The 113,064-nt window shown below is 42.5% G+C and overlaps 2 protein-coding genes across 2 annotated transcripts; one reads left to right on the top strand and one right to left on the bottom strand.

Moving 5' to 3' along the window:
* Window positions 1-30,325: 30,325 nt before the first annotated feature.
* On the bottom strand, window positions 30,326-56,639 carry AK6 (adenylate kinase 6). The gene is made up of 5 exons (XM_077462473.1): window positions 56,503-56,639; window positions 55,870-55,962; window positions 50,870-50,928; window positions 46,528-46,673; window positions 30,326-33,489 (listed from the first exon to the last, which is right to left on the bottom strand). The coding sequence occupies exons 1-5, from the start codon at window positions 56,528-56,530 to the stop codon at window positions 33,300-33,302; spliced, it is 516 nt and encodes a 171-aa protein (XP_077318599.1). The 5' UTR covers window positions 56,531-56,639; the 3' UTR covers window positions 30,326-33,299.
* A 166-nt stretch (window positions 56,640-56,805) lies between these two features.
* On the top strand, window positions 56,806-97,575 carry RAD17 (RAD17 checkpoint clamp loader component). The gene is made up of 17 exons (XM_077462472.1): window positions 56,806-56,962; window positions 60,654-60,757; window positions 64,905-65,147; window positions 67,757-67,831; window positions 67,988-68,141; window positions 73,789-73,925; window positions 75,785-75,837; window positions 75,925-76,050; window positions 78,328-78,397; window positions 79,191-79,302; window positions 82,442-82,636; window positions 86,660-86,748; window positions 87,667-87,813; window positions 89,841-89,987; window positions 91,945-92,065; window positions 92,152-92,209; window positions 96,944-97,575. The coding sequence occupies exons 2-17, from the start codon at window positions 60,716-60,718 to the stop codon at window positions 97,200-97,202; spliced, it is 2,028 nt and encodes a 675-aa protein (XP_077318598.1). The 5' UTR covers window positions 56,806-56,962; window positions 60,654-60,715; the 3' UTR covers window positions 97,203-97,575.
* Window positions 97,576-113,064: the final 15,489 nt, after the last annotated feature.

Here is a 113,064-nt window from a genome sequence, read left to right as displayed (position 1 = left end):
ATATAGAAATGGAGGGTTATAACCCCTGTCAGTTTTTAAACAAACTTTATACGAAGTGTACAAAGTAACACTTCATTCAAGTCACTGCACATAGTGTGAATGGGCCCCAAAATAAAAAGTTTTGTCTTCAGTGCTACACTGAATCAATCCCTGGTCTATTTTATTTCTTTCTTTCCGGGTTTTCCCTCTGTAGAGGAGAGAAGGATACAATTTGCATCTTTTACTCCTCACAAATATGAAGAGAAAGTCATATGGGTGAGGGTTCTAAAACTAGTGAACACTGTGATTGGCTATCACAGTGATCACATGATCAGGAGCTTGTTGGGCCCTAGTTACACTATGACACGTGTTGCACATTTGTGTACTTGCATGTGTTTGTGGCACGTTTCCATGCTGCACACATAGTAGAGGCCATTAATTTTTTTAGGCTGTCCTACGCGCTACAAAAGCAGCTTGTGCAGCTTTTTAAGTGTTGTGCATTTTTTACCTGCACAGTTTAAAGTGGTTGTATACCCACATTTTTAACTTTTACCTACAGGAAAGCCTATAATAAGGCTTACCTGTAGGTAAAAAAAATATCTCCTAAACCTGTACGGTTTAGGAGATATTCCCCTCGGTATGCGCCGCTGACTGCAGCGGCGCATGCGCACAAGGGGTTTCTCGCCGTCAAAATCCGGCAGCAGCCGAGCGGCCGGACTGAAATCTCCCGCGCGCATGCGCGGGAGTGACGATATCGCGGCTCCGGCCACTCACAGCGCCGGAGCCGCGATACCCGGAAGAAACGCGGAGGGAGCATGTCAGCTCCCTCGGCGTGGATCGGGCCAGATGTCGGGGCCTCGTTCTAAGGTAAGTATTTCATAATGAGCTAGTATGCGGTGCATACTAGCTCATTATGCCTTTTGCTTTGCAGGTTTCAAAAAAAAAAAAATGTGCGGGTTTACTACCGCTTTAACGCATTTGGTGTTTTTCCAACACAACCTCCCCCCCCACACACACACACAGCTGCTTGCCTCATTTGGGGTACCATTAACAATGAAAACCGATGGAAGCGCAATGCACACTTTCACATGTTTAGCAAAGGTGCGCAAATGAAGGTGTGTATGCAGCTTAACCACTTCAGTCCCGGAAGGATTTACCCCCTTAATGAACAGGCAAATTTTCTCGATACGGCACTGCAATATTTTAACTGACAATTGCGTGGTCGTGCGATGCTGTACCCAAATAAAATTGATGTCCATTTTTCCCCACAACTAGAGCTTTCTTTTAGTTTTATTTGATCACATTGGTGGTTTTTATTTTTTGCGCTATGAACAAAAAATACCACCAATTTTGAAAAAAACACATATATTTAACTTTTTGCTATAATGCATATCCAATAAAAAAATAAAAAAAAAACAAATGTGTTCATCAGTTTAGGCCAATATGTATTGTTCTACAAATTTTTGGTAAAGAAATATATATATATATTGATCGGTTTACACAAAAGTTATAGCGTCTACAAAATAGGGAATAGTTTTATGCCATTTTTATTCCTATTTTTCTTTTACTAGTAATGGCGTTGATCATTTTTAGGAGGACTGTGACATTGTGCCAGACAGATCGGACACTTTTGACACTTTTTTGGGACCAGTGACATTATTACACCGATCAGAGCTAAAAATATGCACTGATCAATGTATAAATTACACTGGAAGGGGTTAACACTAGGGTGCGATCAAAGGGTTAAGTGTGTCCTAGGGAGGTGTTTCTAACTGTGGGGGAGTGGACTGACTGGGAGTAGAGAGAGATCACTGTTACTGATCTCTAGGAACAGACAATCTCTTTGTACTCCCCTGTCAGAACAAGGATCTGCTTTGTTTACATAGGCAGATCCCCATTCTGCCTCTATGAGGAAGGATCACAGGTGGCAGACGGACATCACGGCTGCCAGACCCACGCATTGGCTTCCTCCGCTGTGCAGCGCATGCGCCCGCAGTGTTTTGTGCACAAAACGACGTACGAGTATGTCGTTTCACGCAATAGGACTGCCCTGCCACAGTATATATGCGGCGGGTGGTCCTTAAGTGGCTAAAGGGTAAATCCCCTTTTGTGGAGGAAAAAATAGCAAATAAAGAAAAAATAATATAGCATATAAAATTGCGGCACAAGTCATATCGTAACTGAATGTTATTAAAAATTACCTTTCCTATTCATTCTGCAGCGCTGTAATTTTCTGAAAATGCAATGCAATATGGCTACCTGTACAAAATACCCCCCAGAAACATAATTTCCTGCTTGTGTAATTGGCTCACCAATTTTCCCAGAAGTCTGCACTAAGATACAAGTCAGATTTCAGCCATCCCCTGCAACAAAAATGTCATTTTTGGTGAGATACTTCCAATAGGAAATCACATCTAGGGATGCAGGCCCTGTATTTTTCCCATTAGAGTCCTGCAGGTGCACAGCTGATTGATAATTATGAAACCACTCCCATTAGACTCACTTTCCCACATGGACACAGACAAACACAGGGATTTCTTCAGAATAACAAAAGGTAGGAATCTGCAACAAAGTTTGTTAACTACTTGGTGACCGGGCCATAGCCAAATGACAGCTACAGCATGGTCGGATAATTCGGGAGGGTGTACTCTGACATCCTCCCAGAATCGTACACACCCGGGAATATCTGTGAGCTGCATCACAGATCATGGTAAAGGGCAGATGACAGCAGCCCTTTACCACGTGATTGTTCCGTTAAATGATGGAGTGATCAGTTGTAAACAAGCTGGCACATGCCCAGCTTAGCTCTTCCCCTCTCCATAATGATTGGTTCAGTGTGAGAGGAGAGAGAAGAGATTGGGGGCAGCAGCTCCCTGGGCTGGATCTGTAGCACCCACAGTGCTGATCTGTGACAATTCTTGAACTTATCACCATCTATGCTCAGCCATCCCATCCATACTCAGTCATCTCATTCATACTCATCCATCCCATCCATGCTCAACCATCCCCATTCATATTCAGCCATCCCCATTCCTGCTCAGCCATCCATGCTTAGCCATCCCCATCCACGCTCAACCATACCCATCCATGGCTCATTTATGCCTCATTCATGCTCATCCATGCCACAGCAGTTCTCATCCGTGCCACATCCATGCTACTACAGTGCCTCACAAACGTGTACTAGGTAGTAAAATCAAATTTGAAATATATGTTCCTAGAAGACCTGACGGTGCTCCCTGCATCTTGGGCCTCTGTATATGGCCAGGCTGTGTAAAAGTCTCACACGTGTGGTATTGCCATACTCAGAAGGAGTAGCAGAATATATGTTGGGGTGTAATTTTTGCTATGTACATGCTATGTGTTAGAAATATTGTATAAATGGACAACTTTGTGTAAAAAAAAAAATGTTCCAAAAACTTGTGGAAAAAAATGACATGTTCAAAAGACTCATTATGCCTCAAAGAATATATGTTGGGGTGTTTACTTTACAAAATGGGGTAATTTTTTGGGTGTTTCCATTGTCCTGGTGCTCCTGGACCTTCAAAAGTGCAAGAGGTAGTCAAGAAATTATTTGTGTCATTTAAGTCCCTAGAACACCTGACGGTGCTCCCTGCATGCTGGGCCTCTGTATGAGGCCACACTGTGTAAAAGTCTCACACATGTGGTATCGCCATACTCAGGAGGAGTAGTAGAATGTGTTTTGGGGTGTAATTTGTGGTATGCATATGCTGTGTGTGAGAAATAACCTGTTAATATGACAATTTTGTGAATTTTTTTTTAAAAACTTAATTTTGTAAAGAATTGTGGGGAAAAAATGACAACTTCAAAAAACTCACCATGTCTCATACTAAATACCTTGGAATGTCTACTTAAAAGGGGTCATTTGGGGGTATTTGTACTTTCCTGGCTTGTAGACTCTATAACTTTCACAAAGACCAAATAATATACACCGATTTGAGTTATTTTTACAAAAGATATGTAGCAGTATAAATTTTGGCCAAAATTTATGAAGAACAATTACTAATTTGCAAAATTTTATAACAGAAACAAAGAAAAATGCATTTTTTTTTTTTACAAAATTTTCTGGCTTTTTTATTTATAGCGCAAAAAATAAAAAACCCAGTGGCGATTAAATACCGCCAAAAGAAAGCTCGATTTATGTGAAAAAAAGAACAGAAATTCCATATGGGTACAGTGTTGCATGACTTAGTGCTTGTCATTCAAAATGTGAGAGCACTGAAAGCTAAACATTGGTCTGGTTATAAAGGGGGTTTAAGTGCCCAGTGGGTAAGAGGTAAAATCTTTGCAATGTCCATTGATCACCCAGGTGAGAATGTTTTTTTCTCAACGAAAGTGGAGTTACTCTTTAAGTCTGAGACCAAAAGCCATTGGCGAGTGCTCAGTCTCTGTGCTGGGAGTGTGCATTTCCAGCACAAACTAAGGTTTGTATATTTGGGACATATATGTACTTGTATGTGTGCAGCTGCATGAAGTGGTTAAGGCAGAATGGGGCAAGATAGGCAAGGTATAACTTTGCCCCCCCCCCCCCCAGTCTGTCTGCTTGACTTTGAAGAATATATAAAGCCATATTCTAGTAGAGTAAGCAATGGTTAAATCCCTTCAGATCTCATTGCAGAGATTCCCCTTCACTTCCTGTCTCATAGACACAGAGGGGAGTAAAAGCTTATACTAGGTACACACAGTTTTGTTTTTCGTTCGTTCAACCCAGAGGGCTGAAGGAGGAACTCGATACCGACCGATATTTGGCCCGTGTGTAGCAGGCTTTAGACAGTTTTCACCAGGAAAAATGTCTAAATTGTAAGATTTCCAGAAATGTCCTAAAAAGCCTCAATAATCAGATTAATAAAAATATTGCGCTAGCACACCACAAGATTTTGTCAATATCTACATTTTATATCAACAGTTCAGGGATGTGCAGTCAGGGGAGGCAGGTGAGGCAGAGCCATGGACATTAAAAAAAAAAAAAAAGAAAGAAAATAATCGAGCTTTGAGGGTCGTAGCTCGGTGACCTGAAGTCACAGTAGACAGCGGCGTGCAGGCGCACTGGGCAGGCCGCAGATCGCCGCGATATGCCGCTTGTGTCGGCTCCATGCGCATGCGCAGGAGTGACGTCACCGCGGCTCCGGCGAATCACAGCACCGGTGCAGCGAGACCCAAAAGTCACTCCGGGATACATGGCAGCGGCGAACATGAAGACGGAGGACCGCTTCGGGGGCTTCATTCTCAGGTAAGTTATTCATAATGAGCTAGTATGCTATGCATACTAGCTCATTATGCCTTTGCCTTGCAGGTTGCATTTATTTATTTATTTTTTAACTGCCTTTACTTCCTCTTTAATGGACAACTTGGACCAATGGTAAAGTACGAGTGTCTTTTAGGCACATGCTCCCTTCCAATCCAGCTCTCTTAACTACAAGGAAAAAAAACATGGGTTTATGGGTATAAGATTTACTCATAATCCAATGTTTTTCTCACCCAGTTAAGAGGGAGAATCTTCTGCTGCTGAAAAGGTACTTTTTGAATCAAGCTAAAAAATGTATTATTATGCTATATGTTATAACATAAAAATGTATTATTTATCTCTTTACTGTGAAATTTCTGGTTTGAAGTTATAACTTCCAACGTCAGTAATGTGTCCGTTAAGCCACCTGCAGAATACAGATTTTGAAAATATAGTAAATTACCTTAAAAACAATAGATAATAATTGCTTGTATATGACTTACTTATGCTAATTAACCACCTGCCAACCAGGCCAATTCTGACACTTCTCGCCTACATTTTTTTAGCAGACACCCTAGGGAATAAAAAGGTGGTCGCTGCAACTTTTTATGTCACATGGTATTTGCGCAGCAATTTTTCATACGCATTTTTTTTTATGGGGAAAAAACTGTTTCATGAATACAAAAAAAAACACTAAAGTTAGTCCCATTTTTTCGTAAGATGTGAAAGATAATATTACTCTTAGTAAAGATACCTAATGTGTCACGCTTTAAAATTGTGCACAATTGTGGAATGGCACCAAGTTCAGTACTTAAAAAACTCCATAGGCGACGTTTTACATTTTTTTACATGTTTAGAGCTACAGAGGTCTAGTGCTAGAATTATTGCTCTTATCCTAACGTTTGTGGCAATACCTCACATCTGTGGTTTGAATTCCATTTACAACAGTGTCTCACCAGCCACTGACCTCACCGTACATCCCTTCAACAGTTATATACACAGCAAAGGTGTGTACAGCCTATTGCATTAGGGTGTGCACCCCAAAGCTTGTGTATGTACAGTACATATATGGCAGTGGACAGTGTCGTTAGAGCAGCGGATGGTTTCAGTGGAACAGTAGATGGTGTCAGTAGAGCAGTGGAGGTGTCAGTAGGGCAGAGGCTGGTGTCAGTAGGACAGTGGATAGTGTCAGTCAGTAGAGAAATGGACGGTGTCAGAAGGGGAGTGAACTTTGTCAGCAGAGCAGTGGGCAATGTCAGTAGGTCAGAGATTGGTGTCAGTAGGGCAATGGACAGTGTCAGTAGTTTTTTATTAATTTTTTTATTATTTTTGAAAAAAATTTTTTTATTCTTTTTTTGCAATATTACTTTTTTTATTTTTTTCCATTCTTTGAGTTCATTCAGAAAAGAAAGAAGCCGGTAGCATATGGACTCTTTACCGGTCCCTTTCCCTTCTCCCCATCCTGAAACTTCCCCCGCAGTAGCCTGGGGGGAATCTGCATGCCCGCATGGGGTGATTAGGATGTGCCCAGGCACACTTGGCACACCCCCTGCGCAAGCCTATGATACACAGTGTGGCAGAGTGTCTCAATGAAAGCTTGGTAAGGTCCTGTTTAGGATTTATACACCTCCCAGGTTCCTGTCCTACATTTTTCGGGACCTCTGATAATCTGTACACTCTGGGTGTTACCTCTCCCTTGTAGACCATGTAGGATCACCTGGTGCTCTGAGTCAGTGCTCTGCAGCCTGTTTAAGCTAAAATGAAAGGTTGGTGATAGCTAAAAATTGTGTTTGTGAAGGCTGACAAGTGGTAAGCTTGGACTGCTTGAAAGTTAGAATTGCCTTTTGTGCAGTAAGAGCCGAGACACAGCTAGGTTTTTGGTTTCATTTATTCAATTATTTATTTGTTGTTATTTTCCTCTGAGTACTGTATTGCACAAATAAAATCACCACTGTTTGGCAGCACATCACTAGACTGGTACTTTCGGCTAAGAAGGTTGCTCACTTCAGGGAGCATTATACCTGCTACCCATTCCCAGCTCATAACAGATATACATAAACAGAGAGCCACCCCATGCTACATAACATGACTAGACATACAGTGTCTAACATAAGCTATGTATAGGCAAGTAATGTGGTCTATAGAAGCAGCTGGGAGCAACCTGGTCCACATAAACAATACACCCTAATGGATAGATACCATTTCTAAAAGGAGGAGCCCTGATACAGATAGAGGTGGAACAGTTGTCAACATTTCAGGGTAAAAAAAACCTTTTGCAAGTGGAGATAGAGGTGGTAAAGGTGACAATGTTTCAGGTGTAAAAACCCTTTTATCAAGTCAAGTTCCACCTCATGGAGATAGGAATAGAAAAGGTGACATTTCATGGTAAAACCCTCTTTATCAAGTCAAGTTCCAACTCATGAAAATAGAGGTGGAAAAGATGAAAAACCTTTCAGGATAAAAATAAATAAATTTCCTGACGCCAACATGGCAGCATACATGTGATATAGCTCTGCCCAATATCCACCCACAGGACCTGTTTAAATCTAAAAAAAGGAAAGCTAGAACAAATTCCCCTATTACTACAGTGAATCGGATCTGCAAGCACTTGGGGCTACGGAGTCCTATCTTGTTCTTATGGGGCCTATGCCCCTTGAGCACCTTTGTTCCCAAGGTGGATTCTGTTTTAATCTTACAAACAAAAGTGGTGGTTCCATCCTTTCTGGTAGAGACCATACCTAGCCTACATTGGATGTACCAAGTGTTTAAAATGCCTACCTTCAAGCAGCTTCCTAGCGAAAATACTCCAGAAGGCAGTTTGTGTTTCCATCACACAAGTCTTGAGGAGGAAGCTACAGCAAAGCCTTGTTATCTTGGAGATTTAGGGTCATTGGGAAAATGTACAGCCAGACAAGAGCCTTCAGAAGTAACAGAGGCTCATTCAGCTAGGTCCATTTCTACATCTTTAATTTCAGGCAGGACATGCAAAATGCCTGTGGGGACATCTGCAAAGCAGCAGGCTGGTTGGTGCAGTTCACCTGCCTCAGGCCTACAGGGAAGATCCAGGGGCTCGTACATCAATGGACTTCAATGGAATGATGGTCTCCAGGCTTCCATGTCCATTGTAATAAAGTTCGATTATACATTTTTGCCCTCCCTGTTTAGATCATTATTTATCATATGTATGCTGCTGATGTTGGCATCAGGAAAACTGAAAACTGGATCAAATACGTAAAGTAATTTTCCTTTCCTGATGCCAATCCATGCCAGCATACAAAACCTCTCTTTTTCGATCTTGTTATTTTTACTGAGAATAGAGGAGGTTGCTCTAGCTTTCCTTTTATAGATTTAAACAGGTCCTGTGGGTGTATATAGGGGTGGAGCTAAATCACATCTATGCTGCCATGGATTGGCATCAGGAAAGGAAAATTAAGGTAAATTATTGATACAATTTTCCATTATCAAGTCAAGGAGACAGCTGTGGAAAAGTTAACAATGTTACATGGTAAAACCTCTTTCTCAAGTCAAGTGGAGATGGGTATGAAAAGGGTGACAAGGTGTCAAGGTATTTTTTTTATTATCAAGTCAAATTCCATCTTATGGGGATAGAGTTGGAAAAGCTAATAACGTTCCTGAGTAAAAACCCCTCTGTGAAGTCAAGTTTTATCTCATGCAGACAGGTGTATAAAAAGCAACAATGTTTTAAGGTAAAAACCTCTTTATCAAGTCATGTTCCACCTCATGGAGAGAGAGGCGGAAAAAGGTGACAACGTTTCAGGTTAAAAATCCCTTTATCAACTGAAATAGAACTTTAATTGATAAAAAAGGTTTTTGTTCTGTACAGGCCGCTCTTTGTTTGTAATTGGTATCGATTTGATGTGGTCCTTGGACAAACAGCAAGAACAACCAATGTGTTAATTTTTTTGGTGGTTTATTTTCACATTGCCACTAAGTGTAGTTGCCTGTATATATAATACTAAGAAAGTTTGACTTATGCGCAATTAGCGCTGTTGCTTTAGAGTGTAAACTGTAATGAGCAGGTCCTCTTGATTCCTAATTCCTTTTTCTAAATGCCTGTTGCTAGGGGGTCCCTCATAGTCTGCCTTCTTCAATGCCCGGCTGGTGACATCACTTCCCCTCATGCCACACAGTCATCTGGGACCTGTCACATGTCCCAGATGACTGTGCGTCGTATCATGGCACCCTGCGCCGTTCGCGCATGCACAGTGAAGCCACAGCCAGGCGCCCACAGTAAGAATGATGGCACCGCGAGCGGAGCGGGGAATGAGGGGGGGCTTCGTTCCCCCGCATCGCTGGACCCTGGGACAGGTAAGTGTCTGATTATTAAAAATCAGCAGCTGCAGTATTTGTATTTTTTTTGGGGGCACCCCACTTTAAATTGTATTGTATTGAATTCTGCTCTCGTGTTGTAAAGCTCTAAGCAAACTAAAGGGCTATATAAATCCTGTATAATAATATGTGTGCTGCTGATGGGGTGATGAAAAGGTTATGGATAGAGATGGACGAACTTCCGACCGGTAGTTTCGCGAAAGCGAACCGCAAACGCGGCTGGAAGTTCGCGAACCGCAAAGTTTGCGGCGGGCCCCATTGACTTCAATGGCAGGCGAACTTTAAAAACCTACAGGTCATATTTTCAGCCACAAAATAATTACTAGCTGTGCACACATAGTCCCACCACATGGCCACTGACATAACACATGTATGAAGTGAATCTGGGATCGACAACTACAAGCATTCTTTTTTTATCTGTGAAATTTTGATAAATTCATGACTCAGGAGCGCATGAAGGCAATGGAGGAGAGGAAAGGTCAGGGTAGGCTATGAAGAGGGTGCAGGAGATGATCACCAGCACCGTGATATAGAGCACTGACACCAGCACCGTGATAGAGTACACTGACACCAACACTGTGATAGAGTGCACTGACACCAGCACCGTGATAGAGTGCACTGACACCAGCACCGTGATAGAGAGCACTGACACCAGCACCGTGATAGAGTGCACTGACACCAGCACCGTGATATAGAGCACTGACACCAGCACCGTGATAGAGAGCACTGACATCAGCACCGTGATATAGAGCACTGACACCAGCACCGTGATATAGAGCACTGACACCAGCACTGTGATATAGAGCACTGACACCAGCACCGTGATAGAGAGCACTGACACCAGCACCGTGATATAGAGCACTGACACCAGCACCGTGATATAGAGCACTGACACCAGCACCGTGATATTGAGCACTGACACCAGCACCGTGATAGAGTGCACTGACACCAGCACCGTGATATAGAGCACTGACACCAGCACCGTGATAGAGTGCACTGACACCAGCACCGTGATATAGAGCACTGACACCAGCACTGTGATATAGTGCACTGACACCAGCACTGTGATATAGTGCACTGACACCAGCACCGTGATAGAGAGCACTGACACCAGCACCGAGATAGAGAGCACTGACAGCAGCACTGATACCAGCAACTTGCTGCTTGGCCCCAAAAATATGACACCGCTCAACCTCTTCAAACAGGAGGGTACGGGCATATAGTACGGTGTGCTTTTTTTGTACAAGGAAGTGAGCCAAATGTAGAAAAAAGGTCTGTGTGCTCGATTAAATAAATCGTTTATAGAGATATACATGGTCTACTGGTCACATGTGTTGAATTCCTCCGAGATCCATGCCTCATTCATTTTTAGATGTGAGGTAGTCAACACTGTCGGGTAGCTAGGCGAGTGCGCTTATCGGTCACGATCTCCCCTGCTGCGCTGAACGTCCTTTCGGACAGGACACTGGATGAGGGGCAAGCCAACAGTTCCATTGCAAATTGGGCAAGCTCTGGCCAGAGGTCAAGCCTGCCCACCCAGTAGTCCAGGGGTTCATCACTCCTCAGAGTGTCCACATAGGCCGTTAACCCGATGTAGTCGGACACCTGTCGGTCTAGGCGTTCCCTGATGCTGGATCCGGATGACACCTGTCGATGGGTCGGCTGAAAGAATGACCTCATATCAGAAGTCACCAACACATCTTCAAACCGCCCTCTTCTTGCAGGCACTGTTGGATTGGTACCCGCAACTCTTTCTCTGGGAGTGGGAATTGCTCCTCTGCCAGCGCATGCAAAAGCAGAATGCAGCATTTCTCGAAAAAAAGGCCTGTAAGTGCTCCATTCTGACAGCCCTCTGTGACGGTGGTAACATTTCCGCCATTTTGTGTTTGTACCTGGGGTCTAAGTACGTTGCCACCCAGTACTGGTCCTTGACCCTTATGCTTTTTATACGGAGGTCCCTGTTAAAACACTGGAGCATGAAGGCCCCCATTTGCACTAAACTAGAAGTGGTGTGGTGGCCTGGCTCCTGCTTATCATCCAGGATAATGTTGTCCTCCTCGTTCTCCTCTCCCCATCCACACACAACAACAGGGATCCCAGAAAGGTTTAAAGCATGCTCTTCTTGCTCCTCCTCATCCATCCCGGGACCATCCTCCTCTGACTCCTCTTCAGACCCCTGTTGTTGACTTGTCTCATATAGAGTAGCCCCCCTGGGAATTCATCCAGCATTGCGACTTCCTCATCTTCCTGCTCCTCCATGGCTTGATCAATGACACGACGCAATGCACGCTCCATAAAAAGGCATAAGGTACCATGTCACTGATGGCGCCATGGCTGCGACTGACCAGTTTGGTGATCTCATCAAATGGCCGCAGAAGTCTGCATGCGTCGCGCATTAGCAGCCACTGGCGCAGTGAAAAAAAAACCAGCTCCCCAGAACCTGTTCTGCCGCAGAGTTCATACAGGTAGACGTTAACTGCACGTTTTTTGCTGGAGCAGCCTATCAAGCATATAGAAGGTTGAGTTCCATCGCGTCGGGCAATCGCAAAAAGGATGTCTGACCGGCAGATTGTGTCGCCGCTGAATGTCAGCAAGGCGAGCCATGGCCGTGTAAGATCTTCTGAAATGGGCCGAGATTTTCCTTGCCTGCCAAAAGATGTCCTGGACCCCAGGGTATTTGACAACGAATCGCTGCGCAACCAAGTTTAAGACTTGTGTCATGCATGGCACGTGTGTAATTTTTCCCTGTTTCAATGCGCTAAGCAGATTGGCACCGTTGTCACACACCACTTTACCAACTGTCAAATTGAGCGATGTTAGCAACTGATCTGCCAGCTGAAAGGAGTGCTGGGCCAGTGTGGCTCTTGGCTTCCAGGCACAACAGACGCAGCACGGCATGGCAACGTCTCACCTGGCATGTCGAATAGGTTCTGGGTAGCTTGGGCGGCGCAGCGGAAGAGACACTAGCAGTGGAAAAGGAGGAGTCAGAGGAGGAGAGGGAGGAGGATGGAATAGGAGGAGGAGGATAAGAAGAGCCAGGCCTGCATGCAATCCGTGGCAGTAAAACCAAATCTACACGGGTGCCACGGGTTACATGCTTGATGGCCGTAAGAAGGTTCACCCAGTGGGTAGTAAAAGTGATATACCTTCCCTGCCCGTGTTTGCTAGACCACGTGTCTGTGGTCAGATGTAACTTGGCACCGACACTGTGTGCCAGAGATACATTCACTTGCCGCTGAACATGGCCATATAGCTCTGGGATGCCCTTCTCTGAGAAATACTTCCTTCCTGGGACCTTCCATTGTGGTGTTCCAATGGCCAAAAATTTGCGAAAGGCCTCCGAGTCCACCAGTTTATATGGCAGTAGTTGGCGGGCTATCAGTTCTGACAAGCCAGCCATCAACCGTTGGGCAAGAGGGTTATCTAGCGTCATCATTTTATTACGCTCGAACATTTGGCCCACAGAAGCCTGCCTTTTTGCAGAAAAACATGAGCTTGGCATGATGGAAGGTGGAGTGGAGGACAATTGTGAGGAGAGAGGAGAAGTAGAAGACGAGGCTGGACGGTGAGAGCCTGGAGTGTGGCTTTGTGTGTTCCTTTGCTCCCATTGGGCTCGATGATGGCAGCTCATGTGCCTTCTTAAGGCGATCGTCCCTAGGTGAGTGTTGGGCTTACCGTGACTTATGCGTTGACTGCAAAGATTGCAGATGGCAACACTATTGCCAGCAGCGGACACGTTAAAAAAAAGCCCACACTGCGGAGCCTTGTGCCAGCGTCCTGGGAGCGCCAGATGTGACCGTACATGGTTGATGCCTCGCTCCTGATACATTCGCAGTCTGCTTTGTCCCTCCTGTGCAATGTAAGTTCTTCCTGCTTCTCCTCCCTACCTGCTGGTCCATATCTCCCTCTGAACTCCCCTCCTCTTCCTCTCTTGTGTGACACCGCCCCATTGTCACTATATAAGTGACCGCACAGCGCGGCCCTGGCATTCCGGCCGGAGAGCTCGTCGAGTCAACATCTCCAGGAGAAGAAGAAGAAGAAGAACAAGAAGAAGAACAAGAACGGAAGGCGGCGGCGGCGACGACAGCGGCGACAGAAGACCGGGCCACCGCCTGTAAAAGAGCTACAAGAAGGCGCGGTGGCCCGGCAGAAGAACCGAAGGCGGCGACAGAAGAACGGAAGGCAGCGGCGACAGAAGACCGGGCCACCGCCTGTAAAAGAGCTACAAGAAGGCGCGGTGGCCCGGCAGAAGAACCGAAGAGGGGGACAAGACCCCCGAAGTCGGGAGAAGAGGCCGGCGGCGGGGAGGAAGAAAGCCGGACTCCTCCGCTAGTAAAAGAGCTACACACAGATAGCGGAGGAGTCCGGCGAGAAGACCCCCGAAGACGGAAGACCCCCCGGAGCTGTGCAATAAAATATTTTTTCCCTGTGTTGTGTTTTTTTTTGTACTTTATTTCACAGGTGAATGGGTTGTCGGGAAGAGGCCCTTGTCCTCATCAACATGGGGACAAGGTGCTTTGGGGTGGGGGGGCCGCGCGGCCCCCCCTTCCCCAAGGCACCCCCCATGTTGAGGGCACGCGGCCTGGTACGGCTCAGGAGGGGGGGCGCGCTCGCTCGCCCCCCTTTCCTGGCCGGCCGGGTAGCGTGCTCGGACAAGGGTCTGGTGTGGACTTTGGGGGAACCCCCACGCCGATTTTTTTCGGCGTTGGGGTTCCCCTTTAAGCCCATTCCAGGCGGCGGAGCCCGCGATGTCTCCTTCGCGGGCCCCGCCTACCTGTACACGCGCTCGAAATGGGCGGACTTTCCGAGCGGGAACAGTCCGCTCATTTCGAAATTACAGCGGACAGGCCCACACACGGGCGGACTGTTCGCTCAAACACAGTTTCAGCGGACAGTTTTTCGGAATTTCCGAAAGACTTTGTCCGTCCAACTGTCCGCTGAAACTGTCCGCTGAAAGCCCACACACGAGCGGACTGTCCGCCCAAACACTGTTCAGCGGACAAGGTTGGGCGAACAGTCCGCCCGTGTGTACGCGGCCTAACACTGCACATCACCCTGAACACACCATGAAACATGGTGGTGGCAGCGTCATGTTGTGGGGATGCTTTTCTTCAGCACGAACAGGGAAGCTGGTCAGAGTTGATGGGAAGCTGGACGGAGCCAATACAGGGCAATCTTATGACCTGCAGAAAAGTTCCAACGGAATCATTTCATCGGATATACCAATCGTGTGTGGGAAATAGAACATGTTTTAAATCTTTCCGACAGAATCAATTGCTATTGGGAAAACCGTTCGTCTGTATGCTATTCCGACGGACCAAATACGACGCAAGGACAGCTATTGGCTACTGGCTATTGACCTTCCTTTTCTAGTCCTGTTGTACATCATCGCGTTCAAAACTAAGGGACTTTGGTGTGATCATGTGTAGGAAGTCTGTTGAGTCGGAACTCTGTCGGAAAGACCGTCAGAGTTTGTTCTGACGGAAAGTCCGGTCATATATACGCGGCATTAGAAGAAAACCAGTTGGAGTCTGCAAAAGACTTGAGACTTGAGCGGAGGTTCACCTTCCAGCATGACAACGACCCTAAACATACATATAGTTACATAGTTGGTAAGGCTGAATAAAGACAACAGTTCATGCAGTTCAACCTGTGTAAGGGTGTGTGGGTGTGCGTGCGTGCGTGCGTGAGTGAGTGCGTGCGTGCAAAAAATAATTTTCCATATCCCAGTATATTGTTTTCACTAATATGCACATCCAAGAGTCTTTTAAAACTATCCATACTTCCTGCTGACACTACCGATTGTGGAAGAGAGTTTCACATCACCACCCTGACAGTGAAAAACCCCCTATGCAGCTTAAGGTTAAACCGCTTCTCTTCCAGTCTCATCGTGTGACCCCATGTCCTGGGACTGAAAAGTTTAAAACTTACGCTGGGATCACCATTGAGATATTTGTATATTGCTATCATATCTCCTCTTGAAGTAGAATTGTAAAGTATCTCAGCAATGCAGGTTTATTAACAGCTGGTAACATACAGGTTTATGTTAAAAGTATTACAACATACAGGTCTAATTTATACAGTTTCTTACAATGCAAGCATAATAGATATAGGTATTCTTATTCCCTAACCAAATTAAAACAATTCTGAATTGTTCTCACCTTGAACCAGAATGGGTCTTTTCTGCCAATTCTTGGGAACCCGTCACCTGATAGGGACCAGTCGATCGACCAGTGGTCCGGTCCCCTCAGAGTTCTGGGTTCCAGCTTGACCAAGTTTGTGAGGGAAATTCACCTGAGACCACACTCTGGAAGTGAAGAAGTCTTCTCCGACTCGTACGAGGAGACAAGTTACAGACAGATATTTGCCCATTGGTTCTGACCTCTGTGACCCTTGCAATAGGGCAGCCTACACAGTTCAGCCTTATGAGCTCCTATCTGACTTGTCTGACTAACAATTGTATAGCTTGCATTTATATACCCTTTTTACAAGCCTTATCATAATCATCTCTCTTACATGTGATTGGTCGCTAAGATCTACGTCAATGTAACTAACCATAAATCTGACACCTGTTCTACAACCAGATAAACGTAATTATTCCCAGAATTCCTATGTGTTCATTAAAGTGATTTATAACTGCTTTTGACCAATTAAAGTCACCTGTGTAGAGACAGTCTGGCACCCAGCTGTGTTAGATCAAACCTTCCTTATTCTTATAAGACAGATTTACGACTTTGAGAGAATGAACTTTCAATAACCCCACCAAATGTGTTATATGTGTCATTGTTTTTCACTATACAATTCTATGTGCATGTATACATACATTAGCTTCCCAAACTGTATTATCTACATAATAAATAAACATATATATATATATATATATATATATATATATATATATATATATATATATATATAGATAGATATATATATATATATAGATATAGATACATACATACATCAGTGTTACCCCATTCAATGTATTTTAACAGTTTTAATGAGGGCTCAAGCAGACCTTGGTTTGACCCTGTGTACTTGTACATAACTTTAATTATTTCTAAACCACCTGCATAAGATGTTCTTATCTTATCATGCTGTATTTCACTGCTGTCAAAAGTTCTCTGTTCTTCTAATTAGTAACTAAAAATGAACTATCCTGTCTCTGTGATTTATATACATTTCAAGACTCTAAAAATTTCTATATAACTTGAATGTATTCTAAAACTTTCACCCAGTTAAGAATATCAGCATGAAGCAGAGAGGTCATCTAAAGTTCTGCATTTAAAACTTTCTCTATATTTATATATTAATAATTATTGTTTTACTATTTAATAATAGTATTGATAAGACCACTACTATATTATAATAATAATTATTATTATATTATCAATAAAACATATGCAAATCAATATGAATAATATTAAATACATTGGCTAATAAGAGCGTCTCATCTCCAGGGAACATAAATTTAGTACTTGTACCGTATTTGCCAGCGTATAAGACGACTGGGCGTATAAGACGACCCCCTATTTTTCCAGTGAAAACTTACGATTTGGGCTATACTCGCCGTATAAGACTACCCCCTTCCGAGGTAACACCATTAAAAAAAAAACATCAGACTTAACATCAGATTTGATTTAAACACGGTCATTTTAATAAACCATCAGAAACATCAAAAAAAACAACAGACTTAACATCAGATTTGATTTAAACACGGCCATTTAAATGAACCATCAGAAACATAAAAAAAAACCCATCAGAATTAACATCAGATTTGATTAAAACATGGTAATTTTAATGTAAATGGTTGACTTTCTGGTACTTAAAATCCTTCAAAATTCTCTTCATGTTCATCCTCTGACATCATAAGTTCATCAATGACAACTTGTGGTACATTTGTAAGACAATCATCATATGGATCCAATTCCACATCAGATGGTGTGGCTTCAGCTTCGGCTTCCTCTTCATCTTGCCACAAGTCATCATCCTCCATACCATCCAATGAATTTGATATGCCACACTTCTTGAAAGACTTGATGACTTTTTCTGCATCAATATCATTCCAGGCTTTTATGACAAAGGTGCACAAAACATCCAACTGTGGAGCACGCATGTTTCCTCCTTTTGTGAATGACTTTTCGCCGCTAACCATCCACTCATTCCACTGTTCGCGAATACGATCTTTAAATGGCTTGTTTAGGCACACATCCAGTGGCTGTACCAACGATGTCAATCCTCCAGGAATAACCGCTGCATCAGTGTTTATTCTTTTAAGCCTTTCCTTTGTGCTGGGAGTTAAATGAGCCCTGAACATATCCCACACCAGTAGGCTACGTTCTCGACGAAGTCCACCTGATCGTCTACTCCATACATGTTCAAGCCATAGCTTTACCCCTTCTTCATCCATCCAGCCTTTTTTATTCACATGCACAAAAACTCCAACGGGGAACTTGATTTTCGGCATTTTTTTTCTTTTGAAAATAATCATGGGTCTTAGTTTGGCACCATCAGCTGTACATGCTAGTACCACAGTAAAACTGGACTTCTCATGTCCTGTTGTTTTAATTAACACAGTTTTGGCACCTTTTGAATTGACTGTTTTATTTCCAACCATGTCGAAATTCATAGGAGTTTCATCCATATTTCCGATCTGACTTAACGCATAGCCATGTTTCTTGCGCTGTTCTATTACATATCGATGGAAATTACTTACTTTGCCATCAAGACCTGCAGGTAATTTTTGTGCAATTTTGGTCTTTTGCCTCAGTACCAGATCATGCCTTTCCAAGAACCTAGAACACCAGGATATAGTGGCCTTAAATCCTTTGCTGTGATCTGGGGTAGATTTGGCCCACTGAAGTGAAAAAATCCGTATGCTGTTTCGTGTCACTACAAAACCATTGTGACGATGCTTATGCACCATGTCTGCTACATGCTTCTCGAGTTCTGGCCTCTTCTTAATGCACACTTAGCCCTTGGCATACTCTTTAATGTATCTTCCTTTGCTTTCCAGTCTCGGACCATCTTTTCCGTTACTCCATATTGTCTTGCAGCAGCGCAGTTATTATTTTCCTTGGCAAAGTTTACAACCTTGAGCTTGAAACTGGCTTCATGTTTCCTTCTCCTTGCTGGAGCCATGCTGGGGCCCTGTCTATCAGCCATTTCACACAACAGGGAATCTGAAATCTGTCAGGTATTGTAATCTGTCAGGTATTACGGTATTAATTTTATGAAATCAAAAAGGAAACTGGTGAACTACAAGTCCCAGAGATCCCACAATTGGTAGGTGGCAACAATGACTCTCCTCCAAAGCACCATAAAACTTTTTTATGAAGGGAAGATCTGGAGCTGGATGTGCAGTACAGGATGTTGGCTACCGGTACACACAGTATATGATGCTTTTGTTACCGTATGTACAGTAGCACCAGGTACTCACAGTGTAATGTACCATACAGTAGCGCCAGATTGACACAGTATATGCTTTGTAATTCCGGTACAGTAGCGCCAGGTACACACAGTATACGGTAATATGATGCTTTGTTAGTACGGTAGGTACAGTACGGTATCTACCGTATGATGCTTTGTTAGTAGGTACAGTATATATGATGCTTTGTTAGTATGTACAGTACCGTATATGATGCTTTGTTGGTAGGTACAGTAGGGTATGATATATGATGCTTTGTTACTGCTTGTCAAGTTGTCACTGAGTATGATGCTTTGTTAGTAGGTACGTTACAGTATACCTATATGATGCTTTGTCACTGCTTGTCAAGTTGTCACTGAGAAACAGCATCTATTACTTCCTCCCTGGTAAATCTTTTGATGAAGGGCTTTTAAATGTGAAAAGTACAGTACAGTATTCCGGTATACCGGTATTTTGTTTGTGTGGTAACGATACAGACTTAATACAGTGTGCATACAGTGTGCACCACTGAGCCAATCACGGCAGGCAATGCATTTTACTAATCTGTTGATGGATGCAAAGCCTGCTCGGATTGGCTGTGACATCATTAGCCTGACTCGGAATGGCAGAGGCTGTACTCCAAACCGAGCAGGCTTAACAGGCTTTGCATTCAGCAACAGAGTGCATCGCCCGCCAGGATTGGCTGAGCGGCGCACACTGGACATCTCGAGCACCCGGCGGCAGAGCGGCGCACACCATGTATGGATACAGCAGCCACCGCATCTCGAGCACCCGGCGGCTGAGCGGCACACACCGTGTATGGCCACAGCGTTACTGAGCACCCGGCGGCTTCCACTTGGCGGCATGTCGATCACCCGGCGGCTTTTTCACCAGGTACAGAGCACACATACACATTGCGGCCTCTGCACCCGGCGTATAAGACGACCCCCGGTTTTTGGCTGTGTAGATCCGGTGTAAAAAGTCGTCTTATACGCCGGCAAATACGGTAGTTGTTACTCATATTTGAGGTCCTCCAGTCCCCATATTAATTTAGTTGCCCTTCTCTGGACTCTCTCCAGTTCCAGCACATTGTTTCTGAGGATTGGTGACCAGAACTGTGGCTGAACCACATCTTATAATGTGGCAGGATTATCGTTTTATCTCTGGATTAAATTCCATTTTTAATGCATGCTAATATTCTGCTGGCTTTGGTAGCTGCAGCTTAACACTGTATGCTATTTCTCAGTCTGTCTTCTACTAGGACTCCTATATCCTTCTCCATTCTGGAATGCGCTAGGGCAGTGATGGCAAACCTTGGCACCCCAGATGTTTTGGACTTAAACTGCAGAGTGCATGAGCATCATGGGAAATCTAGTTCCAAAACATCTGTGGTGCCAAGGTTCACCATCACTGCCCTAAGGGTTCTCCTCCTAATGAGTAACTTTAATTTATATTTTTACCCCGCAAGTGCATTACCTTACATTTACCAATGTTAAACTTCATTTGCCATCTAGTAGCCCACTCCATTAATTTATTCAGGTCCTCTTATAAAGTTTCTACATCCTGCCGTGATGTTATTGCCCTACATATTTTTGTGTCATCAGCAAACACTGAGATTGAGCTATTTATCTCACCCTCTATATCATATATAAATACTTTAAACAGAGCCTTGGGGTACCCAACTAACCACTCCAGACCATTCTGAGTGCAAACTATTTATCACCACACTTTGCACCCACCCCCACAGCTAGTTTTCTATCCAAGAACAAACCCTATGGCCTATAAACGCCGACCTTGGTTTTTGGAAAATAACAGCCAGAGCTACAATGGAATGGTTTAGATCAAAGCATATTCATGTGTTAGAATGGCCCAGTCAAAGTCCAGACCAAAATCCAATTGAGAATCTGTGGCAAGACTTGAACATTGCTGTTCACAGACACTATTTTGCACAGAGGAATGCGCAAAGCTGGTAGAGACATCCCCAAAAGACTTGCAGCTGTAATTGCAGCAAAAGGTGGTTCTACAAAGTATTGACTCAGGGGGGCTGAATACAATTTTCAGAAATGTATTTGTAAAAAAGTTTTAAAACCATTTATCGTTCTCCTACTTCACAATTATGCACCACTTTGTGTTTGTCTATATCACATAAAATCCCAATAAAACACATTTTAATTTTTGTAACATTAAAAAAGGTGGAAAATTTCAAGGGGTATGAATACATTTTCAAGGCACTGTATATGTGCATTGATTCATAATACAAAAAGGTCTAATACAAGCATTATCTTTGATAATCTCAATGTGTATAAGCAAATTTCGTTGCTTTCCCTAGTCCAAATTGGAATATAGAGCTTTTAAATTCAATGGTTGCTAATATAAATGACCACTAGATGGAGCATTTCTAGAAATTATTACAGTACCATATATAGGTTTGTTACAAAAAAGCGTTGAGATACATATACCTGTGTGTTACTTTGTGAGATTCTTAATGGCACCTCTGTGCACATTTACATTAAACACACCTGTGCTATAGTGCTCCACAATGCATAGAGGAGAATTCTCTGAAAGATGTTTTGGGTTTGTTTGTACAAAAAAAAAAAAATCTGTATTTGTTTTGTGCATTTAGGCACATTGTGGTCCAATGCAGAGTGAATTGATTGTCTTAATACAACACACCTCATTATGTTAACGCACTATACAAGGACACCAGGGATGGGTTCTGAAAGGATAGCTTACTCTTTAAATGTGGAGGACAGATCAAAAACTGTATGTTGAATAGCAAAAAAAAGGCATTTCTACACTGAATCATGACATGTGATAATCACATACAATTATTAAGTCACTCTGACAGGAGAGGAGAGCAATGTGCGAGCAACACTGTGCTAGATGGCGGATGATCTGAAATCTGCTGAACAGAGAATTGAAGGGCAGCCTTATAATATGCCATTTCTATACATCTACATAAGTGTGTATGGGCACACTTAGAGAAATTGATTACACAGTAATATTTCTGCACTCATCTCTGCTGGGCATAGTAATTGTGCTTATTCTGCATTTAGGACTAATGTATAGTGCCATTGCTCTTGCCCTGTACGCTGGTTTTAATTCTCTGTACAAATGCTATATGGCATTTTTTTTTCCACTTTGCTAGGCATAAATCTGTCCTCTAGTTTCTACTGCACAATGTAAGGTTGAAGGCTGCCATTTCTGCAGGCTCCAGCTTTGTCATTTCACCTTCATTTTCCTTTTCAAAAATACTTTATTAAGGTCAATGAAATTGAGTACAATAAATTAATATTGAGTATTGTACAATTCAGAATACTTATGTAGTAATCATATGTGCTTACAATTATAGAATTGATTGTGAGGTAAAGCATTGTGAAAAATTGAAGTAATTAGTTAACAATTATGAACTAAAGCAATACTGATGAAGACATTCAAATATTATGTAAGAATTATTATTATTAAGAGTATGAAAAAACAAAATAAAGATTCCTGAATAATCTTGATATAATGAAATATGTTACATTACTAATGATTTCTTTGTAACCAAAGGTATAGCTAAATCATAAGCTGTAGAGAGAGGAAGAATAAGGTAAAGAGTGAAGAGTGAAAAAGGTAAAATAAATGAAAAGAGGGGTCCACCGGGTCGATTCAGAAGTCACAGTCCAACCAGTATTGTTAGCATGAGTTTAAATCATCTACCATGGCCATAAAACAATATAATTGAATGATAATGGTAAGAAATGTTATAACCAAGGCTGCCATAGTTTATGAAATTTAGGTATTTGGTTTCGTTCAATAGCAGCCATCTTAGCGTGTATCATAAAATTATTCATTCTTTGTTTGGTCTCGGCCAACTCTAAAGAGGGTGTTTTCCAAGCTTTCGCCACAGTTTGTTTTGCTGCTGTGAGCAAAAATACAAATAGTTTAAATTGGGCATGAGTTAGACACTCTGGTTTTAGGCATAGTAGTGCTGTTGTAGGGTTAGGATGAAGGATAATATTGAGCATTTTGGAGGCATATGTAAATATTTCTTTCCAAAATGTCTGTACTATTGGACAGGACCACCAAATGTGTTTATATGTACCTTTTTCCAAACAGCCCTGAAAACAGTGATCCGAGTATCCAGGGGTAAATTTTGTGATTTTGGCAGGTACTAAGTACCACCAAGTTAGTACCTTATAGTTGGTTTCCATAGCTAGTACATTAGGGGAGGAAGATTTAATTGTGGACCAAATTTGAATCCACTCTGCCTCGTCTAGCATGTATTCCAAGTCCTCCTCCCATTTTCGCACATAAGTAGGTATATCTTTATCAGAGTTTATTAGTAATTGAGAGTAGAGGGAGGAAATTCGTCCTCTATAATGTCGTTCTTGCATGTGGATTCAAGACTGGTTAAGTGGGTCAAAGGTACATCAGAAATGGTATTAGGTGTGAAGAAATGTTTTATTTGTAAGTATCGGAACAATTCCAATTGAGGAATACCGTGTGCTTCGCAGAGAGATGGAAAAGGGATAAAAGATGACGAGTTAACAAAGTTGTGGAAGTTCAGTATACCTAAAGAAGACCATGCTTTAAAAGAGAGATGATAAATCCATGCTGGGTAAAATGTTGGATTTTTGAAGGAGAGGAGGGGGTTGTATGAAGATTGAAATTTATATTTGAATTTAAGCCTGTCCCAGAGGGATAAGTAATGTTTAGTAATAGGATTACTTAAGCCAAGATGATTTTTGGAATGTAACCATAATATATTGGAGATCAATAAAGGGTCACAATCACAAGCCTCTATCAATACCCATAAAGGAATTTGCTGAGTGGCGTGATATTTAGTTAAACTAGCTATGTGAGCTGCTCTGCAGTAAGTGGCAAAATTTGGGTACTCCCAGACCACCTAAATTTTTAGGTAAGTATAATGTTTTGAGATGGATATGAGGTTTTGAAGATCCCCAAATAAACTTAAATACTCTTTTCTGGATAATAAGTATGTAGTGAGTAGGGACTGCACTCGGTAATACACTAAATAAATATAGTAGTTTGAGTAAAATCGATATTTTAACAACATTTATTTTCCCCAACCAGGAGATGGGAAGGTGGGACCAACTGTTCATTAGGTCTGTAATATGTTTTAAAATGTTAGGGTAATTATCAGGGTATAAGTCTGATAAAGAGGCTGTAAGGTGAATGCCTAAAAACGGAATTGATCTCGCTGCCCATGTGAAAGGAAGTGCTACTTTTGCTGAGGTTAGTTCTATTGTTGAAAGTGATATATTTAATGCTATACATTTTTTGGAGTTTATCTGTAGCCCTGATATGGCAGAAAATATGTTGAGAATAGGTATTAGATTTGGGCCTGAAACTTGGGGAGATGACAGGAACAATAAAATATCATCAGCAAATAAACGAAGTTTATGATGAATTCTACCTAGTTCTATTCCAGTGACTGTTGGCTATAATCTAAGGTATTGAGCTAAAGGTTCTATTAAAAGGGCAAATATTAAGGGGGAAAGTGGGCAACCCTCTTGAGTGCCTCTTTCTATATTAAATTGTTCTGATTTATATCCTGCATATTTTACATAGGCTTGGGGTTTGTAAGGCTGCTTTCACACTGGGGCGGTATTCAGGCGTTACAGCGCTATAAATAGCGCCTGTGTAACGCCTGAAAAAAACTGGCCCCTTTAACTCCAGTGTGAAAGCCGGAGGGCTTTCACACTGGAGCGATGCGCTGGCAGGACGGTGAAAAAAGTCCTGCCAGCCGCATCTTTGCAGCGGTGAAGGAGCGGTGTATTCACCGCTCCTATACCGCTGCTACCCATTGAAATCAATGGGACACCGCGGCAATGCTGCAGCGGCGCTTTGCGGGCGGGTTTAACCCCTTTTCGGCCGCTAGCGGGGGTTAAAACCACCCCGCTAGCGCCTGCACACCGCCGCTAAAACGACGGTAAAGCGCCGCTAAAAATAGCGGCGCTTTACCGCCGACGCTGCTCTCGCCCCAGTGTGAAAGCAGCCTTATAAAGAGCTGTTATCCAACTAGTGAAGTGGGGGCCAAATCCCCATTTCTGGAGAGTGTAATGTAAATATGGCCAGGTTACTGAATCAAAGGATTTTCTTATGTCAAGAGATAGAAAGCATGTAGGAATTCGTATTTTTTTAGCTATGTATGCCAAGAGGGTTGCTCGACCTACATTATCACTTGCTTGCCTTGTTGGCATAAATCCTACTTGGTCATTATGAATGATTTTACCAATTATCTTGTTAAGGCGGGTAGCTAGGATTTTTGCTAAGATTTTATTGTCTTGATTTAAGAGGGAAATAGGACGTAAGTTTGTGCAAGATGTATTATCTGAGTGGGGTTTGGGGATCATGCAAATAATAGATAATAATAATTTACGTCTAAAGGAATAGGCATCTATTAGAGTGTTGAATGCTTCCTCTAATATAGGTGAAAGAGTTTCAGAAAATGTTTTATAATATAAGGCTGAATATCCATCTGGGCCAGGGCTTTTGTTTATTTTCAATTCTTTTATGGTTTTCAAAACTTCTGCTGATGTATTGCGTTCTTCCAGCAAATTTTTTTTGTGTGTTTGTAATTTTATTAAGATTTATTTTAAAGAAGAAGTTATCACCATCAGACTGGTTGAATTCCTTTGATTCTGAATATAATCATGATAAATATTTACGGAAATTTTTGAACTATTTTAACAGGATTACTTGTGTAAGTGTTATTTGATAGTTTAAGTCTGATTGGGTTTTATTGTCTGTAAATAGATTTCAGCACGCGTGCTAGAAGGGTATTAAGTTTGTTTGATTTCATGTAGAACATGTGTTTTGATCTGCGTAGTGTCTTATCTGCTGATTCTGTTAAGAATAAACCATATTCTAGTTTGGCTTTTTCCAATTGTTCTTTTGATTTAGAGGAAGGGTTGTTTTGAAATGAAGCAAAAGCAGTGTTAAAGAGGAAGTAAACCCTAATGGGTTTACTTCCTCTTTGATTCCCTGCAAAGGTAAAGCATAATGGACTACTATGCATTGCATAGTAGCCCATTATGTGTCACTTACCTGACACAGGAGCCAGCGAAGTCACTGCTGTCCCCTGTAGTTCCGAGCGTCCATCTTCTTGGTGGGTCTCCGTGGGACTCGCTGCTCCGGCGCTGTGATTCGCTGGAGCATCAATGACGTCACTCCCACGTATGCGCACGGGAGCCAACACTTGCGGCATATCGCCGCGATCTGCGGCTTACCCAGCGCGCCGCTGTCTATGGCGCATGCACCGTAGACAGCGATGGCTGTCTTCAGCTAAATATCTCCTAAACCGTATAGGTTTAGATATTTCTTGGACCTACAGGTAAGCCTTAATCTAGGTTTACCTGTAGGTCAACTTTAAAGCTGGTTTCTAAATTTCGTTTTAGGCTAATGCTTTCTCTTTTAATCAGTGCCATTTGTCGTTGGATCAATCCCCGTACCACGGGCTTATGCGCTTCCCATAAGGTAAGCGGAGAAACCTGTGGGTTAGTGTTATAATCTAGTCTTTAATACCTTGTTCAATTATTTGACTATGTAAGGGGTTTTTAAGTATGATGTCAGGGAGGTACCATGTTGGGCCATGGGCTTTAGGGATGATAGAAGATATTGTAGTGTATACTGCATTGTGGTCTGACCAGGGGGATGGGGATTATATTGGATGTAAGAACATAGCTGTGGTTATAAAAATGTGATCTATATGCGTGAATGTGGGCGAGAATAGTAGGTAAAGCATCTTTTGGATGAATTACATTCTCTCCAAGCATCTACTAGGTTATATTGAGAGAGTAGTTTAGAAAATGATTGATTGCTTGAGTTGCGAGAGGGCATATAAGGCAATTTGTCTAGAAATGGGAGGACCTGGTTAGAGTCACCACATATGATGACCATACCCATTTTATGAGTATTTACTACTTGTAATAAGTATGAAAAAAAAATCGGGTTGGTTGCCTATTAGGAACGTAGTATGATACCATCGTTACCGCATTATCCATAATGTGACCAGTAATAATGAGATAACGCCCCTCAGGGTCTTTAATTTCTGATTTGATTAAGAACGGGGTAAATCTGTGGAAGGCTATAAGGGTACCTCTTTTTTTGACACTGGCTGAGGCTTAAAGACTTGAGGGTAAAAAGGACTCATATATTTAGGAGTAGAATTTTCTGTAAAGTGAGTTTCTTGTAGGCATATTATATGAGCCTTCTTAGCTTGAAAAGAACAAAATGCTTTTGTTCTTTTTTGTGGTATGTTGATTCCCTGAACATTCAGGGAAAGAATGCTTAAGGGTACCATAATAAATGATTTGAAAGGTAACGCTCACCATCGTCTGAGTGACTGGATGAATCGACCCGTGTGGACCCAAAGAGGGAATAAAGAGGAGGGACTAAAGCTGTTAGGAGTATAGAGAGATGGAGAAAACTGAAAATAAAAAGGATAAAGTTAGACAAGATGCATAAAAGCATGTAATGAAAAGTAGGGTTTACCTGTGATGAGGGAATAAGCCACCATCAGGGGGAATGCAGCCTGTGCCATCCGCCCACATGTTATGTATGGGCGGACAAGGAGGGCTAATTGGGGCACACTGAACTTCTGTGTGAGGTAGAAAAGCCCTATTAATATTATTTAAACAAAACAAGAAAATGCGGAATGATTTGACGTAAAATTAACCACTTCCCGACCAGCGCACGACGATGTACGTCGACAGAATGGCACGGGCAGGCATATTGGCGTACAGGTACGTCCAATATTCAATGCCGTCCTGACATCGGGAGCGCGCCGCCGGCGGCGCTCTCCCGCGCTGCTCGGGACCTCCGTGAGTCCGGTCGCGGGACCCGCGGACTCGATCGCCGCGATCGTCTCACGGAGCGGCCGAATGGAGGAAATGCCGAGTAAACAGCATTTCTCCATTCTGCCTAGCAACTAGTGACGCTGATCTCTGCTCCATGTGATTGGAGCAGAGATCAGTGTTCACTAAATGAAAGCCCAACCCCCCCACAGTTAGTAACACACCCCTAGGAACACTTAACCCCTACACTGCCACCCACTGGTTAACCCCTTCACTGCCAGTGTCATTTACACAGGAATCACTGCATTTATATAGCAGTGATTACTGTATAAATGACAATGGTCCCAAAAATGTGTCAAAAATGTCCGATGGGTCCCCCACAATGTCGCAGTCACAATAAAAAAAAATCACTGATCGCCGCCATTACTAGTAAAAAAAAAAAAAAAAATTATTAATAAAAATGCTATAAAACTATACCTATTTTGTAAACGCTATAACTTTTGCGCAAACCAATCAATAATCGCTTATTGTGATTTTTTTTACCAAAAATATGTAGAAGAATACGTATCGGCCTAAACTGAGGGAAAAAAAATGTTTTTTTATATATTTTTGGGGGATATTATAACAAAAAAACAAAAATAGAGCGACAATTTTGAAAAAAAACGCATTATTTTTTACTTTTTGTTATAATAAATATCCCCCAAAAATATATATAAAAAAATTTTTTCCCTCAGTTTAGGCCGATACGTATTCTACATATTTTTGTTAAAAAATAAATAAATAGCAATAAGCGATTATTGATTGGTTTGTGCAAAAGTTATAGCGTTTACAAAATAGGGATAGTTTTATAGCATTTTTAATAATAATTTTTTATTTTTATTTTTTTACTAGTAATGGCGGTGATCAGCAATTTTTATTGTGACTGCGACATTGTGGGGGACCCATCGGAAATTTTTGACATATTTTTGGGACCATTGTCATTTATACAGTAATCACTGCTATATAAATGCAGTGATTCCTGTGTAAATGACACTGGCAGTGAAGGGGTTAACCAGTGGGTGGCAGTGTAGGGGTTAAGTGTTCCTAGGGGTGTTACCAATTGTGGGGGGTTGGGCTTTCATTTAGTGAACACTGATCTCTGCTCCAATCACATGGAGCAGAGATCAGCGTCACTAGTTGCTAGGCAGAATGGAGAAATGCTGTTTACATGGCATTTCCTCCATTCAGCCGTCCCGTGAGACGAACGCGGGTATGCCCGTGGCGATCGAGTCCACGGGTCCCACGACCAGACTCACGGGGGTCCCGACCAGCGCGGGAGCGCCCCACCGGCGGCGCGCTCCCGATGGCAGGGCGGCATTGAAGATTGGACGTACATGTACGCCAATATGCCTGCCCGTGCCATTCTGTCGACGTACATCGTCGTGCGCTGGTCGGGAAGTGGTAAAAAAAAAAAAAAAAAAGTTAATTTAGTTTTTTTTTTTTAAGCCTGTAAAACATTGCACCAGCAATCAGTAGATCGCTGGTGCCATGCAGGGCTCCTGCAGACCTGTCAGTGTATCTGAATGCCTGTACAGGCAAGCAGATACACCGACAGGAAAAATAAATTTACTACTACTACAGCGCTCCAGTGTCATGATACTTCATCAAGAACTAGAAACACATCCGCAAAGGATGTTGGGACTTGTAGGTCATTCATACAGAGCTGTGAGCATGAATGATGCAGTTGTGTGGATGGAGCCCTGCACAGCCATACTGATTTAAAGAACTGACAGCTAGTACAGGGAACATCACCCTGTACTGCTGCGACAGGGAGAAAGGGGGAGGAGAGAAGCAGGCAGCAGCTGATACATTGGGAAAACGTTACGCAACACCTTAAAACAGGTGGAATATGTAACATATACACAAGGTAAACTTGTCCTTTAACAACTCTTGAAACAAGATACTGCTCACACATTGCTTTGAAAGTATATGTTAACCCAAAAAAAAAAAAAAAGATTAAAAAAATGGATCCTGCTCCTTTAAAGCATGTCAAATGACAGTGCTTGTGCTGTCATTGGGACCCCTGTAACACCTAGGAAACCTGGCTGATCCTGCCAGTTTCTCCCCTCCCCTCTGTCAAACTGACCCCAGTAATCATGGCTGCTGAACCCTGGCATCATGGTCAGTTTACGTGCCTCTGTCATCCGCAGCTCTGCTGTGTCTCTCTTAAAAAAACTGTACAAAGCCACCCCCCACTGTTCTTGATCTGACATAACACTGTGATTTGTCTTCTTTCAAGTCCTTAAAACTGTTCAATTACTGTATTTTCATTTTATATGTGCGCTATACCCAGACGTCTACTATGTCTTATTCTCTTTCACAAGTGAACATTTGCTACAAGCCTTAATCTTATTTAGGTAATATCCTATTGGGGATGTACATTTTTCTCTTTTAATACCTGTTCTTCACATGGACACGTTTTATTTCAATAAACATTGCTTCAGTAAAAAACAAAAAACAAAAAAAAAAAACACAACACTGTACAAAAGAAACATTCACACTAATCAATGGTATGAAGATTGGTTTTACTGTATATAAAAATATGGAAAAGTTATACATTCCCTTTAACGCAGACCAAGAAAAACACTGTAAACAGCTTAACACTGGTGAAAACATTAAATAGCATATAATTTAATACAGTAAATGAGAGGAATCTTGTTTCCATGTGATCTCCACAACACCACAAAATGATACCTGCGTCATTCACACGTTCTATAAAGGTCCAAACGGCAGATTTTTGTGGCTGGAATAACAAGTTATTGCAGGAATTTGTGGCCAGGAAGCCTGTAAAAAAACACAATGACATGCTGACAGGGGTGGAAGCTGTCCGCACATCCAGTGGTTACCCAAAGCTGAGGACGGACCTGCTGGACTAACATAATTCTATCTACACAAGCTTTGGAAAAATATTCAGATGGCCTACATGGAGTCCAAAATTAGATTGTTAAATTAACCACATTAGTGGTTCTAAAGGCTGGACATTTTTACCTTCATGCATTCTCTGCATGAAGGTAAAAAATGTCCCATTACACATCATTCCTTCACCCCACTTTCCTGAGCCCAATCTCACTCCAGAGCTGTGCCAGTCTGCAGCGGTTGTCTCCTCTCTCTCTGCCCACGGGAGGCAGCAGCAGGAGCCATTGGCTTCTGCTGCTGTCAATCAAATCCCAGGAGCAGAGAGTGGGGGTACTGAGCCTTGCTGCGTGTGTCAATAGATGCACACAGCCCAGCTCAGGAGAGCACTCACATGTGCACCCCCAAAAGGAAGAGGCTTCCCAAGGTGCCACACAAAGAAGAGGAATAGTCCAGGAGCGCCAGCAGGTGACCTCAAAAGAGCAGTTTAAGGGCTGCTCTGTGCAATACCACTGCACAGAGCAGGCAAGTATACCATGTTTATTATTTTAATTGAAAAAATAATAAGCTTAACAAATGCTTTAAGATCCCATTGCACATTTTTTTAAAGCCTTAACTTAAAGTGTTACTAAAAACCCACAACAGTAAAATCAGTCTGTATATGCAGTAAAGCATGCTTGTTATACTCACCATGAAGCCTAAGGGGTTACGTCTCTGCATGGTGTAAAAAGGCTGCCAAGTTGTTTATGCACAAATCCTCCCCTCCCCACACAAATCCAGATAAGACAGAGCCTTTGAAGTCAGGCTGCACATTTTGGTGAACATTGCTAGAGAGGTTTTTTTTTTTCTTTGGAGAATGTATGTGATCAGCACAGGGCCAATCAGCACTGTCCAGACAGAGGGTCAGGGGCCCTACAGCCTATATACTGCTGATGAGGGAAAAAAAAAAAAAAAAAAAAAAAAAGGAGGTATTTATCAGGTTTATATTTACTAAAATAATTGCATTTCCATGTTCTGTGTACTGTGGGGAAACCAGATAAAGTGAATGCCGGGGGTCTTGGCTTTAGTTACACTTTGAGCTCTAGCAGTACTTAAAGAAATATTTAATATGTTACAGTTTACCAATCTAGAAATATGGGTGCTTATTCATTTTTTCCAATGATTTTTGACCTGGTGATCTGGCCAGTACACACTCTATGTCTTATGGTGTCTCCACTCTAGATGGAGTAGTAATTGAAACACTATTGTTTGTCCCCATCTGTTAACTGCCACTTTTGCTGGACAGCTTGGTCAAATCAGCAGGTGAAAATAAAGGAATTACTTTTTTTATTTTTAAATATATAGCCATCACATCTAAGAAACTATTTTTTTGGGGGGGTTGGGTTATTAATACCACTTTAGAGGATTTGTTGAATCTATACTGCCTCTTACCCCTTATGATCGATAATCAAGAAGATACCTCTGCCATTTTCCACCAACTTTTGGGACTTACGACCCGCACACATTTATGAGTGATCAGTCCTTGATATAATGAAAGCATTAGGCACATTTCAGACAATAACCTTTATCTTCTAACCAGAAATGGACTGCTCTTCGAGTGCTAAGCTAGCTGAAAAAAGTAATCTAAACGCCAAACTTTCTGCATTAATCTCTGGCTAACATGGTAAAAGACCCCACTGCACCTCTAGAAGAAAGTCACCATATAAAGGTTTATTGTTGTGCATGGTGGCTGTTCCTCGGGCACTCAGTCAGCGTTGCATCAGGTGATTTATCACTGTTTACAGAAGGTCAGATGGCATATAAACAGTTAAAGACCGAGCTTTAAACTCACAAGCTATTCGGTAGCAAAGCAGGAAGATATTTAAAGCAGTCTAAGCACACCAAGCAGTATTGTTTTGCCCTTGGAAAGCAGGTGATTTACCAGATTACCATTCTTGAAATGGTTGCAGACCTAATGTCTAGCCAATTAGCTATTCTGAACTTTTAGAAATACTGACAGAATGGTGGAATTACCAATTTAACATACCCTATCTTCTGTGGAATACAAATCCAGCAGGATTTACCATATCTAATTTTCACACAGTGTCAGTTTTTCCATCCGAAACACAGTATAATGAAGATTAATGTGACAGGTTTACAGACTGGCAGAGCAACGCATTATACACCACACTCCTAACTCTGCCCATGAGTAAATGATTGGAGAAAACATTGCCAACAGGGCCCTCTCCTGACTGTAGGGGGTCAGTTTTAGTCCACAGTGACTAACAGCCCATTGTCTAGACCTACCGTGTTTGTATGCACAAAGGTAACCACAGGACTTTAAAGGGCCGTTTATCAATAGCAGAATTTATATAAATGGGAAGGATGTACAGTAAAAGCTCTATGACTGTATACAGCGAGATCAAGAAGCTCAGCCTCCTCCTACTGGCTCTACGCTTAAGGTACATATTTAATAATTTCACTACTTTACAATATGTACATCATATCTGTTCTAAAGAAATAAATGCTCTGTAAAAATCTGTGAAACACACTTTAACGTATGTTATGCCACGCCAAGCATCACTCATCACTTATGAGAACCAGAGTCTGCATCCAGAATTTAGTGATCACCATCCTTCCACTGCTGAGTTTAGTTATTGTCATTCCTCCACTGCTCAATCCATTTTGTGATCTGGTCCAGGTTGCTCTCCAGGTCTTCTGGTGTGTTACTGGGCAGCTGGTGAATGATTTCCGATCGGTATGACTCTGTCGCCTCTTCATAGATAGTCTGGAAGATCTCACACTGGATGTTGTCTTGAAGCTTTTTCGCCTTGTATCCCCTGTAACAAAAATATTAAACCAATGAACCAGAAATAGTTGACTACTAGAAAATAATGTACAAAAGTGGCACATCTACCTTCGTGTTCATCAACGCTGTCTGGGTGCAAGAAAAGACAAACTTAGGAAAGATGTATAGAGACATGCAGGAATCTGCATAATGCTGTCTAATGTTCAATGATTCTCTGGCAAGGTTCCTTTCCCCTGCAGTTACTGTCACATTTAAGATTCAGTGTGGATGTGCACAGACACGTTAATTTACAGAGCTCTATAAGGCCTCATTCCCACAAGGCAGATCCACTTCCACGGAGTCCACTGGCTCAGCGGGAGATCTCTCCGTTGATCTACGCTGAGCCGGTGGATGACAGGTCCTTCTCTCTGCTCACTGAGTGGGGAGGGGCTTGTCGAGCGCCGCTGGTTTCTATGGAGATCGGATGAAAACGGACATCATGTCAGTTTTCATCCAATCTCACCTGATACGATAGCGACGGATCCAGACGTAGGGCCATCCGTCTGCTTTTGGTGGATCGGATGTCAGCGGACATGTCACCGCTGGCATCCGTCACTTCATAGACCACCATGGAGCGCACGTTCAGATCCGCCATCAAAACTGACAGGTGGGCCTCAACGGTCCGACAGTGTGAAAGGGGCCTAAATAAATGAATTCATGTTCGTAGTCCAATGACACTTCCTCCAGCTCAGTACTGAAAGCTCATACACAAGTAGGAGCAAAGAGCTGGATGAAGTGTCTGGAGTAACCTGGCCTTGCACCCAAAATCCACCGATTTACAAGTGCAATGCTATGCAGAGTCCTGTGGAAAAACAAATGCATTCAGTTTTTTATTTATTTTTTTTATGAAAAGAGACCTTAGCCTATAAAATTCTGTAGTTTAACATATTCCTAAAGGTGAACTTAGCCTTTAAACCTCAAGAGTAGGGATGAGCCGAACACCCCCCGGTTCGGTTCGCACCAGAACTTTCGAACGGACACCGCGTTCGAAACGAACGTTAGAACCCCATTGAAGCCTATGGGACTCGAACGTTCGAAATGGAAAGTGCTAATTTTAACGGCTAATATGCAAGATACTATACTAAAAAGGGTTTGGGGACCTGACTCCTGCCTCAGGGGACATGGGTCAATGCAAAAAAAGGTTTTAAAAACGGCCGTTTTGGCGGGAGCACTAATTTTAATGACGATTAAAGTGAAAAAAAAAAAAGTGAAATATTCCTTTAAATATGGTGCCTGGGGGGTGTCTGTAGTATGCCTGTGAAGTGCCACGTGTTTCCCGTGTTTAGAACAGTCCCTGCACAAAATGACATTAAACGGAAATAACACCATTTAAAACTGCTTGCGGTTTTAATGTTATATCTGGTTCCTGCAATATGGTTGAAAATCATTCAGAAAAATGGCATGGGTAGCCCTCCCTGCCCATTACCAGCCTATTTGGGTCTTGTACGCATATTAAGGGGAACCCCGTACCCATATTGAAAAAAGGAAATGCGTGTGGCCCCCAGGCCCTATATACTCAGAACAGCAGTATACAGGCGGTGCAAACAAGACAGGGACTGTGTAGGTTTGTTGTGGTAAGTTGAATCTGTTTGTAATTTTCAACTGGTACATTTTTAAAGTGTAGCTCCAGTCAAAAAATACTATTTTTAAGCTTTTTGGAAAACATAGGGAAGGGTTATCAACCCTGTATAATTAGTTTTGTCGTCCATCTTTTTTCATCTCACTTGCTGCTGTCTGATGTTTGTAAGTTGGATGTTAGTAAGTAGGGGCCTGCCCTATATGCTCTGCAGAAATGGCGGAACAAGGTGTTGGTTTTGCCACAACATTGTAAGCCCTGAAAGTGACTCTTGGTGGGCGCTGGAGCGCCCTGCTGTGAACGATTATATCAAGAATTGTAATTACATGCCATTGTTGAACAGTGGTAGAAAAATTGACCTTTGGTGGTTGTGGTGCTGGTGCCACAACACTATAAGTCCTCACCGTTACTCTCGGTGGGCACAGGAAGGGGCCCTCCTGTGAAATATTATATCAAGAATTGTAATTACATGTCCCTGTTAAACAGGGGCAAAAAAATTGGGCCTTAGGCACTGGTGCCATCACACTGCAACCTCTGCCATATACTCTAGTTTTATTGCAGGAATTAGCCCTGCTGCAAAGCATTGCATCAAAAATTGTACTTAAACGCCCCTGTTAAACAGGGGCAGAAAAATTGGGCTGCTGGCATCACCCAGAACCAAAAATGTTCTTCCAACATATCAGCGGAGGAGGAAGAGGATAGACAATCAACATAACAGGACAGTCACTCAGCATCAGCATAGGCAGTCTTGAAGGGATGTGGTATTTCAAAAAAAATTATTCGGTTACATCAGCTTCAGGTGCTTGGTAGCTGTGGGTGATCCAAGACTGATTCATCTTGATGAAGGTCAGTCGATCAACTGATTCGGTGGACAGGCGCACCCTGTGATCGGTAACAAAGCCACCAGCAGCACTGAAGGTGCGTTCCGAAAGAACGCTGGATGCAGGACAGACCAGTAGCTCAATTGCATACTGTGCAAGCTCTGGCCAGTGATCTATCCTCAAGACCCAGTAAGCCAGAGGATTTTCAGTGGGAAAGGTGTCCAAGTCTGACCTTGCCCCTAGGTATTCCTGCACCATGTAAATTAGACGCTGGCGATGGGTGCTGGAACCAATCATACCTTGGGGCTGCGGACTAAAAAATTGTCTGAAAGCATCAGTCAGACGGCCACCTTCTCCACCGCTCCTTCTGACTGAAGCCTCAGCAACACGTTGTCCAGGACCAGGAGTTTGTGACCTCCCAGTCTCTGGGAACGCGTTGCACAGAGCTTTCTGCAAGGCCTCCCGGAGATGTGTCATCCTCTGCTCCCTCTGCGATGGCAAGATAAGGTCGGCAACCTTACCCTTGTACCGTGGATCAAGGAGAGTGGCCAGCCAGTAATGGTCCCTCTCCTTGAACCGAAGAATACGAGGATCCTTCCGCAGGCTTTGCAGGATCAGGGAGGCCATGCAGCGTAGGTTAGCTGAGGCATTCGGTCCGGAGTCCTCTGGGTCACTAAGGACAACATGATCCGCAGCTACCTCCTCCCAGCCACGTACAAGTCCACGTGTTTCTTGGGACTGTAAATCATCCCTATAAGACTGCTGCTGCTGATGCTGAGTGCCAGCCTCCACCTCCATGCTGACACAATCATCATCCTCCTCCTCTTCACCCTCTTCCTGTGTGATGGGTGGCACAGCAGGAACACTGTCTGGATAAAGGGGGCCTTGAGAGGCAAGGAAGTCCTCCTCTTCCTGCCTCTGTTCTGCCTCAAGTGCCCTGTCCATTATTCCACGCAGCGTATGCTCCAAGAGGTGGACAAGAGGTACAGTGTCACTGATGCATGCACTGTCACTGCTCACCATCCTTGTGGCCTCCTCAAATGGTGACAGGACAGTGCATGCATCCCTGATCATGCCCCACTGGCGTGGTGAGAAAAAAACCAAGCTCCCCTAACCCTGTCCTGGTGCCATAGTCGCACAGGTACTCATTGATGGCCCTCTGCTGCGTGTGCAGCCGCTGCAGCATGGCCAATGTTGAGTTCCATCTGGTGGGCATGTCACATATAAGGCGGTTCTTGGGCAGGTTCAACTCCTTTTGGAGCTCAGCCAGCCGAGCACAGGCATTAAATGATCGGCAGAAATGCACACAGACTTTCCTGGCCTGCTTCAGGACATCATGTAAGCCGGGGTACCTGCCCAAGAACCGCTGCACCACCAGGTTAAGGACGTGAGCTACACAGGGCACATGGGTCAGTTGTCCCTGTCGGAGGGCGGAGAGGAGGTTGGTGCCATTGTCGCAAACCACCATTCCTGGCTTAAGCTGGCGTGGCGTCAACCACCTCTCGGCCTGCCCCTGCAGAGCTGACAAAACATCCGCCCCAGTGTGGCTCCTGTCCCCCAAACAAACCAGCGCAAGCACGGCATGGCATCGTTTTGCCTGCGTACTTGCGTAGCCCCTGGAACGTCTACGGAGCACCGCTGGTTCTGAGGACAGAGCACTGGAAAAGGCCATGGAGGAAGAAGAAGAGGAGGGGGTGGAGGAGAGAAGTGTGTCACAACCAATAGTTGCATTTTGGAGGCATGGTGGCGGAACAACCTCCAACACTACTGCACCTTGTCCTGCATCCTTCCCAGCAGCCAGAAGAGTGACCCAATGGGCCGTGAAAGACAGGTAACGTCCCTGTCCATGCCTGCTGGACCATGAGTCAGCGGTAATATGCACCTTACCGCTGACCGCCCTGTCCAGCGAGGCAAGGACATTGCCTTCCACATGCCGGTAGAGAGCCGGAATCGCCTTCCGTGAGAAAAAGTGGCGTTTGGGGACCTGCCACTGAGGAACCGCACATTGTACAAACTCACGGAAGGGGGCCGAGTCTACCAACTGAAAAGGCAGCAGTTGAAGTGCTAGCAATTTAGCCAAGCTAGCATTCAACCGCTGGGCATGTGGATGGCTGGGAGTAAACTTCTTCCGCCGGTCCAGCAGCTGGGGCAGGGAAATTTGCCTGCTATAATCGGATGTGGATGTACCACTAGCAGAGTTCCCGGAAGCACTTGGCTGTGACACACCTAATTCTACACCTTCATTCCTCTCAGAGCAGGTTTCAGAGAGGACTGAAGGTCTAGTGGGGTTGGAGATGCCAGCTGATGAGGAGCAAGGAGAGGTCCGCTTTGTTCTTTGGTGTGGGTCTTTGAGGTACGCTTGCCAATGAGCTGCATGGCAGGTCAACATATGTCTGGTCAAGCATGTGGTGCCCAAGCGGCTGATGTTTTGGCCACGTGAGATACGCTTGAGACATATGTTGCAAATAGCAGCGGTGCGATCTGATGCACTCGTCTCAAAAAAGGCCCACACCAAAGAACTTTTAGAATAACGCGCAGAGGAAGCGCTCTGCGCAGGCAGAGCTCTGCGGTGTGATTCAGTTGGTGTGCTGCCCCTAAGCTGACCCCCGGAGGGCATCCTGCCTCGTTGGACATGTGCCTCCTCCTCCCAGGCACCCACGTGGAGTCAGTGCCCTCATCATCCCCTCCCTCTTCATCGCTGTAGCAAACCTGGCAGTATGCTGCAGCTTGTGGAACATGACTGCCAGATTGCTGTCCTTCTTGAGCATCCCCTCTCTCTGCGCTCACGCTACTGCCTTCCTCTAGCTGAGTGTCATCATCAGAGCCCACCAAACACTGGGCATCCTCCTGGAGCATGTACCCAACACTGTGCTCAAAGAGTTCAGGAGACTCCTCAGGAGGACGTGGTGGGTCTAGGGAAGGAGTCACTGATGATGACATTGAGAGGAGGGAAGACGATGTGTTGGCAGCTGCTTTGCTACTACCCTGAGACTGGGTGAGAGAGGATGAGGAGGATGAAGAGGGCTTGGTCATCCACTCTACCAAGTCGTTGGCATGTTGCGGTTCAACATGTCCAGCTGCAGAAAAGGACAAGCATGTCCCATGGCCACGTGCTGATGACAATGCACCGCGTCCACGACCAGCACTGTTGTCTCTAGACACAGAGCCTGCTTGCCCTCTTTTATCGGCTTGCGCCTGTCTGCCTCTCCTTGCTGGCCTTCCAGACATGGTAATGGCCTGAAGGGAGTTGGGTAAAACAGTAGTTGGGTAGTTTATATTGTGCTGGAGGCACACAACACCCACTAACTCCTGCAGATGCCTTTTTTATAGAACAGCAGAGATAAAGGGGTATATTCAGATGTATACTGTGCTGTGCTGGAAGCACACACAACTACCAATAACTCCTGCAGATGACAATTGGGCCCAAATAGAGAACAGCTATGTAGGTGGATTATAGCGGTATGTACTGGGTACAGAGCACGCAGACAGCACGCACTATCTCCTAACACTACTGACTGCAAGCTCTATTATTAAAGATGGACCACTAGCTATATAGGTGAGGTGAATATCACGGTGTATACTGCGTTCAGGGCACGCAGACAACCAGAAAACAGCAGAGATAAAGGGGTATATACAGATGTATACTGTGCTGTGCTGGAAGCACACACAACTTCCAATAACTCCTGCAGATGACAATTGGGCCCAAATAGAGAACAGCTATGTAGGTGGATTATAGCGGTATGTACTGGGTACAGAGCACGCACTATCTCCTAACACTACTGACGCAAGCTCTATTATTAAAGCTAGATCACTAGCTATATAGGTGAGGTGAATATAGTGGTGTATACTGCGGTCAGGGCACAGACAGTAACCACTACACAAGAGCAAGATAGGAAATCAGCCAAAAACGATTGGTGTGTAACTGTGTTGAAGGTACACAGAACACCCACTGCTTCAGATGCCAACACACTACACGAGGCCGCCGCAAAGGCGGCCTTATATAGTGTGGGGCGTGCACTACACAGCCTGAGCTATGATTGGCCACAGGCAGGATGCCCGTGGCCAATCATGGCTCTCCTCGCTGCTGGCGCTGCGATTGGCCAAGCATGCAGGGTCACAGTGCATGCTTGGCCAATCACGAGCCAGCAATGCACTGCGCCATCGCAGTGCATTGTGGGCCACACGAATTTTGCAGCGAACGGCCCAAACGTTCGGAATTCGGCGAACGCCCGAACGACCAATGTTCGAGTCGAACGTACGTTCGACTCGAACACGAAGCTCATCCCTACTCAAGAGTAAAGATATGATGAACACTACATCTGTAGTATCCATGAGCCAATAAAAACAGCCCTGTCTGTACACCCAATATGGAACAAAGCTATTTTTTTATTTCTGCTAGGGTCCCGTTTATTTGGAAAAAACATCATCATAGATAAGTACATATTTTATTCTCTAATTTACCATGTTTAAAAGAACACTAAAATGTATTATGCTGGCACAAAGCATTGCAAAGTCATTTAAAAACAAACTAAAGGGTTTATATTCTCAATTTTGTGCCCTTTTTAATGTGACACAAAAAAAAAAAAAAAAGTAAAATATTAACCACTACAATACAGGGCACTTTCACCCCCTTCCTTCCCAGCCCAATTTTCAGCTTTCAGCGCTCTAGCGCTTTCAGTGACAATTGCGCGGTCATGCTACACTGTACCCAAATGAAATTGTTATCATTTTGTTCGCACAAATAGAGCTTTATTTTGGTGTTATTTATTCACGACTCAGTTTTTTTTTTTGCGATATAAGCGCAAAAATAGCAGAAATTTGGAAAAAAAACAATATTTTCTTTTTTCTATTTGAAAAGAAATCCAATAAAATCAAATTTTGTCATAAATTTAAGCCAAATGTATTCTGCTACACGTTTTTGGTAAAAAAAATTCCGTTAAGTGTATAATAATTGGTTTGTGTGATCACGGACATATGTACGCAAATGATCATGTACATATGTGTGCAGGTGATCACGTACATATGTGTGCAGATAATCATTGGGACATGTGATTTTAGTGGGACATATGTGGGGGACATGTTTTTATTATTAGGGACATGTGTTTTTATTATTTGGGGACATGTGTGGGGACTGTGTGTTTACACTACACTGATGATCAGTGAGTAAAAAGCTGTAAAAAGCAGCCCATACTCACTGATCATCAGCCGGCTGCAGCGTTCTGCTCTCCTCTCCTCAGCGGTGACTTCTGTGTGAGGAGAGGAGAGCCGATTGCCTAGCAACCGGCTGTTTGTTTACATCACATGACGGCCATGATTGGACACGGCCGTCATGTGATCAGGAGGGCCAATCACAGAGCCCTCCTGCCGATCTGAGATGTGCTGTGTCCGGGTGACACGAGCACATAGGGATCGCGCCGCTGCGCGGGCACGCGCGCGATCCCGCTACTCCTGAAGGACGTTCCTGAACGTCCTATCAGGAGTAGACGGCTCCCACCCGGCCGTATATATGCATTGGCCGGGTGGGAAGTGGTTAATGATTAATCACTTGACCTCCGGAAGATTCATGATAGAGCTGCACGATTCTAGCTAAAATGGAAAAATCGCGATTTTTTTTGTTTAGAATAAAGATCACGATTCTTGCGGTGTATCATCTTTGACAACATACAAAATAAATTGGGCTAACTTTACGGTTTTCGTTTTTTTTTTGTTTGTTTTTTTATTGAAATGTATTTTTGTCCCAAAAATTTCTTTGAAAGACCGCTGCGCAAATACAGCGTTACATAAAATATTGCAACAATTATTTTATTCCCTAGGGCAGTGATGGCGAACCTTGGCACCCCTGATGTTTTGGAACTACATTTCCCATGATGCTTTGGCACTCTGCAGCATAGTGGAGCATCATGGGAAATGTAGTTCCAAAACATCTGGGGTGCCAAGGTTCGCCATCACTGCCCTAGGGTCTCTGCTACAAAAAAAAAAAAAAAAGGATATAAAATATTTGGGGGTTCCAAGTACAATTTTCTAGCAAAAAATACAGATTTTAACTTTGTAATGAACAAGCGTCAGAAAAAGGTTTGGTTAAACTGCCCTCATCTACACACCAAAGTTCATTCCTTTAATCTAAAAATAAAAAGTTACAATGCTTATAGTTATCTACTAGCACAGACAATGTTGTGAAAATCTTGGCAGACTCCCCATTTTTTTTTTCTTTTGACAGCTGAGTGAGCAGAGAACTCCCTACACTTGTTACATGAACAAATTGGGAAATTCTGCATAGAGATCGTGAGGGGTCGAGATCGCGTTTTTTTTTACGATTAATCATGCAGCTCTAGTTCATGACCAGGCAATTTTTTGCGATACGCCACTGCATTATTTTAACTGAAAATTGTGTGGTAGTGCGATGCTGTACCCAAACAATTTATGTGCCTTTTCCCCCAAAAATAGAGCTCTCTTTTGGTGGTAATTGATCACCTCTGCGGTTTTTATTTTTTGTGCTATAAACAAGAAAAAGGCCGACAATTGAGAAAAAAAAAAAACCTATATATTTTTTACTTTCTGCTATAAAACATTTATTTTACAACTATCAATTTAGGCCAAAACAGTAAAGTGCATAAAATTTAAATATAACGTAATGAAAATAAAATGAGTACAGTGCATTAAACAATATGCAATCAATAAGTCCATGCAATAGTGCGATACTGTGCAAATCCTGTAGACGTGTATTGTATCAGATCAAATCATCCAAAAAACTCCAATGGAAACAAGTCCATCCAGTGAAAAGTGCAGCTATATGTAAACAATCCACTCAGACAAAACTGTGCACTCTATCCAGCCAGTAAAAAAAATAAACATGCAGGTGTACAGTGGTGTGAAAAAGTGTTTGCCCCCTTCCTCATTTCCTGTTCCTTTGCATGTTTGTCACACTTAAGTGTTTCGGAACATCAAACCAATTTAAACAATAGTCAAGGACAACACAAGTAAACACAAAATGCAATTTGTAAATGAAGTTGTTTATTATTAAAGGTGAAAAAAAATCCAAACCATCATGGCCCTGTGTGAAAAAGTGATTGCCCCCCTTGTTAAAACATACTATAACTGTGGTTGTCCACACCTGAGTTCAATTTCTCTAGCCACACCCAGGCCTGATTATTGCCACACCTGTTCACAATCAAGGCATCACTTAAATAGGAGCTGCTTGACACAGTAAGGTCCACCAGAAGATCCTTAAAAGCTACACATCATGCCGAGACCCAAAGAAATTCAGGAACAATTGAGAAAGAAAGTAATTGAGATCTATCAGTCTGGAAAGGGTTATAAAGCCATTTCCAAAGCTTTGGGAATCCAGCGAACCACAGTGAGAGCCATTATCCACAAATGGCGAAGACATGGAACAGTGGTGAACCTTCCCAGGAGTGGCCGGCCGCCCAAAATTACCCCAAGAGCGCAGCGACGACTCATCCAAGAGGTCACAAAAGACCCCACAACAACGTCCAAGGAACTGCAGGCCTCACTTGCCTCAGTTAAGGTCAGCGTTCATGCCTCCACCATCAGGAAAAGACTGGGCAAAAATGGCCTGCATGGCAGAGTTCCAAGGAGAAAACCACTGCTGAGCAAAAAGAACATCAAAGCTCGTCTCAATTTCTCCACAATACATCTTGATGATCCCCAAGACTTTTGGGACAACATTCTGTGGACCGATGAGACAAAAGTGGAACTCTTTGGAAGGTGTGTGTCCAAGTATATCTGGCGTAGAAGGAACACTGCATTTCATAAAAAGAACATTATACCAACAGTAAAATATGGTGGTGGTAGTGTGATGGTCTGGGGCTGTTTTGCTGCTTCAGGACCTGGAAGACTTGCCGTGATAAAAGGAACTATGAATTCTGCTGTCTACCAAGAGATCCTGAAGGAGAATGTCCGACCATCTGTTCGTGTACTCAAGCTGAAACGAACTTGGGTTCTTCAGCAGGACAATGATCCTAAACACACCAGCAAGTCCACCACCGAATGGCTGAAGAAAAACAAAATGAAGACTTTGGAGTGGCCTAGCCAAAGTCCTGACCTGAATCCTATTGAGATGTTGTGGTATGACCTTAAAAAGGCCGTTCATGCTCGAAAACCCTCTAATGTAACTGAATTAGGACAATTCTGCAAAGATGAGTGGGCCAAAATTCCTCCAGGACGCTGTAAAAGCCTCATTGCACGTTATCACAAACGCTTGGTTGCAGTTGTTGCTGCTAAGGGTGGCCCAACCAGTTATTAGGTTTAGGGGGCAATCACTTTTTCACACAGGGCCATGATGGTTTGGATTTTTTTTCACCTTTAATAATAATAAACACCTTCATTTACAAATTGCATTTTGTGTTTACTTGTGTTGTCCTTGACTATTGTTTAAATTGGTTTGATGTTCTGAAACACTTAAGTGTGACAAACATGCAAAGGAACAGGAAATGAGGAAGGGGGCAAACACTTTTTCACACCACTGTAAATCAATCAGTGAAAAGTCGTTCCTTTAGACTTCAGTGCTACAAGTGCACCCACTGTTTCCCCCAGCCTCTCACCTCTAATAATGGTCCCTATGGACCAGGTCACGCTTGAGGAGTGATTACATGGGTATTCTTCCACCTCTTATAGATAAACCTCCGGATCCTTAATTAATCCTCCAATATCCACACACCGGTAAGTATAAATAAGGAGAAAGGGGGGGCTTCCAAAGAGTAGTAAAATCCAATCTCTTTATTATAAACAAATATATCCACTTACATTAAAATACAGTGTTAGCAGCAAACAGACAGCGGTGCTTCCGGTCTCGGCTGCAACTGATAGAAGACTGGATGACCACTAACTCCCTCAAACGCAACAAATCAAAAACAGAGCTTCTCATCATCCACGCAAACCATAAGTCCTGAACCAAGATCCCCTGGACACCCCCTACCATTTTTGGACAGACTGTCATCACAAAGACCAAAGGCAAAGAGTCTTGGGGTCATCTTTGACTCGCAAATGTCTATGAATGCCCAAATAGGAGCAGTAGTCAGTGGCTCTCACCATCTGCTCCGCCTGCTACGCAGACTAATCCCATTCATCCCAGAGAAGGACAAAGCAGTGGTAGTTGGAACAGTCATTAATTCACAGCTTGATTACGCAAACTCCCTTTACTTAGAATTACCCCGATATCAACTTGCGTGCTTACAACTTATCCAAAACACAGTGGCAAGGCTGATGACAGGGAAAAAACCCTGGGAATCAATCTCCCCTACCCTGAGGAGCCTACACTGGCTAACCGTAAAGAATCAGATCACATTCAAGACCCTCTGCCTCACCCACAAATGCATGCATGGAGACGCTCCTCAACACCTATTCGAGAAAATAAAACACTACACTCCCAACCGCAGTCTTCGATCATCTAACCAAAATCTCCTCCTCGTTCCCAAATCTCGGTACAAATCTAAGGGGGAACGGAGATTCGCTGTCCAAGGACCACGGCTATGGAACGCTTTACCAACCAACATCCGCTTGGAAGAAAACCTCCAGGTCTTCAGGAAAAAACTCAAGACCTTCTTCTAGAAGCTGGACAACAAAGCTGCGCACAGCGCCTTGACGCGATTCAGTTCGCTTTGATTGCTATACAAATTATTCATTCATTCATATAACTCAAAACATGCAACCTGTAGAATTTTTTAAACGCCGCCTATGGAGATTTTTAAAGGGTAAAAAAAGTTTGTCACCATTTTATGAGTGGGTGCAATTTTGAAGCGTGACAAGTTGTAAACACCATGTCCCCGTTCTGGCTAGCAACAAGCGACGCTGATCTCTGCTCCATGTGATTGGAGCGGAGATCAGTGTTCACTAAAACAAAGCCCAGCCCCCCACAGTTAGTAACACGCCCCTTGGACACGCTTAACCCCTACACTGCCATTTACATAGGAATCGCTGCATTTGTATAGCACCGATTGCTGTATAAATTACAATGGTCCCAAAAATGTCCGATGTGTCCGCCATAATGTCGCAGTCACAATAAATAAAAATCGCTGATCGCCGCCATTACTAGTAAAAAAATAAAAAATTATAATAATAAAAATGCCATAAAACTATCCCCTATTTTGTAAACGCTATAACTTTTGCGCAAACCAATCAATCGCTTATTGCAATTTCTTTTACCAAAAATATGTAGAATACGCATCGGCCTAAACTGAGGGAAAAAAAAAATGTTTTATATGTTTTTGGGTGATATTTATTTTACAAAAAGTAAAAAAAATTATGCGTTTTTTTCAAAATTGACCACACAATTGTCAGTTAAAAGCGACACAGTGCCGAATTGCAAAAAGTGGTCTGGTCTTAAGCCAGCAAAATGGTACGGTCTAAAAGTGGTTAAGTGGTTAAATGCAGATGAACGAGCAGAGTAGATACAAAAATAACAATGTTACTTTGCATCTCTTTTTCTATTCAGAAAACTAAGCAAGTCAGCTTTTTTTTTAAAGAGCTGGGAATTGTTGGCAAGTGGGGGTGGGGTGGGGGCATCAGCTGGACAGAAGGACTAGACATGCTACAAAAGTCCTGATGATGTCTTTTTGGGTGTGTATAGCATTTCTAGTGTCCTCAACTAGTAAATGAGCAGTTTCTGGATTGTTACCTGCTTTCCAGCCTTTCATACAACAAGGAATTGTCTGTTCTCAGCACAAACACAATGTGGAACCATCTCTCCGGGAAAAAGTCACAACCGTGATAGTCTACAATGACTCCACCTTCACTCATTTTATCCTCCAGCTCATCAATCACCTGGAAAGAAACAGAAGATGAAAAACATAAAAATAGGAAATAAAAAATAGTCCAGGCAGGTAATAAAAAAAAAAAAAAAAAAAAAAAAAAAAAATTCCTCCTCATTGTACATAAGGAGTGTGGAGCACATCCAGCCTCTGCCTTGCTTATGGGACCCCCCCTCCTGGTATACTCCAATTGTTGGCTATGAATAATCAGAGCTGCCACTGCTCTAGCTGTCAAAAAAAAAGCAGTTTGAGTCAGTGTTTATAAACACTGCTTGGACAATTATTATACAGAGATACAATATAGCATATAGTTACACTTGTTATGTTATATTAGTTACAGCTGCTGGTCAGGGATCTGGGTGCATCCTGACATTAAAGAGTCAAGATGTCTCAAGAGCCTGGTCAGCTGAGTGCCATCTGCAGATATTCGCCCCATTGGCTGAAAACAGGTCACATGCAAATAAATTGCCAAAAAAGATTTGGCCCTACTTCTTTTAACTACTTAGTGTCCTTCTCTCTTCAACTGTTATTTTCCTGCTTACTTTTTTCTTTGTTTCCATTTAATAAGCTATTAATAATTTAAATTTTTATTTTTTTTATATTGTCACATTTATCATATATTTACACATTTCCCCATGTAAAAAAAAGTGAGAAAAATAAAAAATTTAATTTCATTTGTAAATAACTGCAATGCATTTTATAAGAATCATAATTTTAGTCATTATAAACAGACAAGTTACAAAATAAAAATATGCATGAGGGATGGGGGCGCTTTCGATTTTTTTTTTTTTTTAATTCCTTTTTATTTTATTTTTACACTGCACCTTTATTATTTTTTTATCACTTTTAATCCCATTAAAAGGAATGTAAACATCCCTTGTAATAAAAAGCGATACAGTGCTTAATGAGCCGCTGGGATCGCCTTCATAAAAAAAAGGCAATCACTGGATGCAAAAAAGCTGAACCCCAGGGAGATGCAAGAGGACACACATTAGAGCAGCAACTCTTTGTTCACTTATACATCATTCAATGTAGGTTTTAAATGCAATAAGTTTACAGCAAATGCCTACATTTAACTTATTAGATTCTTGAATTTCCTGTGCAGTAGAGCTTAGACAGAGAAGGAAAAGAAGCACAAGAAATTAATTATTTGTGCTGCTGTGCTAATTTTCCATGCTGATAGGAAAGTAGAGTGATTCCCCGTTCACTGTTCAATCATTAGATTAGAGGAGAGACAAGACTTGCGTTACAAAGTAGAACTATAGGCACGCACCCCCCCCCCCCCCCATTGGATAGAGCAAGGGAGGGTTATAACCCTCCAGATTTTTCTTCACCATCTGTGTCCCATCTGTGTCCCACTGCAGAGATTTACCTTTACTCCCTGTCCCATAGACAAACAGGAAGTTAGAGGAAATCCATGCAAATTAGGGAATGCTTTGGGGACCCCCAGGTCACCAGAACTAGTGTCCCCATTGGAAGATTTCCCCTCTATTACTTTTCTGGGGACAACCCAAAATTTGGAGTTTTCTTTTACTCTCAGTGATAACGATAAACAGGACAAATAGGGAGGGTGAATCTTCCTAACTACTTGCTGAACGCCTTCTGCATATATACTGTGGCAAGGCGGCTCGGCTGCGCAAACTGAGGTACCTGTGCATGTGGTATTGTGGGTACGTGACCACCGCAGAAGCGCTCCAACGGACTCCATGTCCACCGGCCACCCACGATCGCGATACAGAGAGGCAGAATGAGGATCCTATGTAAAACAAGGCATATCCCGCTCTGACAGGGGACAACTGAGATCTGCTGTTCCTAGTGATCAGGAACAGCGATCTCCGTTGTCTCAGCAAGCACAATCCCCACACAGAACACACCCAGGGAAAACACTTAACCCCTTGAATGCCCCCCTAGTGTTAACCCCCTCCGTGCCAGTGTCATTTATACAGTGATCAGTGCATTTTTTTAGCACTGATCACTGTAATAATGTCACTGGTCCCCAAAAAGTGCTACAAAATAAATAATCGCTGCCATTACTAGTAAAAACAAAAATTAAAAATAAAGAGTCAATAAACCTATCCCCTATTTTGTAGACGCTATAACTTATGCGCAAACTAATCAATGTACGCGTATTGTGATTTATTTATTTTTGAACAAAAATATGTAGCAGAATACATATTGACTAAACGATGAAGACTTTTTTTTTTTTGGATATGCATTATAGCAGAAAAAAAAATAAAAATTTTGTTTATAGTGCAAAAAGTAAAAAACTGCAGAGGTGATCAAATACCACCAAAAGAAAGGACATCAATCTTGTTTGGGTACAGAGTCGGACGACCGCGCAATTGTCAGTTAAAGCAATGCAGTGCCGTATCGCATAAAATGGCATGGTCTGAAGTATTTAATGGTGACACAGAAAGCAATAAAAAATGAAAAGTGTTCCAATCCCTTTCCACTGTATCCAAAAAAAAAAAAAAAAAAATTGCCTTTAGTTTTACTTTGAATCTAAACTCTGGGCAAAAAATAAAAGTTATTTTCTCTTGCAGTGAGGTTGTGCCTGCATGGTCCCTGCAGCTACTGCATCTCCATGCTCTAGCGGTTTTCAGTGGTGGACCGTTACTGATGTCATTAAGCCCATAGCAGGTTTCACAGACCTACTCTGGATCTAATGATGCCAGGAACAGTCCATCACTGGATCATAGGTGAGCAGTGTTAACTGGTGGAGATAAAGATCAGATGAATATAAGGCTTTCTCCTCTTCCCTGGACAAGACAAGCACTTAACCCTTTCACAGTGGGGCTGTGCCAAAAAAAAAAAAAAAAAACGTTTTTTTCCCCTGGATTTGGACCTTCTTAACTTTATTAGAAAATCTCTCCGTCCATCCGCGCCACTCATCGGGTGACATCAGAGACGAGTGACACAGGACGCGGACGGCAGCCATCTCGATGGTTAGAAGCGCTGGTCGCTTCATAATGTTTGCTTGAAATATAATAAATGCAAGTCTATTTTATTACTTTTTTTCCAAATAAATATCCTTTATAAGAAGTCTGCACAATAAGCGTTCCTCTTCTGTTTTTTACATTCATATGATTATCGATAGGGTTGCACCGATACCGAGTATTTGCCCAAGTACTTGTACGCAGGGAAATGCTCCCGATGCTTCCCCCGATACCTTGAATTCCCGGAAGTCAGTGGGCGGAGTGCAGGTCCTGGCACAGTGAGCCCTTGCAGTGCAGAGGAGGAAGGCAAGCCCGGGGGCAGGGGTGTGGGTCGCAGCCTTGTGCATCCATCACCAGCATCAGTGACCGGGCCGTCAGAATCATTAACGGGAGTTAACGATTCTCCGTCGGTGCTGTACACGGCAACAACCATCTTGGTACACACTGAACTTGGCCTCAGTAGCCTGCAGTCACAAGGCGGCAGCGGACATCTTGTTAAACCCAGCCCATTTAGTTCACTAATTATATGGGCTGGGTGTAACAAGATGGCCGCTGCTGCATTCTAACTAGGCTTACTGAGGCAGAGTGCATCAAGATGGGCTCTTGTATAGTTAGTCACTGAGAGGAAGGGCTCCTAGGATTTTCCATTTATGGTCCAATGTGAGGGGGATCTCTTGGGATAGCCTGTAAAGTGGACTGTTTTTGAATTTGGATTGATCGAGTATCTTCATCAATTGAATACATATAATGTGTATGGCCCATACACCGATGGTAAGGGTCAGTTAGTTTGGGTGAAGGTGATGGGCTTCTTACCTTATTCATTCCCAATCCCCACGGTGGATTCTGCTAATAGAAGTTTCTTCTCCTTGGTGGCTATTATCCTGATTGGTTCCACTTTCTTCATAGATGGACTTTCATTATTAAATTTATATTGGTTTCTTTTTATTATTTAATGTTACTGAGCGCTACATCTTTTTCCATATTTTTTTTATTGTATCCAACAATTTAGTGTCAGCTGCTATTCATTAAATTTTTTTTTTTTTTTGTATCTAGCGCAACAAACTCACTATTTTATATATCTGTTATATAGCTCAGAATTTACACACACAAATTTTACCTCGGTTTATGATTTTTATTATCATCCTTAGAACAGATTTCCCAGATTTGTGATAGGTTCACGCTGGAAGTATTATAGTACTGACCATCAGCTGTCATTCTTTGAAAAGATAACCACATATATGAATAAATAAAACAACTAGAACATAGAACTTACTCTGTCTTCATCAAGAATAGGACAGTCGTATTCTTCATCATAACCTTCATACAAATTGCCTATGACAAAAACAAACATTACTATCACAGTTTTCATGTCACTGCTCCTTAATTTTGCAATAGAAATCTTACTTACAAATTACATAACACCCCAAGTCCATAAACCCTAAGCAGCTTATGTGTTTTTTTTTTATTTTTAAAAAAGGCTCTGATCACATCTAGTGCCCCATTTTCTGCACAATTGTATGTGTTTTGGATCAGAACCCTTTACTTGAATGGGCTGTCCCCCGTTTCAAAAACGTGCCGACATAGCTTCTGTACCGCTTTTGGAGGCGACTTTGGTGTGTTTTTAAACCGCACATTTTCTGGTTGACAAAATGTCTGCTTACTTAGGGAGTTTGGGGTGCCATTAAAAACAAATGACACACAAATGTGCATTGCGTGTTTCTGGAGCATTTCAGAAATGCGCATTTCCAATATACTCAGGTGTAAATTAGGCCCCATTTTATTACAAACAGTATTAAACCACACCACAGGGGCTCAATATAATGTCCACAAATATTACAATCTCTGGACTGGTGGGTAGTAGCTCATATTATATATGATTGTAATGTCTCCGAATATAAAGCTGATTTCTGGTTTCAATCTACCGTATATACTCGAGTATAAGCCGAGATTTTCAGCCTCTTTTTTGAGGCTGAAAGTGCCCCCCTCGGCTTATACTCGAGTCATCGCTGTCTGCCTGCTCGATCAGCGTATCGAGCAGACAGACAGCGGCCATTCTAACATTCAAACGCCGCGCCTCCGCCTTCGCCTGTGATAGGCGGAACACTGAATTTCCCAGCAGCCTGTGTTCCGCCTATCACGGGCATCGTCTCATCCTCGTACTACGGACGAGGATGAGACGATGCCCGTGATAGGCGGAACACAGGCTGCTGGGAAATTGAGTGTTCCGCCTATCACGGACATCCGATAGGCGGAACAGCAGTCAGTGGGAAATTGAGTGTTCCGCCTATCACCGACGGAGGCGCGGCTTTTGAATCCTAGAATGGCCGCCGAAGGACGGAGGCTCGGCTCGGGACGGGACGGGCCGGGACGCAGGCTGGACGGGACGCAGGCTGGACGGGACGCAGGCTGGACGGGACGCAGGCTGGACGGACACAGGCAGGCTGCACGGACACAGGCAGGCTGCACGGACACACACACACACACACACGGATGCATGGACACACACACACACGGATGCATGGACACACACACACACACACACACATGCATGGACACACACACACACACACACGGATGCATGGACACACACACAGGGATGGATGGACCCACAGGGATGGACGGACACACAGGGATGGACAGGCATGTCTCACCCTCGGCTTATACACGAGTCAATAATTTTTTCCAGTTTTTTGGGGGTAAATTGGGGGCCTCGGCTTATATTCGGGTCGGCCCATACTCGAGTATATACGGTAAATAATTCCTTTGGGTCAAGCTGGCCCAAATTGGCTATTTCCCTCACTAACATGTGTGGCCACTGGGTGTGCTGTATAAACTGTATGTAGGTGAGGCTACATATAGCATACAATAGAGCTGTGCATCCTCACTGGTCACACAATTCTATTAGATTACTATTATCATATCAACGATTCGATATCACGATTACTCCCCATGGTTTTCATCAAAAACAAACCAGTGCAGCCTCACTGTGCACATCAAATAAGGCTGTGCCAACCATCAATTGGCCCCACTGTGCCCCATCAATGCAGTCACTAGTGCCTGGATCATACAAAGCACGCATCTCCCGCTGTGTCACGGAGCTTTGATTTGAATATACGGGGCGCGCCCGTCCTCGTCCTCCAGAGGCCGCTGTAAAAGTCCCGCCTCCTAAACTGGGTACTGTGATAGATGGAACACTGATCCAATTTCCTAGCATTGTATCAGTTATCCGTCTATCACAGGACCCGGTCTAGGAGGCGGGACTCTGTTACAGCAGCCACTAGAGGAGGAGGAGGACAGGCACGCTGGATTACTCGGATCAAAGCTCCATGACAGCAGGAGATGCCCGCTGTGTATGATCCATCCAGGCACTGTTAAGCAACTGCCCTGGGCATTTCAGATGCAAGTTCAGTGAGCTAAAGTCTGAAAAAAAAAAAGGAGGGAGGGAGGGGAGGACTGAGGCGCTCCAGGATGAAGTCATCAGTGCAATCGCAATTCAGCCGTTCTCCACTTTGATGCAGAATCGTTTAAGGCTGAATCACGATGCATCGATTAAAATGATTATTAACACCCCTAGTATACAGCACTGTGTTCTGGGTGTGAGACGAGACCTTCCTGTCTCATACCCAAAACATAACAGCATCAGTCTGCCTGCTCAACTCTCAAACATTCATAGGTAGCTTTGTATTCTAGAAGTGAATACAAAGCTTCCCTTGAGTCAGAAAGGTGGTCTGATGATGTCACAATATCTGACTCCGCTAACGAGATACATTTTTGTATTTGCACATTAGTGAGGGAAATAGTTCATGTGGACCAGCTTAGCCCAAAAAAAACTATTTAAAATGAAACTAAAGCTATAAACCAGCTTCAAGTCAAGCTGAATTTAGGAGTACAATTATATGCGATCTGTAATAAAAAAAAAATAAAGAATTTTTCTAAAATGTATTAATGTAGTATGTGAAAAGTCCCTGTCTGGATTCCTAGTTGTATTCTTATTGAAACGAGGGATGTTTTGCAATGACCAGAGTGCTGGTCCAGATACACACACATGCAGGGAATCCAGGAAGTTGTGAAAAGCGATGGCCAGTAAATAGGCAGAACTCACAGCATGAAAGGAGATCAATTAAGCTTATATATTAGAATATTAAAGTTATAAAATAAAAATAAAATGTAATGACTGTAGAAATTCTTTAAGTTTCATATGACACAGCAGCTGAGGTGTTTCCAGCTCCTCTCCCTCACCACTCACTAAGAGCTATGAAAATGTAGAATAGACTTATGAATGAAGTCTAGCCAACTTTGCAGACTGTAAAAAATAAAATAAAAAGTCTGGAAGTGTTTTTTAAAATCAAAAGTATAACTACTAATATTTATAAGATATAACACCGTATAGCAGCATCTCTGAACCTTTACAGCAGAGAAACCACTGAACTTCATGCATGAGAAAGGAAACCCCCCCCCCCCCCCCCAACTCATAATTATCCATGGCACCTTAGTACGATCAATATGTTGAAATAGAAGAATAGATAAAATAAATTAGCATAAGTAAATAGGATAAAAAGGAACAGTCCCTTAAAGATGAAATAAAACCAGCTTTCTAGTGATATTCAAAGTGGGTATAAAGGGGGTTTTTAGAACTTGAAATGAGCCCATGACATTCTATATTCATATGCCTCCAGCCTCTGAAAAAGTAAAAGGAAAAAGGTTTTGGATTTTAAATGAAGCACGTGATCATCCATTTACAGGGGAGGGGAAAAAAAAAGTCCCATCCGCCCAGTGCCACCTGTTGTCAGTGCCATTTGTCCCCAGTGCCACGTATTAGTGCCATCTGTCATCAGTGCCACGTATTAGTGCCATCTGTCATTAGTGCCACGTATTAGTGCCATCTGTCATCAGTGCCACGTATTAGTGTCATCAGTGCCACGTATTAGTGTCATCAGTGCCACGTATTAGTGTCATCAGTGCCACGTATTAGTGTCATATGTCATCAGTGCCACGTGTAATTGTCCTGGTGCTCCAGGGCCTTCAAAAGTGTAATAGGTAGTCAACAAGTTAGATGTGTAATTTATGCTCCTAGAACACGTGACGGCGCTCCCTGCATGTTGGGCCTCTCTCTGTGGTCAGGCTGTGAAAAAGTCCCACACATGTGATATTGTAATAGTCAGGAGGAGTAGCAGAATTTTTTTGGGGTTGTAATTTGTGGTATACACATGCCACGTGAGAGAAATAACCTATTACAATGACAATTTTGTGGGGAAAAAAATAAATAAAAAATCTTAAATTTTGCAAAGAATTGTGGGAATAAATGACACCATCAAAAAGCTCACCATGCCTCTTACTAAATACCTTGGAATGTCTACTTTCCAAAAAGGGGTCATTTGGGGGGGTATTTGTACTTTCCTGGCTTGTTTGGGTCACAAGAAGTGAGATAGGCCACCAGTACATCAGATGTGATCAATTTTGTGCGATTCGCACCACAGCTTGTAGACTAACTTTCACAAAGACCAAATAATATCCACTAATTTGGGTTATTTTTACCAAAGATATGTAGCAGGATAAATAGTGGCCAAAATTTATGACGAAAAATGTATAATTTGCATAATTTTTTGTCACAGAAACAAAGAAATATGCGTTAGTTTTTTTTCAAAATGTTCGGTCTTTTTTCATTTATAACGCAAAAAATAAAAACCCCAGAGGTGATCAAATACCACCAAAAGAAAGCTCTATTTGTGGGGAAAGAAAAAGGACAAAAAATTCATTTGGTTACAGTGTTGCATGACTGAGTAATTGTGATTCAAAGTGCGAGAGCACCGAAAGCTGAAAATTGGTCTGGGCAGGAAGGGTGTTTAAGTGCCCAGTAAGCAAGTGGTTAAAAAAACTGAAGGACAGATGTCGCAAGTGTGTTGACTTCCTGGGGAGATATGTAGAATAGTGTGGCAGTTACAATTTCCTAACTCAATTTTTTCTGGGTAAGGTTCAATACTTATCAGCACCCCCTCGTAACATACAGCTCTACATATTCACGTCTCCACCTGTATGCAAATAAATGAAATATATTTCAGATGTTCTATTGCTTAAGGTTTTTTTGTTGCTCAAATGGGACCATTCACTGCCATTTATGACAGACTGGTGGATAGTTATATAGGAGACTAAGGTCATTTATTTTTTTTATCCAGTGATCACATGCATTAGACACAGCAAGTAAACAGGTGCACTTTAAATGTAGCTGCTTGGTGCATTCAGAAAAGAAAACAAATGGAATCTGCAAGTTCTTACCTTCTTTAGCCAAATCTCCCACATTTACATATGCCAGACCACATCTCTCTGCCAGCTCTTTGCCAAGGGTTGTCTTCCCAACACCAGGGGTCCCTGCAAATGAATCACCATTAGCAATAGAAATGTCACACAAATGCCTGCAGGCAGAGGATGGATAGCATATCAAATATGGATCACAACGTTGTATTTGGGATAGTGATGTGTTTCCTGTTGGTATGCTCTTGTGGAGGTACATTATTATTATTATATCACCTGGCAATCATGTATATTAGCAGTATGTCAGGTTTATGGTGGTGTATGAACTGGGGGTATTACTAAACATTCATTGGAATGCTGTGCTCAGTAAAGATTCTGAATGTCTATTTGTGGGGTGTAATTATGTATTCTGGGAGCAGAACGCCGGAAACCAACAAGGTATCAATGTAACACTTAGGTGCAGTTTATTAGTTATTTGCCATGATGGCTTTTAGGGTACAGCGTCATATGAGCAAGATGCTGGCAAAACATTGTTGTAGACGGGGGTCAATTGTGGGCAGGGTGTTGGGGGCGTCAGCGGTCACCTGTGGGCAGAGTTTTGGGGGTGTCAGTGGTCACCTGTGGGCAGGGTATCGGGGTACAGGGTGTATCACTGACCGGTCAGCAGCACGTTGGGGCTCTTCATGGTATTTCCTCTCTGATCTCCCCGGACACGTGTTGTTCCCTGTCGCTCTCTGCACAATCACGAGGAGGGGGGGAGGAGCGGAGACGTGACCTCACTTTCCATAACCAATCGTATTACACTTTCAGGCTCTCACTTATAGGTCTCCAGCGAATTGAAACATTTCCCTGCAATAATCGTATCTATATCACCCCCAGACAATGCAGAGAATATTCAATAAAAGGTTTCCCAGTCGATGACTTAATGTATTTTTCCAGCTTTACCCAAATCAAAGATGGCGGCACCCTCCTCCACAGGCCGTTCCGTAGTAGCGACTTTTAACTTGCCGGCTACGTCACACGAGGGCCGGTGACGAGATTGTTAGGCGCCGGTCAGACAGAGAAAACTGCCTGTAAAAGTGTTCGGTGGGGGGCCGCTTTCTACCGCTACTGCACGGTGAGTTCCCCGACATGTTCCACACCCCCGGTGCCCCGCACTCCGCGTGCTGTGAAAGCAATGGCCCGGAACACTCAGGTCTCCTATGAGGAACCACATATCCCAACAGATTAGTTAGTAAGGTGTATGGAGAAGTGTTATCACCCCCGTCAGGCGACTTGTATCTGCCGGTGTCCTGCAGGAGAGATTTCCCTTCACTTCCGGGCCCGGAGAAGCAACAGGAAGTGAGAAGAAATCTCTGCAATATCAGGGAAGCACAGCTGTCCCCATTGGGTGATTTCTCCTCATCTTTTCTCCTGGTGACAACATTTTGGATGTCCACCACTTTCTGTGACACTGCTCCATGTTCTCAGCACATTCATGGCTCTCACTTGTTTCCTGGAATTCCTCCCTAAAGTGTCCCTCCATCTCCTCCCCAACTCCCCAATAATGGCCGCCTAGGCTGGGTTCCCCCTTTAATGTTGTCCCTTTCACTAGTTCATGTGAACCAAACTAGTTAAAGGGGCATTATACATGGAATTGGGCTTTAAAAGTGTCTCTATAATAAAGTATAAGTATAGGGAACACTTTTTTGTTTTCATTTTGAATAGAGTGGAGAGAGATTAGACCCCCCTGTCAGTTCTTATTGCTGTCTGTGTCCCCATTAAGGAGAGTCACCCTCTCTATTTGTCCTGTTTACCGTTATTATTGAAAGTGAAAGTAAAAGAAAATCCCAAATTTAGTGTTGTCACTAGAACAGTAATAGTGGGGAAATCTTCCACTATTCTAGTGGAAGACTACACTAGTTCTGGTGACCTGGGGATCCCCCAAGGAATTCCTATATTTTTCAGGGATTTCTTTTCACTTCCTGTTTTCTATGGGACCGGAAGTGAATGGGAAATCTCCGCAATGGGACACAGATGGCAAATGAAATCCTGACCGGGGTTATAACCCTCCCTCCCAGGTCACAAAAAAAAAGTTTTGCTTTTAGTTCCACTTTAACTGCTTGTTGACCGAATCACTTAAAGTGGTTGTAAACCCTTTAAAACCACTTTGACCTACAGGTAAGTAGGGCTGCAACTAACAATTATTTTTATAATCGATTAGTTGTTTCAGTCCTACAGGTAAGCCTAGATTAAGGCTTACCTGTAGGTCCAAGAAATATCTCCTAAACCTACACGGATTAGGAGATATTTACTAAAAGACAGGCACTGCTGTCTACAGCGCATTGCGCCGTAAACAGCGGTGCGCAGGAGCACTATCGTCGTTAGCAGCATGCCGCTGCTAACAGCGATGTGCCGTTAGTGGAGGCTCGCATGCGCAGGAGTGATGTCAGCGCTGCTTTAGCGCTATGAGTGGCCAGAGCAGCGACACCCGGAAGAAGATGGCTGCTCCGGACTACAGGGCACAGCGGTGACATCGATGGCTCCTGTGTCAGGTAAGTGACACATAATGGGCTACTATGCGATGCATCATCAATCAGGGTTTACTTCCTCTTTAAATGTACAGCAGCTCTAATAGGGTGGAGAACATACCTAATATACATGATCCAGCACTTCCAGGTAGGGGGCATGGTTAGACACAGCACAAGCCGGTTAGAGGGTGTCAGCCAATGGATGACTGCTAGCACCTACCAATCAGCGAGGAGAGAGACAGGGCAGAGCTCTTCCTATGTAAACAAGGCAGAGTTCTGTCCTGACAGCGGGGATGTCATGGAATTTCTTTTTTTTTTAAATGCAGGTAATACAATCCATCACATCCCTTAGTAAAAGCATCACGCTGTTTACAAACAAACACTAGTTAGGCACACATTTAACCCTTTGATTGCCCTAGATTTTTAACCCCTTCCCAGCCAGTGTCATTAGTACAGTGACAGTGCATATTTTTTAGCACTGATCACTGTAGTAGTGTCACTGGTTTCCACAAAGTGTCAGGTTCTGTTTCCACTTTGGACTGCAAAATCGCACGACAAGTCGTACCCTGTGATTTCCATTGAGTACCATTCATATTTGTGCGATTCAAGTCGTCCCTGTACTACTTTGGTCCGACTTTGATGCGACTTGCGGTCCATAGACCTCAAGAATACACAGACATTGCTTCAAGGCGCAGCAAAGTCACATGAGTTTCAGGTCACAATAGTGGAAACCTAGGCTTTGTGTCAGAGTCGCTGATTGCCGCCATTACTACTATAAAAAATTCCAGTGTATAGCCCATAGAAGTGTTTCTCAACTCCAGGCCTCAAGGCGCACCATCTGGTCATGTTTTCAGGATTTCCCTCAGATGAAACAGCTGTGGTAATTATTAAGGCAGTGAAACTGATCAAATCACCTGTGCAAAATAATGGTAAAGCCTGAAAACATGACCTGTTGGGGGCGCCTTGAGGACTGCAGTTGAGAAACACTGGCTCATAGTCTGTAGACCAGGGGGCTCAAACTGGAGGCCCTCTAGGCAAAACTACAAGTCCCATGAGGCATTGCAAGGCTGATAGTTACAAGCATGACTCCCACAGGCAGAGGCAAGATGAGACTTGTAATTTTGCAACCGTTGGAGGGCCACCAGTTTGAGACCCCTGCCATAGACGCTATAACTTTTGCACAAACCAATCAATATACGCTTATTGGGATTTTTTTTTCATCAACAACATTGTAGCAGAATACATATTGGCCAAAATTGCTGAAGAAATTCCTTTTTTTTTTGTTTGTTTATTGGATGTGTTTTATAACAGAGAGTAAGAAAAAAATATATGTTTTGTTTATACTGCAAGAAATAAAACCGCAGAGGTGATCATGATCCAATCCCACCAAAAGAAAGCTCTATTTGCGGAAAAAAGGGAATACATTTAATTTGTGTACAGTGTTCCACGAGCGCACAATTGTAAAAGTAATGCAGTGCCGTATCGCAAAAAATGGCCTGGTCATGAAGGGGGGTAAATCTTCCAGAGGTCAAGTGGCTAATAATCTTAGAGCGCCCCCGTTGTCTTTTGTAGTTTCAGTGCCTTTTAAACCACCAGTGGGACCAACGCAACGGCTGCCTTATAACTCATCACCGTGAGATACATATCTAATTATTTGCTGGGCTTTGACATAACAACACCCTTTGTAATACTATATTCGCTTTTCAACCGCCCCATGCAGATATACTGCTGCAGGGCAGCCACTTGGCACCGCTTCACATATCTCATACATGATCAGCGCTTCTGCCCCGGCTGTGCTGTAATTTGTTACAGCACAAGCCAATCAGTGGATCCCGGCCAATGATTGAGTGCTTTTTTATATACCAAAGGCATGTAGTAGAATACATTTGGCCTAAATTCAAGAAGAAATTAGATTTTTTTTTTTCTGGATATGTTTTACAGCAGAATTTTAAAAATATATATATTTTTTTGTAAGCTTTTCTGGTATTTTTTTCGTTAAAATAAAAAAAAAAAAAAAAACAGAGGTGATCAAATGCCACCAAAAGAAAGCTCTATTTGTGTGGGGAAAAAAAATTATATAAATTTAATTTGGGTACAGTGTTGCATCAGCGTGCAATTGTCAGTTAAAGTAGCGCAGTGCTTAATAGAAAAAAATGCCCTGATGAAGGGGATAAATTCTTTGGGGGGAAAATGGATATGGTTTGCTTTTACTTTCTGGTTAATGGCTATAAATAAACCCAATTGTTGTTTTTTATTTGATTTATAATGAAGCATTTTTTTTTTTTGTCTTTGGTGCAGAAAAGCCTTTGAATGATATACATGATGCAGTGCTGATCTGATGGGAATTTTACAACTTTATAATGTCAAAGACATCTTGCAGAAGAAAAGTAACTTCTGCTAAGGTAAGGTGGATGACATAAAAATGTTTCTTCATCATAAATATTGCTTTAGCCCCTATTCACACAGAATTTGTCTACTCGTTTTCCTATGCCTGACTACGTAGAATCTCATTCTTTCTAGGTGTCCCTGTTCACACACTCAGTCCAGCTTTGTCAGGCATTTTTGGCTCTATGGACTTCAATAGGAATGCCTGCTACACACATTTTGGCATCCTTTTTTAAGTCTGAAGAATTGCTATCCTCCAGCCCAGGAAACAAACTCCTGAAGCTTCATACAAGTGCGAAAACCAAATGTTAATGCCCAAACACAATTTTGCAACTTTGACATGTTAGTACCAACCGTACATATCACCACAAATACTTTGTGCATCCAAGTGGATTATACCTTGTTGTTTTTTTTTGTTTTTGTTTTGTTTTTTACAAATTGGGCTTTAATTTCATAGTTATCTCTCTATCTCTCCATCTCTCTCTCTCTCTCTCTCTCTCTCTCTCTCTCTCATATATATATATATATATATATATATATATATATCTCTATCTCAGGAAACTGGCTATAAATAGTAAAAAAAACAAATGTAGCTGTGTATTTCTTGCTACTATCATAACTTAACACCAAAGAACAACCCAAATTTTCCTGTTCCTGATGATCACAGTGATACCACATATGTGTATGTTAGTTGTTGTTTGTATCCGTAGTATAGCCCAGAAACAATAGTGTGCATTTTGCTATTTTTAGCCAACCTAAAACGCACTGACACTAATTTAAGAAGTGGTTTAAAAAAAAAAAAAAACACCTACCCAAAATATACTGACCATGACCTTTGACCCTGGGACTGACCTAGATCAAACCTTGATCTAGTTATTTGTGTGTGTGTGTGTGTGTGTGTGTGTGTGTGTGTGTATATATATATATATATATATATATATATATATATATATATATATATATATATATATATATATATATATATATATATATATATATATATATATATATACACACACATTTTTTTTGGGGCTGTTACTGATTAAAATTTTGTGTTTGATTAATCTTTTTTTTTTTTTTCTTTTTTTAATCGACTAATTTCGATTAATTATAACGCCACACATACAGATCCAACTACTTTTAGCTGATTTAGCACCATTGTTATGGCAATGGCCGAAGCCAGACATAGCAGGGCATGGCTAGGACATCACACATCATAAACTCAGTCTCACCTTGCCCATAATCGCAGCCTCACTGTAGTCGGTGCCTGTACCTGGATTACACCATCTGCGGGCATCTCCCGCTATGTGTCTCCGAGCTGAGTGTGAAAACTTTGGCTGCGCTGTGAGTCCCTCCCTCCTCCTAGATCATCTCATATGATAGACAGAACACTCTATCACACAAGCTGATCTAGGAGGAGGGCGGGACTTTTCTCACAGCGCGGCAAAAGCTTTCACACTCTCAGCTCGGAGATGCACAGCGGGAGATGCCCGCAGACTGTGTATGACATATAGTGGAGGAGGAGGAAGGAGCAAGGAGCAGAGTGCTGGGCTGCAGCCACAGCTTAACCCAAAGTGGCCCTAGGGCAGGCAGCCTACCGTTCAATAAAATTAACGATTAATCGAGGAATTAATCGGTAATTTCCGCAGCCCTTATAGGACAATTGCTGCAATCCATTTACTAAAAAATTTGTTCAGAAAAACACAACTTGAAATGCCAATATTCTGCTGTGCTAAGCAGCATATTGGCATTTCAAGTTTGTATTTTTCTGAACAAATATTTTAGTATATGAATTGGAGCAATTGTCCTGTTTTTGTCTTTATCTGATAGGCGGATATATTGGGAGCCTGCGTTGTTGCTCTAACAATTAAGCAGTAGAAAGAAGAAACCAACCCATCTGATTTATTAAATATATATATATATATATATATACAATTATATTCGGTTTTTTTCCTCCCTGCAAGGAGAGAGGGATAACAATGCATCTCTCTCTCTCCACTCAGAGAAAGAAAACACAGGTGGCGGGCTGCACAGTGACTGTGATAGTCCATCGGAGGCTATACCTGCGATCAGGAAAGTTCAGACTGTTCGTACAAGACCCAGTGCTCCCGGTGAGAGCCCAGTCTCTGTGCTGGGCGGCGTGCTCCCAGCACAAAGACAAATGCGCATATATGCGGCCCTTCGCAAACCGCCTAGTCCAGTGAGGCCACATATGTGCGCGTACTGTCGGTGGAAAGTGGTTAATGTACTTTATACATGTGAATGTGGTCTGCATAATGTAAGTAACCTTATAATTTTGTGCTAAAGCCCTATTGGACTTTCACTTTAATCAAATATATACATTCCAGGGTCATCAAAGCAAAGGGTTTGTAAAGGCTTATAGTTTGTTTTCTTTAGAAACCAGCTACAGCCTATGTGGAAAAGTCGCAGTGGTCCCTTCCCCTAGAGCTGGAGCTCTTCAATCAGCAGGGAGGAATGCTTTTACTGATTAACTTGGTAAGGGGGTGTTGGTCCTTTGCTGAGAGACCACTGCTTCCACACAGAGAGCAATGATACCTATCTGCAGCTGCTGGCAGGTACAGGCTGCTGACAGACTTCTCTACTTGGGCTGTGGCTGCTTAGAAAGAAAACAAACTGTACAGCTGGTTATACACTAAGTAGATTTTCAAGCATATTTGTACACAAATATGCATATAAACATTTGAAGGAAAACTCTTTGTACATTTGATGACTGGAAGAATATCATTCAAAAGTTCTTTGAATTTTGTTTGCTTTCAACATTCGTCTTTGGAATAAATTTACTTTCTCATACAAAAACCACATACACCGTTCATAATTAATTTAGTTAAGAAAAAAATGTCATCCTGCTTCTTTGAAAATCAACATTGAGCTTGGGTTCACACTGATGCGGTGCGGGATGCCGCATGTATTTCGCACAGGAATCGCAGCACATTCCTGTGCGAATTACATTCAGTGTCTCTAGGGTATTATTTGAGCCATACAAATCCATGGCGCAAATTGCACAAAAACTCGTGCAGGACCCTTTCTTTTTTTTTTTTTCCCCATATCAGAATCTGATTGCATGATCACACCCATGTGATCAGATTCTGCAAATGCCACTAGTTTTGCAAACCAATTTTTTTGTGTTGTTAGCATAACTCTGCAATGGGCTTGCATAAACAGGTTGTAGTTTGGATGCATTGCGGAATCCGCAGAAATTCTCCCAAATAACGATTACAAAATGGAAGAAATGTTCTTTAAAACCAAAACATTTCCAACAAAATTTCACTAGTGTATGGCCAGCTTAAGACACTGAACACATTTTGTTTTGTAAGCCCCTGTATTTAGCAAATTTAAACTGAAAGGTCAAATTAGCTTTTATGTCTTAGATTTGGTTCACACTGATGCGATGCAGGAAACGCACAAAAATCACTGTGTTTATATTTATGGGTGCAGAGACATATTTTCTCTTTACATATTCAAGCTTTGCTTTCCAATTGTACCTTGCTTATTCTCTCAAAACATATCTAAACCCAAGAGCAAAAATTTCATCAATTGCAGCCTTCGAGTTCTTAGATATGGGGGCTGCTGAAAGTATGTTGGGTTTAGATTTACCTGAAACTGGCCATGCACATGCTGATTGTCAACTAATTTCCACCATTCATTGGAAATCCCACATTTAATCACAAGTAACCTACAGAAACTAAACGTTTGACCGACCACCAGAATTTGGTTGATTGTAAAGTATTTTGTTGCACAGTTTATAGTGTTTAATAAATTGACATTGTCAATGCAGTTTATTGAAAGCTGAAAAAAACTACACCAGTTTCATTGATGCAGCCAGATATTCATTTGGTTTGGCAATTTTGATCATATTTCCTTGTAGATGATCAAAGCCACCATTTTTATGTCCTTTCCGTTTTCACAAAAAACAAAAGAATTGGACATTCTACTAACAGACAGGTTTTTCTGACTGAATACGATAGGCCCCCTTAAATGTAACATTTGAAGGAAAAGAGGCCAAACGTGTTGTCCATATCTACCAGTTAGATACCATCATGACTTCTTCATTTGCAGTGGAGACATAAGTGGAGATCCATTTGCAGTGAAGAGCAGCTTATAATGAGATGGTGTGTAAATGATGGTGTGGATTTATCTCTTCAGATCACAGATTGGGTAGAGCCGTCATTTGAAAACTTTTTTGGACGCTCACGTGGAGTCTCAGTTCAGACATCTGAAGCTGCTAAAAGAGGGGCCAAGAAGAAAGATGACTCTGTAGAAACCAAGTCGCAGGGAAAAAAGAGAGCAAACCCCTTTTCCTCAGATCAGTCAAATGATCGAATTAAACCATCCTCCAGTCAGGTTCAGAATGAGCCATGGATTGATAACTACAGACCTAAACTTCAGGTAAGTGTTATTCAAAGTTATTTTCTTATAGATCGTTGTTTAAAGTAGTATTGAACCTTCCAATTTAGTGACATAATTATATTTGGGTCCATCCTGTATACATATAGCAGAATGTTTGTCCCCAGTCACCTTTTAAATGCTGACAAGCTGCATCCTACTCCTCTTCCAATGTTGCATTCCTGAATTTCAATTAAAGCACACACTGTCAAAATCATAAAAAAAATTAAATTAAAATAAAAAGTCACATAATTGGCCACAGAAAGACTTTGGGGTGGATTTACTAAAACTGTAGAGTGCAAAATGTTTCAGCTTCCAGGTTTTTTGTTAAAGCTGAATTGAACAAGCTGCAGTTAGAAGCTGATTGAGTACCATGCACAGCTGCATCAGATTTTGCACTCTCCAGTTTTAGTAAATGAACCCCTATATGTCCCATCACCCTTAATGCCATTTACACTGGTACATATGCATGATCAGAATTCCATTTACAAGTTACAGCATCAGCAGTAATATAAATGGTCAATGTAATTCAGGGTGTGGTACCTGTATATGCTCATAGAGCCATATAGTTGCTAAGATGCAAAAAGACTGACCCGAGTTCAATAACAATGACTAAGGGCTCACATTGGAGTGGCTTCATCGCGGCTTGCATACGACTTCTTTAACAGAAGCATTGAAAGTTGTTCTAAAGCTGCCCCCAAGTAGTGCAGGAAACTTTTTCTAAGTCAGAGAAACTTGAGTCGCACCGATTTAGAACTGATCCATTGCCATTCATGGGGCACGACAAAGTCCCCTGACAAGTCGCAGCGGTGTGAATCAGCCCTAAAGTCCAGACCACCAGGTACAGGATGTATCTGATAATATGTAACCACCAATGCATGGATACATTTTTACAATATGTCAGGGGAAAGAGATAAATAATATGGGGTAAGAGGGGAGAAAAAGTCAAAAGGATGCCATAGAGAAAAGGGGGGGGGGGTTGGGGGGGAGGTGGTGCCCTCCTTCTGTCCCAGTACCCCCAGCTCCATCCTCTTAGATGTATTAGGCCTCTCAATGTGGAGAACTACTGCAGGTAAGAACCTCATACTCTGAAGTGGTTAAGAACTCAGTCAAGGAAAAACAAGGTTCGCCAAAGCCCATCATGCATCAAATGCATCCCTACTTGAGGAAACTCACTTTTCTGTGTGCCTAACGTAAAACTAAAGGCAAAACTTTTTTGATTTAGTGTTGGACAAAGTGGAGATGGCTGAGAACATCTGTCAGGTTTTTATTGCTATCTTTGCTCCCATTTAGGGAGATTCACCCTCTCTATTTGCGCTGTTTATATTTATTATCGTTGTAAGTCAAAGTAAAAGAAAACCCCAAATTTTGGGTTGTCCCCAGAAAAGTAATAGCGGGGAAATATTCCAGTGGGGACGCTAGTTCTGGTGAGCTGGTGTTCCCCAACGAATTCCCTTAAAGCGGACCTCCCCCCTGAAGTGGAAGTTCCGCTCATCTGATCCCTCTCCCCCCCCCCCCCCCCCTCCGGTACCACAATCGGCACCTTTCAGGGGGGAGGGGGCTGCAGATACCTGGATAATCCAGGTATCTGCACCCACTTCCGGGACAGGCTAGCCGCAGATGCCCCCCCCCCCCCCCCACACACACAGTTCCCAGGACACAGCAGGGACCAGTGGAGACGCGCAGCGCGACTCGCGCATGCGCAGTAGGGAACCGGGCAGTGAAGCCGCAACGCTTCACTTCCCGATTCCCTGACAGGGGATGGCGGCGGGGGCAGCAGAGAGACAAGCGATTGCTCGTCATCTGCCGCCGACATCGCTGGACCCTGGGACAGGTAAGTGTCCATTTATTAAAAGTCAGCAGCTGCAATATTTGTAGCTGCTGGCTTTTAATATTTTTTTTAAAGGTGCAGCTCCTCTTTAATTTGTTTTTCTCACTTCCTGTTTGGCTGTGGGACAGGAAGTTATGGCAAATCTCCGTATTGGACTCGGATGGTGGAGAAAAAAAAATGCTGATGGGTTATAACCCTCCCTTGCTCTATCCAAAATGAAGAAAAAAATGCCTATAGCTCTATTTTAGTTTCATTGACTTTGGCTAACCACTGCTACAGTGAGGGCATGCATTTGTCTTCACAGGTCCAGGAATGCAGTTCCTGGTGGCATTGATCATATGAGGGAGGACAGACCTCTTGTAGATCCTCTTAGTAATATTATTATGGGAAGTCAAGAAAAATGTCTGGGTCTTGCAGCAGTGAGAAGTCAGTGGGAAATGCAGCAGACCTCCTCCCAAAGGAGCTGTAGGGAAAACTGTGACCAGAATGCAGGCAGAAGGTCTGAAAATAGGCTATTGAGCATAGTCTGTTCTAGGATTAGTGATGTAAATAACTTTTTATGAAGGAGACATTTTAAATGCATATAAGAGGAGAGATACGAGGAAAACAGCAGGCAAACATAGTAAATGCAGATATACAGTATGCTCCCATATGTCATTTATTTATTTTTAAATGAAGGGTTTAAGAATGCTTTTTTTTTATTATTTATTTTTTTACAAACTGGTGGGAAGTATAATAATATAGAATTTGACACTTATGAAAGATATATGCATCTCTACAGGCAGACCTTGCTGTACACAAGAAGAAGATTGAGGAGGTTGAGACCTGGCTGAGAGCTCACGTTGGGCAGAAACAGGTTTGTATGATTCCCTTTAGTCATTGTGATTGTAGATTTAAAAAGTTTCCTTGCATTGATCTAAAGGTCTCTTGTTAAAAAAGAGTTTTCCATTCTATTTATGTACTGGCTGTAGACTTTTCTTTTGAAAAATCTTTTTCTCTCATGTGCTTACAGAGTGGCTCTGTTTTGTTACTCACCGGGCCTCCTGGTTGTGGAAAGACTGCAACCATCCTAGTGCTTGCCCAGGAAATGGGGATCCAGGTACAAGAATGGATCAACCCTGTAATGCAGGAGTTTAAACAAGATGAGCCAGCAGTTTTTGATCGAGGTGAGAAAAAAGGAATTCCCTTTTTTTTTATTTTTTTTATTTTTTTGCATTATGAAAATTGAAAACCCGGTATAATAGAAAAAAGGGTATTGCATTGTAATGAGCTCTTAAAAGCAAATAACGAGTCAATCCCACTTCCTTTCTTGCAGTAGTAATGCAGTTTCAGTAAAAATTTTGAGTGTGTTCTCATCCTGCCTACTACATTTTCCTGGTTAACATCACAACTTACACAGAAGAAAGTAGGGAAAGCTCCTCCTGTTTGGAGTTAAGATTATTTTCTGGATTATATACGTCTAACTGTGACATGCTAAAGAGTAGTGGCCATGCACAGGTTCTGAAAATCTGAAGTCTCACACAGGTGCCTGACTGTATTGTATGTGTATTGTATGTGTAACTGTATTTATGAGCAAACTCCCTGCAAAAATCATATCGGGATCCCAATGAGTTCTGTGTAGCCACCTTGGATCCTAGGCCCAGGAGGTACATGTAGCCCCACTTTTGCTCAGGAAGGACCAAGGCCACCCAATCCTAGTACCAAGCCCCACTGTCTGTAATTCAGCTTATAAATGAGAGAGCCTGTGTGGCCACTGAATTTTTTGTTTTTGACAGTTAAATCAGTATTTAACCAAAATTTTTAGATATTGCGGCTTATAAATCTTTATGGTTGAATATATTTTAATTAAACTTTTCAAGTAGAGCAATAGAGGGTACAAAACAAAGAAAGGGGGGGGGAGTAGTGGTAAACAAATACAAGACGGAGTAGTGAACCCAAACATACCACATTTTAAGGTGTTTGTCCCAGTTGTCTCCCTCTCTAGCCTGCTTCTCCTCCATAAGCATAACGTCATTGAGGATATCAATCCACCTATGATGGGGGGGGGGGGGGGGGGGTTGGCTATCTCTGATTTCCAGAATTTCGCAATCAGTTGACGGGCTGCTCACAGAAACTGATGAGGTTTCTTGAATGAACCTGGGAGGACAGACAGGGACCACCTTAGGGGAGAGGGCGAGGGAGTCTTCATACATTTCGTTATATACCTCAAATATTCCTTTCCAGAAGGGACGGGCTGGAGCACACACCAGATATGGAGATAGGTTCCTCTTCCTCTGTGACAGCGCCAGCGGGTATTGGGGTGTTGGGGAACCTTCCGTGGCCCGAGACTGGATCTCTATACCATCGAGTAGTTTATAGTTCTTCTCCTGTGCAAAGCTGGAGATCGAAGACTTATGGGTAAATGTGAAGGAGGTATGCCATTCTCCTAGACAGGTTTCCGTATCTAGGTCATTGGTCCGCTTTTGTGTAAAGGTAGGGTGTGTGTGTGTGTGTGTGTGTGTGTATTTCTTTGTATATTAAAGATAACATGTGTCTAGGAATCTGGGAGAGACCGCACATTTCCTCAAAGGTTGTTGGGGCCCTATGTATCTGACCGGATAAGTGAAGGGTAGAGCAAAATTTCGGCAAGGACATTATGGGTAACCAGTTTGTCATGGGGGGGTTGGTGTCCCTCAAGTGGTATAAATCTGCCCATTGTTGTGTGAACAAATCAGCATGCCGTTGGTCAGCCTGCTCTCTCGTGGCCACCCACCTGTCCTGAGGCATCGTAGTTGGGAAGTGTTGGGTTGTCAAATAAAGGGGTTGAGGGGCTGGAAAGTGCAAATGCTGTATGTCAACGGTACCATAAAGCTAGTGCTGCCTCGGTCAATGGGGAAAGCATAGGCATGGTGCGGAATTTGAGTTTGTACCCCCAGAACAGAGACTGCACCATATCTTGTTCGATCAGCATTGATGGTTTGGTCAGCGGGCATGGGAACCATGCAAGCAGTCTGGAGAATATGGCCAAAGCATGATATATATCAAAATCAGGTAGATGTTTCGTCATACGAATTTAATCGCTAAGGAGCAGAGCATTTGGTAGTAGGGCATCGGGAGGGTAGTTGGGAGGGCCTGGAACAGGTAGAGCAGTTTGGGAGGGGACATTTATGCGACCTAGCCATGGCAACTTGAGGTGGTGCCAGGATTCTAGTGATTGTCGGATTTTAGTCAGTAAAGGGCTGAAGTTTAGGGGGTAGACATCATGGAAGATCCGAGGGATCTCTGTCCCCAGATATTTTATTTAGTGTGCCAATGAAAGGGAAAGTTTTATGGACCGTTGTTAGGTCATGGGTGGGTAAGGATATGTTCAGGGTTTATGTTATGTTTTAGCTATGTTCAATTTAAAGTAGCTATGGGAGCTGAATCGATCAAGCTCATGGAGGAAGGAGGGAATGGTAATGTGTGGTTGGGTCATCTGCATATAGGGAGAGCTTACAATGGGCCGAGGGGGTTGGGAACCCTGTATGGCTTTGTAGTTACGAATTGCCTGGGCTATGTGTTCAATGGTTATAGCAAAAATTAGGGGGGATAGAGGGCAACCCTGTCTGGTCCCATTGGTAATTTCAAATGTCTCCGATTGTTCACCGTTGGCAGTAACTTTCACCGAGGGTTTGGAGTAGAAGGACATACTTTTAGCCAAAAGTTTGGATCCTAATCCAATCTGCTGTAGTGATAATCGGAGGAATTACCAGCTGACTCTATCGAATGCTCTCTCTGCGTCACATGCAAGCAGACAGGTGGGGCTATGTTTACGCTGAGCATAGGAAATCAGATGAAGCGTCTTCGTAGTGTTATCCCTGGCCTTGTGGCCTGGGATAAAGCCTACCTGATCGCTGTGTATCAAATCAGGGAGTATGGGGCCAAGGCGGTTTGCGATGATCTTTGCGAACACTTTGAAGTCAACAGTTGCGATATGGGTCTGTAGTTACTGCAGCTCGTTTGATCCTTCTCTGGTTTGGGAATGACGACTATTTGGGCTTGAAATAAGTGAGAGGATAGGGGGTGTGTGTCGTCTACTTCCTCAAAGACCCGTGCCTTGATCGGGGCCAGCTGAGGGGTAAATTTCTTGTAAAAGTGCGGTGTATAACCGTCAGGCCCAGGACTATTGCCACTTTTGAGGCTCTTGATTGGTAATAATGGACGTTTCAAGATCCTTATTAGCACTGGCCAAGATGATGGGCAGGGCCATGTCTTGGATTTATGCGGACATGTTAGGATCGTCTGGACAGGTGAGTGTATCCTTTTTCGAGGGGGGGGGGCAGGTTGTATAGCGAGAAGTAATAATCTCGGAATTCAGAAACAATCTCCGAGTTCTTGTGGAGCTTACAGTCAGGATGTGCCAAGGATATGTGGGATGTTTTGCCTGCGTTGCCGTGGGTGAAGATTTTGCTCTAGGTGTTAGCCTTGCTTGTTGGCCTAAACATAATGAAGGTGTCTTCCTTCTTCATTACGGGCAGCTAGGGATCGCTCTGTCAAAAGGCGGAGGAGGTCACGGCGTGCATTGGAGAGTTCCGCTAGGGTCTTCGGCTCCAGTGTGCGTTTGTGTTTTGCTACAAAGGAAGCAATGTGAGCAAATAGACGCTTAACATCTGCTACACTGGATTTTTTTTTTTAGTCTAGAGCTGGATAAAGATTCCCTGTAGAATGCATTTGAAGGTCTCCCATTCATGGCAGATGTTACATCATTAACATGAGTGTGTGTGAAGTCTCTAATCGCGTCGGAGATCGTCGTCTTACACGCTAGTTCAGATAGTAAGTTGTCATTCAGTCGCTGTGTGGGTCTGGGAAGTCTGCCCCAGGGTAAGGTGTACCGGGGCATGATCTGACCAGAGCTTGATCCCAATGTCACAGGAGGGGTCAAAGTCTAGCAGTGATCGTGATAACAGGATGTAGTCTATTCTGCTGTAGGACCCATGTGCTAAGGAGAAAATTGTGCAGTCCCTACCAGTAGGATTGAGTATTCTCCAGGTATCCACCAAGGATAGGTTGGTGATAATGGAGTGTATTTTAGTTAATGTAGTCAGTGAGATGTGGGAGTTGCCGGTGGAGGAGTCCAGTCTCTGTACCAACGGGACATTTAGGTCAACCCGTAAGATCAAATTGAGGGTCCTGAATGTTTCCAGACATGCTGTCACAGAGGATAGGAAGGTGAGTTGAACCTGGTTAGGGAGATAAATGTTAGCCAGCATAAATATCGTTTGCATGTATTTCAACTTCAGGAATAAGTAGCGCCCTAGTGGATCAACACATTCCAGAACCTCCGGGGTAAAGGAGCTATGGAATGCAATTGAGACTCCTTTCGAATGGTGGAGGGTTTTGTGCTGTGAATACCAAGTGGTGAAATACTTGTTAGGGAGGAGTGGTATAGAGTCCGATCGAAAGTTTTGCGCCAGGAAACGCACTCTGAGTGTGGCATTTGTGGAAGTGATATAGCAGCTGTCTGTGTTCCTCTGTTGTGTTGAAGCCTCTGCAGTTAAGCGAGGAAATCTGAAGCGCTAAGGTGGACACCATGGGACGGGGAGAGTTGGGTAGCAGGCTGTGAGAGATTAACGACCACTGTACATCATGAAATCTGTAGATAAGACATCAGACAGAGAAGGAGGGTAGAGGAAGGAGGGAGAAGAGAGAATATAGAAAATTAAAGGGATTACCAATATTAATGGGGCAGCCGCACGCTAAGGTTTACTGTCCCGATTGAGCAAGCTGATGAGGGAGAGCAGAAGGTTCTGCCACACTTTGGATAGCTGAGGACTGAGCCCTTATTTGTGATAAAACAGCGCCCTCTAGCGACCATAGGGGGGAAATAACAGAGGGCACTAGAAATTGGCAGAAATAAAGTAAGCACTGAAAACAGAGTCTGTGAAGACTCTGCAAAGTCCTAATGTGGGGAACGTGGCAACACACTTAGGGGGCTACCCACCCCGGCCTAAAGATAAGATAAACAGTGTAAATACCATAACTGGTAAATCGGTGGGCACCCCGGGCTTAACCCGAGTGGGAGGGGGGCCCTAATGGGAGGATCCCCCTTAGCCACTTGCAGAGATAACGTAATAGCAAACACTATTCAATAACATAAAAAGTTTTTTTTTAACTAGCTTTGTGAAGATTGTCCATCCAGTGGAAAAAGGCAGGCCAGGGGTCGCTGCTCGCAGTGGCTAGTCTGGATTGTGGATTTGAGGCTGTTCAAAAGTTCCCAGAAAGTTAGCCAGGTCTCCAAGCGTGTACAAGGTTGCTGTCTTGCCATTGTGAGAAGCTGAAAGGGAAATCCTGTCTTGCAAATGTGAGATGAGGTGGAGTGCAGTCATTGCTTTGCTTGAAAAAGGTATGGCTGAAAGGCTGTGCATAGTTGCAAATTATGGCAAGAACCGAGAGCACCACAGACATCTTAAGCTCCGCTTTTAAATAACGGTGGGACTTGGCACCAAGGAAAGGCAGGATACAATCTTGCCTTGAGAAGAGGGAGAGGTCCCAAGCTCCAGTTTTAAGACTAAAGCCTCTGGTAGTTTTTTTTATTCAACCCAGCAGGGCTGAACAGCTCAGGAGGGGCTGCTGTACTACCTATCTGATGTTAGTACAGCAATTTCCCCTGCTGTTATATTGTATTCTGACGGGGCCATGGTCCCTCTATTACTGGTCCCTTGGTTTGTAGGTTATATTTACAATTCTGCATGTCATGTGTTTATTGCTTTTATAACAACATGTTCTACCCATAATGATAGTAATGGAACTTTATAACATGTATGATAACCACTTTTTTATTATTTTTTTGTACAGATATGGGATTCCAGCCTTTTACAAGTCAGTCTCAATCTGCTCAGTTTCACGACTTTCTTTTAAGAGCAAATAAATATAATAAGCTGCAGATGTTCGGAGAAGAACCTTGTACAGATAGAAAGCTCATCATAGTTGATGTAAGTTATCTGTCTGTTTATACCCCCTGCCCTTTCTAATCCTATTTGTAACATTTATCCAAGGAGGGGGGAACAGTCGCATGGCCATTCTTGCTGGTTTCATCTTGCTCTACACTGGCTTTTAGGAGGAGTCAGAAGAAGCACACGCCTGCAGTAACAGTAATTGACAGCAGATATTCCTATCTAAACAAATTCACACAGCTTTACCTAAATGAGAAGAGTAGAAGACAGTAACCCAGATTATATGTTACATTTGTTTGCAGTCCATATCACACTGCACAGAATACGACACTAATCGGAGCTTCCCTTCCATACTCCTTACTGCTTCTGTTTATGTGGATAATGCAGCACATGTTATCACTTCATACAACGAGGACCATGGCAAGTCCGTTTTGCTCACTGAGAAACAATACTATATTCGCACATAGAGAGAAACCGTACACAGTACACTGTCAGCAGCAATTTCCTTAAAGCTGGCCATACATGATACATTTTTCTTATTGAATTTCCTTTAGATTTACTATTTAGTGGAAGGGACTGACTGATTGCATACAAAATAAAAATGTTTAGGTTTGACCTCCTATTGTATGGTAAATCTAAAAGAAAATTGTACAAGCAAATTGTGTAATATATGACTAGTATTAGTCTGCACAAGAAGAATCAAGATGCTGTTAGCTATGTTTCCAGTACAGGCATTGCTGCAAAGAGAGGTGCAAGATTGCTCTTGTGCAGATGCGGCTGGCTTTCTGAAAGTTGTGTGCACTACATAGGAGACGGCAGCAATTACTGACAACCTTTGTAGCCTGGGAGAACAGGCTTAGTGGGTCCTGTGGGAGCATGGGCAACACCACACATGAAGTGATGCCTGCCGTGATTGCACTTAGTGATAATTCATAGGCACACAGTAGGGAGGAGAATAATTCAAGAGCAGCACAGTTTCCCATTAAGCACCAGAGGTGGTGGGACAACCAGTAAGGCTGGAGGTATGCTTTAAAGCACCCATTTAAGCCTAACACGGCAGCTAAAACAGTTACCGTATATAAATACATTTTAAAGGCAGCAGAGAAAATGAGAAACTACATGGCAGAGGGGAAGTACGTCCACGGAGTGGTTTTGATTTTCATTGAACGTGTGACCTCTTGTTTGCGTGGGACTTGGGCATGCTGAAACTCCTAGTTCCTCAACTTAAGAAAAAAATATTCAAGCATTATCAAAAAATGGAAGAAAACGTTGTGTAAGATTGCATTGCCAAGACTCTGTGTGATAGTACAATCATCATAACAATATATTACAGGACAGGGTGTACTTTTATATAGTAAGCTCCTTGAGAGCCGGGACTGATGTGAATGTCCAATATATATGTGTAAAGCACTGTGTAAATTGACGGTGCTATACAAGTACCTTAAATGCATGAAATTATATGGGTGAGGCTTAGCCCAGAGATTGAACAAGTCAATTACCTAGTAAAGATGAACTGAAAATAATGGAAGGGCATTCCAAATTCTAAATGTATTAGTAGAAATTTTGCAGTACCCACTGTTAGGACTTGAAATGGCTGACAGGTTCGCTTTAAAGATAGGCACTAGATGCAGGATAATAATAAAGTGTGTTTATTAGCCCTGAATTATGCCAAATTAAAAGATCAACTTTTGTACTTTTTTTTTTTTTTTATTTTTTTTTTCCCTAATGACGGTTATAACAAATACATTTCAACAACTTTAATCAGTTACCAGTAGAAGTCATTTTGAAGTGCAAATCTAGGTTTTCTGTTTGTTGGGCATCTAACTTAAATTATGTCTGATTGATATAAGATTTAATTCCAATATATATTGATCTTTCTCTGTGTTTTTTCTTTTAAGGATATGCCTAATTTATTTTATAGAGACCCTTCAAGTTTACATGATATTCTCAGGTAAGCTGAAATGTTTCTGGGTTATGAAATGCTACATTTGTTTAGTGTCCACTTTTTGTTTACTGTTCTATATGGTCTTTCTTGTAGGACATTTGTGAGAACGGGACGCTGCCCTCTAGTGTTCATCATATCGGACAGTCTAAGCGGTGATAGCCATCAAAGACGGTTATTTCCAAAGGAAATTCAGGAAGAATTATGTGTCTGTAATGTCAGGTAAATACTTTAGGTATTTTGCTTCCCTGTATAACTTCAATTTTCCCAGTTAGGAATTTGGTACCCCGGTCAACATACCCGAAATGAAGTATTTGACAGCAATATGCAGAGTGGAATTCAGCCAGGCAGCTAGTATTTTCAAAAGGAGAACCCCCTTTCAAGTATTCTTTTAGTAAAGTGTGTGTGTGTGTGTATATGTATATATATATATATGTATGTATGTGTGTGTGTGTGTATATATATATATATATATATATATATATATATATATATATATATATATATATATATATATATATATATATATATATATATATATTGCTCTTCAAAATCCTTACAAGGTGGTACCAAACTTTAACAGTTCTCCGTAAATACTTTCCAACGGTTTTGGCCTACTGCTAGAAATGCCATGGGAAGGGAGGGACTTTACTGCATATTTTTTTTGGTCCTACCTCAAAGTGGAATACTTCTAGATAGAAATCGAAAGGAATGCGCAAACATTTACTGATTACATCCTCTCAGAGGACCCCGCCTTCTACCTCCTGCATATCTCGGATATTCCAGAGAAAATATACCAAAAAAATCGATACTGTCACCCCCCTAATGCCGCCAAACTGTGTATTACGTAGGGATGGAGGGAGCAACATGCCCCTTCCATCTCACTATGGCTAACAAAAGTAGGACAACTTAATAGGATATAAGACGTGGTACTATCCTCTCAGCATAAATACGCAGACTACGCCAAAACACGGATCCACCGTTTACATACTCCAACGAAGGTAAAAACATTTTTGGAGGCCGCACCAAGTGAGGAGCTGATTCTCACCACCCCTCTCTCGGCACATTCTCTCCCTACCCCCCACCCCCCCACCCCCCCCCCCCCCACTTTTTTTTTTTTTTCTTCCTTGGCATCTGTTATACACAAATAGAATTATATTTACCACTCAAAAAATGAGATTCGGAATGTGACGCATAATCAGAGATTGTGGATAAAATATATACAATGATCTGGGGATCTTCATGAACGTCCTCCACTCCTCCAAGTAGGAACCAACCAAATAGAGCGCTTGCAAGGAGTCTCACTTATAGGCTTCAAAGGGGGAAGGAATGGACGAGATTTGGCAACATTTTTATGGCATCAGGTGGATTTATCCCCACCCACATGCTTAAATCTATTTTAGTTTTAACTACAACATGTGTCAAGACAAAAATGATTTGTTGCATTATATTATTATTATAACTATATCTAAATTTCTTGTTGTTTTGTATATTAGTATACCACGACAGTTAGGGTGTGGTAGATATAATGGGTAATAAGTGTGGGGTCAACCACGTAATAACGAGGTGATGAAAAGTGGGTGTGACTGTATGGCAAATCCGGTGCCTGATGGATGAACTGTGGATATGTGACGTGTGTGTATATAGGTGACCAGTATCAAGGTTTGAGGTGTGGGGATGTGTGTGTGCAAGGGAATGGGGTAAAACAATGTGACAAAACAACTGGGCTGGGGAGACTGCAAACTGAATAGAGTGAGTGGGAAAAAAGAAAAGTGTGTGAGAAAGGAGTGAAGGTATGTGTGATAAATGATTATCAATATAGATGTGTGCCCCAAATTATATTGTTTTGTAATTAAATATTTACGATAATGAGAGGAAGTGTGGTGGGGGTTGGGAAGGGAGGGACCGTGTTTGTGTGCGTGTGTGTGTATAATAATTTTTCACCAAAGTACAAATTACTCTCCGCTCTTGCCCCTCCAGTGCTCACTAGAGTGCTGGGCTGTGGAGGATGTGGGAGCGGATGGCTCAGGCTCTATGGCTCGCTGAGAACCTGCTCCAGCTGTTGGTCCGTGCATCTGGGTGGATCCCAACTGTAAAGCTGGTATCCAGAGCCTGGACTGGCTGACTGATGTCAGCTGACAGCAGGCTTTATCCACAAGGTCACTGGTGCAGAACGAACTGCACTACTGTGATGCATAGGAGAAGTAGGGCCAAAAAAGCTTTGGCCCTACTCCTCCTCTTACTTGTTTGCAAATTTCCGTATTACCGGGGATGTTGGCAACAATTGATTACTTTCTTTGGTGGTTTAATTTTCTTCTTTCAACTGTGGTAACATTTGAGAAGAATGATTGATTGAATTTATTGCCTGGGGCCGGTTTCTTAATAGAAAAAATGTTTACTTGTTAAAGACTACTACTAATTGCTCCATGTTGCCTAATAGTAACCAATTTGCAAAATGTTATTTTAGTGTTACATATTTAACTTGCTACTGTGTTACAGTTTTAATCCAGTTGCCCCCACCAGTATGATGAAAGTTCTGACCCGAATTGCTACATCAGAGGCTGCTATGGTAAGTGTCTACACATATAAGAAACGGAAAAGCTGCGCTAAACCAAAAATGTGCAGAAAACGAGGCTAATACCTCGTGTGTGTGTGTGTGTGTGTGTGTGTATGTGTGTGTATATATATATAATATATATATAATCATAACCCGTTACTATCGCATAAACCTAAACCTTGACCTTACCATATGGGTAATGCAAAAATGAAAAATATCAGTGATCATAAGTGACAATACAAAATATATAACCGTGCAATAAAAACACCAGTGTGCTGATACTAGACACTGAACACCATGTAATAATAAATAAAATAGCCGTGAAAAAGTCTCTCAAATCAACTTGAATGCAGAAAAAAGAAATCCTCCACTCATAGAGTGCCCAGTCCATCACCAAGGTGTACAGATCTACTTCTTACCAGAACACTATGACCCCCCCCCCCCCATTACAGAGGGTCACAGAACGCACTTAAGTATAAGGCTCTCCCCCACTCCAGGATAGATCTTTCACTGCTCTCCTTAAACCGCCTCTTCTATTGGATGGATTGATGGATACCCCTCTCCAGTAAATCTCTCATATGGTCAGAGTTCAAGGATGCACATCATTTACATAGAAGGAAAGTGAAGCTCCAATAGCGTAAAACCTTTTATTATTTAAAATCCAAAAATATAGATTGCACTTACAGTGTATAAGAAAAACGTTAGCCTTGAGTCCGCTGCGCTTTCTGTCTCTATTGATTTAATATGTCGCTTTCTTGGTTTGTAACTACTCTTCATGTTGTTGTGGTTCTTTTTTGTTTTTAAGAGTGGGGGAAAATGTGTTATTCCAGACAAGCAAGCACTTGAGTTACTGTGTTCGGGAAGCAATGGAGACATCAGAAGTGCCATTAATAGCCTGCAGTTCTCAGCACTTAAAGGTACAGTGTGTGAACTTGGGGGGTGATTCCAAGCATATTTTGTGTTTCTGTATCTTCCAGTGATAGATTTGTTAGTATATAATGTATATTGTGTGTATTCCTGAAACTTGGACTTCTAATAGACAAAATAGCTACTCTTCCTACCCATACACATAGGTTTGTTTGTTGTGCCTATCCTAAAACCTTTGGTGGGTTTGAGGCGTGGTAACACTCAACCTTTTTGTTACTTAGTTTTCCCCATGTGTGCCTTTGTTGCAAGGCGGAGTTATTCCATTCTTTTTTATTGGGCATGTGATTTCGGTACCCTAGCAGATGTAAAGTTTCCAACCTCAGTCCTCAAGTACACCCAACAGGTCATGTTTACAGGATTTCCTTATTTCTGCACAGGTACTTTAAATTCTTGTCAATGGAAATTTCCCAAACTTGACCTGTTGGGGGTGCTTGAGGAATGAGGTTGGGAAGCACTGCTATATAGTATACCACTTTCCTTCTTCTCAAGCAGCTACATAAAAGGGTTGTAAGGAGGTGAATGGAGCAGTGGAGGAGCTGGACCAGCATAGGGAGTATATAGATTTTCAGAAGAGGAGAGGACTACCACGTGACAGGGTTTAGCATCAAGGAGACTTCTTCAGGTACATTTATGTCATACGTACTGGAAAGTGTGTTTACTACAGCAGCTAGGGATATGTCCTAGTGAGTGTGTACATCAGAAGATTTGGTGCTTTTATACGTGAGGTTTAAAGAGTCAGTCCACCCAAAAGTAATGCTATAATTGTAGTTTGCTGTAAGTCCACCCTGACTTGCTGCATGTCTTGGATACCCTAGATCAGTGTTTCTCAAACTTTTTAGGTCAAGGCACCCTTTTAAAGGCGCCACATTGGAAAAAAAACGTAAAAATCTAAACTATTAAAGTGGTTGTAAACCCTTACAAACCACTATGACCTACAGGTAAGCCTAGATTAAGGCTTACCTGTAGGTCCAAGAAATATCTCCTAAACCTACACTTCTACTAACAAGTATTCCAGCATTTCTTCCTCATTTTCTTTCCCCCATGCAGCTAACTCGACCCTGTTGCTGAGAGAGAGAAGCTGATGGGGTGTCAGACAAGGATACTGTGCAGGTGCACAATGTTCTCCTTATCGACCAATGATGTCAATGGTTGTTAGGACGCTGGCATCTGGCCTGCACAGTGCCCATGGTTGTAATGTTGCACAATGCAAAATACTAGGTCGTAGCCACCCGCTGGCTTGCACACAATTTTTGAGCAATCTGAGGCAATTTTTGGCATTTTGACAAGGCACCCCTGAATAACCAAAAAGGTACCGTCGTTGAAAAAGGCTGCTCTAGATGTGAGATCTCCTTGCCAGATTTCTCAACTTTATTTTTGTTCATATGAGATTTGTGGGTGCTCCCGCCCACCATTTTGTGTTTTAAGCCTTCTATAACATAAAAAATATAAATAGGGAGAGCGTAATGACTCAGCAGGTAGGCAGGTCTAGGAACTCAAGCACAGAGCACACACCGATTTTTGTCTCCTGATAGATTTAAAGGGTAACTCCACTTTCGTGGGTGGAAAGAAAAATCGCAAATAAAGAAAAAATAGCGTGTACAATTGCGATACAAGTCATATTGTAATTGAATGTTATTTATAATTATCTTTCTATTTCAATCTGCAGCCACTGTCATTTTCTATAAATGCAAAGCAATATGGCTACATGGAGTTGTTTTGTACACAGAATGTGTACTGACCACTCCCCAGAAACATAATTTCCTGCTTGTGTGATTGGCTCACCAATTTTTCCAGAAGTCTGCCTTGGATACAAGTCAGATTTCAGGCATCCCCTGCAACAAAAATTTCATTTTTAGTGAGATATTTCCAATAGGAACAAGTCTAAAGGGATGCGGCCCTGCAGCTTTCCTCATTAGTGCCCTGCAGGTGCACAACTGATAGATAATTATGAACCACTCCTATTAGACCCACTCAGTACAGACAAACACACAGGGATTTCTTCAGAATAACAAAAAGTAGGAACCTTCAGCAAAGGTTGTTATAATCCTTGCATTGTACATAGATTACCCAGAGGGGAATGTATTTTTTTTTTTTTTTTTTTTAATCAACAAAAGTGGAGTTGCGCTTTAAGAAACTCCTTAAATTCTTTTTACATTTAATTACTCTTGACTAGCATGAGGGGATTTGCATGTACTTTTTTCAGTTTAGGTTGCATTCACACCTGAGCGTTTCAGTCGTGCATTTTTACTGTGTTTTTATTGCGATTTTGCTGCGTGTTTTACCGATGTTTTGAGCATTTGTGTCAGGTAACAAAACGCTCAGATGTGAACAGGTGCCATTGAAATGAATGGGATTTTGCTGGTTGGGCTTTTTAGGAGCTGAAAATGGTCAGGTGTGAATGCAGACTTAGTTTGAATATGCAGCACCAAGTAAATCCGGATTGATCAGGTTTTTGGTGAGGATTGTCCAAACCATAGTTGCTGATTGATGCTTGAGACCACCGTTCCTGAAAAAGAGCTGAAGCAACATAGTACAATTTAAAATGATATATATAGATAGATATATCTTTCATGCTAACATGCAGAGACAAACAGATATTGCTTCTGAATGTAGCAGTTTAATAAAAAGGAGTAACTATTTTTTGGGGTAAGTTTGTAGAGCAAAATGTGTCTAAAACCAGTGTCTAAAAATGTATATAGATACATATATAAATGTGTGTAAAAATTAACCATGAACTTATTAGTTACCTTTTTGTTTTCTAAATATAATACGTGAAGTAGCTTGTTATATTTGTTTGATATGTACAAACAAAGAATTGTTGATCTTGCCAGAATTCCAGTGCTCTTCTGTGCAGTCTGCATTATTAGCCCTGCCTAGTTCACCTCTGTGAGCTACAGAACACCTCCCACCTATGTTATTGAGATTAGGGGAGGGAATGTTGTTCTGTTGTCCTAACTCACATCCTGCTCAAGGGTGACAACATTGCCCCTCAATATACAGTTAGTGTAGTCACTCTATTGCATGAAACATGTTAATTCCAGTCCCTCAATGTATGTTTTTATTTAAGACTTTTTTTTTTTTTGTGAAGTAAATTGTAATGAATCTGTACTTGTCATTGATTTGTTTTAGATTCTTCCTTATCAAGTGACTTCTGGTCTAAAAAGAAAAGCAGATCAATAAAGTCAGATAAAACATCATCCAAGGGGAAGAGTAAAAAGAAATCTGAGAAAGTTATGGAAAATGCAGATAATATCCAAGCCATTGGAGGAAAAGATGCTTCGCTTTTCTTGTTTAGGGCTTTGGGAAAAATACTTTACTGCAAAAGTAAGATCTGTTCATCTATTATAAAGTATTTTGTAACATGAACAACAACGATATTCTCCTGCACACTGGTGTGACGGTGCAAACCTAAGGATAACACCGCAGTCCCACGTGAATATAGCTGCACAGCCTTGCTGCCCTCTAGGACTGGGGTTGTCCTCAGAACACTGTAGAAAATGAAAAACAGAGGGCACACTGGCCTAGTGTATTAAACAAAAAATAAGATAAATAAAAACTTCTCACAAATGTAGGTAGTATGCTCACACATAGAGCTACTACAAGTGGCAACAATTTCCCAACTTTGTCGGAACCTCCAGCTTAAGGGGGACCTCCCCAGGTAACCCATCTTTATCAGAGCCAGATAGCAACTGATCTTACAGCTATATATATATATATATATATATATATATATATATACACACACACACTTTTATGCCTTGTACACAAATTTTGAGAGCGGGATCTAAAATTTTGGAAAAAGTGCCACGCATGCTCAGAATAAATTACAAGACGAAAGCTATTGGCTACTGGCCCGTTTATAGTCCCGTCGTACGCGTCCAATGGATTTTGTTGTCAGAATGGATCCATCCAATGGATTTTGTTGTCAGAATGCCCGACTGTTTGTGCAGGGCATTAGCCTAATCGCTAACGCTCCCATAATATTAGGGCCAGAAGTACCTTCCACATAAGGAGGGGGAGGAGAATGAGTACTACCTTATGTGTAAAACCATGTTCCTAATGGGACAGCAACTGTATGTACACATATAATAAAGGTATAAGTAGCTAGGGCATACCTATTATTATTATTATTATTATTATTATTACTCCCAAAACCTGTAAAGTGTACCATGCGGATTGCAGATTTGGTATCCCAATTAGTTAGCCCATTGTGCCAAGAATCTGTAAACTGCACTCCTTGCGTCTAATGGAAGCTTGGAATGTACACGGTGTACATAGACTGGAAGTGGGGGCCCCGGCTTGTGTTCCAGCCGCTACTTCTGTTTTCTGGTCTGAGCACATCCTGTTACTCTCTCTGCGCCATTTTGGAGGAGTCCGGCACTAGCGATCTATGAAGACAGGCTATCAAAAATACAGGAACTGAAGTATTCTGTAGTATGGTTCAGTTTTGTATTCCCTCTATGTATTAAGATATAGAGTGCATACAAATTACACTCTTGGTTGTGTTTTGTTGTCAGTATGTATAATGCTTCCTTTTACACTAAGGGATTGATTTACTAAAACTGGAGAGTGCAAAATCTTGTGCAGCTGTGCTTAGAAACCAATCCAATTTTTTATTTATTTTTGTCAAAGCTTAAAGGATAAGTTCACCTTTTGTAATATGTTACAGATGTATCGGCCCCCAATCCCCTGTCCTGACAGCTAATGGGGAATCTTTTTCTCCCTGTTAACTGTCACAATCTGCGAAAAACGCGGACAAACTGCTCCAACCAGCCGAGTCATCTATTCAGTTTTCTGTGAATAGGAAAACTACAAGGTCCAACAGCCTTGGCGGCTGTTAGCTTGTAGTTCTCAATGAACTACCACAGTGCTGTTGAGCGCTGTGGTAGTTTAATAAGTCTTCCTGTCGCAGTTTAACTGCTTACCTGTATCAGAGATATGGCTAGACAGATCCAGACAGTCTACAGGATTGTGGCATTACACTCATGATCTGCTGATAGTGGGTGCATTGCTTTACAGGTCCATTACAAAAAAATAAAAATGCATTTTTTTTATTTTTATTTTTTTTGTAAAGGTGAACATATCCTTTAATTGAAGAAGCTGATTGTCTACCATGCACAGCTGCCCCAGATTTTGCTCTCTCCAGTTTTAGTAAATCAACCCCTAAGTACTTCTATTCATAAGTATTAAAGAGGAGGGCCAGTTTAAAAAAAATAAAATAAAAAAGTCAGCAGCTGCAAACACTGCAGCTGCTGACTTAATAAAATCACTTACCTGTCCAGGGCGCCCGCGATGTCGGCCGCCCGAGGCCGAGCCGTCCCTCGGGTCCCGGCGCCGCCATTCCCTGTAAGGGAAACAGGCAGCGGAGCCTTACGGCTTCACTGCCCGTTTCCTACTGCGCATGCGCGAGTCCCGGAACTACTGCGCATGCGCGAGTCCCGCAGTGCTTTCTGAATGGGACGCGCTGTGTTCAGGAACACACAGTTCCCAGAACACAGCGCGACCCATTACCCAGAAGACGCCGCGACGAAGACAGAAGATCTCCGCGGAGGAGGAAGAGGAAGATTAGGATAAAGTGCCTAGCAACAGGCATTTCTGGTAAGTAAAAAAAAAAAAAAAAATTTCTCATTTTATTTTTTTTAGATTTTTTTTTGTCATTTTTAACATTTTTTGGTTTTCAGGGTGGCCCTCCACTTTAAGGGGAATTTTTTCTTCAACTTTTTTCTTCCTCTTTTTACCATGCAACTCGTTCCAAATTTAAACCCAAAGCTCTGTGGTGCAATCAGAATTTCTACCTTATTTCTTGAGAATTTACGGTGTCTGCTCAAACTTTATTACTTTTGTCACCCCTCTCCTAAAAAGTTCACTTTGGGAATAAATATAGCAAGCACTTCAAAGAGAGGAATATGGAAGTGTAGCTCAGAGGAAATAGAAATAATAAATGACCTGACCTTGATAAAACTTTACCAAATTTTGCCCAAAATGTAGAGGAACATTGTTTTGAGTAACCCTTTAACTTAAAGTGAATCTGGTGATTTTAAATGCCTTAGATGGAAGTTGTCATTCTTAGACTCCTGAGCTGAGTATTTGCTTCAGAACAGTGACATCACTTGGAGTGAAGCTAAATAGGCTCATCTTCATTGCACCAGGTCTAGCATGCAGACAGAAGGTGGAACTTAAAGAGGAGCTGCACCTAAAAAAAAAATATTAAAAGCCAGCAGCTACTAATATTGCAGCTGCTGACTTTTAATAATATCACACTTACCTGTCCAAGGTTCCAGCGATGTCGGCGGCAGATGACGAGCGATCGCTCGTCTCGCTGCAGCCACCGCCGCCATCCTCTGTCAGGGAATCGGGAAGTGAAGCATGAGGGCTTCACTGCCCGGTTCCCTACTGCGCATGCGCGAGTCGCGCTGCGCTTCTCTTATGGTCCCCCGCTGTGTCTCTGGGAACTGTGTGTTTCCCAGAACACAACAGGGGGGGGGGCGGAGCGATGCGGGGGTCTGCGGCGGTCTGGCCGGAAGTGGGTGCAGTTACCTGGATTATTCAGGTAACTGCACCCCCTCCCCCCTGAAAGGTGCCGATTGTGGCACCGGAGGGGGGGAGGGATAATACTAGCGGAACTTCCCCTTTAGGGTGAAGAACCGCTTTAAGTCCACCGTTGAATTGCTAGGAGTAAAGCCAGAGACCGAGCAATTTTCTTTCCTGCAACCACATATTGCTCGATTCCCCCATCAACACTAACTGTGTTGATAGGGGGGAATGCCTTTCATGGACCCATTGTGTTCCCCCGGTGGGGGAAGCTGCCCTTGCTGGGAGTACACAGTGATTATTGCTATAACAGACACTAGCAATAATGGTATGTAAAATCCGACAGGCTGGTTGTACCTGAGGTGATCTTGGGTACATTCAGTTTACCCATATATTGTAACCCTCTATAGCCGGCTTTAGTTTAATGTAAAAGAGATAAACAAAGGAAAGTGAAGAAATTGCATTTTCTGTATTACGACATTAGTTTTCTTTAACACACACTGTTGCATCTCGGTTTCGTGTGTTTTATGTTAGTCTACTTACAGTGTGTGTGTGTGTATGTATGTATGTATGTATGTATATATGTGTATATATATATATATATATATATATATATATATGTATATGTATGTATATATGTATATATATATATAGCTCTCTCTTTAGCTATATTATGTAAATATTTATATGTATGTGTGTGTGTATATATATGTATATATATATATATGTATATATATATATATATATATATATATATATATATAATATAAATATTTGTATGTAAATAAATATTGTTTTTAACTGCTCTTTTCCTAGGAGAAGTACCAACCCCTGACTCCAACTTCCAAAAATTGCCAGCACACTTGTCTCAACATGATAGAGACCTGCTGCTTGTCTTTCCTGAGGTGAGCCTGCTTTATAGACATTAAATGTTTGTTTTATAAGGGGAACTCCTAAAGCCTCGTACACACGGTACGATTGTTGGCCAACCGAGCGTCTGGTTCTTGTCAAAAGGGCATGTGCCAGGACCTTGTTTTGCATACTAACTACACAATTGTCGTGCCACAAACACGAACGTTGTGATGTACTGCAAGGAATTTCAGCTCTTGAGAGCAACCCTTTGGGTCCCTTTTCCTAATTTTGTGTTTGGTGAGCATTGATTCCGAGCAGCGTGTTTGTACTTTCGACTTTTGTGTGACGGATTTGTGTACTGACCATCTGAAAATCTGACGTCAAACCGTTGTCTGCTGAAAATTTACTAGCCTGCCATCCAACATTTGTTGGCCGAAAGTTGGACAACAATTGTCAAAAGGAGTGTACTAACGCTAAGATTTTAAGACAACAGTCTGTCAACAAATAATCCCCTGCCAACAATCATACCTTGTGTATGAGGCTTAAATCTGTTCTCTTTATGTCTTACACTTACCTTCACACTCCAAACCCATCAGAGGCATACTACGTGTAATTAAAGTGATATTAAACCCAAAACCAAAAATGTGATATTGTAGCTTACCAATCAGAAATTATTTTGTTCAAAAGGAAAACAATCCTAGAAAATAAAGACTAAGCAACAAAATGATTATTTGATGCAGTGTAATATTTTGAATATTCCATTTGATATTTGTTTAGAAGAGACGCACTTGCACTGTGCTCTTTTTATGTATAGGTGTATATGTGTTTTGTTTTATTTGAGAGAGCGTATATCTTGATTATAATGATTATATATACATGATTATAATCAGTAAAACAATTACTGTATGCTGAGTGTGTCTGTGCAGTGTATGAATGCAAAATGATTTTTTTTTTTTTCTTTCTACTCTCAGGTTGTTGTAGAGAAATCACATATGCGAAGCGAGCTGTTCAACCTCTATCTTCACCAAAACTATCTGGACTTTTTCTCTGATATTGATGATGTTGTCCGAGCCAGCGAGTACTTTAGTACAGCAGACATTCTCACTGGGGACTGGAATGTAAGGAACTTAATCTGAATCAATTTAGTTTTCACATTCTTTCTCTAAATGATAGCGATAAAAAGTTTTAGCTTTACAAACAGTTTAAGTGCCAGCTTATGTGTAGTGTAACGTACAGGATAATATACTGCATGCAGTAGGGATTCACACTGGTTTTCCCCATCCTGTGGCCTTGTGCACTTATGTGGCAACGGAGCTCTTCTGTGAACCCTAAATCTTTAGCTTTGTGGGAATTGTGGAAATGACACTGACAGAAAAAAAGCCGTCATCTTAAGGCTCCGTTCACACCTAGGCATTTTTGGGTGTTTTTCTGCACTAAAGCCTCAGCTCTAAGAACACCCAAGACAAATCCCATTCTTTTCAATGGCCGCTGTTCACATCTGAGCGTTCTGCCGCCTAAAGAAAAACGCTCAAAGTACGTGAGCTTTTTTTTTTTGGCAGATTACAGGCGTTTTAATTCTTTTACATTGGTGTCCTTTTGAACTTCAAAACGCCTGTACAAAAACACTGCAAAAACGCCTGTAAAATAGCAACGCCTAGAGCCTAACTGTTCCGAGCTTATCTCGGAATGTAAAAACAAAACACATCTGAATCATAGCTGACCGACTGAAACCTTGGAATGAGAATAGACCTTATACTGACCTAAGCACTTGTGTGTGTAAATTCCAGACATAGCTGCTATTCTCTTTCAGCAGAAAACATACACTTGTTGACATGGATGGGAAAACAGATGGGCATGCATGAGCCCTTGCAACAGGAAACCACATACCAAATTTTAGGTGATTACACAAAGGTGTATGGTTTTCACTAACAGTTGGTGGCCCCAGAGTGACAATATTTTATTGTCAGAAAAATAGATTTGTAAAATGGGCCTTTATAGGAGCTTCATAGTGTGATGGTATTGTATAGTATATAAATACGCTTTTAACCATTTAGGAATTTTGAATGTAAGGCTGGCCATACATGACTTCTCTGTTTTGATTCCCCTATCCACACACTTCATGTGGATGGGAAATCCTTCCCGCTGTGTCTTTGTATTCTGACATCAGGGATCCCCATTAGAATACACTGATCAGCACCACTGTCAGCAACCGGCAGCGCTGATCAAAAGAACATTTTCCAACAGGCTGGCTGGGCTTGTGTCCATCGAGCTTGCTCATACATGGATCGAAATTTGGCCAGTCCCCGCTGAACCGGACAAATTTCTATCCCCGTATATCTGGCTTAAGAGATTCGTCCAAAAAAAAAGTTCAATGGTAAGGTGCATCCTTTTAATTCCTACTCCTCTTCCCCTGCAGCTGCTCCCCCTGCAGCTGCTCCCCCTGCTGCTATCACCAGAAACTACCAGTTGTGAGAAGAGCTGGATATTCTTTTGTATTACACAGCAGGAATGGCTGTAGATGCGTAGTCTGCAAGTACCATTGAGTAGATTGTTTGGGGTATATACAGTAGGTACAGGAGTTGACGTGGTTAAAACTGAGACTTGATAATCCCTTTATTTGAAATAACAGACATGTTATACTTACCTGCTCAGTGCAATGGTATTGCACAGAGCAGCCCCAAACCTCCTCTTCTGGGGTCCCCCAACAGCCCTCTAGGCACCTCCCCTTCTTGGTGTGCTCTATTGGAAGCCACTTCCTAGGGGTGTGCACCTAATAGCTTGCTCCCAAGTTGGGCTGTGTGGGTCTATTAACACACACACAGCGCATCCCGCCCTGCCCCCCCACTCCCTCCACACTAGATTTGACTGAGAGCAAAAGGAACCAATGGCTCCTGCTATTGCCTGTCAGTCCACACATGAAGGAGAGAGGAGAGAAGACTACAGCTGGGCACAGCGCTGGCTCAATCCAGGAGTCATTAAGTGTTTAGAAGGGGGAGGGGGGCACAGCAAGTAATTTCTTATCTAAATGCAGGGAATGCATTAAGGTAAAAATATTTTAGCTTTTGGAACCACTTTAATTTGTGTGATTCTAGGCTCTTCTAACTAACTCCGTAGTTTCATGTTTCCTTTTTTTTTTCTTTTGCAGTCCCGGACAACCCTCAATGTTTACAGCTCATCAGTGGCCTGCAGAGGAGTTATACATTCCAACAGCTCCAGGGCTTTTGCCAACAGTCAGTCAGGAGTTGGATTTCGGCCTCTTCACAAACCACAATGGCTTTTGGTTAATAAAAAGGTAGCAAAAACAATTCTTTTTACTACATGTTTTCCCATTAAAGCTGTATAGTTTTTACATTTCACCAATTGTTCTTCAAATACATACACGAATCTAGATTAACAAGAAATCATATCCACCGTTTTAATGGATTAAGTGAACCACATTTCTTATTTTGTAAGTCCTATTCCTGATACTTCGGAAATATTTCATCACTATGATAACATTGAATAAGCTAATTCCCAGTATATTTCTTAGCCTGATATATTTTTTAAGACCACTCTGAATAGTAGATCTTGCTTATTCATTTTTTTGATAATGACACCAAAAAACATAATAGCATGTCAAACTAACCATTAAACCTACCAGATCATCCGCAGCATGAAATTCACAAGCAGAATATAAACAAACTGGTTTTATTGCATGTCAGTGTACTAGAACTTATACATTTCTGTTTGCTATGATTATTTATATATAGTTTTAAGTTGTGTTTTATTTTTATTTTTTGCATTTGTTTTATATATTCACATTCCTGTTTGCCATGGTGGTTATTTATACCTGGTTTGCTATGCCTCCATTCTTTGTTGCCTGTGTGCTTATTTAATTTAAAGTGGTTGTAAAGCCTTAAGTTTGTCACCTTAATACATTCTTTGCATTAAGGTGAAAAACCTTCTGTGCTACAGCTACTCCCCCCGACCACCCCCTTTTTTCTTTTTTTTTTCTTTTTTTCTTTTTTATTTTTTTTACCTGAGGCCAATCCAATTCAGAAATGTGCATGAGCGCAGCGGCTCCAGTCGCTGTCACTCTCCTTGTTGGACAGATGCCGTGACATGGGAGTGGGGGCAGGGCCGAGGCCGAGTCCTGCCTGTGTCAATGGATGCAGCAGCGGGACTCAGGAGTCAGGCCCCATGGAAAGCAGCTTTTCATGGGCGCACCCAATAGAGGAGTGGCGACAGTGGACCCCAGAAGAAGAGAATCAGGGCTGCTTTGTGCAAAACCATTGCACAGAGCAGGTAAGTATAGGCGTGTTTGTTATTTAAAAGAAATCAAAAGTTTACAACCACTTTACCGTTTTAATTATTTTTAAAAGAAAAAGCTTCTAGTAAGGAAAGACTACATTGCTTTTTAAAATGAAAAAAGATAGAGGGCTGGAAACACAGCTAGTGTGATATGGAAATAGTTCCAAAGTCCAGGTGTGGCAGTAGGCAAAGTTCATTCACTCCTGAGACCAGACCAGGGTTTAGGGGTTCAGTTTGGACAGCCAGTCGTAGAGTGCAGAAGCGACTCTGTGGATATGAGGTTCAGGGTCTTGGCAATCTTCTTATAGCCTAAGGCCATCTTTATTTAAAGCAACAATTCTTTTTTTCAGATCCTCAGAGTTCTTTGCCATGAGGTCCCATGTTGAACTTCCTGTGTCCAGTGTGAGAGAGTGAGAGCGATAACACCAAATTTAACACACCTGCTCCCCATTCACACCTGAGACCTTGTAACACGACACCAGGGAGGGAAAATGGCTAATTGAGCCCAATTTAGACATTTTCATTTCTTTTGTGTTGTCGCATGAAAAGAAATAATAAAATATTTACAAAAATGTGAGGGGTGTACTCAAGTTTGTGAGATACTGTATGTGCTTCCAAAAAGAAACAAAGGCAGAGAAAACTGCAGCACCGTGGGTGCTTGTGAGTTCTTGCTGGTATATCAGCAGGATGTGGATGTATAGGTAAGTGACTCAATACACAGAGTTCACTATTAAATGCCATGTAAGAAACAAACCCTTGAAAACATTTGTGCATCTTCCCTTAAAGCCAGAGTTGGGCTACAGGATTTTTTCACTGTTTTCACCTGTGCCATTTGCTAGGTGTAAATCGGATGGCAATAATACGTTTCATAAAAAAGATAGAGTAGTTTACACAGGGATTAAAAACATGATTAACAATTATTTAATCGGGGTAACGTCTCCATTTTTACTTTTTTACAGTATCAGGAAAACTCTCTTGCAGCTAGAGAACTGTTTTCAATTTTCTGTTCCTCACCATTGTGCCTTCAAACCCAGGTGATCCCATACCTGGCTCAGCTTACAAATCCCTTGAGAAATCCAGGTAAGAAACACATATGGGACAAAAATAATGTAGAATACACATCTGCTGATCTTCATTTAAATTTTTTATATTTTTTTGTTACCCAGCTCAAATTGCATTTATCCAGGATGTTGGCCGATTACCTTTGAAGAGGCATTTTGCAAGGTAATTATTCTCAGAATTCGGTTTTGTACTTCTGAGTAGCCGATGTGTTGCTTTCTGAATTTCTTTCTTCACTGCTGCCATTGTAACAGTTGTAATGCCCTGTTATTTCAAAGTTGAAAGTTAGAGGATGTGATTTATTCTCATCTATGGTAAAATTTGATGCCACAATGTGTATCACAATTGCCGCTTTCATGCGTAGGCACCCCACCACGTGCACTTTGTATATGTGGGGGGCCTCAATGCTGGCTGGGGAAACTGTCCCAAAAGTGATCTTATACACATCGCTTCTGGGTCAGGAACAAGATGAGGAGGAGAGCAGTCCCTCCCTCTACCCTGTAGCGTCTGCTATGCCTGTTTCAGGCCTGCAGATGGGCAAGCTGAGTCCGAGATACATAGCTGGGGGCCACTTTACCTGCGTGTGTGGAAGCAATAGGCCGGCAGTCGGCCATCAGGCGATACAAATTGTGCATCCCTGCAACAGTGAATGGGCTGACAAAAGCCCAGGGACCAGGATGTAATTTCTATGACCTGGCGCCTGGGATTTATTGAGCACTGTGTTACATCCTCTAGAATAGCACTATGCAACATGTGACTTCAGACTAACTGGAGTGGACCTGAGGGAGCATTTGGAGTGAATCTCATTAGTAGTCATTACATGGTATGTGGAATCTGGGAAGAAGAGTAAATATAGTTACATAGGTTGAAAAAAAGACACAAGTCCATCCAATATACCCAATTTATATACCCACAGTTGATCCAGAGGCAGGCAAAAAAAAACCAGCAGAGCATGCTCCAATTCGCTACAGCAGGGAAAAAAATTCCTTCCCGATCCCCCGAGAGGCAATCAGATTTTTCCTGGATCAACTTTACCTATAAATGTCAGTACCCAGTTATATTATGTACATTTAGGAAAGTATTCAGGCCTTTCTTAAAGCAATCTACCAAGCTAGCCAGAACCACCTCTGGAGTAAAAGGGATGCATTAGGGGAATAGGAGCTAAGTGAAGGAAGGAGGGTTTAAGGCAAATGTGTTTGAGAAGACAACGGTGAGGGAGAGAGAAAGATGTTGGGTATCTGGCAGGGAGACATATTTTCACTAAGCATTTGTGGGAGCAATTCAAATAGTTCATGTGGGTATGTATTTAGGTTAACTGTCCCTGTGTTTGGATTCTTCTAGAGGTTGGAGGCATGTTGCTTCAGAATACCATTTGACTTGGCTTGTCTAACTCCAAAATCTCTGTTAGATTAGGATCAAGATCTTTTTTCCAACAACTAGTGATATTTAATCTTGCAGCTAACAGACTATGCAAAACTAAGGCTCGGAAGCCAGCAAGAAATCGATCGATATCAAAGTTCAGAATAGCTAAGGGTGGACTAAGCATTGTTTTAATCCCTGTTACTTCTGAAAACGACTGAAAGATTAGCCAGTAGCTGTCAATGTTTTTACAGGACCATAAAATATGCAGTAGATTGCCTGTATTACCACATCCGCTCCAACATAGAGAGCATTTGTTGTATAAAAATGGTAGGGGGTCAAGTACCATCTCAAATGAAATATTTTTTTATGTTATTTATGGCCAGCTTTAGGGTTTAAACCGTTCAAATGTTGACTGATTACTGATGAATCGGTTGAAATTCAAGCCATGGGTGATCTTGAAAGCACCTCCTGTTGCAGCTGAGCCAGGTGGAAAAGTATCAGCTGAACGGTGATTGCATCCTGTCGGATACAGATACTGTTTGCTAGTGCCATTGTATAAAGGCAGCCCCGGGTACAACAGCTGCTTGAATATAATATATACTTCAGTCTTTAGGGGGGGGCAATGGGAGTAGAAAATGCCTCGGCTTGGTGGTCAGTGGGATTAAAAAAAAAAAAAAATTATTGGAGGGCATGATAAGGGAATATCCAAGAATTTTCTGATGAAAACAGTATTATTGGTAGTAATCAGCATAGGTTTACGGAGGGTCGTTCTTGCCAGACTAATCTGCTAACATTCTACGGGGAAGTGAACTGCCATCTAGATGGGGAGAGGCCTGTGGATGTGGTGTATTTAGATTTTTCAAAAGCATTCGATACAGTCTCCCTTAAACGCTTATGCCCCGTACACATGTTCCGATTATCGTAAGACCGATCGTTCACATTTTGTTGTATACAACTAAGATTGAATACAACAGTGCAAAATGTGTGTAAGACTTTTGTCGTACGATTCTGGAAAAATCTTCCGTCGTGCGTAGCTCCGTATTTTAAATGATGTCAAAAACGTGTGACCTGTGTGTCCTTCTGGTTTATTTTCATGTTTCCGATCATGCGTGGTGTTTGTCTAATGACTTTTATCGGACGCATACTGTACTGACTACACGACTGTCGTACGATGGGCTGTCATCCGACCAAAGTTTTCCTGTTTGTTCCTTCGGATTTAGTTGGACGGACTGTCGTGATCGGCTGTCGAAAGCTGCGTACTAACGATCAGATTATCGAACGATCTGTACGAAAGCGACTTTTGTGGTCCGATAATCGGAACGTGTGTACGGGGCATTAATCTACAAGCTGAGGTCTGCAGGCGTGGAACATAAAGTTTGTTCTTGGATAGAAAACTGGTTACAGGGGCATGTCCAAAGGGTCATGATAAATAACATGTACTCAGACTGGTCTGGAGTGGTAAATGGGGTACCCAAAGGTTCTGTCTTATGACCAATTCTGTTTAATTTATTCATAAATGATATAGAGCTAAGAACATAAACGCAAACTACTCATTAGGGGGAGAACCTCTGGGGGAATAAAGGATGGACAAGGATCTAGGGGTCAGACTGAGCAACAGCATGCAATGTCTAGCTGCAGCTACCAAAGCGGGCAGAATATTAGCATGTATAAAAAAAGAGGATATACTCCAGCGATAAAACGAATTCTGCCACTTTTCTAAAACTCTTGTCTGGTCACATCTGGAGTAATCTGTCCAGTTCTGGTCACCAGTTCTCAGAAAGGATGTGCTGGAGCTGGAGAGAGTGCAAAGAAGGGCAACTACATTTTTAACAAGGGGATTGGAGGACCTCAAATATGAGGCGCGATTACAAGCACTAAATTTATTCTAGCTGGAGAAGAGACACTCGAGAGGGGACATAATAGCGATTTACAAATACCTCAATGGTGATCCCAGCATAGGAAAAAAGCTGTGAAAAAAATAACCCAAAGTATAAAATGAAATCCGCATGAGATGAAGTGATAAAGTCTTTGCTTGAAAGCCATCAACATCCCCCACTGTAAGAAAAGGATCCGCTGTGAAATCACCATCACTTGCAGAAATGCTCGCTTACCAGCTAGTTAGTATTTACCCCTTATTACAGGAGGTCAATCACACATGTGGCTTAACCTCCCTGGCAGTATGATTATTTCGGATTTTAGGTGCTAAAAGCGGTACAATTATTTTGCATGAAAAGTTGGCGTTTTTGTATTGTAGTCCTGTAATTCTTAGCAATAACTCTCTTAAATCTGTCCAAACCAGAGTCTAGTAGACATCCCGGTTATGATAAAGTTTGAAAAATGAAATCATAAATGATAATATAATAAATAATTATAAATAATTGTACCAAATAATAATATAACAATAATAAAAATTATTCAATAATGTAATTCAATCAAAAACACTGAAATTTGCTCAGTTGCAGAATTGTCACTGTCATTACTTTTCAATATTTGATGAGGGATCTCCCCACAAATCGCAATCGCTCAATTCTGCGAGTGATTCCAATTTATTATCGCTGTTTTCTAGCTGGTCTAAAATCATTTTTGATGTAAAGGGACAGTTTTGGTTGCTATGGACAATCTCCAGTTTCCAGGCATAAAGAACAGTTTTTATATTATAAAGCTGCATGAAGGACACTGGACAGAACACTAGGGACAAGGGGGATGTGAAATTATTACATACAGCAATGTAATCTGTAAGATTACATTATACTGTATGTAATGTGTGTGTTTCACTTTTTGAATTTGGCGCAGATCTCCGTCCCCGTGCGTCGCAACGCTCGCAGGGCACGGAGATCGGCTCCGTGATAGATCGAGCGGAGCACGGCTCGCTCGTACAGCGTGGGGGGGGACATCGCTGGATCCGAGGGAGAAGGTAAGTAAACCTCCTCCTGGATCCAGCGATGCGATCTCGAGTCTGGCTCAGGGTTACCCCTTTTGGTATAAAAATTCCACCCCGAGCCAGACTCGGGAGTACCGCCAGGAAGGTTTATACCCAACCGGGCCTTGATAATGTCTATGGATCCTCCTAGATCAATCCTCTTGACGAGCAATATCACAGGGGTATCCTTCCTTCTTTCACCTCAATGTGAATCAAGGTTTCAATGCACTTATTGCCCCACTATGAGCTTTTAGACATCAGTGGCCATGGGAAATGGAACTCTTGTTCTGTTCTCCTCTGTCTCTTTCATGGCTTTATTCCACCTCAGAAACTTACACCGGAAGTTTCTGGGGTGGTTTTCTGCTGGAGTTCTGCATTACAGTAGTGCTGGCCTCTTTCTTGCCCATCTCTTTCAGTTTGTCTACAAGACAGGCTCCTCTCATCCCCTTAAATGTTCTGTTCAGTGCTATGGAGACGGTTTGTCTGCTTTTGTTGCATTAAAGGAAATTAAATAATTATCTGTTGTAGCCATTCACTTCATACTAACTTATCTATTTTGGTGTTACATGGTTTGGATTTACTGCCCTCTGAATGTTCCTATATTTTTGTTCTTCCAGAATGAAGCTCGAAGCACTGACTGACAAAGATCCAGGTGCAGATGCTGACAGTGATGAGGATGAGGATCCCAGCCATGTGCCCAGTATAAATGAAAGCGGTAATGCTGTACCTAAAAGTAGAGATGGGCATAAAGCATTACTACTACCTTCAAGCCAAGGAGGGGAAGCAGATTTGCCAACCAGCCAACCTCAACCTGTAGCAGCTCAAGCAGTTCTGGAAGATGAAGAATTAAAGATAGAGGAATTTGACAGTGACTGAACTTGTCAAAATCGGCCATTTGCAGGACCTTTTTCCTCTACTGACCTTATTGAATTGGGGTCTAAATGGACATATTTATATCGCTACACCCCCATATGTGTCTTTTGACAAACATGTCAGTCATAGCATCACATTTTTATTGGTCAAAGAGAACTCTTGTTACAAGATAAGTGTCCTTTCATGGTGAAACAACCAGGCGCAGGTTTTGTGTTTTATCTCTGCACTGCTTGTGTGTACAGATGTAGTATTCTCTTCAGCTGAATAGTCACAAGGGTATTGCAAGGTGACAAATATACAATGTGAACTGTAGTTTATTTAATTCTGCGCTAAACTATTTTTGTAAATAAAAAAAAAAAAAAACTTTTTTCCATGTTTATTTTCAATGACTATAAAATGGTCATTATTTTTCAAAGCAAATCTAAAGCATGTAATGTTTTTGTTTCTCCAAGTCTTCTTCCTGTACTAAATACATCTATTGCCACAATGGTACTCAAAAACATAAACATTCCTGTATCTGATAGAGTGGGTTGCAATCTTGTATTTACTAAGGAGTGGTGCTGTGCATGAACTATGATATCTTTTATGTTTATTTAAATACCATGGAGTTTTATACAGTAAAACCTTGGATTGTGAGCATATTTCGTTCTGGAAACATGCTTGTAATCCAAAGCACTTGTATATCAAAGCAAATTTCCCCATAAGAAATAATGGAAACTTTAGATGATTCGTTCCACAACCATTTATTCGTAAGTCCTTCAGTTTTATAATGCATATAAAAAGATTATAGCAACGTGACCACGTTAACCATAAAATGTCCATCCAAAAATGAAAGCCTCCACAAGGGGATTAGAAGCAAAATACAGCAGGAGCTCCAGAGTACAAAATAAGAGAGGCGCCTCCTAAGTGTAGCAATATGGTTACATTTAATGAAGGTACAACATTTAGCAATTCACATGGCTGATGATTAAAGAGGCACATCTAAGTAGGCAGGCATCCAGGGTAAAGCTGTCCACATAGACTGTCCTCCACACTGCCTGGCGTTCTGCCATATAGTGTCCGGCCATCATATAGTGTCCGCGCCGTACGTAGCAGGCGAAGCTTCGGAAAATCTCCGAAGATGAACGGCGCCTGCGCCGTGAGTGGAGGTGGTAGCCCCACCATCCAAGCGGACATAGGGTTGTGAATATTAGAGGGCCCCTCGCAGGCAAGCTTCGCTCGCCACACTTCCGGCTCGGCCTCGCTGTGCTCGGCTCTTTTATATTCCTACTCTATGTCCACTTGGATAGTGGGGATAAAACCTGGACTCACGGCGCAGGCACCGTTCATCCTCAGCAATTTTCGGAATCTGTGTTGCTGTGTACTGCGCATGCGTAGTACGCAGCGGACACTATCAGATGGAGGATCTTATATGATAAGACACCGGCTCTCACCGCTGTCTGTCATCGTGACCAGGAAGACTACCCTGCAGTAGAGCAATTTTGAAAGCGAGGCTTGAAGCGCTCGTGGAAGGAATCACATAGATGTCGGTGAGGAGGATGGTCTATGTGGACAGCTTTACCCTGGATGCCTGCATACTTGTGCCTATATAAATCATCAACCATGTGACTTGCTAAATGTTTTGCCTTCATTAAATGTGTAACCATATTGGTACACTTAAAGGCGCCTCTGTTCTGTCTATCAAGACATCGCCAAAATGTTTTTAAAAATGTTGCTTGTCTTACAAAATGCTCTCAAACCAAGGTTTTACTGTAATTGTTTTTTGAATGCCCAATATCTTTTATAATAGAACAGAAGGGGAGTAGAGAGGTGAATGCTGGGTAAGTGTTTTGTGGACTTAAATATTAGTCTGTCCACAATTTCAGTTATGGATGAATGCTGAATGAATGATGAATGGGGCAAAATCAATTTTGTCCCATCTGGACTTTCCAACTCTCTATACCAGTGGTGACAACTGTCTAAGAGAATTCAAATAATATATGTAGCGCTTCAGTGAATTAACTGAGATATATATATATATATATATATATATATATATATATATATATATATATATATATATATATATATATATATATATATATATATACAGATTTTTCATAAAAGTACTACATATATTATTTTTGTGGGTGCAGCATCCACTATTGATAACTTTATTGGAAAAAAAAATATTATTGTAACTCAAAGTGTGGAATTTCATTTAACCAACATATAAATTCCCCTCACCTTTTTTTGTAAGATTTCCTGTTGTATTTTTTTTTTATTTTTATTTTATTTTTTTAGGATAGAAAGTGAGGGGAAATCTCCTCAGCTAACCTAATAGAGGTCTTTCTTATTATATCTATTAAAAAAAAAAAAAAAAAAAATATATATATTTTTTTTTTGAACACACACAGTACATTTTCAGTGTGATTAAAGGTCATCAGTGGCAGCCCCCATGTTTCTCTTACATGTTTTAAAAGGCAAAAAGAGCTGTGCTACCTAAACATTAAATGAGCAAAAAAAGTCCAAAGATTCTTCAAGTAAACCATATAGGTAAGTTTCCATAAAATGTTTGTCGTGACAAATAAGTGAAGATTGTCACACCACAACAAAAGTGCACCTCCACCACATAGAAAACATGCTTACCAGATGGTAAGCTTGAAAATCTTGTGGCTAATATCCAGCCAGGGCCCTTATCATGAGGGGAAACTGATGTGAGCTCTAAGACGGATCACACTCCGTGCGGACAGAAGACTAACGGGCGTCTAGGTTATCTTGCAAGGGCCCCAGGATGATGTCATCTTGTGACAAAATGCGTCGGGAGGAGGGACGTGCTGACGTCACTACGTTGCTATGATCCCAGAAGGACAGGTGGTCTATGCAAACCAGCCGGCTTTTCTATTCTTTGTTCTTTTATCTACTCCTTGCTGTAAGTGTAATACCATTTTATGATTAAAGCTGCAGTTGGTTTTACACTATTGCGAGTTTCCTTTTTGAGTATCCTTGCCTATGCTCACTGCACGCTGAGGTGGTTCCTTGGTCCTTGCAAGATAACCTAATCTTGAAAGGAACCAGCCCAGAGGTTCCAAATGTTTCCTAATGTATCCAAAATACATTTTAAAAATGACTGGATATGCATCTCAGTCTTGGAAGTAGATGCTGAACCTGGATAATGCCTGAACAAGGAAGGGACCGGTCTTCTGTTGAGAAAGATGAAGGCTCAACAGTTATACTAAGATCTCTTATAGAGGTTATTAATGTTTGCAAATATTACTCAGTATGCACTTAAGGAAAACCTGTAATGAGAGAAATAAGGCGGCCACCGATGCTGACCTCCTTCTTAAAAGATTAACGGTCCTGCTTCTTATGGAATCAACATTTTGGAATGCTAAAGTGAACCAAGCATGCAACTCCTAAGCTACATACTTTTCAGTGGCTTAGAATGTAATGAAGCTACTGGATCAGCAAGACGGCTAAGTTATAGTGTCTTTAGAAAGAGAGAGGTTTTCCTTTCCAGCTTGGCTAAGGGTCTGGTATGAATTTTGGGAGTTATATCATGTCCCTTAACCACTTCCCGACCGCCGCACGACGATGTACGTCGACAGAATGGCACGGGCAGGCATAAGGGCTTACATGTACGTCCTTGCCTTCCCGCGGGTCGGGGGCCCGATCGGGCCCCCGCCCGGTGCCTGCGGCGGTCGGTATTCATTCGGGAGCGATCCGGGATGAGGGGGCGGCCATTCATTCATGGCCACCCCCTCGCGATCGCTCCCGATGAATAGAAATCCTTCGTCACATCACTTCCTCTCCTGTAATGTAAACACAGGAGAGGAAGTGATGTAATCTCTCCTCCATGTCGGTATTTTTCGTTCCGACACCGAGGAGAGAGGATCGGTGAGTTGCACCAACACGACACTACACAGTAGAACATGCCAGGCACACTCACACCCCCCCGATCACCCCCCCAATTACCCCTGCCCCCCAGTCACAGTGACACCAATGTCATTTTTTTTTTTTTGCATTGGTGTCATTTGTGACTGTAATAACTGTTAGGGCAGTTAGGTTTAGCCCCCTTTAGTTCTAATGTACCCCCCTAACCCCCCCAATAAAGGTTTAACCCCGTGATCACCCCCCGTCGCCAGTGTCACTAAGGCTGGGTTCACATTGCAGCGGTTTATGAGAACGAATGTGATTCGCACCGCACTGCAGTGCAAATCACATCCGATCTCTGTGCGATTCGAGTTCCGCCATACAGATAGTATGGCTGAATTCGTGTCGCACCCGCCGCAAACTCGCACAGGACCCTTTTTTTGGTCCGCAGCAGAATCGGATCGCATGGGTGTTCACACCATGCGATCCGAGTTTGCAGATCGCACTGCGATATGCGAACTGATCTGGGGGTGTCATTAACATTTCACTGACACTCCCAGCAGTTCGCATAGGGCAGTGTGAACTGCCGCCGGGAGGCATGCGATGCGGGAACCCGCCGCGGATTCGTGGCGTTCCCGCATCGCTCCAGTGTGAACCCAGCCTAATAAGCGATCGTTTTTCTGATCGCTGTATTAGTGTCACAGGTGACGCTAGTTAGGCAGGTAGGTATTTAGGTTCGCCGCAGCTTTTTATAGCGCCAGGGACCCCCATATACTACCGCATAAAGCCCCCTGATTGCCCCCTAGTTAACCCTTTCACCAGTGATCACCATATAACTGTTACAGGTGACGCTGGTTGGTTAGTTATTTTTTTATTGTTTCAGGGCACCCGCCATTTATTACCTAGTCTCACTAGTGTACCCCTAAATTTAGGGGTGTCTACTTTCCAAAATGGGGTCATTTGGGGGGGGTTTGTGCCATCTTGGCATTTTATGGCCTTCAAAACTGTAACGCCCTTAGAAAGCCTGAAGGCGGTGCTTGGTTTTCGGGGCCCCGTACGCGGCTAGGCTCCCAAAAAGTCCCACATATGTGGTATCCCCGTACTCAGGAGAAGCAGCAGAATTTATTTTGGGGTGTCGTTTCACATATGCCCATGGCATGCGTGAGCAATATATCATTTAGTGACAACTTTGTGAAAAAAAAAAAAAAGTTTGTAATTTTCCCGCAACTTGTGGCAAAATATAAAATATTCCATGGACTCAACATGCCTCTCAGCAAATAGCTTGGGGTGTCTACTTTCTAAAATGGGGTCATTTGTGGGGGTTTTGTGCCATCTTGGCATTTTATGGCCTTCAAAACTGTAATAGGTAGTGAGGAGTGAAGTCAAATATTTACGCCCTTAGAAAACCTGAAGGCGGTTCTTGGTTTTCGGGGCCCCGTATGCGGCTAGGCTCCCAAAAAGTCCCACATATGTGGTATCCCCGTACTCAGGAGAAGCAGCAGAATTTATTTTGGGGTGTCATTTCACATATGCCCATAGCATGTGTGAGCAATATATCATTTAGTGACAACTTTGTGAAAAAAAAAAAAAAAAAAATTAAAGTTTGTAATTTTCCCGCAACTTGTGGCAAAATATAAAATATTCCATGGACTCAAAATGCCTCTCAGCAAATAGCTTGGGGTGTCTACTTTCTAAAATGGGGTCATTTGTGGGGGTTTTGTGCCATCTTGGCATTTTATGGCCTTCAAAACTGTAATAGGTAGTGAGAAGTGAAATCAAAAATTTACGCCCTTAGAAAGCCTGAAGGCGGTGCTTGGTTTTCGGGGCCCCGTACGCGGCTAGGCTCCCAAAAAATCCCACACATGTGGTATCCCCGTACTCAGGAGAAGCAGCAGAATTTGTCATTTCACATATGCCCATAGCATGTGTGAGCAATATATCATTTAGTGACAACTTTGTGTAAAAATAAAAAAAGATTTTTTTTTTGTCATTATTCAATCGCTTGAGGCAAAAAAATAAAATATTCAATGGGCTCAACATGCCACTTATCAATTTCCTTAGGGGTCTACTTTCCAAAATGGGGTCATTTGGGGGGGTTTTGTACTGCCCTGCCATTTTAGCACCTCAAGAAATTAGATAGGCAGTCGTAAACTAAAAGCTGCGTAAATTCCAGAAAACGTACCTTAGTTTGTAGATGTGACAACTTTTGCGCAAACCAATAAATATACAATTATTGACTTTTTTTTTTTACCAAAGACATGTGGCTGAATACATTTTGGCCTAAATGTATGACTAAAATTGAGTTTATTGGATTTTTCTAATAACAAAAAGTAGAAAATATTTTTTTTCAAAATTTGCGGTCTTTTTACGTTTATATCGCAAAAAATAAAAATCGCAGAGGCAATCAAATACCATAAAAAAAAAAGCTCTATTTGTGGGAAGAAAAGGACGCAAATTTTGTTTGGGTACAACATTGCATGTCCGCGCAATTACCAGTTAAAGAGGAAGTAAACCCTTCCAAACAACTTGGACCTACAGGTAAGCCTAGATTAAGGCTTACCTGTAGGTCCAAGCAATATCTCCTAAACCTATATGGTTTAGGAGATATTTGCCCGAAAATGGGCACCGCTGTCTACGGCGCATGCGCCGTAGACAGCGGCGCGCAGGCGCACTAAATGCGGCAAATCCATGAATGGATTTGCCTAATTTGTCGACTCCTGTGCGCATGCGCGGGAGTGACGTCATCGCGGCTTCGCCGCTGTGATTCGTCGGAGCTGCGAGACGCCACCAGCATGGATGCGGCGGACTACAGGGATCAGCGGCGACTTCGCTGGCTCCTGTGTCAGGTAAGTGACACATAATGAGCTACTATGCGATGCATAGTAGTCCATTATGCTTTACCTTTGCAGGGAAAAAAAAGAGGAAGTAAACCCATCAGGGTTTACTTCCTCTTTAAAGCAGCGCAGTGCCAAATTGTAAAAAGACCTCTGGTCATTTACCAGCAAAATGGTCCGGTCTGAAAGTGGTTAAAGTGAATGTAAACCCAATTCATGAAATTTGAGCTGGGCACATATATCTTCAATGTTTTGTTATCTCTCTTCAAAGCACTAAGTCCTGTAGCTTTGTCCTGCTCTGTTCCTCTGTTATCAGCCTGATAACTTTGGACAAGCTCTCCGATATGAGGGCCTGAAGTGTGTTTTGGGGGAGGTTGCTATAAATAGATTAGCACACAGCTAAACTATTCACAGGCAATGTCTGCATGTGTGAGGAAAGAGTGTGTGTGTTGCCTCCAATCAGCTGTCTCGCAATAATCCACTCCTACAGTCGAATCGGGAAGAGAAAATTCTAACAGGATGTGCACTTTCTAAACAGTATATAAAGATGAAGACAAAATATATGCATGTAAAACTTATGTAGGTAGGTTTGTTTAATCTCTGTATATCATCTAAAGCTGTTCACTTCACTGGGTATATGGAGGGTTTACATCCACTTTAGGGTCCTTTCACATGGGGCGGATCAGTGCTGATCCGCCCCATGGATGTCCGCTTGCACAGCTGGGATCGCCGGAGCGATCTCCGCTGAGCAGAAGATGACAGGTCCGTCTCTGCACACTGCGCAGGGACAGACCTGTCACAGCGCCGCTCTCCCCTGTGGGAGGTCGGATGACGACGCCGGATGGAAAAATAGCTTTTTCCTCAGTCACACTTTTTCCGATCGGAGCAGGTCGGATGTCAGCGGACATGTCACAGCTGACATCCGACGCTCCATAGAGCTCTATGGAGCATCCGTTCAGGTCCACCTGAAAAACTGACAGGCGGGCCTGAACGGAACGGTAGTGTGAAAGGGGCCTTAAAGTGTTTTTTTGGTAGTTCAGTCTGTATGAAACTTTACACATCACATCAATGGTTCCTTTAACGCCTTAAAGCAGCCTTTCTCCCCCAGGGGAACCCTTAAAATAATTTTCAGGTATCGGGGGAACCCCTGATAAAATTCATTCATTGGTGGTCAGTGAGATGAATGCCCTTTTTTTTTTTTTACAGTGGTGGTAAGAATGGCCCCTTTACAGAGAGCTATAAAGATCTTTGCTGTCATACCACTGGCTCCTTTAAATTACATTGGCTCAGGACGATGTAGGCCCCATCAAACAGGAGGTAAATTGGCCACAGCTCAGGGAACCCCTAGCCACGTCTGGAGGAACCCTCGTTGCGAATGGCTGCCTTAAAGTGTTCATAAGGGGTCATCAGCCCCTTAAAGTGTTCTTTGGTAATTCAGTGTGATTGAAATGTTACGCATCACATCAATGGGTCCTTTTCCCTTGGTATGAGTGGCAGTAGTGAGTAATAAAAAGAAATAATAGACAATTTATTCCAAGTGCCCCTGCTGTTAGGTAATACATAATGAAAAATAAAATTCCATTAGCCTGGATTCACATCACATCTTTTGCATTCAGCAGGCATTGATGCGCAATGACCGCTAGTGACTATCAACATTATGCTGCTATACAGCCTCTAGAGCTGTGTATAGAGTTTAAAGTGTACTGATTGGTACGCTGGCAGATGTAGGTGTTGGATGATTCTTGGCACAGCAACTGAGTGCAGTGGGGACCAGAGAAGTGTTGGGAATTCACTGATATTTAGGTGTAAAGGTGAAATCATACTTGAACTCCTTTAGAGCTGGCACCTGCCAGCCCTTTAAGGGCTTTAGAATGGAGGGGGGCAGGGCTTGTGCGGATGTGACTGCCATGATTGGCTGTCACTGCGGTCATATGATCGAAAAGCTTCTGATCGCAAGCAGCGAACGGGAGCTTTACGTTAGCTGCTGGCAACTACGGGGGTGCGTGCACTTGGCTCAGCTCTATCGGCGCCATTGCACACAAATATGCGGCCGCCGAGAGGCTGCATATTTGCTTGCACACGGCATGAAGAGGTTAAGGTATAACTAAAGGCATAGACATTTTCTTGGATAAAGTTGTGATAAGAGAGCACCTGTTTTTTTATTGCTGTCTGTGTTCCTGTTAGGAAACATCATTGAAAGTAAAAGAAAAAAATCCCAAATTTAGGGTTGTCCCAGAAAAGTAATAGAGGGGACATTAGTTCTAATGACTTGGGGCCCCCAAGGAATTCCCTTAATTTGCAGGGATTTTCTCACTTCTTGTTTGGCTATGGGACACAGATAATGAAAAAATAAATCTTATGGGTTATAACCCTCCCTTGCTCTATCCAAAATGTAAAAAACAAAACAAAAGTTTTTCCTATACATCTATAGGGTTATCCTACCTTTTGCAAAAAATAAAATTAATGCACATTTACAGTATATTCAGAGTACACGCAGTGCACAGTATTGCAATGTAAGGGTCCTGCAGGTTCTTCCTCCAGCTCTGTCTGTACAGAGGCATGGACTTTCAGGTGTCGAGCTGGAGGTAGTGTCAATAGACTATAAGCGATTACCTCACTTCTATTCCATTGAGAACTGCTTGTCATGGTGGAAGATGGGACTTGTAGTTTATTCATTCACCCTAATTTTAAATCTGACAGCTGCTGCAAAGAAGAAGAAGCTCTACATGAACTTAGAGGCATGCCTCTAATGGTGCTTATGAGGATCCACTGATGAGCACTTACTGATGGGCCCTATTGGGCACTTCCATGGCACTGTAGAGCACAGATGTGGCACTGTTAGGCACAGATGTGGCACTGTTGGGTATTACTGGGGAACAGATGTGGCACTTTTGGGTACTGCTGGGGCACATATGGGGAACATATCTGGCACAGTTGGGCGCAGCTGTACACTTGCAATTTGGGGGAAAAAAAACCTCATGCAGCTTCTCCCTTCACTTCTCACACGATCTGTGTGAGCAGTGGAGAGAAGCGGACATGACCCCGGTTTGTTGACAGTGATAGCTCTGTCATCGGATGGAGCAATCACGCAATAAAGGGCAGCTCTCATTTGCCCTTTACTGCAAACCATGACCCGGTGGGTTCCATGAACCTGGCGGTTACAGACAGCCCAGTGTGCGTGCACCAGGGGGCCTGCAGAAGCGCAATTCTGGGAGGATGATATAGTATGCTCTCGCAGAGTTATCGAGCTGTGCTGTAGCCATCATTCGGCTATGGCCCAGTTATTAAGTGGTTAAAAATAAATTATAATTGCGCAACCAAAGTAATAAAAGTGAAGTGCAACAGCCAGCATCAACAATGATTGGATTGTGTAAACAGAATTATGAACAAAAAATGCAGCGCTACCAGAATATATCCCCTAAAAGATGTCTATAGGGGAAAATAGCTCCACCAGATAATATCCAAAATCAAATGAAAATATCAAAATGTGCACTGTTCAGCACCTTAAAGTGAACACACAAATAAAGTCTCTAAATAAACAGAGTAAAAAATTGCACAAAATATCAAATAGTGACAAAAATAGATAACACAGTCTCTTTGAAGATGCTCAGTGTATATATCCCTTGTGACAATACGACAGCAAATATGTGCAATTCTTCTTCAAAGAAGGTATGCCACTTCATGCGATGAAACTCCAATGTATAATAAGTATTAAATACTCTTAGCCCTTGTACACACGGTTGGAAAATCTGATGGAAAATGTCCGATCGGACCGCGTTGTCTAATAATCCGACAGTGTGTGGGCTCCATCGGACTGTTTCCGTCAGAATATCTGACGGACAAAGTTGGAGAGCTTGGCTATAAAATTTTCCAACAACATGATCCGATTGGACCTAGTCCAATCGTTTGTAGAGAATTGCGATTGGAAAAAGTGCCACACATGCTCAGATCAAATTACGAGACCAAAGCTATTGGCTACTAGCCTGAACGTAGTCCCGTCGTAACTAATGAACATCATCACGTTCTGAACGATCGGATTTTCCGCCAACTTTGTCCTACCGTGTGTATGCAACACCAGTTTCGGACAAAATCCGTCGGAAAAAATCTGACGGATTTTGTTGTCGGAATGTCCAACCGTATGTACAAGGGCTTACCCTCCGGTGTGGACCCACACACGCATAAGGTGATGAATCAATCAGGTATGAGAGACGATCATCTCCAGTGAATCATCCGATCTATCGTCCAGGCAAGATGGTAGGACATCAGATCTCATGTGAAAGAATGGACATCACACTTATTTTCTTTGAAGAAGAATTGCACATATTTGCTGTTATATTGTCACAAGGGATATATACACCGAGCATCTTCAAAGAGACTGTGTTATCTATTTCTGTCACTATTTGATATTTTGTGCAATTTTTTACTCTGTTTATTTAGAGACTTTATTTGTGTGTTCACTTTAAGGTGCTGAACAGTGCACATTTTGATATTTTCATTTGATTTTGGATATTATCTGGTGGAGCTATTTTCCCCTATAGACATCTTTTAGGGGATATATTCTGTTAGCGCTGCATTTTTTGATTAAGTGGTTAATGTTTAAACTGTTGGAAACAAGAGTGAGTACACCCCTAGGTGAAAATGTCCAACTTGGGCCCAATCAGCCATTTTCCCTACCTGGTGTCATGTGCCTCATTAGTAATAGAAGGTCTCGGGTGTGACTGGGGCTGGGTTGTTTAATTTGGTGTTATCGCTCTCACTTTCTCATACTGGTCACTGGAAGTTCAACATGACACCTCATGACAAAACTCTCTGAGGATCTAAAAAAGAATTGTTGCTCTACATAAGATGGCCTAAACCAGTGATGGCGAACCTTGGCACCCCAGATGTTTTGGAACTACATTTCCCATGATGCTCAACTACACTGCAGAGTGCAAGAGCATCATGGGAAATGTAGTTCCAAAACATCTGGGGTGCCAAGGTTCACCATCACTGTCCTAGACTATAAGAAGATTGCCAAGACCCTGAAACTGAGCTACAGCACAGTGGCCAAGACCATAAAGCGGTTTAACAGGACAGGTTCCACTCAGAACAGGCCTCGCCATGGTCGACCAAAGAAGCGGAGCGCATGTACTCAGCATCATATCCAGAGGATGTCTTTGGGAAATAGACCTATGAGTTCTGCCAGCATTGCTGCAGAGGTTGAAGGGATGGGGGGGTCAGCCTGTCAGTGCTCAGACCAAACGCCATGCTTTTTATCAAATTGGTCTGCATGGCTGTTATCCCATAACAAAGCCTCTTCTAAAGATGATGCACAAGAAAGCCCGCTGACAGACTAAGGACATGGATTACTGGAACCATGTCCTGTGGTCTAATTAGACCAAGATAAACATATTTGGTTCAGATGGTGTCAAGCGTGTGTCCACAACCAGGTGAGAAGTACAAAGACAAGTGTGTCTTGCCTACAGTTAAGTATGGTGGTGGGAGTGTCATGGTCTGGGGCTGCATGAGTGCTGCGGGCACTGGGGAGCTACAGTTCATTCAGGGAACCATAAATGCCAACATTTACTGTGACATACTGAAGCAGCGCATGAACCCCTCCCTGGGCCGCATGGCAGTATTCCAACATTATAACGACCCCAAACACACCTCCAAGATGACCACTGCCTTGTTAAAGAAGCTGAGGGTAAAGGTGATGGACTGGCCAAGCATGTTACAAGACCTAAACACTATTGAGCATCTGTGGGGCTTCCTCAAATGGAAGGTGGAGGATCGCAGATCTCTAATATCCACCAGCTCCTTGATGACATCATGGAGGAGTTGAAGAAGACTCTAGTGGCAACCTGTGAAGCTCTGGTGAACTCCATGCCCAAGAGGGTTAAGGCAGTGCTGGAAAGAAATGGTGGCCACACAAGATATTGACATTTTGGGCCCAATTTGGACATTTTCACTTAGGGGTGTACTCACTTTTGTTGTCAGCAGTTAATGGCTGCGTGTTGAGTTATTTTGAGGGGACAGAAAATTTACACTGTTATACAAGCTGTACACTCACTACTTTACATCATAGCACAGTGTCATTTCTTCAGTGTTGTCACATGAAAAGATATAATAAAATATTTACAAAAATGTGAGGGGTGTACTCACTTTTGTGAGATAATGTATGTGAGGTATTGTTGTGAACATCGTAGAGCAATAATTATAAGGCCATAATTCATGGTCAAAGTGACTGTAAACGCTACTTAAAAAAAAAATAATAAACAGGTTTATACTTACCTACAGTGTGCAATATAATTGCACAGAGTGGCCTCAATCCTCCTGTTCTTGGTTTCCTAACTGGTGCTCCTTGCTCCTCCTGTTCTTGGTGTGCCACCATAGGAAGCCGATTCCTATGGTGGCACACCCGCAGGCTCGATCCTAAGCCGCGCTACTTACATTCATAGACACACACATCCAAAGGCTCCTGTTTCTGTTAGCAGAGCCTGAGAGCAGGGAGAACCCCTACAAAGAAGTGCACAGCACTGGATTGCAGGAGGACTCAGGTAAGTATAAGGGGGTTGACTTGAGTCGCACTGCTTAGAATGGTTCCATTGCTGTCAATGGGGTGCGACTTGAGCGTTCAAAGTCGCACGACAAGTCGCGGCAGTGTGAGCGGGCATTTAGCCCATTTAGCCAAAGCGTCGGTAACTGCTGGCAATGGCACCGTCCGAATCAGTGCGTTGCTGCATTTGTGGTGCCACACCAATTCCCTAAAGTCGTTTCCGTACTACTTTTGGTGACTTCGGGGTGCGATTTCCATAGACATCTCTGCAGCAACCCACACAGATGTCTCTGAAATTATTCCTGTTTTTGGGGCTAACATGCGGGAATGAAATCGTGCGATTTCGCACGATTTCATTCCCACTGTCAGTGTGAATCTGGGCTTTAAGAGGAACTACAGCCTTTTCGCTCTCCTCCTCCACTCCATTTTTTTTTTGTGACTGCATGCCATGCATCCCAGGAGGGACCGGGGGCACCCCGTCATTTGCCTAGGTGAATTCCGGGGGCGGGCCGAGCCTTTGATGGAAAAAAAAAACTGATATTGGGGCTGCGGAGTGGGAGCAGGATGGAGAGGAGGAAAGTGCTGAGGAGGGTGAAGGTCCGCTTTAAGATTTTTAAAGCGTCACCTATGGGGAATGTTAGTTACTTTTGTTTTTTGTGATTCCGACCTGACATATTATTTTTTTAGTTTACATGAATCGCTATAAAAAAAATGCATACATTAACATGTATGTGAAAAAATAAAAAAACATGTCCTGGTAGACAAGTGGATGTGGTAGACGAGTAGTTAAAGTATAACTAAAGGCAAAAGTTTTTTTATTTCCGTTTTTCTTGTTTTGGGTAGAGGGGAGATGGATTAGAACCCCTGTCAGTTTTTATTGCTGTCTGTGCCCCTGTTAGGAAGATTCCCCCTCTCTATTTGTCCTGTTTACCATTAACATCGAAAGTGAAAGTAAAAGAAAATCCCAAATTTTGGGTTGTCCTCAGAAAAGTAATAGAAGGGAAATCTTCCAATGGGGACACTAATTCTGGTGATCTGGGGGTCCCCAAAGCATTCACTCAGGTCTCCTGTGAGAACCCCCAGATGGTGTGGAACTACATATCCCAGCAGATTAGTTAGTAAGGTGTATGGAGAAGTGTTATCACCCCTGTCAGGCTGCTTATATGTGCCAGTGTCCCGCAGGAGAGATTTCCCTTCACTTCCGGGCCTGGAGAAGCAACAAGAAGTGAGAAGAAATCTCTGCAATATCAGGGAAGCACAGTTGTCCCCATTGGGTGATTTCTCCTCATCTTTTCTCCTGGTGACAACATTTTGGATGTCCACCACTTTCTGTGACACCGCTCTGTGTTCTCAGCACATTCATGGCTCTTGTTTCCTGGAATTCCTCCTTAAAGTGTCCCTCCATCTATGTCACATGGAACCTCCTCCCCCACTCCGCAGTAATGGCTGCCTAGGCTGGGTTCCCCCTTTAACGTTGTCCCTTTCACTAGTTCATGTGAACCAAGCTGACCTGAACTAATTAAAAGGGCATTATACATGGAATTAGGCTTTAAAAGTGTCTCTATAGTAAAGTATAACTAAAGGGAAAACTTTTGTTTCCATTTTGGATAGAGTGGAGAGAAATTAGACTAAGGTGACCAGATTTTTAAAATGAAATACGGGGACATACTTTTTTTTTTTTTTACTAGTAATGGCAGCAATCAGCGACTCATAGTGGGACTGCGATATTGCGGTGGACAAATCGGACAATAATACCATGTACACATGACCGGTTTTCCCATTGGATTAAACTCCAAAGGTTTTCTACTGAAACTGTCTTGCCTACACACAATCACACCAAAGTCCGACCATCTAGAACGCGGTGATGTACAACACGTACGACTGGACTAGAAAATGGAATTTCAATAGCCAGTAGCCAATAGCTTTCATCTCATACTTGCTTCAGAGCATGCGTCGTTTTTGGTCCTTTGGAACAGCATACAGACTAGCGGTTTTCCCGATAGGAAATGGTTCAGCCGGAAATATTTAGAACATGTTCTATTTCTAGGTCTGTCAAAATTTTCGTAAAAAAAAATAGTCAGATGAGGCATACACACGATCGAAATATCCGATGAAAAGATTCCATCTGACTTTTTCTGTCTGACATTCCGCTCGTGTGTACGTTGCATTAGTGACACTTTGTGGGAACCAGTGACACTAATACAGTGATCAGTGCTAAAAATACTTACTGTCACTGTACTAATGATACTGGCTGGGAATGGGATAACATCTAGGGCAATCAATGGGTTAAATGTGTGCCTAACAAGTGTTTTGTCACTGTGGGGGAGGTGCTTTTACTAAGGGAAAACATAGATCTCTGTACCTGCTTTGCAGGAACACAGGATCAATGTCTTCCACACTGACAGAATGGCGATCTGCCTTGTTTACATAGGCAGACCACTAGGTGAGTCCGCCGGATCCGCTGATTGGCTCTGATACCCAGAAATGCAGGATCACATATATACGTGATCTTGCGTAGCGCGACCGCCCTGTAGAAATAAATCTGCTATCAGGCAATCGGAAACTGGTTAAGATCCTCAGCTTTATGATAACTCACAGGCAGCAGGCACTCTATCATGGCTCTGGCTGGCTCTGTCACAGTGTG

Source organism: Lithobates pipiens, unplaced genomic scaffold (assembly GCF_037356315.1).
Source record: "Lithobates pipiens isolate NorthernLeopardFrog02 unplaced genomic scaffold, aLitPip1_a1.2 Scaffold_3, whole genome shotgun sequence".
In the NCBI taxonomy this organism is placed as follows: domain Eukaryota; kingdom Metazoa; phylum Chordata; class Amphibia; order Anura; family Ranidae; genus Lithobates; species Lithobates pipiens.
Note: the sequence above shows the minus strand (reverse complement) of the source record. Positions and strands in the feature narration are given on the sequence as shown.

Bases quoted from the DNA above. Each gene is read 5' to 3' on its own strand.
- RAD17 (XM_077462472.1), top strand. From the start codon at position 60,716: ATGTCAAAGACATCTTGCAGAAGAAAAGTAACTTCTGCTAAG. The intron at 65,148-67,756 runs GTAAGTGTTATT...GCATCTCTACAG, and splicing joins ACTACAGACCTAAACTTCAG to GCAGACCTTGCTGTACACAA. The intron at 82,637-86,659 runs GTAAGATCTGTT...CTCTTTTCCTAG, and splicing joins AAAAATACTTTACTGCAAAA to GAGAAGTACCAACCCCTGAC.
- AK6 (XM_077462473.1), bottom strand. From the start codon at position 56,530: ATGAAGAGCCCCAACGTGCTGCTGACCG. The intron at 55,963-56,502 runs GTCAGTGATACA...ATTCATTTGCAG, and splicing joins CCCCAACGTGCTGCTGACCG to GGACCCCTGGTGTTGGGAAG. The intron at 33,490-46,527 runs GTAACAATCCAG...TTTTTGTTACAG, and splicing joins TATGAAAGGCTGGAAAGCAG to GGGATACAAGGCGAAAAAGC.